This window comes from Dunckerocampus dactyliophorus, chromosome 21, assembly GCF_027744805.1.
Source record: "Dunckerocampus dactyliophorus isolate RoL2022-P2 chromosome 21, RoL_Ddac_1.1, whole genome shotgun sequence".
NCBI classification, from domain to species: Eukaryota; Metazoa; Chordata; class Actinopteri; order Syngnathiformes; family Syngnathidae; genus Dunckerocampus; species Dunckerocampus dactyliophorus.
Window position 1 is genome coordinate 4724584 of NC_072839.1, and position 144179 is coordinate 4868762.

Below are 144179 nucleotides of genomic sequence, written 5' to 3' on the forward strand. Positions count from 1 at the left end.
ATATATATTTATTTAATATTATACCATAACCCTGACACACAAAAAAACCTTAAAGCAAAATTACTTTAAGGTTTTTGTGGCAAATTAGTTATTCTAGTCAGCATATATGGGAATTTAGTAGCATTTTATGCAAAGCTAATAACGTAGATACATTAAATATTCATATCAAAAAAACTTTTGTAGCACTTCTGTTTCTTTTAATATTATTTGTTTTATATTGGACACTCACACTGACCCAGTAACTGAGTTTATTTTAAGGCAGAATACAGTGTTGTTGTGGCAAAATATTGTATTTTTACACATTTAGTAAAATTTTAGCTGAACTTTTAGCAAACATAAATATTTTTTTCAAAGATTATGTGTTAAACCTGACCCGCTAACCACTTTAAGGCAAAATATTGTTTTTGTGGCAAAATAGTTATTTTTGTCAGAATGTATGGAAATTTAGTAGCATTTTATGCAAAATGAATAAAATAGATACATTAAATATTCTATCAAAAACATTTTTGTAGCACTACTTTTTATATATATTATTTGTTATATATTAGGCACTAACACTGACCCAGTAACTACTACTTAGCTAGGATTTTTAGCCAAACTTTTAGCAAATATAATTCTTTTTCCCCAACTATCATGCGGTAAACCTAACCCACAAACCACTTGAAGTCAATCTTTTATAGCACTTCTCATTTTTATTATTATTTTCTTTACATTAGGCACTCACACTGACCCACTAAGCACTTTATTTTTGGAGCAAAATATTGTATTTTTTACACATTTAATAGGATTTTAGTTCAAACTTTCACCAAAAAGTTTATTTTTTTATTATTATTTTTTTATATATATTATGCCAGAACCCTGACTTTGATGCAAAAATTGCAGTGATTTTCCTCAGCATGTATGGAAATTTAGTAGCACATAGATCAGTTAAATATTCCATTAAAAAATATTTCTATAGCACTTCTTATTTTTATTATTATTTGTTTTATATTAGGCACTCATGCTGACCCACTTTGACTTCAAGGCAACATACAGTGTTTTTAGCCTGCATGTGCGCCATATTTGAGGTGCTAGAGTGACCGCTCACGCAGGTGCAGTGACATTTTTTCCAAAATTCTTGGCAGGACTTCCTCCTAAATTCTCCTAACTCCTAATAGCGTCAAATTCAATCCAATAGCGCACAATAAAGAGCTAATACAGTACACACACACACACACACACACACACACACGTTCGCACACTTGATCCCGAGCTTTCGAGGAGGACTGATCCTCCATATCTCCAGTCGTATGTGTTCACTTAGCCAACCACAGCTGCTAGCGCCATTACTACCATTTCCTGTGTGCACGGCTGTCTATCTGCCCCCACAACACACACACACACACACACACACACACATCTTACGGCCATAACCAAATTGGTTTTAGCAAGACACATATTTTACACCCGTCTAGTCGCTCTGATGTTCAGGTGCGTCCCTGTTAAATATGCCCTAGGTTGTCCTCTTAATGCATATCACAGCTTTAAAAAAAAAAAAAAAAAAAGTATAACGCAGCCTTCCAAAAGCTGGGAAGGAAATAATAACTTTTAGTATCTGAACAAAGGAAGGCGTGATGCTGTTTTGTGTTCAGTATTAAAGCAGACCATGAAAACAAAAGACGGTATAATCCTTCTTGTCTTAATGTTTTTGACAAACTGTTCAATCAGCTTTTTTTTTTTTTTTTTTTTTGTCGAGGACATAGTAAACATCAGCCGGCTACGAAATATGTTTGCCTGCTTCACCTGACCCACTTTCCCCCGCACGTGTGTGTTTGTGTGTCCCTCCCTGCTTCATGAGGTTGTACATGTAATCTTAGACACGTGTTACTCGGGCTGATGTTTTTCAGATTGATGTCTGCTGCGATTAGCATATCTCCCGCCAAGACACAGGAGTGCTCTTTAAGAGCGGCGGGGCCCTCGCGTACGCAAACAGTTGGGTAAACACGACTGACTCGGCGGCTGCTTTTTTGCGCGGTGATTATTCGATGCCGTGATTTGTTGCAAACAAGCTCAGGGACGACCAAATTCTGGTCGGCAGCGTTTTCTTGCGACATATGACGACACGTTGTAGCACTCCGGCCCACATCTGTTTGTCAAATTTTACAGCCGCCTTGCACGTAAGACAGGAAGGGCATAAACTGCTTGAAAAAAACAAAACAACCATATTTTGCCAGTAAAACATAATTTTCATTACGGACGAGCATAAAAATCAATAAACTGATTGCGATTATGTGGAATGAATTGTTTATTAAGGCTAAATGGGGCGCAGTACTCATTTGCAACCAGTAGAGGTGCTGTTGATTCAGTCTTAATCCACAGCCATGCAGCACTACTCAGCTAAACACAGCAAAGCCAAAGAAACGGGAGTTCAGAACATTCAGATATGTGAAGAAAATAAGAAATAACAATTCATGGATTTATTCATTGCAGACTTTCAGCCTATTTGATCGAGAAAATGTTTTCAAACAAAAATGAGCTCATTTTTCCAAAGACAACCCCTTCAGTACCAACATATTTTAGACAATTTTGACTGATCTGTAACACCATGAACTATTTACAGTTTTCACACTTGGAAGTGAACTATGTGTGTGCACGCGTGTGCACGCGCGTTCAAATGTCCTTACAATGCGTAACCTTCCGCACGCTACACTCCTCCACGCTCTCTCACTTCCTCCTTCCTGTCATGTGTGATTTTTCCGTTCACGCGATCCGTGCCGAGCTCTTATCAAATGCACTTCTGCCACCTTGTGGCCGTTTTTATGGCTTAAAATTGCTCTGAAGTGAAATGCATTAGTGTGGAGTTGCATCATCACCTCTTTTTGCCTCTCGTGCAAAAAAACAAAGACCTGTAAATACGTTGCTGGGGTTTATAAAAACGTATAACTACGTTTTGGGTACACAATGGGTTAAAAATAAGCGTAATAATCACTAAACTGGTTCATTTGAGAACACTATGTGAAGCTGTTTGTTGGTTCATCGAGTCTAGAATCAAATTGGAGCGTAATGCGTAGTGCAATAGACAGCTACGCGCTGTCTATTCATTTTTAGTTGAGTGCGACTGTCAAATAACACACCATTTGACCAAAGACTGCCGCTAGTGCTAGCACCTTGATGGATTCAATCTGGCCAGGATGTACAGGAAGTCCACACCAAGTTCACCAACAACAAGTTCCATCCATTTGTTATTTGTAGTTATTTTTGCATTGTTTTCTACAAGTAAAACTATAATTATTCTAAGTTAACAAATGAATTGGATTTACATGATTTCCTATTGGAAAAATGTCCCTGGTTTTCATACTGTTAGACATCATCACAGCTTCTCATAGAAGGCCTTCTTGCCACATGCACTCACATAGCACAATCAGAGTTGCTCAACACGTACATATGACTGATGTAAAACTACGGGGAGAAGAGGCAGACACACAAAAGATGCTTCGATCTCACTTGCTCACACAAGCTTAGCTTTCACTCGCACACAAACGTAGCTTTCACTTTCTAGAGGGGCGCCGTATAGACTCTGTGTGCCTTCATTGTGGTTTGGCTAGAGTTTAAATATACTGCTCTTATTTTAATACAATCTGAAAACCTTTTAAATTGCGCGATCATTGACTACTTCTCGGTTCGCGATGCGGGCCCAAGAACCGGGAAGAAACCGCTTTTACAGTACGCTTCGGTTTATGTCGAACCTTTTGGAGGGAATTAATGACAAAAAACCGAGACAACAGCAAAGTTAGTCACAGCGCAGCGAGCGACAGACGAGGAGAGGAAGACGGATGCGGCAGGGGCGAGGTTTGGTGTTGTGGTGGCGTGGCGGGGGGGCGTGATGAGGCCTGGATGAGAATATATATGCGGTGGCCAGCGTCGTGAGACACGGCAGGTTGCTGTCACTTTAAAAATGACTGTAATAAAAGTGACCGTCGGAAGATGGATCTGGTGATTTTGGCTTGCTAATCAGTCATCTGTGAAGAGGAGCACATAGCCCAGATTCAGCATGTGCCTGACACCCCTTGATTGATGCATGCTCCTTATATATTTATATCACAAAAAAAGCCCCATTAACTGTCTTTCTGCTCAACTGGGTGACATGGCCAAAAGAGACCCAGCAGCCGAAGCCTCGCCCTGCATGCTTATTTTGGGAAGTAGCACTGACCAATGCAAAGGCGCAATCAGAGATGACAGGAAGTGTGCGACTTCAAACCTCCTTTTAGCCTCGTGACATGGGAAGGGAAAAAAAATAATGACCCCGCAGCTGAATCTCATATCGCCTTATCTCGCCTTCTCACACACACGCGCGCACGCACACACACACACACACACACATACATACAGATTGCCTGCAATAATAATAACCCCACAGACAACAGCTTCACCCTCCCTCCCTCCCGTCCCCTCACCTCCTCCTCCCACATACAATCAAACAAAGCCTCTTTCTTACCTTGCGCATGACCAATCCTTCCATCTCCCCCCCCAACAACAACCACCTCCACCTTTTTCCTCCCTTTTTTTTTTTTTTTTAAGTCTTATGCATGCTCTTCCACACTTAACACCTCACACTTCCATCCTACAGCCCTACAGCGTGGCACTCTCTCACACACACCCCAAATAAATGCAGCCCTGCACGGTTTGTCGTTTTCCCATCTATCCCATGCTCCTCTCTCTCTCTCTCTCCTGGCTGGTGTTGGTGAAATATCAGGGCAAACGGATTCCATCTTTTTTTTTTTTCCACTTTCCTCTGGCTCAGAGGGGTTGTTCAGTGCTATTTGGCCCTGGGGTGCATTTCAGCACTTCTGATGTGAGAGAGGGGCCGGGAGAGAGCGAGAGAGAGAGGAAAGCTACAGTGCCAGTGTCAGGCGGTAAAACTGGTGGACGGAGTTGGACCAGCAACCTGTGTGCTGGCTTTTGAAGGCCTCCTCCCGTGCACAGGTGCACGGCCATCTTGGAATTTCACTCAGAGTGTCGTGTGTGTGCAGAAAATACATTTACACGGCAATGGTTGTATTTGTTTGGGACAAGTTGCATCACGGAAAATCACGTTTAGGAGTCTTAGTAGTTCTAATATTACCATTTTCTAATAAGTACATAAAATGTGTAACAATAAATCAGAGTTTTAAAACAAATCAAAGAAATAAATAATAAAATTCTAATAAATTAATAAAAAATAAACCACTTTTTCCCCCAATTTATTGCAGCTACTTAAATTTACGAAAATATTATCAAAGCTTTTTTTCCCCTCATATTTTTCTGTGAATGCTTCCTGGGTTTAAATGTTACCATTTTCTAATAAGGAAAGATATAAAATGTGTAACAATACATTAGTGTTTTTTTTTTAAGTCAAAGAAATAAACAAATACAATTATAATAAATCACTTTTTTCCCCTACTTAAATATACTAACATTATAGGATTTTTTTTTTCCTCATATTTTTCGGTGAATGGCGAGAAGCAAAGTTTGTTCACTTCCTGTGTTTCAATGTGATTAGTGTTTGAAAAAAAAACTCTAAAAAATAATTAATCAATCAAATTCTAATTAATAAATTAAGCTTTTTTTCCCCCTCATATTCATATTTTCTCACATATTTCCCAAAAGCGACGGTTGCTGGTTCGATCCTCCCACTGTAATCGTTCAACTGCAATTGCTGTAGCATTCGACATCATTAAACAAGGCACCATGGCTCAGGTGGGTAGTGTGGTCATCTCCCAACATGATGGTTGCTGGTTCTATCCTCACCCGGTGAATCGATTTCAACACATTTTTAGCATATTTCAACATTCATTCTACATTTCAGTTCAGCTTCAGCACTTGTATTTTTTTATCCATGCACAGAAAGGCAGCTTTAAAAAAAAATAACAATAAATAAATAAAAACAAGATGTGTCATTCTCAGCTCAAGCCAGCCTGATTATAAATTAAATATAGTTTTAGTCACCTTTTTTTCTCCCCTTCTTCCTCCTCCCCTTTTTCCATCCCTTTGTGAACTCCGGCGAGAATCGAGGTCAGGACACGCGAAATGCACAGCACATCTCGGAGAAAAGACACATAGCTTTCAGAACAAATCACTGGTGAGCCGGCCCAGTGTGCAATGATTGTGACATTTTGTTTGGGAGAAATAGCATTTAATTGAAGGGAGGAGCGATACGCGTGGCAGTTATGCAACCGGGGGAAAATGTCTGCATTTCAACCCAAATTGAAAACATAACAGGAGGTTTATGTTTGCGTGTGTGCTTTTTGAGGAGTTGCTACCAGCATTCACTGTTTGCTTTTTTCCCCCCCCTTGTAAAGTGTGTGTTTTCATTCACAGGACTGTTCTTCTGTGTATATTTCATGAAACACGTCCATATATTCTTGTGTTAGAGATTCTTATATAGAACAGTGCTATCTGGACGTTTTTGCTCCAATTTTAAATGATGATTAGGAATTGCATTGAACCAGTTTTGGTCACTCCAGCCCAATTGACCACAAGAACCCAGGTCACTGATGATGGCCCCTCTAAAGGCAGGTGAAGAGGCCTCATAAGAACGGAAGCCAACAAGTGCCTTGTTGCAGCCCTGCACACTCCATCTACTAGTCCTTTGTCTCCTTATGCATTCCCACTTTTTCCTTCTGAGCGGGAAAGGCTGACCAAAGTTCACATTTGTATGCTTTTAAATGTGATTTCAGCATCATTTATTTAATAAAATGACACTCGGTAGGGCACAGGCCTCCTCTAGATGCCTGTATTTTATAATTAACTATCTGAATTTGAATTAACGTACAGTTTTTCTTGTTCACTGAGAAATTCAAGAAAGGGGATGTATAATCAATTGTGCTGTCAAGAGATCACAAAATTAATTATGAGCTGTGATTAATTGATCTCTTTTTTTTAAGCTCGCCCCAAAAATGCTGGACAAAGCCCACATCTTGAGGTGTTTTCATTTAAATTCATGACACAATTGTGGCAGATGGAAATATGGACACAAAGCAAAACAAGTGGCTTTTTAAAGTTATTTGTTTGAACAGACTTGAAAAGATGCAGTCTTAGCCATTTCATTTTCATATCACTCCACCTTAATCAATGGAGTGTTTCTGAAATGTGAAACATCCCATTCATTTGAACTCCAGGTTCACGTCTCGCTGCTACTCACCTTGCCCTCCCAACTACAACAGGAGCCTATCAGCTGATGCCAAGCTAGCCCAAACCCAATGACAGCCAGTCAATGTCCACTTCGGGGTGTGACTGACCATTATTTTCTCTCCAGTAAAGTGAGAGATTAAAAATGTAATTCACAAGATTAAAAAATATATTGCAATTCATCGAAATGAATGGTTTAATTTGACACCATTAATAATTAATATATAATGCAATTGTTTGTCAGTGCTATATTATATACAGTAAATAGGAATTTTAAAATATCAAAAAAAACCCAAGACGCAAACTATAATTTGTGTTTATTTGATTAAAAAGACATTTTGTCTTAGCAGGCACACCCACTATTTTTTTAGACTAGGTTGTCACGTGCGTTGCAGGTTCCTAGATGTTTATGTTACCCCCACTTTCAATCCAACATCGAGCATTTCCCACCAAATTCAACGGAGAACATGTTCTACAAAGCACCACCGTGGCTACAAACCACATGTCAGTCTGTTGACATCAAATGGACTTCTCGGTCCTCGCCGGCTTATTTGCAGCGTCGGGACGGCCTGCTGGGTGTTAGGCTGCAGAGTGCGAGGAAGAGTATGGCGGCAGCGGCGGGGTGCATGGATGAATGGATGATGGGGTGGGAAAGTGGAGGGGTGACGGTCCCCTAGAGAGAGGCAGAGATCTAAAAGGACCTCTCAGACCACCAAATTGACATGTTCGGCTCGTGGGTTGTCATGAAGAAAGCACTCTAATAAGCTATGTGACAACATAGTGGTCTTACTTTCACCACGAGGGCCCGGCCCCCTTTTTTATATAGCATATCTATTATTTTATGTGCTCTTGTTTTCTTACTAAGTTATCTATTTTGGCTTTAGCAGACAGGTGCTATTGTTCCCAGACTGCCGTGTTACGGCTCTAGAAGTGCATGTGCCTGAGTGATAATCAATAGGATTCACTGTGGAAGTGGATATGTGTGTGTTGGGGGCATCACGCTGGGGTCCGTTGGGGGTAGGGTTGGTGTCTTTTTTTTTTTTTTTTTTCGCTCCCCTTCCCTCCAGTCCATATAAGGCGGACGCTCACTGGACACGTGTCTATTAAAGAGGAATCAACAATGGAAAAAGATGGCGGGAGCAAAGGGCCAAGTGGGAGGTGAGGCTGTTTGGCGTTGGTGTCCTCGCCTTCTTCCCGCTTCCTCCAACATGGCAGCCGATCTGGTTTGTGCATTGATTTGCTCTTATCAAATAAACAGAGTGGAACTGGGGTGCTGGGGTGGGGGCTCTTTTTTTTTTCCGCGCCCCCCCCTCTCTTATAATCTGAACCCCTCCTTCTCCCGGAGAGCCTTAACAGCTGTGGTCCCATGTAAATTTTACATGACTGGCACCCCCCCAGTCCCCATGTTACATGTCTCCATATCATCATATCATGTTGCATATTAATGGGGGCCGCATTTGCATACCTGATTGTGTTGCTTTTATGGGTTAAATGATGCTGAAATGTGATCTTTGCAATGGAAACAACGAGGGGGGGCTTGCAGAGATGGTTCCCCTTGACCCCTAAAATGCAATGCAATCCAGTGATTGGGGCTTTAATTGTTGTCATCAGTATATGGTGCATCTGGAAGCACTTGCAAGTCCCTTCAAAAAAAAAAGGGGGGGGGGTGTACATGCTGCAGTAATTACCCCCACTTTGCTGTGCTTTTATTAATTAATCAATAGCAGAAAGTGTCTATATAAGAAAGAGGTGTGCATTGTTTTCAGTGCAGACACTACAAGATCCCCCCCTTTTCCTCTTTTCTACACCCCCCCTTCTGTCTCTCTCTCCCTCTCAAAGTGAAGCGGAAGAGTGGGCTGCAGTCTCATGTTGCGTATGGATTTTCGTTTATATAATCGATTGAAATGTCCCAATACATCGATTTTGGGTTCTGTGTTTTACAAACAAGCGTTTATGGGTCTCGATTTTGTGTTAGGAGTGATTCCGGCGTGACGGGCACGTCTGAATTGTTTTTAAATATATTTATATGTATTGAAATAATAACGTCCAATGATATTAAAGCGTTGTAGTGGCGGCACGGGGTTAAAACGCGCGCAAAAGGGGCGCAATATGCGTTGCATCCTTAATGAAATAAGGTCCAAAGCACACCCACACAAAAGCACTTCCTTCCCAGTGAATTTCTCCTTGAATTATATGCCATGACTAGTGTGTGTGATTGCGGAATATTAAATTAAAGTGGGATAAGTCTGCACCGAGGCGGGCTGCGTCCAATCCGCAACTCATTTGGCGCGTTGGAGGAGCGCATCACTGCTCCTCTGCTCTCAATGACAATGTGCCAAATGTGCGCATTTTGAACAACACTTTCCATATGCTATTATCGGATCGCTACTGAGCAAGAGAAAGGCTGCAAAACGGAATGCTTTATACCAAAGGTATCTACTTTTTATCTTGCCCTTTGTGACTTTTTGGTGTGTGTTGGAGGCTGATTTTAAACGAGGTAAGATTTCAAGTTTTCTTTTTCTAAAAAAAAAAAAAAAGAAGAAAGAAAAAGGATTGCATATTTTATGTAGTTGCTGTCAGATGGCTTTAGGGCGACGCGTGGGAGCTTGCAGAGTTGTTGTTGGAGCAAATATGGACAAAAACATCCTTTTTTTCGTTGTTTTTTTTTATTGCACGTCTCCTTTTTTATCCCCTGTCTGCAAAAGAGTCACAATTTGTTGCTGGAAATTAAGATGTTATTATCTGTTTTTTTATTTCTTACTTGTGGTTTAATTTAGACCATTTCTATGGCTTGAATATCCGTATTGTGTGTGTGCTGTGGGCCTTTAAATGCTGATTTGTGTGTTTCTTGCGTGTGACTTGGTCAGTGGGTCACGGCTGTGGGGTTTTGGCGTGTTTTTGTGTGGACCCTTGTGAGGCACAGGGGGACAGCCGTGTGCTACCCCCAAGGTGCACCTTTAAAGCACATTGCAGAGAAGCAGGGTACCCCCCTCCCCCCCATTTATTAATAATGCAATCGTTGCAAAAACAAAATATGCATTTTACTGGCAAAAAAACCCACACATTTTCATCTCCTGATGCGGCGTTTTGTCGGGTAAAATATTGCAAAATTGGATTTATCATTTGTTTTTATTAAAACACATTTTTTGGGGCTTGTATTTTTTCATTTTTCGCCGTTTGCATTGCACATACAAGGGCAGCGTTTGCAGATAATTAATCGAGCATGCACCCAATACACGAACGAAATATTAAGTTAAGCCGGTCTATTCTAAAGCGGTCCTCCGGAGAAAGAGCATCGTCTGCAGGCAGAGAGGGAGGGAGCAAACCGGGCGGATGGTCGTGGTTGTCGGGGCGGGTGGGGTGGGGGGGGAATTTAACCAAAAGATAACCAATATTACGTCCTTAAATCCTCTTTTCTCGCCTTTATGGACCAAAAGCAAAACGAAAAAAGTCATTAGGGATGTAAAAATGCAGTTTACGGTTACTGTAGTCCTCCGTTTAGGTCTTTAAAGTAAGCAATGATGAGCATCGGTCCTCTCCGGTGGTGCACCACACTTGCACATCCAGCGGTTCCACAGGACTCTCTGAGCCCGCCTGCGAGCGCAGCCTCCCCGGGTTTGCAAGGCTGCGGAACCCCCCTACAGGACAGGGAGGCATCTGCAGCAGGGTATCGGAGAAAAGTGACAACCTTGACTTCCCTTGTCTTTTTTGGCATGTCTTTTACAAAAAAAAACGCAAGACTACATGTACATAAGCATCGGGTCCACTTGGTGCACGGTCCGGTCCGTGCACTTTGCAGGCTGCAGAGTGGAGCGAGTACAGTTCACTCCAGCCTTATCATGACATCCCCAAGCCCCGGTTCACTTCACCCCCCAGCTTCGATTTTTTTGTGTCCACCCCACCAAGGCGAAGTCTTGATTTTGTTCTGTTTGGACGGATTCAGGCTTTGTAAGCCACCTTTTGAGAGGGGAGAGTTTGCACTGAAAGGCTCTATAGTGGTGCGTCTCGGAGTGATCTTGTTGTATTTTGGCTCGTGATGGTGCTGAAAGGACACACTTTACACACCACACACTCGCTTTATTGTCAGAACGGGTGTGAGTGCACATTCAGCTGCTTTTTGTGGATCCTAATCAATTGAGTTCTCCTATCTTATAAGGCGTTTTTGTGTTGTAAATTATATTTTGCATGTTCTTCTTTGCAATAGATGATTGGTTTGTTTTTGCGTGTGCACGTGAGGGGCAATACATATATATATTTTTAAATTTTTCCTCAAGTGTGCACCTCTGTGTGGACCTCATTTGCATGGCGGGGACTGTTGATCAACTCCCTAATTACACTTCTTCTCCTCTCTCCTCTCTCCGCCTCCTCTTCCTCTGCTCCCTCCCTCCTCTCTCTCTCCCCTCTCTCTCTCGCCGTCTCTCGACCCATTCCCAGAGTGCATATCGGGGAAATGGACACACAAAGACATGCGCACTCAACTTAATCAGCCATTTTTTTCAACCAAAAAAAAAAAAAAGCAGGGCTAAAACGATAATAATTAGCAGAATAAAGACATATCGGATTTTCATTTCCTTTGCAAGCTCCGCGTTTGGCGAGCCTCCGTCCACAGGAGAGACAAGCAGAATCTCCCCCCCAGTCGACACGTCGTCTCCACCGCCACCGGAACCAAAATAAGGGACTCTAGAACGCTTTTGTGCCACCTTCTCCTTTTTTTGTGGGAGGATTATTTCACTTTCACCTGTTTCTCTGTTTTTGCGTAATTGTCTTCTTGAGCTGGATGTGATCGTTTTTGTGCAAGCGAAGAGAAAGGAGGTGCAGGCGGCTTTGGAAGAAAGTAAGTTCTCTGCTTTAACTTTTATTGAGTAGTTGGTGTGTGCGCTCCATCCACGGCTCGTCTATCGATTATCTATCTGGCTGCTGGTTCACTGACATCGGGTCAGTTTTGGATAACAGGTGCTGGGTCTGCTGGGGTGGCTTTTTTTTTTACGAGTCCACTCGAAGGAGGCGGATGTGGACGCTCGTGTTGTCCGAGGCGCTCTTACGCACGGCCACGACTATACCCCCGTAAAGTTGACCCACAGCCGGATGCATATACGCTCAACTGCACTGGAGGTTCCACCCACGCGCCTCCCGAGTGTCACCACCATTTTTAACATTAAGAGCGAAAAAATAACTTCCACGATCCATAGGCTGCTGTAGCGGTGTGTTCCGGTTGAGTTGCCCGGCAGGGAGAAGCGATCGTGCGGTTGCTGGTGGCGCGGCGAGTCCGTGGAAGAGCACTCAGCTCCCCGGTGCCAGCGTAAAGGAAGACCGGTGGAGAACCAACCACTAGTCTTACATTTATTATTATTATCTTTTATTACTTTTCACTCAATTTCATTTTTTTCCTAATCAGTCAGTTTTGCAATGCAGCGTTTGCATTTGAAGATTTTCTTTTTTTTTTTTGCGTTTGTTTCCTGACGTGTCAAAGTGGGACACGGTGACAGGGGGTGGGATTGGGTGGGGGGCATCGATCGCAAAAAAAGTGCCAAGGGGCCAGTCTGTCTCTAACCCGAGCATATACCGTGTAGTGTGTGTATGTGTGTGTGTGTGTGTGTGTAATAGTGTATCCATCAGTGCAGAACACCTCTTTTAAATGCACTTTTTAACCTATTTTAATGTAAACTCACCTGTTTGCGTCCTCATTTTATGAATTTATGCAATACATATTTAAATTAGCAATAATGCTATCAGGATTTGTAGATTTACTAAAAACAGAAAATGTGACTAACATCTTTAAAAACATTGTAATTACAATCGTTGCTGTTGTTTTTAATAAGTACATTTTTTTTTAATATAAAGTGTTGTGAATTTTAATTTTTTAATTTCACATTTGCATATTTAAATCGTGCTGTGGAAATATTCAAATTCCAAAACGATTTTTTTAAAAAGCCGAGGCCCATTTGTGTGAACACGTTTTTTGAGTCTAATTGCGATGAATTTCATCAGTTAATGATGCTATTGTCTCACTCTATGGCAACACTTTATTTTCTTGCAAATGAGCCCCCCCCTTCCCTTTTTTTTTGTTCCTTATTTGCAAAAAGGCCTCTTGTTTTTGTTTTTGCTTTTGCAGGATGTCTTAGCTCTATCAAAGGGGCTGCGCGTGTTAGTTAAGCTGCATTCATTTTATCCATATAGCAGTGGAGAGGAGTTATGACAGCGAGGGAGGGGTGGGGGGATACACACACACACACTAGAGAAAACATAGTGTGAGAGATGGGCTGAGGACAATAGCTGTTGGCTTGAAAATGCTTCTTGATTATTAAAAGCTAATGCATTTGCAGTATTGCAGCCTTCATTAAGGGTGCACACGCTGGGGTGGAGGGATGGTAGAAGGGAGGGAGGGCGGAGGTGGGGGGGGGATGAGATGATGGGAGAAGAAGGTGGGGGTCTGGGCGTGTGTGTGAGGGGAGGGTGGGTGCTGGGGGGGGGCTGAGTCTGTCCTATAACTCCTGGGCCCGAGACACATGCAGCAAGAAGATTGGCTCGGGCCTCTCCTCGGGGTCGACAATGTGTCATTTCCACCCAGCTAGATTGCCCTCTGCCTATCTGATATTAATGTGCAAATCAATATTTCAGGGATTAAATTTCCCTTCTTCATTTTTTATGGTTTCTACCTCAATAAGTCTCCCGTCTAATAGAGGAGGCTGGATGATTTAGAAGCCTTTGCTGCTGCTGCTCAGAGAGAGAAAGAGAGAGAGAAGGGGAGCTTTGCAACAAGGCTATCGCTGCATTTTAATGTTCATCTCTGCGAATCCCCCATAGGCCCCCAGTAAGGAGGGCTATATCGCTGCTTTGCACTGTAAAGACACCCAATTTGCCTAAAAAGGCAGGAAGAGAAAATACGAGTCCGGTTGAATACATAAGACGGCGTGTAATCCGAGTAGCAGGTATTAGTCAAAGGAAGCCTCTCCATTCTCCAATAACGCTTGAGCGAACACCGTAGCTTACCGCACGGCGGCCTACTCCAACTATATTTCATCCTCCTGTTTTATTTGCATACGCCAAGCTTGGACAACATCTGGCGTATGTGTGATGATTAGCGAAAGGAGGAGTGTATTATTACCATAGTCATAATGCTGCATCTCATTGAGAGTCAACTCAATGAGCCTTTGACTCCCTGCAGACCAATAGGCCACTAGTGTTTATTTAATCCTCCTTCCTGTACCATCTGCTGATGTGTGTCCAGTGTGGAGGGACATGGGGGCGGGGGGGTGGGGATAAAAACCCCAAATATTTTCCTTATTCAAGCTTTGAAGGAGAAAGCGACAGAGGAAGAGGCACAAAGGAGCTCTAATTGTAGCACGACCGCTTGGCTTCCTCGCCGATTCATTATAATGTGAAAGGCACACAAGCACAAAAACGTGCAAAAAAAATCATATATGCACAATTTTAGCTGTATATACTGTAGTCAGGAAAGGAGGGCTAGCGGCGGCGGCGAGTGTGTGTGTGTGTGTGTGTGTGTGTGTGTGTGTGGTGGGGGGCTTCCTGCATGTGTCAGGCCTGGGGCACCATCGAGCGAACACACACACTTTCCCCTTAAAGACTTGGAGTGAGATCAAGCCTCTCCGTCGCTCCTGCAGGGGAAGCTGCTTGTGAATATGCGACGTTTTGGTGTAATTAGCACTTAATTATATTAACATATGCAAATTGTCAGCTTGTCGCTCGCCGGTGGGCACACGGGGGCCGAGGTACAAGTGGTTCTATTGTAGCGCCGCGGCAGGGTGAAAGAATAATGGCGAGCGGCGCATAACCAGCTCGCTTATGTAAATCTCTGGCCGGCCAAATTTCATTAGTCGCCATGACAACCTGCTTAATTGTGCTGACTAATGTCCCATGATCTGCTGCCAGTCAGGATGGATGTCACCCCCCCCCACGCCCCCCCACCCCACACACTCCAGAGAGACACACGAGGCCCAACTGTCCTGTTTACACACTCCTCTTGTGCGTGTATTTGCATATCCCCCCGCAAAAAAAAGCAGTCTGCTGTGTGTGCATGTGGCTGCAATGTGTGCAGGGGTGGGTTTTAAGGAGGCGGGGGTGTATGGTTGCATGACACCAGTTCAGTGGTGTGTCACATGTGTAACGTCTGCTCAGGCTGGCACCGACACATTGCCGGATTTGTTTTTGATTAGACGACAAGACTGTGACTCTGTCAAGTCCGAGAGCTGAGGAAGCGAGGACGCATCTTTGACGTATACTCCCCAAAGGTGGCGGCTACTAGTACTTGCATGCTAATCCTGTTTTTTGACAGCAACGTAAACTGATATAATTGCTTTTCAGAGGCAGGATCGGCAGTTTATACAAGTGTGAAAGCACGGGGAAGGGGGATTAGCATTATTTTGCATAATGCTGGCCGGGCGCTCAATGGGGCATTGAACGCTTGACTGGGTGACAGAGATGAAAGGGAGATGAAATGCTCTCCCCCATGTCACCCCGCCACCCACCCACCTCCTCCATCCATCCTGCTGCTGTTGCCGGTCCAGAACACGGAGCCCGGAAATGCCAGGCGGGTGTTTCTCAAACTTTGTGCAAAGTTTTTTTTACGCAAGGATGGTATTCGTCACCTTTTTGAAACGCTAAAACTAGGAGTGCGACAAAATATCGACGCGGCGAACGAACCCTACGTTGGATTTTTTCTATATGCTCCCACCACGTACAGCGAGCGGTATCCGTTAAACTGAAAGCACTGTTGAAGTCAACAGTGTGGACCGGATAAGGACTTTGCAGTGTGTGAGATTTGTTTTGCTAAAACATCCACCAAAACGTTTACATTTTTTTTTCTATTCAAATGCTAAATGTTTATTTTTGTTCCACTTACGTGATAGTAGGGGCCGCAACTCATGATTATTTTCTCAGTCGATTAATTTGGATTAATCGGTTAGGCCAGGGGTCGGCAAACTTTACAATCAAAAGAGCCATTTTGCCCCCCTCGCCCACTAAACAAAAATAGTCTGAAGCCGCGAAATATAGTAAGCTTATACACTTTTAAGAGTTTGAATTTTTCTTAACTATACAGAGCCGCGGGTTGCCAACCCCTGGGTTAGGCCCTCGACCAGGGGTTGGCGCCCTTTACATGTCAAAAGAGACATTCTGCCCCCTCGCCCACTGAAGAAAAATAATCTGGAGCCGCAAAACGTAACTGCTTATAAACTTTTAAGAGTTTGAATGCTTCTTAATTTGACAGAGCCGCGGGTTGTCGACCCCTGAGTTAGGCCTGAGCTAGCCTATCGTAACAGCAACAACTTGAAAGTAAATTGTTGGTCGCCTTTTAGAGACTGCTTTTGCACGTGTGTGTGTGAAGTCCAGTTATTTTATTCGGGCAAAACGGAAATTTACAACAATTTTTATGCAGTATAATTCATAATTTTGAGAAATATATAATTGTTGGTTTAGTCTGATCTTTTAAACCACTATTGGTAACATACTAGGAACATACTTTTAAGAGCTGGAATGTTTCCCTATTTTACAGAATTTTAAAGAGCCGCGGGTTGCTGACCACTGGGTTGGGCCCTAGACCAGGGGTTGCCAACCTTTACATATCAAAAGAGACATTTTGCCCCCTCGCCCACTCAAGAAAAATAGTCTGGAGCCGTAAAGAGTAAAAGGTTATAAACTTTTAAGAGTTTGAATGCCTTCGGAGTTGCGGGTTGTTGACCCTCGACGGACCAAACACAAACAGTTAGTGGTTCAGGCGCAACATATTTCTGTTTTGAAATAAAAAAAAAAACAATTGTTATACCAAAATAGTTAATTGGATAATCGATTAATCATAGATTAATTGTTGCAGCTCAATCAAAACTCACAAAAACAAAAACAGTGTTTTTTGGGGGGCTTTACGGACACGATCGCTCCTGGACAGTTTGATTTCATAACCACCACCTTTCATCACAGAAAGACCCCAAAAGAAGCCAAAAGATGTGTGATTTAAAGCAGTGCTTCTCAACCGGTTTGGACGCACCATCGACCCAAATCGTGGAGATCATTCCACTCGGATTTCACACTTCCCTTCCTCTCTTGCTCACGCTCGACTGAAGTCGACCAGAAACATGGCATGCTAGCGCGTGGCGAATAGCGGAGAAGAACGCGAGGTCGGGACGTTACATTCTTTTTCTATGTAACGGCCACACGGGAAGCGAGTCGCCGTCCACCAGTTGAGAGTCGCTGCTTTAAAAGGAACCGTATGCAGTATAACAACTTGAAAGTATATTGTTGGTCGCCTTTTAGAGACCGCTTTTGCGTGTGTGCTGACAGCCAAGTCCAGTTATTTTATTGGGGCCAAACGAAAATGGACAAATTTTATGCAGTTTAATTCATAATTGTGGAAAATCTATCATTTTTTGGTATGGGCTGTTCATTTAAACGACTATTAGTAACATAGGCTAGCTGGCGGTGGAGCGGGCCGCATCATTTTCGTTGGAAATATTCCACAGGCCAATAAAGAAATGATCTACGCGCTAAATATGCTCTCAGGCCGTATTTTGGACACCACTGGTGTACAGTAGAAGCCTCTATGTGCATTATTTTTGCTATATGGAGGATTTGCTGGGGTGTGGCCTTGTCACTGTGCAGGAGAGAAGCAGGTGTGTTTTATGTGAATTCCGTGGCTTCAAATTGCCACGGTGACTTCCATGTGACCCGGCTCGGCTTTTGCGACTAATTTATGATCAACCGTCATCATCGGGCCCTTTGCGTCTGCTGTATGGAAATGATCCCCGGAATGGAGGGACTGAGGTGGGGGGTGGTGGAGAACATGCAACGCCACAAAGGCCGATGTGGCCCTGTTTTTGTTGTCTGTTATTGGACAGGATCCTCTTTCTGTGACCTTTTGCACGCCTTCCCCCGCCTTTCATATGCAAATGCTGGCCAGACCAGAGCAGGAAACACACGCTGGAGTGGAAGGACAAAGCCTCCCTCTCGGCTTCTCCTCTTTATCCTTTCCGCATCTCCTCTTTTTCCTGCCTCTCTCCAGCAACTTGACAGACTTTGGCGTGAAAGGAAGTGAGCGCTGACTGCGTACGGGAGAGGTGGCGATAGCGATCTGGCCGTGACCCGCACCACCTGCCAGGATCAAGTAGATCCTGAGTGTTTCGCTGGAGTGGGCCGTCATTGGGTGACACGGGTGACGTTTTAAAGCGCCGCGTCGCCGGTAGAAGTACGGTTGCGTCGAGGCGTTCTCATCCCAAGGGACCTCACTGAATGGCCGTTACTCTAAAGTAGAAGAACCATGTGATCTCTCACAGCAGATTATACTAATTAACATGTTTAGTTCACATTATTTTCCAGTGTTTACGTTTGGCTGACATTGCACAGACATTTAAATCAATATTATTGTTAAATATTTTCTTTGTAATTGGGATTTTGTCCATGTGTGTTTATGGTCTCTGAAATTTTAGGGAGTACATTTTGCTAAATTTTATGTATGTTATTATTATTATTATTATTATTAATTTTTTAGGGCTGACTTTATTATTTTGTTTATTTATAAAGCTAGATATACTTTTGTAGTCATTTTATATTATGATTAATTTTATAATTAATTACAAATTTATATTTCATATATTTTTAAATAGGACAAACTATGTAGCATTTACGTTTTGGTCCATTTTAGGTGGATATTTTAGCATTATAATTAAAGGATTATTTTTTTTAACCGATTAACCTGAAGCTTGTTGATTAATCGATTAAGGCTGATGTGTGTGAATACCTTGTTTTGCCTAAAACACAAAGAGAACATGTCTTCTTTCATGGATAACTAAGGAGATTTAAAAATATTCTCATTTGAGAGGCTTAAATCAGAGGATATTTGCATTTTAAAATGAAAAACAAATTAATCGAATACCAAAATAGTTGATTAATTAATTAATCATGGATGTTGCAGCTCTATTATAATTACAACAGGTTCATACGTAAAATTCCCTTCCGCCTTTCCTGTAAATGACTTTCTTCAGGCTTGTGATTGGCTAAAATGTCCATAAAGTGACGGGCTAGAACACTATTTTTTGTGCCAACGCATTCTCACGTGCTCTGAGACCGTCCATCCATCCATCCATCTTCTATGCTGCTTATCCTCATTCGGTATGCTGGAGCCTATCCCAGCTGACTTTTGGGCGAGAGGCGGGGTACAGCCAATCCAGCCAGCCAATGGCAGGGCACATACAGTCAATCATTCACGCTCACATTCATACCTGTGGACAATTCAGAGCCGCCCATGAACCTAACATGCGTGTTTTTAGGTAGTAGGTGCTCTTTTTATAAAGACACTGTTGCGTTCCCCCCTTCCAAAATACTTAATATGTGTGGACGTAGCCTAAGTCAGTGTCTCTGGTGAGGTAAAAGGACACTAATGCAGTTAGCTAGCTAGCATAACACGCCAGCGCGCCGCCGTTTAGCACAACGTGGTTCCAAGGCTCCTTTTCAAGGCTGTGTTATGGGAAGGGGTGCATGTTATCTGTAGGAAATGTAATTTTTGTCCTCATTGAAATCGTTCATTATTGAGCCCGGTTATCTAAATGTTTTTGTTGCTGTTGGTCTCGCGCCAGTCGGGATTGCGTTACCCTCTTTCTCTCTCTCTCATCTCACTGGGCCTTCATCAATCTCTTCAGGGAAAACAGAAAGAGGGGGATTTTTTTCTCCCCTCACTACGTGCTCCGTCCTTTTTCTCAGGCTTTCCTGCCTGTTTAGCATCTCCAGGATATTAGCGCGGGCTTGGCTACTTAATGCAGAATAATATGCTGATTCTTTCAAAGCGGAGAGATTTCATGGACCGTCTGAGTTGTGCGTCTCAGGTTTAGGTCGGACAAAATGCGATACAAAAACGAGGCCCTTTGCCTTTATGTTAGATTGTCTGTTTTGCATGTCTCTCTGCTGGTGTCTGCTGGTGCGCACGTTCTTTGTTGTCACGTTCTTTCTCTCCTTCATGTTCTTTCTTCCTTCCGCTGACAGCCATGACGTGTCACGTTGGCAGCGGGTGTTCATCTCAAAAAACACTTTTCTCGACTTTAAACGCCGCACTGCTCGTTCTCGTGTGTGTCCTTTAGGCCAGGGGTGTCCAAAGTGCGGCCCGGGAGCCATTTTGCGGCCCACAGTTGCTTTTTCACTGGCCCGCGGCACATTGTAAACAAGAAAGCTAAAAAAAAAACAGCAAAATTGGAAAAATCAGCAGTGATTTTCCAAGAATGAAGTCAAAATATTAAAAGAAAAAGTTGTAAGTCGTAGTTTTATGAGATTTTATGAGGAAAAATAAGGTCTTTTAGTAGCATAAAGTTTAAATATAAAAAAAAAGACGATAATATTAAAACAAAACAATGAATCACGGTTGCGAAATAGCTAAAATGTTGTGAGAATAAAGTCAAAATATTATGGGAATAAAGTCATCGTTACGAGAAGAACATTTCCAAAAAGAAAGTAGTTGTAAAATTTAAAAGAAAAAACAAAAATGGAAAAAAAACTGCAGGATTTTTACGGGAATAAAATCAAAATATAACGATAAAAAAGGTCACAATTTTATGAGAATAAACTAAAAATAGTCATGTTCGTAGTATGGAGTTGAAATATGAAATAAAAATATGCTATTAAGTTGGAATATTATGAGAAACAAACAAAACAGAGTTGGAATTTTTGGAAAATTAGGTTGGGGGAAAACTTAAAATATTGTCAAAATATTATGGGAATAAAGTCAGTTTGGAGGGAAAAAAATTACAAAAACAAAATAAAATAAAATTAAAAAAACAACGGCAGAAATGGAAAAAACAGTAATAATTTTTTGTTGAATAAAATCAAAATATGAGAAAAAAGTCAACATTTTACAAGAATAAAGTAAAAATATTGTCATGTTAGCAGTATAGAGTTGAAATATTAAAGAAAAATATGTTAAGTTGTAATATTATGAGAAAATTTACTAAAAGAAAGTATAGTTGTAAAATTTCACAACAAAAAAACGATGTCAAAAATGGAAAAAAACAGCAGGAATTTTACGAGAATAAACTGAAAATATTGTCATGTTCGTAGTTTAGAGTTGAAATATTAAAGAAAAATATGTTATTAAGTCAAAATACTATGAGAAACAAACAGAACAAAATAAAGGTGGAATTTTTGGAAAATTAGGTTGAGGGAAAACTTATAATATTATCGGAATATTATGAAAAAATGATGGGAGTAAAGTCATAATTTTGAGAAAAAAATGTACAAGAAGAAATTTTAGAAATAGTTGGAAAATGTAAAAAAAACAACCAAACAGCAGAAATGGAAAAAAAACAGCTGTAATTTTACAAGAATAACATAAAAATAACAACAGAAAAAGATGTGTTCTGTCAAGAAAAAGTTGCAAAAGTTATGAGGCACAAAAATATCATTTTCTAGCATGTAGTTGAAATGTTAAAGAAGTCATTTTTCGGACAGTGAATGGGGAAAATGTTATAACTTGATGGGAATAAAGTCAAAATATTATGGGAATAAAGTCAAAATATTATGGGAATAAAGTCATAATATTACGGAAAGAAAATGGACGCGGATTATTTAAGAAGAAAGTTGAAATATTTGGAAAACATAAAAAAAAAAGAAGCGTTCAGAGGGGAGGAGTTCATACTAATAACTGACTGATATCACAAAGCTGAGATGCAGTTTTTCTTGAAATATATCAAACTTCTTATCCCGTCAACACAACATGTGTTGCTTTACAAAATATCACCCTTCCGTTTTTCACTATCTAGCCCTCGGCGGAAAAAGTTTGGACACCCCTGGGCTTGGGCTGCCGGTTGAAGGTCAGAGCTGGAAAAGACGCCGTAAATTAGAACAGGAAATGGCGACGAATGAACAAGCACGCAGACCAAACGCCACAATAGCACAAGAAGTCTCATGACGGACGATACATTCCCCTCCTTGTTTGCCGGGGACAAAGACGCAGATTGAGGAGGGCGAGTCACAGGACATTTTGCACATTAGCGAGGAGAGGACGGCGTCGTGTATCAAATGAATAAAAATCCACACATTTGTATGTCGCCCGCGTGGAAATCAGTTATCCCGTCTGGCGGGCGTCGCTCGTCCGCCGCATGCTCTCCCCGGTGTTAATGTAAATCCCGATGATTGGCGTCGGGTATTCCTGCAGGCAATTGGATGCCAAGGCCACTGGCGGGGGCTCGTCGGGGAATAAGTGGCTAATTAATTATGCATGACTGGCGGGTTTAAACAACAGTGTAATGAAAAATGAGACAAGTTTACCAAAGAATTTAGCCCGACTAATAACAATAAGCCTGCAAGAGAACTTTATCAGTAATTAAGTGCATATTTCTATTAAACGGAAAAATATAGTGGAATGATCTAAAACAGGCGAGCATGTGTCTCCACATCCCTCTCCTGCCTGGCACCGGCCGTGGAATAATTATTTGCTTTTAAAAGAAGGAAGGGAGAGAGGGGGGAAAAAAAGAGGCTTTTTGTGTGACAGGATAGAAGACGAAGAAGAGCAGAGCGGGTAGCAGGAATGTTCCTGTGTATGAAATTGTAGGTATTAACAGGGGTGGTTTTGCTCCGTGGTTTTGGCTGATGAATCAGCGCTCTGCCCCTAGACTAAATAAGAGAGGGGGAGCTTTGTCTTGTTTCATCCCAGTTTAGATGGAGCAGATAGAAGCAGGCTGTGCAGGAATTGTTAAAAAAGCAAACCTTGGAGCAAACAAGTGTCAGGAAGTGCTGAGGAACGGGCCTCTTCTGATAGAGTGATCATAAATGCAGTGGCTTCATGTTATTTATTGGGATTTTATCATTCTCTTTATTATAATAACCCGATTGCACATACGGAATCTCTAAGATTCGTTTTTAAAGCACTTGGGCCCAAATCAATATGAACCAAACACAAGCAGTTAGTGCAGGGGTGTCCAAAGTGCAGCCCAGGGGCCCGTTGTGCCCTGCAGTTGTTTTTGTAATGGCCCTCGGTGCATAAATAGAAAAAAAACCAACTAATATTGAAGAAAAGAGCAGTCATTTTACAAGAATGACGTCAAAATATTCGGAGAATAAAGCTATCAGAACTAGAAAAGCATTCTGATAGCGCATTCTGATACCTGCGTCAGTCTTTGATATCTTGTAGAACCTGTTAGAAACTTTTTCAAGTGCTCTGACCATTTTTCGTGGAGTGATATGCACAGATGCCGAAACTGGCCCTATCTCGCATTGTTAAAGTATCCTTTTAAAAATTCCTGGATGCAGACGGCGATCCGGCTCACCCCCAAAATGTCATCAGTTCTTCCATATCACATTTCCGACAATTCCTGATGATTTCGTCCAAATCCATTCGCAACTTTTCTAGTTGTTTTGAACACAAACAAACAGACAAACGCCGGCAAAAAACATAACCTCTGCTCTCTGCTTGGCGGAGGTAATTGGTGGGCAAAAAGTTGTAATTTTACAACAATAAAGTCGTAATATTGAGAGGAAAAAAATATTTTAGAAGCTTGACTTTGAAATATGAAAGAAAAAAAAAGGAAGTTATGTTTTCAAAAGGCGTAGCAGCATGAGGAAAAAACAGAATAAATGTGCAATAAGGGTGGAAAAAATGCTATAATATTACAAGAATAAAGTCAAAATATTTGTAAAAAAAATAACAATAAAAATGCAACAAAGTGACAACATAATAATACGCTTTGCCACCTATAAGGAAGTTTCAGATGGAGGCTTCTTTTGCTTGAAATACTGTAAATCCAACTTCCTAGCGTAGCTACATGGCTTGGTTTGCAAACGTTCTTTGTTTTTGGAGAAAGTTTGGGCAGCCCCGAGTTAGTGGTTTGGTTTTCCAAAACCAAACTGTTTTCCAAAGTCTAAGATGATGTGTGTGAATATCTTATTTTCAAACACAAAGAGAATAGGTCCGCTTTCATGGATGACTAAGGAACCTTAAAAATAGTCACATTTGAGAGGCAGAAATCATAGGATATAAACACTTTTCAGGCAAAAAATGCTTATTTGCATATGAAAATAGTTGTTGATTAAGTTGACGATGGATTAATTAATCGATGAATTAATTGTTGCAGGAAATTCAAACATATTCACATTTGAGAGGCAGAAATCATAGGATATTAACACTTTTCAGTCAAAAAATGCTTATTTGCATATGAAAATAGTTGTTGATTAATTTTACAATGGATTAATTAATCGATGAATTAATTGTTGCAGGAAATTCAAACATATTCACATTTGAGAAGCAGAAATCATAGGATATTAACACTTTTCAGTCAAAAAATGCTTACTTGCATATGAAAATAGTTGTTGATTAATTTGACAATGGATTAATTAATCGATGAATTAATTGTTGCAGGAAATTCAAACATATTCACATTTGAGAGGCAGAAATAATAGGATATTAGCATTTTTCAATCCAAAAACGATTAATCACATATCAAAATAATTGTCGATTAATTTGATAATGATTAATCATCAATTAATTGATTAATTGTTGCAGCTCTCATGGTTTTATTTGTTTCAGACATGCTTAACAAGTTACGTTAAGAAACCTGCACAGTTTAATATGTCTGAAAAGGAGTAGGTAGAATTAGAGCTCATTTAACCCTAGTTTGTTCACTTCCTGCGTTTAACTGTTACCATTTTCTAATAGGGTATGTGTATCGTTGTGTGTGTGTGTGTGTGTTTTGTCACTTATGCAGTGATGAAAGAAAAAGGAAGAAAAAATATTTTTAAAAAAAATCAGCATACAAAATTATTTCATGTTAAGTGAATATTATAATTATGATTCATTTTAAATGTGTTATATTATTTTACTATTAAAAGAAAGGACAAATGATGTAGTATTTAAATTTTGGTCCTGCTTAAGTCGACATTGAGAAACCTGCCTGTCTGAAAAGGAACAGGAAGAATCCGAGTTTATTTAAGCCTTCCGCTCCTCCGTGTCGCAGCAATTACTGATCATTTCTTCACTTCCTGTGTTTAATTATTACCGTTTTCTCATACGGAGAGAAACCCATGCAAAAAGATGCAGTGAAGGGGAAATAAAACAAGGCAAACACACCAAACAAATGAGAAATAAATACAAATAAACTGTGGAAAAAATAAAAAACTAGAAATAATTTAGAGATGAAATATAAGTGAATAAATAACTGTATTTTTTCAGGCCACTTCTACTTAATAACTTGTTTCCCACAGCGAGCAGCAAGGTAATGGACCCATTTCACATCTTCTCCTCTCAGCAGGCCAAACCTTCATTTTGCTCTTGTTTTTTTTTATTTTTTTATTTTTTTGCGTGACACGTCGTTTATTTGATAAAGGAATATTCCGGCGCTAATCTAAAAACCACACTAATTACATCTGACAGTTGTTTGTTTGTAGTGAAATCAAATTAAAATGTACTCACTCTCCCACCCCCGTACTCAAATTCTCTCAAATTCCCTCCCCATGGTAACCAGAAAAAGAAGCCGTGATGGCATAAATAACAACTGTGTGTGTGTGTGTGTGTGTGTGTGTGTGTGTGTGTGTGTGTGTGTGTGTGTGTGAGAAGAGGGCAAACTCACAACAGCTGTCAGAAAGAAGAAAAAAACAAGAGTGGGGGAGAGAGTGAGCCTGTTTAAAAAGCAAATGGCTTTGGTCTAAAGTTCATTTGGAGACCTCGCTAATTAAATAGAGAGCCGAAAGCTTAAGTTAATTAGTAATTCCTTGGCGCCAGAAATTAGTCACGAGTGTTTCGAGCCGAAAGCTAGGTTGGTGTTGTTTTCGTAGCGTGACAGTTGTTCTTGTTTTTGTTTGAAAGTTTGTTGCTTTGTCAGCTGATGGAAAGGTGAGGGGTGCACAACTTGTGGCGTCAGTCATGGCTACCTGGCCTGTGATTATGTTTATGAAGATAATAACAGGGCCCCGGGTCCTGCCGAGTACCGTCTTTAGTGAGGCAGAGGGGGGGTAGGGCTGGTTGAACTTTAAACTTTATTGATAATCTATGATAAACAGTGATTAGGATTTTTGCCTTGATAACCCGCTACAGAGGATTTGATCGGTTCAACATTTGCAATAAAAGTGCTCCAGAACCCCGCCCTTCTCTCTTCGATTGCCGTTGTTCACTCACGACACAATCCAGGTGCAAGCCCTAAATGCACTCATTAAACACATTTAAAGTATAAAATGTACATTTACTCACCACTAATGAATGATAACAGATGGAATCGGAGCCACGGTGTAGCGTTTAGCCTGGTCGTCAGGCTAGTGCTAGAGGCTAGCTGACTTGAGGAGGCGTTTGGGTTCTCCAAGCCGCTACGTAACCTGTACTACTTGCCTGGTGTAATGCCAACGGCTTACGATAATGTATGAACTCCTACAGTATGTTAACTCATTCAATACTTGTAGCAAACAGAGGTGATGGCGCAACTCTCCCCTGAGCAATTTTAAGCCATTAAAAACGGCCACAAGGTGGCAGAAGTGCATTTGATAAGAGCGGCAAAATCATACATGAAAGGAAGGAGGAAGTGGGAGAGCGTGGAGGAGCGTAGCGTGCAGAAGGTGAACCATCGTTGGGTCATTTTAACGCATGCACACGCGCGCGCACGTGTGCGCACACACGCTTTAGTTCATGGTGTTATATTTGTAAATAAATTGCTATTTTGATGTTAAAAAACATTTTTTGGGGTTTCTCATGTTGTGCTACAATTGTTTACAAAAGCTAAATATTTGTATCAAAGTGAAAGTTATGCTTGAAATGTATCTTTTCATAAAAAGCTGGTGTTCTCCCTTTTTTAGTCGGGAACTGATATTTCCCTGAAACGTGCCTGTGTTCTACTGCTGATTACTAAAGAACCGAAAAAGGTAGAAACAAACTTTTTCTCTGATGAAAGACGGGAGAATATTCCGTGTGCCTTGAAAGATCAGTCAAAATTGTGTAAAATAGCCGGTGCTGAAGGGGCTGTCTTTTGAAAAATGGCTGGGATTGAATGAGTTAACGTTTGCGTCTCACGGCACGCGGCTATGGTGCGTTCAAGGACCGCCGGGAAAAAAATGGTGGACTTTCTAACAATGGTATATGCATATTTTACCTGTGCTCTCACAATGATAAATTATTACAATTTATGGTCAATGATAAAAAATAAATAGAGGAAAAAATTAAAAAAAACATAAAAAATTGGAGCAAAAATCCGCAAATTTATGGAGCCGTGAATGTGCAAGATAAATGAAACATATAAAAGTCTGGCATGAATAGGAGGTCTCAAGATGGCATGCTTTACGAATGCCCAACCAGGAGTCCGAAAACGTCTAAAAACAAGATAAACAACAGTTGGTGTAATTGTAAATCACATTGGCGGCGCCCCCTGTGGGTTGTGCTCATAATGCTTCGGAAGACTTTCAGATATCCTCAAGCGATCGATGTTCAATGGGAAATGAGTTACGTCCCACCCGTGCCTCTGCATAGATGTTATGCTTGATGTCGGCCATGTTTTGTTTTTTTTCCCCAACCAATCCCGCTCAAATTTCACACACGTGATTCGGCGAAAACACCCTAAAGTTACGGATTTCAAGTCTATCCAACTCACGGAGGTCAAACGTTGGCGTTCAATAACAGCGGTGCATTTTTTTGGGAAAAATCGCAGCACAGGCAACCCCGTGTGGGTGCGTGTTTTGACACATTTTCGTCTCGTTCCGTGCAGCGGAATACATTAATGTATGTAATGTTCCCTTTTCTGAACTTTGGGGGTTGTCTCACAAGTGGCGCAGTTGTGATAGCGCAAAACAAGCGAAGCACGCCAGGGCTCCGGCTGGATGATTGTGTAGCTTGTACAGTATAACCAGCCTTTTATATTTGCCAGGTGGATGTGAAATGCCTGCGTCAGAGACTGCGCTCTGTGTCTGTCTAGTGAGTGTGTGTGCTATCCTTGACTGACGTGGACGCTGTTTGCTTAACCTCTTCTGGGCTGCACTGCCACGGCCTTGTCAACTTAAGTGTGTGTGTGTGTGTGTGTGTGTGTGTGTGTGTGTGGGGAGCAAAGGTAGCTTTCCTTTTTTTTTTTTTTATATTCCCTGCAGTATTTTTGCTAAACAAACCTGCTGAGAGGCTGAGTGTGAGAGGGGTCTGAATCAACACAAATGACTGATATGTGTTGTTTTTTTCCCCCCCTCCCGTCTCTCTCGCTCTCACGCTGGCACATAATTGTGTGCATCCACACACCCCGAGAGGAAACATTTTTAGAGATTGTTTTCAGGCTCTGTATTTAGCAGGATTAATAATTCCACAAATAATCCCAGCGTGGTGTATGCACTGTATGTGTGTGGGTGGGCGGGTGTGTGTTTTGCCCCATGCTTTGGCCTCATCCAGCAGATAAGGCCGTGATTTATGTAACGGCTAAGCTCTTTCATATTGTGTATGTTGTACCTTACAAGAGCATGATGAGCATGCTAGATTAATATTTATTTAGTACAGGCAAATCAAGGATTAAGCCGTCATCGTTTTAGTGCTAATCCACGTCTCTGGTGAGACGCAGAGACAAAGCCAGGCAGATTACTAAAGACACCGCGCTGCAAAGTCACAATTAGTTGCCGACTCGCTCGCACAGAACCGGAGGTGAACGGTGCAAACTAGGGTCACTACCGGTGTCTCACTGGCTGCTAAATGAATACATACCGAAAAACCTGCAACGAGTCTTTAAAGGCGATATTGTGCAAGTACCGTCTTTTAAGCAAGGCAGCGCCCCGACACAGAAACACAGACTCTGAAACACAGTCTCATGGTAGACTTGTACCCGTTCATCGATCGACACTCAGTCTGACGCTTTTTCAACTTCATTGGCGACCTTAACACACCAACAGCAGTGCTCCATTCCAACATGGTCAACTTGCACACGTTTCTCCAACACACAACACCAAACTTCCTCATTATCTACCAATGACTTACTATAATTATACGATGTATTGCTGCTGGTTTTGTTTGGAATACTTATGACACAATGTTATTGATTTAATTACAAAAAATATTGTATTTATATTATTAATGTATGCAAATTATTATTCTATTCAACTTGCATGACACAAAATTGTGTAAAAATAAAAAGGCATCATCATTTTTGGGCAGAATTGAAGCACCATTTCGGACACCGGTATCAGATAATACGTAAACAACACCCCACCCTCGTGCTAACACACGCTATTCATGTTTCCCTGCTCGTCCCGCATCACAGGCGGACATTAGCACGTCTTATGTGTCTCATGATCGCTCCGCTCTCATTTGGACACACATGCATGAGCAATGAATACTTCTTTCTTAGCTGCGAGCACGTGGGAGCAGAGGGATAGCTTCGCTTGTATGCTTTGTGAGCGTACGCTTCTGTCTGCAAATCAAATTACATTCTTTGCTAATTGAGTTAAGATGCTGCGCCGAAGAAGTGGGGCAAAACCCCCCCCCCCAAAAAAACAGAGAGATGAAAGTTTTTCAGTATATGTTTTTTCCCCAGGAGCTAATCCTGTTAGCGTCTAGCACTCTCAGGTAGGGAAGGACTGTGGTATTTTTAGGTAGCGTTTGCACGGTAACTAGTCAAAACAGTGTTGCTTTGGAGGGTTAAACAAAAAATAAAAAAAAAAACTGCCCCTGAAGAAAGTTTTGTGATACATTTGATGTGTGCAGTACTGGGCTGCGGCCAGCAGAGGCACCGTTGACTCAGTCTCTATGTCCAGTAAAACTTGAGAGTTCAGAACATCACTTGTATAGCGCTTTTCCACCTCCAAGGCACTCTTGACACTGTTAGCACGTTTACCGACTGATGACGCAGCATCAGGAGCAACCTGCGGGTTCAGCATCTTGCCCAAGGATACTTCGGCATGGTCACAGGAGGACGGAGGATCGAACCCACAACCTTCAGGTTGGGAGACGACCGCTCTACCACCTGAGCTCCCCAAAAAAAAGGCAAAAAGTAGGCTTTGCTACGCATCTTAAAGTGTCAATCTGTCACTTGACAGAGATACAGCTATGGGAGCTGTTAGATTGATCATTTAGCTTTTTGTAAAAAAAAAAGGCTGTTAAAACGTGACTCTAATGTCAGCACTGCGATGTTTGTGTGCTCCCCCCCCCCTTAATGTTATACTGTTGCATGCCGTCTATTATGTTAACACTAGTGCATGTGTACAAAGTGCAAAAGAGTGCTTCTTGGAGACACATTTTTGTGGGTTATTTATGGTTTAAACCTGCCCTGGTGGGGGCGCTGTTAATCCCAAGACAGTTGATACATTTATAGCAAACTACAGCGTAGTGTCTGCCTCACCTAGGAGGGCAACTCCAAGGAACAGCGAAAGGGCAAAAAACAAAAAATGAACCGCAGGGCTGTTGCATTCGACTAAAGAGGGGAGGGGGCTGCAGGATTTGGGTTGGAATTGGGGAGGGAGGGCGCTCCAAAGCAGATGTGAGAGCAGTTAAAAAAAAAAAAAAAAAAGGACGCTCAGACGAGTCATGCTGCGATAAGAGAAAAGACAAGAAGAGCAAAGAGTGAGCGAGAGAATGCCATCCTTACTTCCCCTTTGCCCTCTTTCCTCTCGCTCACCCGGCCTGCTGAATGTTAATGGATTTTCTGCCCCCTCATCCACACACACACACACACACACACACACACACACACACACACACTCTCCAATCCCTCCCCATGGACACTGCTGCATTGTTTGTGGCAGTGCCTCTATTCTTTCAAACTTAATTACCTTCTTGCCTTTTGTGGCATCAGAGGCTGGAAGTTTTTTTTTCCCCTCCATGGCGGAGGTCGTCACACATTCTTTTGCCTGTGCATTCCCTTAATCTGGGTGTGGGTGGGCGTTACAAGGGGAGGTTATCAGGGTCCAGAGTGGGGAGCCTCTCCTCTTTAGCAACCCCGCCCCACCCGACTTCATCCTCGTGCACGCGTGCATACATGTGCACAAGTCATAATATTCAGGGCATAGGCTGCCCTTTGTTTGTGCGGTTCATTTCCAATCAACCTTAATTAACTGGAGAGTGTTTCCAGATTGCCGGCAAAAGAAAAATCCCCGCTCGCTCACCCCCACCCCTTCATCCCACCTCCCTTTTTACCCTGCTGTTTTGAGTTCGAGGACGGAAAGGGGGGAAAAAATTGGAGGCATTAGCTATGTAGATTGGCTTCTCCTTTGATGCTGAGAAAATCTTTAGCAAGGACCGTAATTGCAGACTGTGACCCAGCAGTGTCGGACTGTTTATTTGAATGCTTCGGCTTGCCGTTGCTTTGCAGTATTGCGCCGTTTTTTTGGGTAGAGCTGCAACAATTCATAGATGATTAATCGATTAGCCAATTAATCGACAGCTATTTCGGTGTTCCGTGAATCTTTTTTCATTTCAAAATGTAAGCATCCTCTGATTTTAGCTCATCAAAAGTGAATATTTTTAAAGTTCCTTCAGGGGTACAGCGAACGTTTATTTTCTTAGTCGATTAATCTGATGCTTGCTTCGATTAAGACGGACCATACGAATATGAACCAAACAGTTTGCTGTAAGGAAATGAGAAAATATTCACACATGAGAGGCTGAAATCAGAGGACATTTACTTTTTTCAATAAAAAAACTATTAATCAAATACACAAAATAGATCTTGATTAATTGGATAGTCGATTAATCATTGGTTAATTTTCACAGCCCGAATTGCCTTTGTCGTCCATGAAAGCAGATTATCTTTGTGTTTTAGGCAAAACAAACCATTAACTGTTTGTGTTTGGTTTGTATTGATTTGGTCCATCGAGGGCCTCACCCATTACTCGATTAATCGAAACTGATTGTACAGTTATAGGGTCAGATTAATTGACTACAAAAATGATCTATAGTCGCAACCTTTGTTTTTCAAACATTTCTCACTGATGGGATTGCTTTGCTTTTTCCTACTCCTTTTCGGACATTGCTGAGCATGTTTGAAACGGACAAATCCATTACCTGAGGAAGTGTTTTCCCGCCATCTTGGGCCCTATCAACATAGCCCTGCATCAACATAGCCCCTTGGTCAGCAACTTTAATTTTGCATATCTTGACTTTTTTAGGGGGGGAAGCGGGTGTATTTCCATCATCAGCTCGGTATTGTCTTTCACTAACAATGACTTATCAGGTGCGGACCTGAGGGCAGTTGGGTGTAAGGTTACCTGAGCAGCCAGCAAGGCCAATTTACCTGTCATCAACCTGAAGGATAGGGGCTGCATACCTGCTCCGGGGGGAAAACGAGGAGGTTCTTTTTATCCTTTTCACTTCTTGACCTCTTGCTATTGACACATTTCCATTGGCAGAAGAAGCTAGCCCCTGTATCAGTGTCATTTTTTAGGATAGTTTGATGCGACAGTATCATACTCTACAGTCCACAGGGGTCGCTTTTCTTGTTACTTGGGAGAATATCAGAGACTTTCGAGTATGTCTCATTCCTGTGATGCGTTCAATGTAGCTTGTTTATGGCTGACAGTGTAGCTTCTCACTGCGGTGGTGTGCTATTCTTACTATTCATGACATACACCGTACGTTTATACGGTATTTTAGTTAGGTAAGATTTGCATATGCCTTGCATGCGTTTAATGTCTTGTCTTGTTTTTGCAACAAAGAAACACTTAAATAGCAAAAGACAAGTGGCGGCTCAGTCTAGGCTCTTCTTCCCTCGGGCAGCAAAGAAGAAGGATTGCATGCTAACTAAAAATGGTCACATAAATGTCATTTCCATTTCCAATTTGCTCCCGTTTTCTCTTGAAGACATAAAACCCGGACTTAGCTCCGTGATAGGATGCATGTGTGCAGAAGAACAGCCAAAGCAGGACGATTCTTCTGTTGCTTTTGTTTTTCTTGTGCCTCGAGCGAATGCACGGCAACAAATAAACAGACCTAATTAGACCAGAGTTGTCCTATTCATGGCGGTGACAGTGGGAGATGGATGCACGGGCTTTCACGGCAACCTCTGCCTTTGTCTTTGGCTAACGCCGGCTGACATTTTGATAGAAGATTTGGTGTTTGACTGTGCGGCCGCATGGTGAGAGAGGATGACCTTCTGGGAGACCTCAAAGATTGGATAGCGCCTCATGCTGTCCTTTGGCTTCTCGACGTCCTGCGTGGATTCAGACGAACCGCTTGGTTGTGGGAAAGCGCACCGAAACTGGCGGAATTGCAGAAATCAGTTGTGCACGCGCGTCATAAGTCTTTGGACGTAAAATAAGATTCCCACGTAAACACAGACGGCAGTGTGGCGACGCTGCAATTACAGGTTGTTGCGTGTGTTAGGCTCAGACTGCGACTTATGCGTGATTGAGTGACAGGAGGACAAAAGCGGGAGGAGACTGTGACAGGCGACAGGAGCTCGGTATAAGTCTGAAATACCCTTGTCTTGTTTTTGCTTTGTGCTCAGGTTACACAACGTGATTTATGACCCGATTCTTCTGCTAACTTTTATGTAACGCGTGCTTCGGACAGTCTGATCATCAAGCGCATGTCAACAATGTGACTTTCGTGATTAAAAGTTCGGGGAAAAAAACGCTGGGCAAAATGGGCGGAGAAACCGCTTTAGACTTGCTGAAAAGCAGATGGATGGAAAGGGCTCGGGCAAGAAAAAAGGAGGGGGCGAGGAAAAACAATAGACCAAGCAGCCCCTCTCTCCTATTAGAACAAGCAGTGTCCACAGAAGAAATTCCTGGGCTATTATTTGCCTCTCGCTGGATCTGATCTGCCACTTTAATTACCTGAGTGGACTGTACGTGTGTGCATGTGAAAGCAAGGGGACATGCTTAATTAAAAAACAGAGGTTGGTGTGGCTGAGGCCATCTCTTTTCATCTCGCAAAGGAGACTATTTCACCGCCTTGTTTTCCTCCCTATATGCACGCCGTTTGCGTGTCGCTAATACGATATAAGGCATGCAGATGTTTTTCACATGCGTTGCATGTAAACAACCGCTAACCTACAACTGCCAAATGCTCCAAAACACATTGGTTTGTCCATTAGCGCGAGATGCATTAACCTCAGGCTACAATTCACCTCCCCAATCAAATAAGCGGTGAAATGACAAAGTCATAAATCCTGATGTGTGTGTTAGGTTTGCTCTCTTTGACTACGAACACACATCTCACCCAGAGAGAAAATATTTCCCTTCATGTATTCTATTATTTATAACATTCATTCAGTAAAATTTCCATAATCCTGTTCATTTTTTTTATTTACTTACTTTATTTAGTGTATTTTTCACTTCAAGAAAGTCTTAGTCCAGACCTCTTCCAGTTCCACCGGGAGGACACCAAGGCATTCCCAGGCCAGCTGTGAGACATAATACCCCCAGCGTGTCCCAGGTCTGCACTGGGGCCTTCTCCCGGCTGGGCATGCCCGGAAAACCTCACCAGGGAGGTGTCCAGGAGGCATCCGGACGAGATGCCCGAGCCACCTTAACTGGCTCCTCTTGATGTGAAGGAGTAGCCGCTCTACTCTGAGCCGCTCCCGGATGACCGAGCTCCTCACCCTATTTTATGATATTAATACTTGATTATTTTGGATTTTTTTTTTTTTAACCAAAGATTAAATGTCCCTTCATGAACGTACACCCATGTAGAACATGTGCCATGCCGGTGTAAACTTTCTAATCGGGTATGTACTGTCGTAACTGATAGAACGCATATTGTTTCTAATAAGTGGGGACAAGCTGTGGTAACATGTGGGGAACTGTGATCTTTATGCTCTTTTGCCGTGTTAGGCTGTGGTCCGCAACAACACGGCTCATAAGGAAAAATCAGTAAAACAATGTAACTAACGTTACACGGACATAATCATCATAGGTAATGTTTTCCATTTTTATTCAACATTTGGCATACCCTACTTTGGGAACCTAGGGTCTAAAGCACTTGGTCAACCAGTGTCTTCTACAACAGGGGTGCCCAAACTGAGGTTGAGGACCGAATTTGGTGTGTGGGTCTGTTTTTAATGGGATGTTTATTGTCAAATCCAGCTCAAAATTCATATATAATGAATGTCTTTTATCTTTTTTTTGTAATACGCAATGCATGCATGCTGTGTCTACAAATTGGCGGTGGAATCCCTGATCGAGAGGAACGTCAGTGTGACCGAGGCGCAAACCGTTGAAAACACAGTGTGTTACATGTTGTGATAACGTCATGCATTCCTGCAGCAATAACACATATTTATGGCCTGTTTGAACTTGCGGCTTGTTTAGAATGTAAAGCTCATTGCTACTAATTTCTCCCCAATTACAAGGGTGCCTTCATCGGGAGACAGGCGTGAGCTTGTATTTTTTATATTTTTGGGTTTGTCTGCGTGCAGGGGACAGCGTGATAAATTGTCATTTCTCAAAGCAAGTTACCACAATTTGCAGCGCTGGACGTGAAAAATCGGATGAAATAGGCTAGAAGTTTCCTTCCGCAGCAGAAAGTTGTGATTTGTTTCCTCTTTATATAAAAAAGACTCAACCTAAGTGAGACACAGAGAAAAAGCATCATTTCTCTTTTAATCTATCACTAGTCGTCATGGACTCATCTCTTGGATATGTCAGATTAGACATGCTTATAGCGCGTGCACACACACACACACGCACGCACGCACGCAAACATACCCGCACATGTTTGATTTCATTCCTCACGCTTTTACTGTCCCTCCCACTGGCTTTGTTTGGCCCTGGATTGGTGCGGATTAATCCTCTAATTGCTGTGTAGCTTTGTCGTGAGGCAAAGAGAGAGAGCGAGCGAGAGTAGCAAAGACAGAATTAAGCAGCAGGTGGGTGAGGTCAAAGGTCAATGTGGCCCTTTTTTATTTTTAAAGCTTTCTTTTAATGTCACCTCATTTTACACGCAGGCTACCTGAGAGGAGACGGCGGGGCGTCAGGTCGGTTTCTCCAGCAGTTTCTGTTAATTAGCATTTGGCGTCTCGATATGTCTCATTTGTTTTTTTTGATTACAAAATGAAATGGCCATTATCTGCGGTAATGTGTGTGGAAATAAAGGGTTGAGAGGATTGATTGCAAATATTGGTGTGTTGAAAGACCTTACACATAGACCGGCATACTGTAAATGAGCTAAATATATGATGTCCAATTAACAACTCCTGACTGGTAAGAACACACTGACACTGAAGTGACTCCTTCAAATCAAATCCACTTTTGGAGTGCAGGTCTTGAAGTGTTCTTAAAACTTTGCACACGATCATATTCCATGGAAGCTGATTGTTAACCACCGACGTTCTCCTCCTTTCTCCTCAACCCAGGTCCCTGCCAGGCCGGATGAGATGAGATCCCTATGTAGAGGTCGTCATGGCAACTTGTGACTCTCCCCATATGGTCTCGTCACGGCAGCAGGAACATGGTGGCCACAGGCTGGATGCTGCTGAGGACAACTCCGTTGTGGCCATGGAGACCGGTGTCACCCACAGCAACAATGCTAATAACAACCAAACGTCACCTGTAGCCAGAGAGATGGAGAATGGCCTTGGAGAGCCCACCGTCAGCCCACTGAGGTCCACAGCTACCCCCACCTTTGTCAGTGCAACCATCGACTCTGTTACAGAGCAGAGTCGGAGAGAAAGCTTTACAACCGGTAACAAAGGGAGTGTTACTGGGACTTTACCAGGAGTAGGAGGAGGAGCAGCTTTGGGTTCAGACTGTTCTGCCCCTGCCACATCTCCCGTGGCGCCGGCAAAGGAGATCCCCTGCAACGAATGTTCTGGCTCCTTCTCCAGTTTACAAAAATACATGGAGCACCACTGCCCCAACGCCCGACTGCCTACCACGGGAGGTCATGAAGATGTCGACGAGCTCGAAGGGATGGTAGGGGAGGAGAGTGAAGACGAAGAAGGGGAGCGTGCGGCCGATGGAGGGGAACTAAACAGCGAGATGGACGAAGAGAGCGATGTGGAGAACTTGTGTGGTGAGATCATCTACCAGCCGGATGGCTCTGCCTTCATCCTGGAGGACTCCAAAGAGCAGCGTGGCAACCAGGGAGGGCTCCCTGAGGCTCTCCATTTCAGGGGCCTGCTATCCTCCCAGACCTTCCCCAACACCCAGGCCGCCACTGGCCAAAGCGGCCTGAGCCAAGGGGGGGAGCGGTCGGAGCAGCCTGCTGCACCCATGTCCTTCTATCCCCAGATCATAAACTCCTTCCACATCGCCTCATCCTTGGGGACTAAATCGTCGGCGGCCGACCCCCCCTCCATATCAAATACCTCAACTGGAGGGCGGGCGGGCGCCGGTCCCGTGTTGCACAGTTTTCGTGTTTATGACCTCCGCCACAAGAATGACAAAGACTATCTGACGGGGGATGGTGCAGCCAAAAACTCCTGTGTGTCCAAAGATGTCCCCAACAATGTGGACTTGTCCAAGTTTGAGGGCTGTGTGGCCGACGGGCGGCGAAAGCCAGTGCTCATGTGTTTCCTGTGCAAGCTCTCATTTGGCTATAGCCGCTCCTTCGTGACACATGCTGTCCATGACCACCGTATGACCCTGAATGAGCAGGAACAGAAGCTGCTGAGCAACAAGCACGTGTCTGCCATCATACAGGGCATCGGCAAGGACAAAGAACCTCTTATAAGCTTTCTGGAACCAAAAAAAACACCTGTATCTGTGCTATCCCACTTTCCCTCACCTGCCAATTTCCTAGGGCCAGACACCGGGCTCCGCGGCTTGTGGAACGCTTTCCACAGTAGTGGGGAGAATGCCGATTCCCTTCAGGCGGGCTTTGCTTTCCTGAAGGGCAGTGCCAGCAGCTCCTCCAATGACCAAAATCCCCGAACCCAAACCATGCCAAAGGCTGAGACCAACCCAAACCTCGGGGGAGGGGCTAGTGCCCATAGAACCTCCAGTGGGAGTTCTGCTGCTGCTGCCACTGGTGGCAAACTGGATGGCCGGAACTCTAATAGTGACAGTAGGGGCCACATTAGGGACACATGCACTTTGCAACCCAATGGGCCGGACCTGAGCCACTACCCGCCCATCAAGCGGGAGCCCGGTACAGTGGGAGAACAAAGTCCAGAGCAGGATGAGGATAGTTACTCCAATGGTGGTGGAGTAGACAATGAGGTAGAGGAGGACGAGGAGCAGGCGATGAGTGTAGTTATGAAAGGCCAGCGGGCCAATAGCACCAGTAGCAAAGATTTCCCTCTCTTAAACCAAAGTATTTCCCCCCTTTCCAACAGTGTGCTAATGTTTAACAGTGACAGCAAAGGTTCTGCATCCACCTCCTCTTCCTCCCTGCCTGTGTGTGAGAAGCTGGAGATGGATAAGTCTTGTTTGTCTGCTGCCCTGGCAGATGCCAGAGAGCGGGAGAGCAGTAATGACCTGACCACTGAAGCCCTGGCAGGGCGGGATGGGTCGTCACCATCCTCCCATCCCCTTGACTTGATGATGATTCGTAGGGATGATGAGAGTCCTGGACCTCCTCATCAACACACAGGAAATCCGAGTACGCCCGGTACCCCTGGTACACCTGGTACCCCCGGTCCGGGTGAAGGTTCCCCAGGAAGCGGTGTGGAGTGCCCGAAGTGTGACACAGTCTTGGGATCCTCGCGTTCTCTCGGAGGGCACATGACGATGATGCATTCGCGGAACTCCTGCAAGACGCTCAAGTGTCCCAAGTGTAACTGGCACTACAAGTACCAGCAGACACTGGACGCTCACATGAAGGAGAAACATCCAGAGTCCGGCGGATCATGTGTTTATTGCCGAACAGGACAGCCTCACCCTCGTTTAGCCAGAGGGGAAAGCTATACGTGTGGATACAAGCCTTTCCGCTGTGAGGTCTGTCCAATTTTGCATCATATATCTGACATAGTATCTGAAAAGGACATAATTACAGTGGATAATCCTTACATGCTACTGAGTCTCATTTCAATTGGTCTAATAGTAATTCTTCCTTTTTAGGTATGCAACTACTCAACCACCACCAAAGGCAACCTTAGCATCCATATGCAGTCGGACAAGCACCTGAACAACGTCCAAACACTCCAGAACGGCGGAACTGAGGCACAGTACAACCACAACCATGCCAACCCAGTAGCCAGTGCGGGCCTCGGTGGCGGCTGCGGTGCACCCTCGCCATCCAAGCCCAAGCAGAAGCCGACTTGGCGCTGTGAGGTAATGAACTCAACAGAGCACCATTGTAACACAGCGGTCAAAGCATACAATTTGCTACACAATGAGACAGTTATTTCACCCTGCGTCACTGGCTAATTTTTTTTTCACCGCAAAAACCATGTGACCCGGAGTCATTTAAAAATGTGTCACGCAGCCTAACATAACCTCACTTGACAAAATTGAATGCTTCTACAAATGTACTAAGTCATGCTTCTTTTTTACTACAGGTTTGCGACTATGAGACCAATGTGGCTCGAAACCTGCGAATCCATATGACCAGTGAGAAACACATGCACAACATGATGCTGCTGCAGCAGAACATGAAGCAGATCCAGCACAGCCTCCATTTGGGGTTAGCACCGGCCGAGGCGGAGCTCTACCAGTACTACCTGGCTCAAAACATTGGCCTGGCAGGCGTCAAACTGGAGAACCCAGCTGGCGGCGGCGGCGGCCCTGATGCCCAGATGATGATCAACCCTTTCCAGCTGGATGCTGCAACGGCAAGCGCTCTTGGATCTGGACTTGGTAAGTGACACTTGGCCTTACCTTTTTGCTTCATTTTAATGCATTAAATATTTAAAACAGTGGTGGCGCATCTAGTTTGAGTGTGGGACCCACCATCACCCCTCAATGACAAGCAGTGACCCCAAATTATGGACATTTTTCAACTTAAGCTTCTCAAATATCTTACATTTGCAACACAATGTGAGCTGCAGCGGTTAGAGACGCTGTCCTCTCTTTATGGCGTACACTCCTCCAGCGGATATCTGCAGCTGTGTGTCGGCACGTTAAGCCCTCACTCCGTTTCCTTCACCATAAGCTTGACAAAGGCGCTCATAAACCACCTTGTGGCGGCACAGCAAGCGAACAGCAAACAGACAAGAACGCAAGGTGCATTCACGGACATCGGGTCATGACGTTATTATTTTTGCCCAGGCAAAGACGTGCGACCCACTGAAAACGACTTTGCGACCCAAACCTGTTGAGAATCACTGATCTAAAACATTACTGTATAGTAGTGATAGATTAAGCTACCGCCACCGGCTTTGGAGCCATGTTTGGTACAGTCTCCTATTCAATGTAAGGCAGATGAACCATGTGACCTCTCCAAACCCAGGGGTGTCCAAACTTTTTTCCACCGAGGGCCGCATACGGAAAAATGTAAAGATGTGGGATCACTTTGATAGTTTTCACCTTTTGTTTACTGAAGACAGTACAACCCATTCAATGCACTTCCTGTCATAAACATGAGAAAACATAAATATTATATACTGTAAATATTTCATCATAAAAAATATTATTTTTATGGATATTATAGTTGATATTATTATTATTGTTAATTATTTATCTATTGGGCAAAAAGCAGTACGTTTTCACACATAACAAAAACAAAAAAACACATTTTTCTCTTCAGGAATGCCTGTAAATAACTATAATTTGGGAAAAAAATCAGTTTTTTGTGGGGGGGGTTACATTTTTTTTGGAACGTAGTAAATTTGAAAATTCATGGGTAACAATGATTTTAAAAAAGGTGTACTGTAGCATTAAAAACGTCCTCTTTGGTAAAAATCTACTGGTGGGCCTAAAAAAACAACATCTGCTGTCACAAATAACCACAATTTGGATACCCATGGCCTAGCCAGTCAGTGAGTCAATGATGTTAATGGTGGATCAGGATAAACCTTAATTAAATACTTACATTAAATTATTACAAATTGAATTTTGTAATAATTTATGTATGTATGCATGTATGAATGTAATATATAATGGGCAAGTGAGTGGTATCTACCTGTATGTCTTGACAAGGACGTCTTTGTCCATTTAGTGTATAATCTGTAAAATGTATCTCTATAAAAGAATCTAGGGAGATAGAAAACTATTTTTGTAGCTTAGAACCAAGTTTGTTCATTTCTTTCATTCATTTATTCAGTCAATTGATCCCATCTGTTATTATCAGTGCGTTTTGTTTAGTATCTCCTCTGTTCGTTTGCATTTTTATCTCTATCCTTTCTCCCCTTTCCTCTTATCACCGCTCTCATATTGTCTCTCCGCCACTGTCTCCTTCTCTTTGACCCCTCGCTGATTAAAAAATGATTATGAGACGCCACATGAGAGTTATTCTTAATCTTTCATTTGTAATTTTCTTAAATCAGTTTAATCCCCACCACCCCACCTTTCCACACACCCTGGAGAGAACACACGTACACACACATGCTGGCACACAGCAGGAAGTGGATTCCTGTAGGAGTGAGGGAGATTTAACAATGACCCTGCAGTGTTACACACAGTGTGGAGGTCACAGCCCAGCCAGCAGATGTACTCTTAGTGATTTACACTGATAACAAGCAGCTCCCTATGGAGACTACAGCTGTACATAGGGTTTGCATGGTGGCAGCAGGGTTGTTTTATATTTAAATACTGGTTCACGGGCAAAAATTGTGGTGACTATACAACACACAGCCACTGATTGGTACGATATATAGCAGAAATATTTCAATTTGTCCTCTTTGTGCTCCAAACAAAGTGTTAATTTATGAGCTTTGAAAGCATAGACAGAGGGTCAATGAAGGGATCAAAGAAATTACATTTTTATGAGTGGCACATTTCTTTTTTTTTCATTTTCAGGGCTGGGTGGGCAGAAGAAAGAGAAAATCTTTTCAAATCTGCGTGTGCCTGTGTGAGAGAGAGAGAAAAGCCCGGAGCTTTAAAAGCGTTGTCCCACCACCGCTGAGAAGAGTAATTAAAGCTACCTGATGAGCGAGTTAGCAACTTGAAAAGGATGATTGTAATTGATCCTGATTCAATCCTATTAGGGCTTTTTTTTATAGACGAGACTTTGTAAGGAGCCCTAGTCGTCTGTGAGGGTTTATTTTATCAAATCCTTTTGTGTAAAAGAAGCCCGCATGGAGGACTCCCGACTCCCGCCTCCCATTCTTTTCACCACATTCGGCCTTCATTTTCCCCTTATAGTGTTGTTTCAAACACCGCTCTTCCTGTTGTGCTGCGCTAATATGACATCTCCATGCACTTTCTTCACAGTGAACAGCGACCTGTCAGCGGAGTTGCGTCTCGCCAGTGGTCAGCTGATGGCCGACGACCTCTCGATGGTGTCCTCAGGTGGAATGGGGGGCATGTCCTCGTCGGACCCGTCCCTCTCCTCCCTGTCGCCGCCTATTAGCGACCCGTCGCTGCGCCTCTACCAGTGCGCCGTGTGCAACTGCTACTCCACGGACAGCCTGGAGGCTCTTAATGCCCACGTCAACACGGAGCGCTCGCTGCCCGAGGAGGAGTGGCGCTGCGTGGTCGGCGACGTCTACCAGTGCAAGCTGTGCAGCTACAACACGCAGCTCAAGGCCAACTTCCAGCTGCACTGCAAGACGGACAAGCACATGCAGAAGCACCAGCTGGTGGCCCACATCAAGGAGGGAGGCAAGGCCAACCAGTGGAGATTAAAGTGCGTGGCCATTGGCAACCCCGTGCATCTCAAGTGCAACGCTTGTGACTACTACAGCAACAGCGTGGATAAACTGAGGCTACACACCACCAACCAGAGGCATGAGGCTGCCATACGACTTTACAAGGTAAAAACCATTGTTTACACCAAATGATCAGAAACAATGCAGTTTATTCATCATCGAGCAGGCACGCACATGTATTTATAGTACATCCATGTCTTCGGTACACACGATTCCAGGGGTGAACAATTAAAAAGTTGGGAAAACCCTGCGATGCACTACAAGGAGGGCTCGCTACAATCAAGCTAAGTTTAGTTTCTGCATGTTTTTGTTTATGAAGTCTTATCTGAAGCATTGGAAGTTCCCATGAGAATGGGGCGACTAAGATGGGAAAGGTCACTGCGTGTGCAAAGGATAATTCCAATCAGATGTGGACGCATTTGCTGCTTCGGGTCGGCCGGCATTGCTGTTAAATGTTAATTGAGTGTTTCAAATGCTCAGAAATGGTTTTTCAAAAATTCAGCACTGTAAACAAAAGGGCCAAGAACAGTCAAATGGGCAGTGCAAAAAAGCAAATTAACGACGTACACCAAAAAAATATTTGATTAAAAATGTAAAAAATATAATTATATATATAATTGAGTGGGGTCATGTTTTTTGTGCATATAAAGCCAAAGTTGAATTCATCATCGTAGTATTTAACGTATAATCAAATGACTTATGAAGCACACTGAGATGATAATAATCCACCTCAGAGTAATCTTCGGATGTTCAGGCTTCAGTGGAATAAGTTTGTTGGCATGTTTGCGAATATTTAAAACAGTTGACCTGGAAAGCATGTCCACTAGATTATTTTCTTAGTGGATTAATCTGACACTTGTTTCGATTAATCGGTTCGGCCTAGATGGACCAACTCAATGTGAACCAAACACATAGCGGTTTGGTCCAAAACATATCAGAAAATATCAGAAAAACGATTAAGCGAACACTAAAGTAGTTGTCGATTAATTGGATAACCAATTAATCAGCGATTAATTGTTGCAGATTTAGTTGAATGCTGTTTTGAATGTGGTTCATTCCAAGCAACTCCCAGATATTTTATTAATACGATCTCAAGAACCCTCGGTCGTCATATTAACAGCCCCCATTAGGACAAACAGTCCCTAAGAACTTTTTGGTAGGAACATTTCTATTTTAGTCAGTATCTGTAAACCAAGGCCAGCCCAGTGCCCGCTCGGTGCACCCTCTGCACCGCAAAACCTCATCTACCCACCCACCGACCCCACAGGCCTCAACAAATGTGTTCCACAGATGAGGATTTTTAATGCCTCTGGCACAAGTCCCACTATTTTACCCTTGGACATGTGCTACATGCGCTAGTAAAGCCAAGCGAGTGGGAGCGAAGGCAAGGAGTGGTAGAAAAAAAAAATCATTTCTTTTATTTGACCAGAAAAAACACCACCTCTTTCATGTATTGGCAGAGGTGAAAAGCACATGGGAATGGAGGTAGCTTGGCCCGGCGCATAAAAGATCCGAGTGTTGATGACTTCACCATCTGTTTTTTTGGAAACACAGAAAATCTTTATGGCATGGGAAACCATTTGAAGATACAAAACAAAAAGCATATTCAGGAGATTTTTTTTTTTTATGGCTGCTTTGTAGCACAGACGGAGCACTTCTAAGGGGAATTTGAAAGTGTCCTTTTTTTCCAGACTTTGTAACAGCAAAAGAGACAAATGACATTTGCAGCGCATGGACATGAAGTAAATGGGTGTTCGGGGACGTGCTAGCGTCGGAAGCCATTGGCCTTATTTGGAAAAAATGGCACTTTTTGGTCCTTCGGAGAGAAAAGTACAGTCAAAGCACGGTCATGTGAAAAAATGAGGGCACTCCATGGGGATCCTACAAGACATTAATGGCACCCCCTTTTGGTTGCGACCATGCATATAATGCATATTTTCCGACCCATATTGCTCAAATTTTACAGATGTGTGCTTGACAGTCGCCTAAAGGTGTGTACCAAATTTGGTGATGATTCGATGAATCACTTTAAATTAACAGTGGGTAAACACCCACTGTAACTGCTTTTTTTTCAATCCGACTTTGGGTTTTTAATAACAACGCTGCCAATGCGGTGTATTTGTCTGATAAATAACATCACACAACATGATCGAGTTAGCTTACGGTAAAAGAAAAAAAGTCATAATTGTTCATATGACTCAATTCATTGGTAAACAATGTGGTTGATTGTGTGGCTTGGATTATAAATGGAAATTAAATTACAGTGGAACCTTGGTTAGCATCATTAATTCGTTCCAGAAGGTCCAACACTAACCGAAACGTACTCTAACCAAAATCAATTTCCCTCAATTAATCCATTCTAGAAAGCCCAAAAACATGTTTTTATCGTATACAATTGTAGTTTTACATGCAAAAAACAACTCAAAATAATGCCTGAAAGGGTTAAATGAACATTTAAGGTCACTTTTGCCTTCAGCGACAAAGACACGATGTGGCAGCGAGGTCAACATGGACACCACCTGCGTGTTTGTCAGTTACTTCTTGAAAGTCTCTGCTTTGCTTTTGATCACGGCTCTAAAATAACCCAACATGGAGCCAAAGAAATCTGCGAGTGCCAGCATTTTGGTAAAGAAGATGAGAAAACTATAATAACTCATTGCCAAACAGAAAGGTGGCGTCGGTGTTGGTCTTGCTGCCATATCGTGTCTTTGTCAACACGTCATCACATTTTCGATGAAGGTGAAAGTAACCTTAAATGTTCATTTACCCCTTTCATTCGGAATGTATATGCCTTTTGAATCGTTTAGTTGAACTATAATAGTAAAACAATAAAAACATTTTGCGTTAACATTTTTGAGGCTGTTTGTTAGCGACTTTGTCAGCCGCTGACGACATCACAGACGAGCTGACTTCAGGTGCCTGTTTCCGTGTATTAGAAAGCTGCCATCAAGGATGTTTTTTTGGTAAAAATACATTAAGAACATAGTTGGACTCACGCTTTGTATGAATAACATGGTAAGACGTGCACCGTATTGTACGCTAACTGGAAAATATATGCAAACCGAGGAGTAAATTCACTATGTTAACAAAAAAAGGACGCTAACCGGGGACGTGCGCTAACCGAGTTTCACTGTATTTAAAAATAAAACATTTATACTTTGTTTTATGTTGCAGCAAGTCCAAATGATTTGCCGTGATTACCTGAATTCGGTGTTAACACAGCTGTTGAGTGTCCTGGAAACACTGCAGGCGACAACATGGAAGACATTTTAATACCAGCATGTTGCGCCAACAGCATGTGCGCTTAGTTGAACATTAAACGGCGTCCTAGCATAGCGTAGCGTAGCATGTCTGTCCCTGGCCGTGGCTTGTGTTTAGCTTAGCATTGAGTTTGATGATGTATGGTTTGGTTTATGATTTGTAATAACAAACAGTGGCCTTTAATACGCACAGGAGACGGGAGTAAATCTGTCAGTGCCATTCACAAGTGTTGCACGGCTAAGTAGGGGGTTCAGTTTGTAGCCAGCGAACGTGTGTGTTTATGTGTGTGTGTGTGTGTGTGTGTCCACTGGGCTTTGAGGTTGTGACCAGGGCTGCGCCCCTGGGTCATTAGGAGTGGAGAATGTTCATGGTCAATGTTGCATGGTCAGGGACCACACACACACACACACACACATGCACATATACACACACAGACACACTGTCTCATAGGCCATGGCACCTGTTTCTCAGATGGTGTCTGAATAAATCTTCAACTGTCCTCAGTCGCCACTACCCCCACCCTCGTCTGTCCCCTGTCTGTCTGTCCGTCCAGCTTTCCGTCATTATTCAAGCAGAAATGGACGTCCATATTTCTGGTTTTCTTTTCATGATTTTCCCACCCGTCTCTCCGTCCCTTGTGCCCTTCTTTGAACTCATAAAAAGTTTTTTATGGTAAAAAGGGGAGGGCAGAGGACGCGGAGACCATGTTTCCATACATATTTGTTATTTCTTGTAGTCTCACTTTGAGGAACAGCCTTCTCATTACCCATAATTCCCCTGGCAAGCAGCGGCTGCCAATTAAACAAGAGAATGCATTTGGTGAAGCATCTTAAGGAGTCTCCCCTTATTCTCATTATCGCCAACTCTTCCTATTTATTTGGCCTTTTCTTGCATACATATTATATTCACTGCCATCTCTCTTGAATGCAGATGACTCGCTTTATGCATTTGTGTTTGTATTAAGTCAACCACTGTGCCTTGGCTATTAGCGGGGGTCAACACTGCCCATGCTCATTTGAAAATCAAATAGCCCCTATATATACGCAGCTCAAATTATCGGACTGTCATTTAGAGCAGCGTGATGGCGAAATGGACAGGAGATTGACTCCCATAGATTTGCATAAAAAGCCATTGTGCTGCTCTCCGGGAATAGAAAGGAGACAGATCTATTTCAAATGCATGGCACCGTTCACGACGCCCTCGGTCGCATATGCTCATACATTGTATATATTCATAGAAGCACACTTATATGTACAGTAAACGCACCCCTCCCCCACTTGAGCCCATCCACTTGAGCCCGTCCTTGTCTTCCCTTTAATAGTTGTTATTCTTCTAAAGGGAGGTTCACAGATCACATTCTAACTGTCTCTCCTGTCACCATGATAATCTAGGAGAGGTTTCATGGGTGAGGCTGGTGGCTAATTCAAGCATAAATGCAGGTGTGTGTGTGTGTGTGTGTGTGTGTCTAAGCTTGGTGTGTTTGTAAGTGGACAGCCTTTATCCCAAACCCTCCCCCACCCCTCCATAATCCTCCTAGATATTAATAAGAGTTTTGCTCATTCTCCTCTAAGGGCTTCAACCAGATGGTCAGCACAGCATTAGTGTGCGTGAGTTTACAGTACATGTGCGCAGTCCATGCAATCGAGTGTTTGACAGTCACTATGTGGTGGTATGGAATGGTAATCGGTCTTGCGTTCATGCCGGTGTGACATTATGCCAGTTTGATACAAGATTTGTTGAGGAAAAGTCTCGTTTTGAAAGCTTCCCATTCCATTTTGTGTGCCTTAGGCACAGTAAATGACCACAAATGGAAATGCCAGATTACCCTTTTTTTCTACTTTCTACTTTTTCTACAAATCTTGCTTAAATTTTACATACATGAGCACGTCGGTCCCCGAAAGGTGCGCACCAAATGTCCTGGTGATTCAGGTAAACACCTTAGAGTTGCAGTGGGAGTCTGTAGAACGCGTTGAGCAGTCAGTACATCTTATGGGGTCAAACTTTGGGGTTTCATAACAGCACCACCTTGTCGGGGTTTTGCCAAATGTTCACCCTTTTGTGTGCTCACCACATGGCAGATGCTTGTACTTAAGCAACATAGTGTAATATAATAGGAGTGTTGGTTAAAAATGAGTATTTCTGACCTTGATTACACATATTTGATCAGTTTGTGTCGTGCATTCAGTAGTAAAGGCCTTTTACAGTATCTTTCCTGAGACAAGGTGTGTTTATGACCTATGGTTCTGAGCTTTGGGTAGTGACCGAAAGGACAAGATCGTGGGTACAAGGCTTCTTCCATAGGGTGGTTGGGCTCTGCCTTAGAGATAGACTGAGAAGCATTGTCATCTGGGAGGAACTTGGAGTAGACCTCCTCCGTATTGAGTAGCCAGAGGAGGAGGCTTGAGCATCTGGTCAGGATGCCTCCCGGGCACCTCCCTGGGGAGGTGTTCAGGGCACATCTGACCTGTAGGAGACCTCGGGGAAGACTCAGGACATGTTGGAGAGACTATGTCTCTCAACTGACCTGGGAACGCCTCAGGATCTGCCAGGAGGAGCTGGACAAAGCAGCCGGGGAGAGCCGGAAGCTGGGCTTCTCGTCTTAGGTTGCTGAACCTGACCTCAGATAGATGGAAGAAGATGGATGGATTGGTTTTCTGGGTCTTAGACAGAAGCAAGTCCACACTACCATTGACCGTCCTAATAAGGTCACTGAGTTTCGACTATCAAATATTCAGAGTGAGTCAAATAAGCATTAATAAGAGACATTGTTAAAGTCCTACTTCTCAAAAGAAGGTATTTGGATCCTTGCCATCCCACACATTTCTCCTCCTGTGACGCTGTAGGATATTGATGTGGACAAAGTTGAGCTGAAATACTCCTCAACGCCCCTACCAAATCAATAATCAATCGATTTGGAGGTAATTGTCCCTCCCTTGGACCGACCCCAAGTCGCTCTCACATGCGCTCTCTGTCATTATCAGCATGTGGCCTAGTATTCGGCATTTCAGCATTCCAGCTCTAATTGATTTTAACCATTAGGTGCTCAGTGAATAGATAAGTAGTGGGAGATATTCGATTATACGGTGGAAAGAGAGGGAGAGAGAGGTGGGAATGAAAAGAGAAGTCTTGAGGGATGGTGTTGAGGAGGAACCGACTTGTCCTCCTGCGGTCCATCCAGCTTTACCCACTGGCCCCCTATCCTCCTCGCAGCAGCAGCAACAGCAGCAGCAACAGCAGCACAATGCTACTGACCTCCTGTGAGTTCAAGCAGCTTAGGTTCTGGGAGGTAATCCCTAATGCTTTGAAATAGACCTGATAGAAAGCCCACTTACTTGTTCAGGATTAATGTGGGTCAGATGGCAAAGGGGGGTGGTTGGTTTGCGGGTTTTTAGCACATTTAGTTAAATTAAAGGACACGAATGATCATACTCACAATTGATTGTGATTGAGCGATGGATTGTTTTGAATGAGTTTGAGTTAAGCCCTCAAATTTAGTTGGATTTAATCGCAAAAGGAATGTGCTCTAATTACTAAAGCTACGGCGAAATGAAGCATTTTCACCACAGAACGTCTTCCACATTGCATATTTGTGGCGTGTGATGCTGTAGTCTTCTCTGAAAGCACGGTTTCCCACACTGAGGGTCAGGACCCAAGTGTTTATTCAGTCGCGATTGGAGTAAAATTCTGTTACCAATGTTATGGATTCATTGTGTGGAGGATTTTTGCCTCATGTACTGTATGCCAAAATTTATCACCATCCGTCCATCCATTTATCCATCCATTTCCTTCTGCTCATACGAGCCCAGGTCATGGGAGCAGCAGTCTCGGTAGGGAAGTCCAGACTTCCCGCTCTCTCTTCCAGTTCCACTGGGAGGACACCAAGGCATTCCCAGGCCAGCTGTGAGACATGATCCCTCCAGTGTGTACTAGGTCTGCCCCGGGACATCCTCCCGGCTGGGCATGTCCGGAACACCTCATCAGAGAGGCGTCCAAGAGGCATCCGTACTAGATGCCTGAGCAACACAAGTTTTTGCCAATACATGATGTATTTTAGGAAGTGGAACATAGCTGAACATCATGCAGCTGGGACCTCGCCCATGCCCCGATGTGCCACCGATTTTTTGGAGTTTTGTATTCACCCCAGATTCTATTTGCTTTAAAAACACTTCAACATATTCATTTTCCCTTTAAACATAACCAGAAGTTAGATCAGCAGCTTTTTAAAAATATAAATTTCTTATTTTTTTCAAGCTGCTGCACCTCACACTCAGGATGAATAATATATGAGTCGTGGGGAGGGAGGGAATTTGGGTTTTGAGTCGAAAAAGTTTAGTAAACCTTGTTTTCTATTCATTTATTATGTATTTAGCAAGCTGGGGTCATGGGGACGAAGCAACTCGGGTTTTTAGGTGAAAGAGTTTGGGGTACTTTGTTTTAGGGCAGGGGCTTTCCAAAGCCTCCCCCTTGGAGGACAATGTTTTTAAAAAGGTTTGTTTCCCTTATTTTTCCGAAGTTGCTACAGGCTAGCACATGTAACTTACACAACTAAGAGCTGTGTTTTGCTGTGTTGTTACGTTTTCTGGTACTCCAGTTCCTCTCCCTGCAGTTTTGATGCCAGGGTGATAACCAGTCCAATTTTTGTCTTGTTTTATATCCTTTCTCCCCTTCTGTCAGGCAAAGAGTCTAGATTAGGACTAGCGGACTGGGCGGTTGGGGGTTGGTGGGGGAACAAAGGCAAACATTTGAGTAATCTTCAAAGAGTTCATTGGTATGTTGAGTGGACGCTGGTATGTGGACTGCGGCGAAGGCTTTTTCAAGAGAAAACAATATCCTTCCTTTACACTGCCGGGGCCTGGGCAAACACCACCAGCCGGGCGACTCCACCCTGCCGTGCCAACGCTATCATCTTACAGTAGCCTCCTGGAGCAGCGTGGGGTTTATGGGGCTAGACGGAACAAATCAGGTTGTTGAAAATGCGGTCGGTTGGGTTTATGTGACGGGCCGGTAATTGTTACAGGAGTTATCTCGACACACAGTCGCTATTTCAGTCTTTGGTTTCTGATAACGTATGCAGACTATAAAGAAAGGAGGCAAGGGCCAAGTGTTGAGCAGCAACACAGCTTATATTAGATAAAGGTGTGATTCAAGCATGTCATGCGCACTGTGTTACTGCATGATGGGAGCCTCATTTAATTACTCTTAAAAAGAACACAGACAGACAGTCTGCCATTTTGTGACAGTTTCAAAATGAACTCCCTTTGTCCAGTAATCACCATCGGATTTCTCACGAGGATCCACCCCAGGGATAATTTCTCCCATTTCTCTTTCATTAGCAGGGCTCTCGGTATGAGTTTTGTTCCCTGTACCTTTTGTTTTGCGCTAAGTGAAACCATGTGAAGAGTAGGGGCTAACTGGGAAACAATACTCCCTTCACAGGCTCAGGAATGTGTAATTAGTGATTTGAACCCGACTACGCTTGTCTAGATTCTTCCCTATCATTCTCTCCCCTTGTGTCTCTTGTTCTTTTGTTCTCCTCTCCTATAGTTTCTCGCTGTCTTTGTCTTTCAAACCAATCAGTGCCTCGCCGTGTGTTTCTGCCATTCCTTTTGTCTAACTATCGCTAATGGATATTTTTTATGCAAGCCAGCATCCTGAGGAGAGCAAAGAAAACCAAACTTAGCAAAAAAAGAAATAAATAAAAAAAATGCACCGCCCCTCCCGGCGCCAAAATTATTTTCCCTTCTCTTTCAGTTTTAGTTAAATATAACAACATCAGTGTAGTACAAACCTCTTTGATGGTGCCAAGCAATTAGCTGAAGCCCCAGATTTCCATCCCTTTTATTTTTGTTTTTTTTTTTTCTGACGTCTCTCACAGATCCTGTCAATTAGGCCTTTGCCTTGATTTTCACCCGGAGCATCTTTGCATGTTAGGCAAAATGGAAAGTGATTAACCCTGCCCAAGAGCGTGTTAGCATTTCCGCAGCATCCCTCCTCCCACATTGGGTGGGGGGGGAGAAAAATAGAATCCCGTCAGCGTGTTAGCATTTCAACTGTCTTGATGTGATGATGGAGTGGGGCAACGGTTCTCAGTTGGTGGGCCGTGGAATCATACAAAATATATGAACGTGAATGCACCTCGAGCATGTTTGCATTTCTGCAGCATTCCTCTTCCCATGTTGGGGGAAAATAGAATCCTGTAAGCGTGTTAGCATTTTGATTTCCATCGTGATTTCACGGTGGACTGGGACAACGATTCTCAACTTATGCGTCGTGGAATCACACGAAATATATACGAAAATAATGTAACGTGAATGCACCTGTTAGCATTTCTGCAGCATTCCTCTACCCCTGTTGGGGCGTAATAGAATCCTGTTAGCATTTCAACTGTCTTGATTTGACGATGGAGTGGAAATAATGTACGAAAATAATGTAAGGTGAATGCCCTTGGAGTGTGTTAGCATTTCTGCAACATCCCTCTTCCCAATAGAACCCCGTGAGCGCATTAGCATTTCAACCATTTCGATTTGACGATGGATTTTCACAACGGTTCTCAACTGGTGGGTCACGGAATCACGCAAAAGATATGAAAATAACGTAACCTGAACGTACCTCACTTTCTTGTCAGCCCTGTCCGCTCGCTATGCCGGCTTTGTCAAGCTTGTATCATGTTCTGAAAACCTCTCCGGAGTCTTTTGCATTTTTGGATTAGTAAGGGGTGAACCGGTTGATAAGCGCTGGTTTTGGGGATATGACGAGGTCTGGTCAGTCTCACCTGGCGGCAATGGAGACAAGCGGCAGCTTTTAGGCCCTAATGGGTGAAGGTCAGGACGGCTAATAGAGAATAAGTGGCTGAGCCTTGCTGTCTAAATCTAATGCTAATGTAAATACTCATCCATTTTGCTGGGGGTGGAGGTGAACTGGCTTTTAAGACACCATACACACACACACACACACACACACACACACACACACACACACACACACACACGCTGATGAGTAAGTAAGCCCTCTCCTGGCGTCTGTTATTCCCAACTGCTGGCTCGCTACAAATTCAAATATGTGTGACTAGGCTTCATTGACTAAAACCAGAAGAAATGGATCATGTAAAAATCCCTAGCAAGGCTGTTTGTCTCCTCCTTTTGTGAGGGGGCGGCTGTGTGTGAGGGGGGCTCGGGAGACCGAAGTGATTTTTCCAAGAAAGGGGGCCAGGGAGGTCAGGAAGCTGTGAACTTCAGATTGACCTTTGGCCCATATGTCAGATGTACTTACATCACGCCTGCAAGTGTGTGAAATGTATGCATGTGTGTGGAAGTCACAGAAAGGGAAATCCGGTTGGTCGGGACTGGAGAGTTATAGTATTTTTTCCCCAGGCTTTATCGCCTTTACTTCCTCATTGTTTCTGCTGACAAGTAGCAAAGAGTAAAGGCATAATGGAGAGGGGAAGAAAGGAGGGAGTGCATTCTAGCAGACAGATGGCAGGAGGCTTTTATGAAAGACTCGGTGTGATAATTCATTTATTTGCCTTGGCAAGCCATTATGCAATGGTTGCTTATTATTATTGGGCGACCTAAGCTAAGCTCGCCCACAGGGCCCTCATGCACCTCATGGACGGGGGCCTCCGAGCTGTGATTACACGGGACGGCCATCAGCCAGGACGGAGACACAAGAGAAGCAATTTAGCTTGAGGAAATATTTTGCTTAGCTTTTATGATAGTGGAAGCTTTGCTAGCAAAACAAGGAGCCAAGATCAGCAAGACGAGGGGAAAAAAAAAGAGGTTTTTTTATTATTATTTAGGGGTGCTTTTAAGTCCCGAGCAGAGCGAAGACAGTAGCTGTAGAAGACGTGAAGGTAAAGACTGTGTTAGTGTGAGGTATTTACGTAAGGGAAAACACCACAAGTCACTGTTACTAGGCAGATTTGGCGCCAGAAATCCACTGTGTGGTTTCATGTTTTCATACCATTAAGCGTACTTGTCCTGAAGGTCCTACTCTGATATTTTGCTTGAGGGTGGCCAGTCTTGCTAAAATTTTGCCAACATGTGCTTGTCAGTCCTCGAAAGGAACGTACCAAATTCCGTGGTGATTCGACAAAACACCCTACAGTTTTGGGTGTGGATGTAGGAGTCAATTTGACTTCAAACTTTGGGGTTTATTTGTCAGAATTATTATTTTTTTGACAAATGTTTCACAAGTGGTGTGCCGCCAGGGCTAGCAAAGCCTTCTCTGCTGGCTGTAACACTACCAGAAGCACTAACCGACATTTACAACTTCTAGTATTTGTTCTATGAAATGTATTCCTTGCCATCTATTATCTTTCATAGCGTGTCTCCTGGCTGCACTGCTTTCAGTACGTGTTTGATTGTTTTGGCCAATCAGATTTCAGCTCCTATGTGTTGCCATGGCACCCTAATCTGCCCAGGGCCTTCACAATCATCAGTGCTGGCCCATGGCACTTAAACTCTGTTAGCAATGGGGCTGTTTTTCTTTTTAACCAATCAGATTTCAGATTGGCCTCACAGGGCCACCTCCCACAATAATGTCAGCATCCTTTGATTGGTTGATCAGAGCAAAGTGCTCGACAGGTGGATGGGTTTTGACGGGAGCCAATCAGCATCTCTGATGAGTGTGATGTCTTTTTAGTTACGTTTCTTAAGTTTTCGTCACGTTATTAGATAAATATTGATTCCGAACTGCTCCAGATGATGTCGCAGTGTAGAGGTTTGGAGTTGCCTGCCACTTGACAGTTATCTAATGCTCAAGGTTACTAGTAGAAATGTGACTCTGGCTTATCGGTGATGATGCCTACTTAGATAACGGCTTAACTGGGTTTTGTGATTTTAATGAGAATGGTATTGATCACGAATACGTAAAATGCCTCTCACTGTGACATGATGTTGGTGGTCTGCAATTGGCTGGCGACCAGTCCAGAGTGTACCAGGAGTTATCTTCGGAAGGCAAATACATAAATTCGTGAAAAAAATGAGAAAACCCAGTAGTTAAGTATAAAATGATTCATACCCTGTCATCCGCTTCATCTTTGCCCAGCTGTAATAGGAAGTAAGTGAATGGAGGAGGTGTGGTCTAAAGCGGAAATATGTGCGCACATTTTGCGCATGTGTAATTTGGGTTAGCGTCGAAGGATTAGCCCCTTTTATGGTTAGCAATGCACTCAGCTGTGACTGACAACGCACTCAAGTAATGCAACATGTCTGCGCTTGTTCATAACGGAGAGATAACCCGAACACGCATACGCAGACAGGAGTTTGGCTAGGAGTCAGCCTTTCGGTCTCCTGGCTGAGGTGCTCAGCCACCCTAGCCAAGGATTGGTTGAAACCAGATCAGACCAATGCACCAACAAACAGTTAACGGGAAGTTTCCTGGTCACTGGGACCGCCTCCATAGCAGGCGGAAGGGGAAGAGCAGATTCGGAGATTGCTCGGACCTCGCTAAGATTTGGTTGGTGGTTACTTGAGACCCTAGTTTTAGTATTCGTAGTATTACTGTCAAATTTAAAATGTGAGTCAATGAGTCAATCAATCAACGATTAATCGATTATCATACTAATCGACAACTATTTTGGTAGTCCATTGATTGTTTTTTGATTGTCAGCCTCTCAAAATGTGAATGTTTCTTAATTCCCTTCGTCCTCCATGAAAGCAAGACATGCGCACACGTTAGCTTTGACTTTGGAAACCAGCGGTTGACATTTTTGCTTCTTTTCTGATACGTTTGCAAACCAAACCACCAAATGTGTTCGGCTCGTATTGATTTGGTCCGTCCAGGCTAAGCGATTCCTCTACGGACTCTAGATGTAGCATTATGGCGTTTTCCAGTCCGTGTCCCTAGCACATAGACATATTTTCTCTTTGGGTGATAAAAATTCAGCTCGTTAGCTTTCAAAAGAGCCTAAAACCGTGCTACAACTCCAAACACTCAAGGACAGTCCTGGCGGTGACTGATACTTGTTAAAAACATTGCATAGCTCCCAGAACAACAACGATAAAGTGGGGGGGAACAGTTGGGTATGTGCCTTCAAGGTGCTTATTTGTTTTCTTTCCATGCATTACATTGACTACTCTCAGTGCAAGCGAGGTGGCACATACCTGAGCCCTCGGCTTCTCTTTTTTTAGCGCCCGTAGATTCATCAGCAGCCATCTCGCTATTTATTCCCGGGGGCAGAGCGGCAGTAGGCAGTAACATGTGTTCAGGAGATGGTAGCACAGGTTGGAATTCTACACTTGGCAGCCTTCCAGGCAGTGCTGGTATGTGTTTAAAATACTTTCAAGGAACAAAACATGCTTTTGTTGTTTGCTGTGGGGCTGTTTTTGTCTCCCATGGCCCCCGGTGGGGCGGGGGGACCCGAGGGATAGCACCGGAAGCTGGTGACACTCCGAAAAAAGGAAGGCATAGCCCCTTTAAAAACAATGATGAAAGAAGATAAGGAGTTTTTTGTTCTTCCTGCTGTGTGAAGGGTGCACATTTGGACACAGGCACGCATGTGACAGTTCTTTACATATAAAGCATGCACGCACACGCTCCGACACTCACATAGCGGTTATTAAGACATAGCTACAGTGGCAGTATGTGTTCATTAGCGGCCTGCTTCTGCGCTTAATGACAGGAAAGAGTCATGTTGGTGCTGAATACCCTAATTTGTCATTTGGTTTATGGAGGAAATAGCGAGCCTTCTGCTTTTGAAATATTTTTGTCGTTACAAGTTTGCGCACACAATGGGAGGCAAAAGGGAGGGTGGGAGAACGCAATTGAAATTATATAGGCAGACACAAAAACACACTTGTGAAGTAAAATACGCCGCGGAAATGACACACAATGTGCACACGCGCGCGCACGCATGCACGCACGCACGCAAGCCCAGGAAAGATAAAAGAAGTTTTCGCTGGGACGTATTTTGCCGTGCCTTATTAAGAATTCAGTTAATGAGACAGCTTTGCCGCCGCAGACAGAACAAATGAATGTGATGCCGCACGGCCGCTTCCCCCCCCCCAGCTCAAACCGAGGTGTGTGTACTTGTGTTTGTGTGTGCCAGGAAGGTGTTTTGTAAACATCTCATTCGGCATAATGAATGTAGTCCTCTGTCTGCCTCTCACACACACACACACACACCCACACACACACACACACACACACACACACACGGGAGGGAAAAAAAAAACACACACAAACACACCATGCAGGAGCTTCCACACCTGTCAAATTAACTCACCACCTCCCTCCTCCGTCGCTCTTCCAATGTGTGCGTTGTTTTACGGACAGGACTGACAATGTTGTGTTTTTGACAAGTAAACAGGAAGTCCCCCGTGTGGTAATTTGCATCCCGCGTGAGCGCACACATCCGAAGAGGTGTGCGTGTGTCTGCGAGGGACTGTTTATGATCTTGATTGGCCCACTGGGAATGTTGGCTTATTTGGTTGTTTGCCAAACACTAATTTCCAACAATTAACCGCCACCAGGAGCTGTGATGAGGCGCCACAAGGAGGTGCGAGTGCGTTTTTTTTTTGTTTTGTTTTTTTTTTCTAATTCTGCGGACGCGCGCGGACAATTAACGTGGGATCATGTTTAGAATTTAACTGGTCTCGAGAGAAATTAGCACAGTGAAACCTCTGTTAGCGTGGCATTGCTTTTCGGTTTGCGTCGGAAATTTACGGCAAAATTTAGCGTACATTTTCCAGTTAGCATACAATATGGCGCGCATCTTTTTGTCAATTCACTGTGTCAGTCCAGTCATGTTCTGAATGTATTTTTTAATCACGAAAAAGACTTCTTAGCAGCCTATTAGCTTGCTAATACAGTGGAACCTTGCTTTGCGTATGCCTCGGTTAGCATGTTTTTTTTTTATTGTTAATGTTGAAAATTCCTGGCAAATGTTTTTTCCTTGGTTTACGTGTGTTTTTCGGTTAGCCTACAATATGGCGCGTGACTTGTAGTGTCATTAATACGCGACACGAGTCTAACTGTGTTCCTAATGTATTTTTAAACACAAAACGTCTTTGCTAGCAGCCTATTAGCTTGCGATAACAGTGGAACCTCTGTTAGCGTATGCCCCGGTTAGCATGTTTGTTTTTTTTTTGGTGAACATCGAAAACCTCTGGTAATTATTTGCTTTGGTTTGCGTGCGCTTTTATGATATGACACGTGTCTTGTCGTGTTATTAATACACCGCATGAGTCTAACTGTGTCCTTAATGTATCTCCGTCCTTGTTAGCAGCCTATTAGCTTGCTAATACACGGAAACAGGAACCGGAAGTCCGTTGTCCTTCTGTGACATCATCAGCAGTTTGCCAAAGACACGATGGGGCGGCGAGATCAACACGGACACCGCCTTCCTGTTTTGCCATGAGTTATTTCTTGAATTCAGTATTGTTCCGGGGTTCTTTTTGCAGCCGTGATCAAAAGAAACGCAGAGACTCGAGGTGAGAGACACTCAGTTAAGAGTAACAGTTCAATGCCGCTGCCACGTCAGTGAAGGTAAAAGTAGCCTTAATTGTTGATTTATCCCTTTCATTCAATGGTTTTATGCATGTAAAACTGTAAAAACATGTTTTGTGGCATTCCGGACCGCGGACATGCTTAGCTAGTCATCACTCGTGCTCTGATGTCATTATCCGCAGAAAAACAGATACCGATATGGAAAAATGTATTAAAAATGGAATTAGAGGTCGCCCTGTTAAAAGGTGTGTACGTCATTAATTGGGTAAGTCTGAAGTGACGCACACGCACACACGTAGAAGTCAACCCAACAAGGGGACAGAAAGGGAATGCTGTTTTCCTCGTCAACGTTCACATTGTCCAACTCCTCATTGTCGCCAGCTGCGGGGGTTTCTCATTCAACGTGTGCTGTCAGTGCCACTTGCCTCTTTCATGGCACTGCGGCCATGCAAAGCCACCCCCTACCTCTCGGCCCTGCCCCCCCTGCATGTGCGCAAACTCACAAACGCAGCACAAACCCACCCCTCCCGCCTCGACAGCGACCCACCTTGTCCTGCTTTCATACACCCGGCCAAGCCAAGCATATCGAGTGTGCCTCTGTTGTCGCTGCCGGGCTAATGAACAATGCACAAAAACAAAAGAGCAGGCCAAGCTTTTATTATCTGATCCTCCGTGGGGGGAGGAGCCGAGGGGAGGGGCTGGGGGCGGCTTGCGAATGTTGCATTTCTTTCATAAAAGAGCTTTTAATGCATTGATTAATCATTGCATAATCATGACTTTAAAAGGGTGTGTGTGTGTGTTTGTGGTGCAGGTGTGTGAGTTCTACCCCCCCTCCCCCTTCATCCATCTTTGGCAAACAGGGATTAGCAACATAGCTACAGCTGCTAACACATCTTTTCTCCCCCGTTCTTTCTCTCCTTTGTCGGAAATCCGAGCGGGTTTTTTCTTCTCGTGAGGGCGGTGGGACGTCCCCCTCGCAGTCAGAGGCCCTTTCAGAAGTCTTAAGTTTTAATTAAGTCCGAGTTGTCAGAAGAAAGCTCCCCTGGACCACAGCTCAGGGCCATTAATTACAGCTATCTTTGTTTCTCCGTGAAAGGAGGGCCTCCCTCGCGCTCTTTTCCACCCCTCTCTTTTCTTCTCGGCGCACATACGTGCGCTCCTGGACATGCACGTCATATATCTCACAGAAAAATGTCATCCCGCTGTAACATTTCTGCGTTCCGGGCCTGTCATAATCGCAGAAAAGCCATAAGCGAGGCCCTGTAGATCCTCCATCTTTCATTGTGGCATCAATCATTAGTGCTTCAGTGTAAAAACAATGGCGCTTTTCACAGCGGCTTTCTTTTTGTTCAGGATTCCGCCGCGGTTACTTATTTTGTGAGTAAAAAGGGGAACTCGCCACGCTGAATGCAAGCCCTTAGCATTGAGTACAGCACTCCGAGGCCTTGATTTTGCCCGCTTGATGCAAACGTGACAAATCCGGCGGAATCATCCTCTGTTTCTTTTGGCGAAGCCATTCAGGTAATTGAGCTGCTTGGAAATGAAAACATTCATGCAAATCAACAAATGCTTGACTTATTTGCTTTTAGGGATATGAAGCTTGGAGTCGAACGACGCACCCGGGCTCCGACCTAATATTAATTCTCTCGCCATCAGCACATTCCAGAGGGTTTGTTTAAGACCTAAACTAGAGGGCTGTCTGTCTGTCGCTCTGGCACTCGGCAGGCGCTCGGGAGATCGCGGGCCAGCATATCCATGATTTATGAACGTTTAAAGGAGCACTTTGACTCCTGCCAGGCGCGGGCTGTGTAATGCATATTCAAACACACAAACACACTGTTCCTGCTTCTGTGTCTGGTGTGTGTATCCGATTTAAAATGTGGTTGTAATGGATGAACCTGCTCTCTGGGGAATTGAGCAGGATTTTGTTGGAAAATGAATGCGCTGTAATTAAGTGTGGGGGCGGGGGGGATCGTGTGTGCTTGTAGATCCTTTATATAGTTTGTAGCACAGTCAGCAACAATTTCCACTGATCTGCTTTCATCATATACGCACACAAGCAGCCACAGCAGTGCGGCCGCTCGTGAGATCCGCGATGCAAACATTTTCAAAAGTCAGCCTTTGCTTAAAACTCGAATACAGTCATCCCTTCCCGCTTTGCGCTCCGAATTTCGCGGCTTCACTCCATCACAGTTTTTCAAAAACACGTTCATTCATGAATCATCGCTGCTTCGAGGTTGACGACGGCCGATTATGAGTCAAATAATATGCATATTCAAGCACATTTGACGTATTTTTCACATTAAAAACGAAGCATTTTCTGACGCGCTTGATGGCGTTGTGTAGGCGACGACCTCAAGATGCAGAGACGGAACTCATTCGACAGCAAAGACGTATTTAGACGTTTTTATACACCCGAACGCCCAATCCCAAAGACGTATTTATACGTCTGTTATGTTTTTTTTTGCGTGAGAGGCAAAAAGAGGTGACGACGAAACTGCAGACTAAAAGAAGTCACTTTTCAAGCAGTTTTAAGCCATAAAAAGTCCGGAGCTTCTGTCTCACCGAAAATTACAGCAACATTACTGACACCTAGTGACCAGTGTAGAATACTACATACCGTCATTGTGTCTTTGAATGCGTCTTCCGAATGCCTCATATTTGTATTTTAGTTCATTTGGACATCTTTATGCTTGTAAATGCAAATGTAAATTACCTAGAATAACGGTGATATAAATGAAAATCACATAAAACAAAACCTTTGAAAACTTCCATTTCTTATTCTGTGGTTATCATCACACTTTTTCTCATTGCCATCACTCCCTTCTGTGGTGGCGTCGCAAAAAAAAATAGAAAAATGCCAAAGAAAAAGCAAAACACACTAGTTTTGCATGATGATGAAAAGAACTTTGATTTTTGAGGCATATTTTCCACAGTTACTGCTTTGTCGGGGCTGCTTCAGCTCACATACGGCAGCGTCTGATTGTTGGATTAATAGGCAAAGTGGCTGGGACATTATCCATTGACGTCGCTGGCTTGTTTGAAGCCAGGGAAGTGGTATTTCTGGGCTTTGGATCTTTGGAAATGAACTGGAACCCAGGGCAGAGTGAAAAGCATTCATGGTAATAAAGCGGTAAAGGATACGGGCATGATTTGTTTTCAGATGTTCCCCTCAAACGTCCCGTTATATGATTGAGGACACGTCTAAATGCGCTTCCTGTCCTCGTCTCTTTTGAACAGCACTTGCACAAGCTGGACAGCGCCTACAGCCCGGAGTCGTGCGTCTATTACTGCACATTGTGCGACTACTCCACCAAGGCCCGCCTCAACCTGGTGCAGCACGCCCGCTCGGCCCGGCACCAGCAGAACGAAGGCCTGAGGAAACTGCAGCTGCACCAGCAAGGCCTGAGAGGGGACGAGGACGGACTCGGCCTCCACGAGCTGTTCCACGTCAAGGAATGTCCCTCCAGCCAAGGTCTGTGCTGCTTTTGCTCCATTTATTTTTGACTTGTGTTCACTCAGTCAAGGACATTCTCACCGCAGCACGTCCACACACGCTTAAACAACTTTAAATAGCTTTTTTTTTGGTTTAATTAAGGCCTTAATTATCCTGGCAAACAACACAGATTTTACTCATTCTAAATAACATAAAAATCATGGAAATTAGATCGGTGGAACCATCAATAATCATATAGTTGTATGGGGGGGATCATTTCAGGTATGCACCTCATGGGCTGAACTGTCTATTTGTAATGGTTGTTTGATCATTAAACAGTCTTGAATTACATTTGAGTAACATTAAAGCCTTAATTATCCTTCAAAATGGCATTTAATTCTTAAAGGGGAATTTTACAAATGCAAAAAAAACAACATAAAGGAGCTCAGAATGGGTGGAACCATCAATAATCAATACGTTACGTAGGAGTCTAATTTCAGGTACGCACCTTGCAGGCTTTTGTAGTGCAGATTGGATAATTAAATGAGATCTTTCTTAAATGAATGCTTAAATTGGATCTGAGAAATGAGCGGAACCATCAATAATCAATATGTTGTGTAGGGCACGGTATGCACTTTATTGGCTATTTGTAGTGGTCATGTGATGATCAAACAGTCTTAAATTAAATAGTTTTTAAATTAAGGTCTTCGATGGGATCTTGCAAATCCAAATAAGAGGGCCAAACCATCAATAATCAACATGTAGTATAGGGGTCTAATCTTGGGTGTGCACCTTATGGACTAAGTGTAGTTTTATTTGACGATTAAATTACATATTTTCCCAAATTAAGGTCCTAAATGGGATCTGACAAATCAATGTGACAATAGTCAATATGTAGTGTAGAGGTCTAATTTCAGGTATGCACCTTATAGGCTTAACAGTCTTAAATTAGATATTTGTCAAATTAAGGCCTTAAATGGGATCTTTCGAGTGCAAGAATGGGACAAGCCATCAATAATCAAGATGTAGTGTAGAGGTCTAATTTCAAGTGTGCACCTTATGGGCTAAGTGTAGTCTTATTTGATGATTAAATGACAGATTTTCCCAAATTAAGGTCCTAAATTTAATCTGACAAATCAATGTGACAATAATCAAGATGTAGTGTAGAGGTCTAATTTCAAGTGTGCACCTTATGGGCTAAGTGTAGTGGTTATTTGATGATTAAATGAGGTATTTCTTAAATTAAGGCCTTAAATCGGATCTTACAAATGCAAAAAAGGGTGGAAAAGTTAATCAATGTGTTGTGTAGAGGCCTAATTTCAGGTATGCACCTTATGGCCTATTTGTCGTGCTTATTTGATGATTAAAAAGTCTTAAATGAGATATTTCTTGAATGAATGCCGTAAATCTGATCTTACAAATGCAAAAATTGGCGGAACCATCAATCATCAACATGTTGTGTAGGGGTTCTAATTTCAGGTGTGTATCTTATGGGCTATTTGATGATAAAACGGCATTAAATTAGTTGACTAAGCGTGCATTCTAATGCCAACAACCAGAAAAAGGTTCCAAATTAGGATTATTTATGACAGAGGTCATTGTTAAACGCATTATTTTTGCACTCGTGTTGTTGCTTTCCACTGTGATTGCCCTTGGCTATAATTACATCCACCTTACTTTCCTCCCTATCGTCTTCCTCTTGCACCACTCCCTCTACATGCTGTCAAGTCGTCCTCCCCTCCCTCCTTCCCTCCCTCTCGCCTTTGGCCTTCCTATCCACATCACGTCTCCCGATACAGAGCCGTCCTTCCCTCCTAATCTCTCCAAAATGAGCATACTGTTCCTATTAGGCTGCTGCGTTTATATCTCGCCACAAATACACACACACACACACACACACACACACGCACACAAAACGCTGCATGCACAGGGACATCCCATGCAGGCGGGCAGCTTATGAAATTTCACCTTGGGAGGATCTCGGGGCCCTGCATGCACACGTACGTTACACACACACACACACACACATGCAGCCTCTCCCTGGAGTGAGCTTTCATTTCCTTTCTCATGACCAAAGCAATTTGGCTTTCATTTAAGAGTCTCCGTCCTGCCAGCAGCTAATAAGTGTAACAGAACTGTAAAACATTCAGAGAGAGCAAAAAAAAAAAAAAGAAAGATTAATCGTTTTTCTTTGAGTGGGGGGTTTGAAGGTTGGTGAGGGTATGTAAGGGATGGAGTTGGGGTGGGGGGGGTGTAATTTAAACCAGAGGAGCGAGAGTCAGGGTCCATTATTTAGTCATCCTTATGTTAATGCTGCTGGGAGAAAATGAGCGCTTAACTTGTTTTTGCTTTGCTTGACCTGAAAGAGCGAGAGGGGAGGGGGTACAACACACTTGGAATAGCATTCCAGTATAGCCCCAACATCCACGTGTGTGTGTGTGTGTGTGTGTGTGTGTGTGTGTGTTTCTACCACACCCTGACATGGACACTCATTACTTTGGTTTTAATTACACACGCATCACATTCCTGCACGATTTGGAGCCGCGGCGCTTTTAATGCCACTTTCTCTCCGTCTCGCTCACTCGCTTCTTTTTTGTCCTGCTTATTAGATCCCACACTTCCTCCTATTTTCCCCAAGCCTTTTGTGAGCAGATCTGGATTATTTTTAAAGCAAAATCCTAATTCAAACGCTCTGCTCCTCAAACGCACCATATTTGTCACCACCGCCGTCCTTTCCTATGTTGGCTTTGACTCCCAATAGGGAATTTCCAAGGGGGAACGCTTAAGCGGAAGCTGGCAGCATCCAAACCACTTTTTTGGCTTCTTTTTTCATCCATGATATGCAGTAGATTTGTGGGGGCCTTCTGTTTGTGTCGATGGCGCCGATGGGGCGGCATGGCTAAGGTGGTAGAGGGGTCGTCCCTAGTACTAAAGGTTGCTGGTTTGATCCTTAGTCCTCTCGTGATCGTGTCGAAGTACCCTTGGGCAAGATACTGAACTCCAGTCGGTAAACGTGGTAACAGTATCAAATCGTTTTGAGTATACCTTGAAGGTAGAAAGCATTATACAAGCGAAAGTCCATGAACCATACCGTGAGTGAGATAGTGGTTAGAGTCGATGACCCTATGGTCGCATATTTGTAAATTCTTACTGATTTAGGCTAAAAGAGACGGTGTTTAATGTCAGAAGCAGCCTGTTTTTGGAGATAAAAAGCACAAATGCATTTGAGAAAATAATGTTTTCGTTACAAAAGTCATCATATTTGCGGGGTCACGAATGCTGAACATGCGTGGATCCACTGTACAATACTCCCTCGCCACTTCACGCTTCAAATTTCGCTGCTTCACTCCCTGACCGTTCAACATTATTTCATAAATCATGCTGTTTAATGGCTAAATACAGATGATTACCTGTCAAAAATATTCACAATTAAGCTAATTTTATGCATTTTTGACCTAAATTAAGCATTTTCAAGCATAAAAATGGCTAAATGAACTAAAATACAAATATAAGGCATTCAGAAGGCACATCCAAAGACGTTGTGAAGATATGTAGTATTCTACACTGGTCACTAGGTGTCAGTAATGTTACTGACACACAAGCACCAGTCTTGATCGCCGCAACAAGCACGTTAATCCCTAACGCGGGCTGCTGATGAAGCTGAACCAACCCCAGGCTAAAACTCAACTCTGAACCCCCCACGCCACTTCCTGTCCACTCATCTCCCCGAGCACCGCAACACATTTACAGCAACACACACGAGCACAAGTCTTACTTATGTCTTAGATGGATTATTATCTTTTATTATCTCTACTATAATATGGGTAATAGGAGTGTAATAGGTGACTATAGGGGTGTTATTTCATGTCTAGAGGGCTCTAATAATGTTAAAAGCCATATTTAGAAGGTTATAAACACGTTTTCTATGGTCAAACTGCAAAAATGGTGGACATGGTGGCATTAAATAAGCTCTACTTCCTCCTCCTCCTTTTTGGACATTGAACAATGCAAGTGTAAACATTTGATGTAGCGTGTTGGAAACAAACGCAACCATGACGACTCTCCTCAAACGTTGCCTAACGGGATTGAGGTCAGGGCTCTCAAGCTTGTCCAACCATGCACTTTGACCAGAAAAAGGTTCTTCCCACAAGTGTCCCCCCTTTATTGTCGGAAACATTTCCAGCCAGCAGTCTGTTTCAAGTGGCCTGTATTTGTGCGTATGTGCACGCATGCTATTAGTTTTCTGGGGCTCCAACTCCTGACTCGAGCACTTTCGGTTCATTAGAGAGCGGTATGAAAAAGATTAATTTAAGTGCTGACCGGTATCTTTCTCTTAAAGCCGGGGACCTGGCGCTGAGCCAGATAATTACAGGCCCATTTGGGAATAAGGGGTTCTAATGCTCCAGACTTTATGTACATGTGAATGGCTTTCATTAAACAATTTGGGTGCTGATTTTATGGCCTCATTAAGGGTACAGCACTGCCGAGCGGCAACGCAGGGGTGGAGGTGTTTTGACAGGCGTGCACAAGCAACACCTCTCCTGGGCTTGCTTTGTTACTGTGTCTATTTGCACATGTTTATTTGAGGGGGAAACCTGCACTGTTTGTGGCCTTTGCCCAAACTAACAAAAAGCCAGCACACGCCTCACATTTTGGCAGCCGTTTTTAATGACAGTATCTTCACAAGGGATGATGCTCTTGGTCTGGGGCTGCATGAGTGCTGCCAACATGTACAGTGACATTGTGAAGCACAAACTGGGCTGCATGGCAGCTTTCCAACATGATAACAAAGTGCCTCGCTGAGGAAGGTGAAGGTGATGGAGTGGCCAAGTTTGTCTCCGGACTTCAACCCCCAGTTGAGCACCTGACTACGTATACAAGGTCGACATGAAGCGGACGCATGGGTCCTCCATATTTTCTCCTCCAGGCACTACTAATTCCGATTTGGAAGAATCGATTGTCGATTAATCGCGTCTCGAAGCAATTACACAATTTAAACTGGAGTGCAACGTAATCCTTGGCCACTGTTAAATATTGAGGCTTCACTCTCCACTTATAAAACAAATATGCTAATTTTATGTATTGTTTTTGCCTAAATTAAGCATTTTCAGACATAAAAACAGCCAAATGAAATAAAATACAAATATAAGGCATTCAGAAAATGCATACAAAGATGGTAATGTTACATTGATGAGACAATAGCCACTGCAGAAAGCATGCTGTCCAGAAACTCCCAATGCTAACAGTCAACATTATGTCTTATTTATGTCTTATATGCTACATTTTCCTCTTATTATATCTACTATATTGGGTAATAGGAGTGTAAATGTGACTATAGGTGTGTTATTTTATGCTGAGAGGGCTCTAATAATGTTAAAAACTGTATTTAGAAGGTCGAAAACAGGTTTTACATAAATATTCCATTTAGAAATAAGGAAACGTACTTTGCGGAAATTCACTTATGGTCGGGTCTGGAGCTGAATACCCACGATAAACGAGGGATTGCTGTGTACAGTCAAACCTTGTTTTTTGTTCACCCCAGTTTTTGTATGATCAGTTCTTTGTCCAAAATGTTGCCTCAGGTTTTCGTACAGTATTGCACTTAACAAACTAGTCTGTTTACTCTGTACCGTGTCATTCCGCGGAATCCCTGTGAGTTCCTGACTCACCGTCCGTGCATTTTTAATTGAGTGCGACTGCGATCACCCACCATGGGGCCAAAGAAAGTTGTGCGTGCCGGCAACTTGATAAAGAAGGCGGGAAACGCCACTGAATTCCATCTTTACGGAGGATGCACGGGACGTCTGCATCAACAATAAATTCCATTCATTCGTCATTACAATTTTTGCATGTAAAACTATAATTATTCTCGATAAAATGTATTGTTTTAAGATTTTTGGGTGTCCGCAGTGGATTCATTGGATTTCCATGATTTCCCATGGAAAATATTCCAGCGGGAAGCGCTGTTCGCAATCTGAGCAAGTCAACACGATGCAGCTGCTGGGAGGCTGACCCCCGGGTAGCATTATCCTGGCATGGAAACAGGAGTTCAGGACATTCAGAGGCAGTCAGACGCCCATTAGAGTCAAACAAAAAGCCCACTGTGCCGGTATTGCTGAGACAAATCGCGCCTCTGTGTGCACAATTAGAAGTGTTTCAAAACGAGAGAAGAAAAAAACAAAAAAAGCCAGTTTGCATCATAAGAATTAGCGTAAATGAATTGCCTCTCGGGTGGAAAGGACTGTGGAGGCTATTTTGCTTTGAGGCCCGTCCAACAGTTGTTAAAAGAAATTAGATCTTTTTTCTTTTTTTCTTTTTTTTTTCCCCCGGTAATGAAATTATGCACTGAATGGAGCTGTTTAGTCAAGTCCTTGCAGAAAGTCATCAGAATAACATCTTGCACGTCATAGTTAATTCATCGTATACTTCATAATTTCACTCGTTTGTGGAGCCAGAAGTTGAATTAGAGGGATTTTTTTGTAAGAAGGTGTGTGTGTGTGTGTGCATGTGTGCGTGTGTGTGTGTGAGCCATCATGTGTAAAGCTCCTCATAAGTCAGACCAGGCAGAAACACCAGGGCATACTTGACTTTGTTTCTTCTTTTTTTCCACGAAAAAGAAAAAGAGATGGGATCTTATGGAGGTAATTACTTGTGAGAGTCAGGCCCGTCATGCATAGCCCCCCACCTCTTACTTCTACATGCATTAAACAGGGAGGGAGAGGACCCTCTTTGTCTGAGTCCTCCTTTTAAACAAAAGACCTCTTCTGACTTAACAGACCAACCATACTTTTATCCTGTGTGTGTTTTCTCTTGGCTCTGGGACATGTTTGGTGCTAGTCAAATTACTGTTGCCGTGCTAACCACTTTCCTAGCAGCTGTAGGCTAAAATGAGCCTAATGGACACTTATTATCCCTGCATGTGCTTGGAAATGGATGGAGATGCGTACTCGCGTGCGCCTCTCTTGTTCCGTGATGATTCCTCGCCTCGCCAAGCTCCGTGTGTGAAACGAGCGAAAGCCATAAATGTAATCACTTGATTTTCAACACGGAAAATGATTTTGTGTGCGTGTGATGACATCAAGATGTCTTCAAGGCATTTTCTCCCGCACATATTTGCGTTTTTTCGGTGGCAGTGCTTTCGCCATTCCAGTGGTTGTCTTGTATTTTCAGGAAGGTCTCTCCTCAGACACAAGGCTATTTCGAGGGTTTGTCTCCGTAATTTGCGGCCATTGCATAAACACACACGCGCACACACAAAGTTTACACAGTAGTTCTCGTTCTTGTCCGATTGACCCACAACATTAGGTACACCTGCACGCGCGAGTGGTATTATAAGAGAGGTGTTTCTAATATGTCCATGCAGTACAAATTAACAATCATATTTATTAATTAACACATGCCTAATAAAGTGGCAGCTAAATGCATGATCCCTTTAATGAATGAATGAATGAATGTATACATAAATGCACAAACATCCACATTTTTCCGAAGTTATCCAGGGAAAAAAAACTTTTTTTCGTTATTTTTTCAAATGTTTTGATAGTTTTTAAAGAATTTTTACATTTTACATTTGGAATTACATGCGTTTATCGCAACAGTATAACTATGATAGATTTTATTTGTTACGATCTACATTTTTCTGCATTTTTTCCTTGTTGTTTTTTTAATTTCTCTGCATTTTTAGAATTCTTAACATTTGGAACTACATGCATTTACTGCGACTGTGTAGCTACGATATACATTGCATTTATTTCACATTTTTCCCACGGTTTTTCTTTTTTCTGAAATCATTTCTGAATAATTTAGCATTTTTTACCACATTTTTCTACAAAAAAAAAAACAGATTTTCATTGCAACAAGCTTGCTAAGCCAGTGAAGTATGATGCATGTAGACTCTCGAAATGTTCGCAATCTTTTTTTTTTAATTCTGAAAAAGTATTTAAATTTTTTGGAAAATTATTTTATTATTAATACAATTTTTCCTTTTTTTTAAAAAAAAATGGGATTAAATAAACGTATTGAAGGCACATGCTTTTCATTTCAACGATAAAACTAGAGCTTGCTAAGATAAACAATTTTGAGACTTTTTAATTCTGATTTAGTGTAAAAAGTTGCAAAAAATTATTAAAATTTTTGAAAATGTATTTTATTATTATAATAATATTTTGCCTTAAAAAATGTTATTATTTTTTTAAAATGGGGTTAAGTAAAAACATATTGGAGATACAGGCTTTTCATTTCAATGATATATCTGGAGCTTGTGTTATGTGCAGTCAGGCAGAGATCCCAATATGCAGAGCCAGACACAATCCAGGTAAAAATAATATCTTTAATCTTGTAGAACAGGAACCAAGTAACAAACAAATAGCAAAAACTTCTGAGTCCAAACTGAGGTAGAACGGTGCAACTAAGGTAGTAAAACAAAAAGGCACCGTGGAAAAAGGAAACAACTCACTGATGAGCAGACGGCGTCACAGGAGGCAAGGAGCACGTGGAACAGACTTTGAAAGGACACAGCAATCTTAAGGCAACGAGCACAGGCGCAAACAAACTGGTGTATCACAGGCAGCATGCAAACCAGTAGTACAATCCCACGTCCTCCTCCTGCAGCCATGTGGCTTAAGAGCCCTTGATGACCAAGTGGCTGCAGGTGTGCCTCGTGGCGCCGCCCACTCAAGGAGTGAAGGGATCTACAGAGAAGCACACAGGTCAAAAGGTGACAACACCAAAATGAAACAAACCTAACAGTACCCCCCCCTCAACGGACGCCTCCTGGCGGCCTACCAGGCTTGTCAGGGAACCGTTTGTGAAAGTCAGAAATTAGAGAGGGGTCAAGAATAAGTTTACCGCCAATCCATGAACGTTCCTCCGGACCGTATCCCTCCCACTCTACAAGGTATTGGAAACCCCTACCCCTTCTCCGAGAGTTAAGGATCTTGTTAACGGAATAAGCGGGATGGCCGTCGACCAACCTAGGAGGAGGAGGTGACCTGACTGGAGGGCTGAGAGGACTAGTAGAGACTGGCTTGAGACGGGAGACATTGAAAACAGGATGGATATTAAGAGATGTAGGGAGCTGGAGCTTGACTGCGTTAGGGTTGATGACTCGTTCCACCGTGAATGGGCCGATGTATCTCGGGGCCAGTTTCTTGGAAGTATCTGCCAGAGGGATGTCCTTAGATGACAACCAGACCTTCTCACCGGGTCTATAACTTGGAGCTGGGTTGCGGTGGCGATTCGCGACACGTTGGTTCCGCTCTGAAGTGCGTCTTAGGGCTGCTCTGGTGTTGCGCCAGGCACGGCGGACACGGCGTAGGTGCTGGAGCACAGAGGGAACGGCCACATTAGATTCCAGGGATGGAAAAGCTGGGGGCTGGTAGCCGTACACAGAATAGAATGGGGAAACACCTGTAGCAGAACTGACCAAGGAATTGTGAGCATATTCCACCCAGGGAAGATGTTTAGCCCATGAAGCAGGTTGTTGGTGGCAGATGCAGCGCAGTACTGTCTCCAGGTCTTGATTGGTTCTCTCTGTCTGTCCATTTGATTGCGGATGATAGCCCGAAGACATGCTAGTGGTTGCCCCTAGGGCTTCACAAAAACACTTCCACACGGCAGAGGTAAACTGAGGCCCCCTGTCGGAAACAATGTCCAAAGGTATGCCATGGGGGCGGAAAACATGGAGGATTAGAAGTTTGGCCGTGTCCAATGCAGATGGGAGTTTGGGGAGGGGAACGAAATGGGCCATCTTGGAGAAACGGTCAACTATAGTAAAAATCACAGAGTTGTTGTCAGAGGGAGGCAGTCCACAAACAAAATCTACTGAAATGTGTGACCAAGGGCGGAGGGGTAATGGGAGTGGGCGGAGAAGTCCAGCCGGAGCCTGGTGGGAAGCCTTGCTGCGTGCACACACTGGGCAGGCCGCCACAAACTGCTTGGTGTCCGCTCGACAGGATGGCCACCAAAAACGTTGACCCAGCAGGAACAGGGTGCGGTGGAAGCCTGGATGGCAAGCAATCCTGGAACTGTGTGCCCAGGTCAGGACCTCGGAGCGCAGTGTAGGGGTGACGTATAGCAGGCCAGGTGGACACTTCGCTGGGGGGGTAATGTCCTTGAGGGCATCTGTCACTCGGCTCTCAACCTCCCATTGGAGAGCGCCCAGGATCCGGGTCTGTGGAAGGATGGGTTCAGCCTCGGGGACCTCTGAAGAAGGGGAAAAGAGTCTGGAGAGGGCATCCGGTTTACTGTTACGAGAGCCAGGGCGGTATGTAATGGTGAAATTGAACCTAGCTAGAAATAGGGACCACCGTGCCTGGCGAGGGTTAAGTCGTCGTGCGGAGCGGAGGTAAGCTAGGTTTTTGTGGTCAGTAAATACAATGAAAGGGTGGGTGGAGCCCTCCAACCAATGTCTCCACTCCTGTAAGGCTAAGACGACGGCCAACAGTTCCCTATTGCCTATGTCATAATTACTTTCGGCAGGTGAGAGACGGCGTGAAAAGAAGGCACAGGGGCGGAGTTTACGGTCAGTGGAAGAACGTTGTGAGAGCACGGCCCCGACCCCGGAATCTGAGGCATCAACTTCCACAATAAACTGGCGAGAGGGGTCAGGATGGGTGAGGACGTTGGAACTTATAAACAAGGATTTAAGCTTTTTAAATGCCGCGTCTGCCTCTGGGGTCCAGACAAATGAGACTTTAACGGATGTAAGCTTAGTGAGAGGTTCTGCGACTCGACTAAAGTTGCGAATAAATCTACGGTAAAAATTGGCGAAGCCCAGGAACCTCTGCAGCTGCTTCCTTGTTATAGGAGTGGGCCAATCGACCACGGCTTGTATCTTAGCCGGATCAGCCTTGAGTCGCCCTTTCTCCACAATGAACCCCAGGAAAGACGTCGACTCGGAGTGAAAATCACACTTCTCCGCCTTCACAAATAACCGGTTTTCCAGGAGTCGCTGAAGTACTAGCCTAACGTGATGTATGTGTTCATGAAGGGAAGGGGAAAAAATCAGGATGTCGTCCAAGTACACGAATACAAAGCGACCTAGCATGTCACGTAGCACATCATTGATCAGATTCTGAAACACTCCGGGGGCGTTAGTGAGGCCAAACGGCATAACTAGGTACTCAAAATGCCCCATAGGGGTGTTGAATGCCGTTTTCCACTCGTCCCCCTCTCTAATTCTGACTAAGTGGTACGCGTTCCGAAGGTCCAATTTAGAAAAAATGACAGAGGAGTGAAGAGAGGAGAACGCGGAGTCGATAAGAGGAAGTGGGTATTTATTCTTGATGGTTATGTCATTTAGCGCCCGATAATCAATGCATGGTCTTAATGAACCATCCTTTTTGTCCACAAAGAAAAACCCGGCACCTAGAGGTGAGGAGGAAGGGCGAATGTGTCCGGCTGCAAGGGAGGTGGAGATGTAATTTTCAAGGGCTGCGCGTTCAGGATTGGAGATGTTAAACAGTCGGGAGGTGGGTAACTTAGCTCCTGGTAGGAGGTCAACGGCACAGTCATAAGGTCGATGGGGTGGGAGCTCCATAGCCCTGTCCTTACTGAATACCTCCTTGAGGTCATGATATTCTTTTGGTACTTGAGAAAGGTCAATCTGTTCAGTGGGTGAAAAGTGAGCAAAGGGTGCATGAACGGACGCGGAACGGAGGCAGTGGGAATGGCAGTACTGGCTCCAATTGGTAATAGCAAGTCTAGACCAATCAATACAAGGGTTGTGAATCTTGAGCCAAGTGAGGCCTAGGACTAGAGGTGCCGAACGAGAAGGTACTACAAAGAATCTCAGCTTCTCAAAATGATTACCGGATACTCTTAGGGTAAGTGTCTCGGTTTGGTGAGTAACGTGAGCCAAAACGCGCCCGTCGAGCGAACGAACCACTTTGGCCTCCTTAAGACAGAACACAGGGATGTTATGCAGGTTAACAAAGTTGTAATCCAAAAAACAGTCATCTGCCCCAGAGTCAACAAGTGCACAGATATTAAGGCAGTTCTCCTCCCAGGCGAGTGTACCTTTCAGTTGAAGGCGCCCTGGCGACGCCTCGACGGTAGACTGGCCCACGGTGAATGCTCCTCCAGTGGAGGTCGGACGTCCTGCAGGTCGAGCAGGACACTTGGAGATGACATGATCAGCACGGCCGCAGTATAGACAGAGATGCAGGCGCAGCCGGCGTGTCCGCTCGGCCGGAGTAAGACGACCACCTCCAAGTTGCATGGGTTCCTCACTGGGTGCTGGACCAAGGACTGCTGTGCTGGGAACCACATCTGGAGGGGATGGTTGCAGGATGGAGGTGGAAGAAGAAGACTGGGTGCACGTAGGGTTTCGTTGCTCTGCCTTGCGCTCATTGATGCGGTCGTCCAGCTTAATGGCGAGGGAAATGAGCTGCTCCAGTGACTCAGTCTCATCTCTCGTTACGAGCTCATCCTTTATATTAGAGTTCAAGCTGGCTAGAAAAATATCACAGAGGGCTGTAGTGTTCCAGCCACTCTCCGCTGCGAGAATGCGAAAGTTTATTGAGTGGTCTGCCACGGAAGCCTTGTGTTGGCGTAGAGCCATCAGACGGCTGGCTGCCTGGCGCCTTCTTAAGGGGTGGTCAAATACCTTGCGGAACTCAGAAATGAAGCCAGATAAAGAGTCCCGTAGCTCCGGACGATTCTCTAATATAGCCAGTGCCCACTCAGCAGCTCTCTCCGACAGGAGACTGGCCATAAAGGCTACTCTTGCTCGGCAGGTGGGGTAGGTGATGGGTTGCTGGTCAAATACCAGTTGGCATTGGTGTATGAATTGTTTGCATCTTCCACGGTCGCCAGCGTACCTTGAAGGGTGAGGAATTACTGGTTCCTTTAATCCACTGGCAGAGGAATGAGGAACAGATGGCAGCAGCTGGGGAGGAGTGACTATGCCATCAGCTGGAGCCGACAAGGTGGAGCTCGTTCCCTTGCTGACGAGCCGGTCCAAGTTGCTGGAGATGGACTGGAGAAGCGTGGACATATCCCTGATAGCCAAATGATGTTCGCTAATCATACCTCCATGTGCCCTGAGTGCAGCATGCACCGGGTCAGACTCTGCGGGATCTGTTTGCATGGTGGGATTGTTCTGTTATGTGCAGTCAGGCAGAGATCCCAATATGCAGAGCCAGACACAATCCAGGTAAAAATAATATCTTTAATCTTGTAGAACAGGAACCAAGTAACAAACAAATAGCAAAAACTTCTGAGTCCAAACTGAGGTAGAACGGTGCAACTAAGGTAGTAAAACAAAAAGGCACCGTGGAAAAAGGAAACAACTCACTGATGAGCAGACGGCGTCACAGGAGGCAAGGAGCACGTGGAACAGACTTTGAAAGGACACAGCAATCTTAAGGCAACGAGCACAGGCGCAAACAAACTGGTGTATCACAGGCAGCATGCAAACCAGTAGTACAATCCCACGTCCTCCTCCTGCAGCCATGTGGCTTAAGAGCCCTTGATGACCAAGTGGCTGCAGGTGTGCCTCGTGGCGCCGCCCACTCAAGGAGTGAAGGGATCTACAGAGAAGCACACAGGTCAAAAGGTGACAACACCAAAATGAAACAAACCTAACAGCTTGCTAAGCTAGTCAAACAATCAGTCAACAATTAGTCAACAATTTTGAGACCCTTTACTTTGGATTTGGTGTAAAAAGTTAAGAAAACATATTTAAAATTTTGGAAAAATTATTTTATTATTAATAGTATTTTCAGTATTTTTTAAACATTTTTTAAAATTATTTTTCTGATTTAGTGTAAAAAGTTGGACCAGAGAAAACATTGCCATCTAATTTTGCACTTCCCATGAAGGCTGCAGGGATGCGGCTTACTTGATGAATGCACTGTGCTCCAACTAATTAGTCAAAAGAGCAGAATAAATGTATTATTAATACATTTTGGACAAGTAGTAATTTACCCCGAAATTCCCCAAACCGAAGCTCTCCAAGGCGGTGTGGTCATTTTTTGAATAATTCCATGCAAGCAAATGATAATTACCGTGTGGTTTGTGTGTGCACATAAAGAGCCTGACTGAAGAAATGAGCCTCGTTCACCATAAACTATTTTTGAAACGGTGTAAGGGGAAAGGGGAGGGGGAGTTACAGGCTCGGGACGATTGTTTTTCTTTGAAAGGAGGCAGCTCTTTGGTGGAGGTAGGGGGTGCGGCGGGGTGGGGGGGGGGGGGGGGGGGGGGGGGTATTACCCGCTCTGAAATTGTTCCCTCATGTTTTCCGCCAAGGATTGTGTGCCCCGCCATGCACACTGACAGTTATAATTTGCAAAAATTGCGCTGATTATCTGAATTAGCATACCTGACCAATGCCACATTAGCCTTATTTAAAATACAAAGCCGCGGGGCTCTGAGGACGCATAAATAAGCCTTTTGAAGGCGACGTCTTTTATGAAGGCCCATATGGAGCAGGAAGTGTCACATGTAAAGTCAGTTGATGAAAAATGCGTCTTCTGGGTTATTTCTCCAGCGCCCCTCTACTCTTCTTCTTTCTTCCATCCTCCATTCTTCTGTGGGCCTGATCCCCTCATACACCCCCTGTCCATTGACTCTTAACCACAGATGGACAAGACAATGGGCCGTGTCACACAGCATTAAGACAAACAATCAGGTGATGGGTGGGAGGGCCGTGCGGGGCCGGAGCCGCGGTAACCAGGCAATGCTCTCGCCGGGTCCAAGCAGCCGCTAATCTCAGACGGCGACGATACAATTCGCAGATGGACACCGGAGGACGCACACACATGCAGATGCGCGTGATAAGTCGGTATTGTCCCGCCCCTCCCCTCCTTGAATCATCCATCAGCTGGAGGTATGGAATCGAGAGAGGGTATTGATCACCTATAGCTCAGGTTAATCGCCGCTAACTGGAGGAAGCTTTGCGGCAACAGCGCCTGTCATTGCTTTGTGCACGTGTGCAAAAAACCCCACACGGCCCTGCGTCTAAAATAAGGAAAATGTCCGCCGAGTTTCACCCCCGCAACCCCTCCCTGTCTTCATCTCCCTAATAGGAAATTTGAGCGGCCGGTGTTGAGATTAAAGCCCAGAATCAATGCCTTGTGAGCAATCATTCCCAGACAAAATGTCTTTCATCTTTTCCCTTTGCACTTCATTCTCTCCCACCTTCCTTAATGCTTACAGAGGGTCCTGTGTCATGACATCTTTTTTGCTTTTATCATGGCCTAATAACGCTGCGAAAATAGGAAAGAGAAAGAAAAAATATATATGTGTGACACAGAATCAGAAAGGATAAGAATCCGGGAGTCTCGATCTTTGATGTCGGATGTCTTTGTGCAAATTAAACAAATATGCCTCCTTGCGGGAGTCATCTGCGAGCTCCTCGTGAGATGACATCTCCTCGTTTGCGCTTTGATAACGAGGAATGGAAGGCATAAATAGGAAAAATGTAATGTAGATTGGGGGGGGGGGGATGAATAGGAGTGACATACGCTGGAAATGCACTATTCTCCTTTATGTACCGTCAACACACCTACAGTACACCGCCCGTGCAAAAAGGCCTTACTACGTCCTATTTGCATTTTCTTTAGCTCTTAAGCTGCTCCTTTCATTTTGTGTTGCAAAACAGACAAGACCAGGTTGTTTGTTTTTTAACGCTTAAGACAGGGGTGTCCAAAGTGCAGCGATTTGCGGCACGCGGCTGTTTTTTTTGGTTGGCCCGGGGCACATTTGAACCAAACTAAATTAGAAAACGAAAAAAAACAACAGCAAAAATGGAAAAATCAGTAGTAATTTAGAATAAAGTCAAAATATTAAGAGAAAAAAAGTTAACACTACAAGAATAACGACGTGATATGACGACGAAAACTTGACGTGGTGAAGAAAAATACGTTATTTCTTCAAAGTCCGAATATTATGAGAAACAAACGAAACAAAAAGTTGTCATTTTTGGAAAAGGCATACGGTCAAAATATTCTGGAAATAAAGTCAGAATGTTAGAATAAAATCATAACATTACCAGAAGAAAACTTACAAGAAGAAAGTTGAAATGGTTGGGGGAAAAAAAAAATAAAAACTACACCAGAAATAGAAAAAAAACAGCTGTAATTTTACAATAATAAAGTCAAAATATCAAGAGAAATATTGACAAGAGAAATGCAATATTATGAAGAAAAATAAAGTCAACTTGACATTTGCATATATAAATATTCCTAAAACAATACATAAATATACTATATACATAAAAAAATAATATATAAATAAAAATAACAGGAGAAATGGAAAAAACAGCGATAATTTTATGAGAATAAAGTCAAAATATTCAGAGAAAAAGTTGTATTCTAATGAGAATTTTTTTTTTTGCAATTTTACAAGAATAACGTAATTTTATGAGGAAAAATAATGTAATTTTAGTAACATAAACTTGAAATATTAAAGAAAAAAAACATAATTTTTTTAAAGTCACAATATTATTAGAAACAAACGAAATGTCATTTTTAATATTTGGGAAAAAAGTCATAATATTAGAATAAAGTCATAACATTATGAGAGGAACATTTACGAGAAGAATGTTTAAATGGTTGGAAAATAAAAATAAAAAACATAAAAATGGGGAAAAAAACAGCTGTAATTTTACGAGAAAAAAAGTCAAAATATCAACAGAAAAAAGTAATAATTTTGCAACATTATGAAGAAAAATAAAGGCATTTTAGGAGCATAAACTTGGCCTTTATACATGTGAAATAAATAATATATAAATATAATATATAAATAATATATGAATGAAACATAAAAACAGGAGAAATGAAAAAAAAACAGCGGCCATTTTATGTGAATAAAGTCTAAATATTAAGAGAAAAAAGTAGTCTTCCAGGGGTGAAAAAAATTGCAATTTTATGAGAATAATGTGGTAATAATATGAGGAAAAATAATGTCATTTTAGTAGCATAAATTTAAAATATTAAAGAAAAAGTCATTTTTTAAGCCATAATATGAGAAACAAACGAAACAAAAAGTTGTAATTTTTGAAAAATTAAGTTGGGGGGAAAAAGTTATAATATTATGGGAATATGGTCAAAATATTTGGGGAAAAAGTCATAAGAATATGAGAAGAACATTTACAGGAACAAAGTTGAAATGGTTGGAAAATTAAAAAAAACAAAAACAGCAGAAATGGAAGAAAACAGCTTTAACTTTTACAAGAATAAAGTCAAAATATTAAGAGAAAAAAGTTACTCATGAGAAAAAATGAAATTTATGAGAATAAACTATATTAGGAGGTAAAATAACATCATTTTAGTAGTACAGAGTTGAAATATTAAAGAAGAAATATATGAGAAACAAACATAAACCTGTAATGTTTGGATAATTAGGTCGGGGAAAAAGTTATAATATTATGGGAATAAAGTTATATTGCAAGAAGAACATTTACAAAGGTTATTTAAGAAGAAAGGTGAAATATTTGGGGGGGGGGGGGGGGGGGGGGGGAATGGGGAAAGAAATCTAACTACCAGCTGGCTAACAAAAAGAACTAACTTTGAGACCAAAAAGAGAACAGACTGACAAGTCTTAGAGCCACCTTTGCCTTTTACACAGAACCCAGAATAGGCGGGACATTGCCGCGTTTGGGTGCACTTCCACGCAGCGACACAGCAATACATTGAACATCAAACATTGCGGACATGCCTTTCACACAGACGTTGTCCTGCCTCTTTTCAGGCTCGGAGACGACCTCCACAGTTAGAAAATTCTGTTTGATTTTGCTGCATCGTATGTGTAGTTTGTGTTCATCGTGTTTGCCAATCCCCGAAAGTGGAGGATGTTGCAGTTAGGAGTCCCAGTGCTCTGATTTTGGACAGAGTGGTGCAAGAAAACACGCACACACGCACGCACGCACGCACGCAGACAACTCAGCCAGGTCTTTGTTTCCAAACACAGGTTAATAGGGAGTGAGGAAGACGAGCATTGCAATTTTCTGCTCTTTAGGCACCAGAGAATTCTCTCCAGTGTAAGAGGGAGCACACTCTCAGCGTAATAGGCATTTTGCACCCTCATCACCCCTTTGCGCACACACACACACACACACACACACACACACGCACACACGCCGCAGAACCACGCGGGAGTCAAACAGGCCACTCCCGAGAGCGCCGGCGAGTGTTGGACGTGCAACGAGACAATCAGCATGCTGAAATTGAAACCCTGTTTGAGAGGACGAGGGGCCAGGAAGCAGTAGTGCAAAGGAGGCGACGTGGCGATGAGAGGAAGCGATGTTTTGCTTAATTGCCTCATAAGTGACGACAGGGGCGATGTTATTCGTAGACAGGGAGCGTGCGTCTCTCCGTGTCCATTAAAGCATTTGTGTCATTCCGCGTCATTTGGCTTCATTAGCGGGAAGACGCTCATCATTTCAAATTGCATTAATTACTCCGCAGCGTCCTGTTTATTAATATCTACGCTTCATATACCTGAGGTCATGAAGCCGAGTGTGCTCGTCTCTAATTGTCTTTTTTTTATTTTGTATTTTAATGATAAAATCCGTCCATTGTGTGCCAGCTGCATAGAAAATGAGTCAGGTTGTGTCAAAGTGCAAGCCCTGGAGCTGTCCGCTTGAGTTAAGCTCTTCCAGTCTACTGTAGGAGCCTCCAGCGTCCACACACACACACACACACACACACACACATACATATGCTATATAAGCCACACACACACACACACACACACACAAAGAGACAATATCAATGTGGGAGTTCCTGTATCTGACATGAGATTAAGAGGGCCAAGTGGAGGAATGTCGAGGAACTGCCCTGTTGCATTTGCAAGGAGGAGAAAGGGACCATCTTGTCACACACACACACACGCACACACACACACACACACACACACACACACACACACACACAGACATGGCCGCAAGAGTCCTGTGCGGTAAGTGAGCAAGTAGCCTCCCTTGCATTATTCACAGCGGCCAAGTGATCGAAGCTTGGTTCAATAGCACTAAAGCGGCGCTCGCTGGAGAGATTTGTCTTACAAAACCTTGACACACACACACACACACACGCTGCCTCACATCGTATGCTCTCACAAACATTGATTTTCGGTGGTGGGAATCTCCCAGGCTTTGGACAAAACGAGGGGCTTCCCCCATCAGAATAACCCAAACAGCCGCATATACATATACAGTACATGCATATACAGCACTAGCATCCTAAAATGGACTTTTTAGTGATGCAGTCACAGTAACGTGTGGCCATAGAGTCTGTTTGTGAGCACCAAACGTGACAAAAATCATTTGAAGTTCCGGGTTTTCGTGACTACATTAAAAAGAAAACAAAAGAGGCTTTGCTACACATCTTAAAATCAAGCTCTGCCAACAGTCACTCAGTTGGGTGCAGACACGGGAGCTGTAAGTTTGATCATTTTGGTTGTCTTCAGCGAAAAGGATAAGCTAGCATGATGTCACAGCATGTTACTGTAATGTTAGCACAGTAGCTCGCATAGCTACGCTAACATTTGTGTGCTCCTGGCCCACCCCTCGATGTTCCGCTGTTGTACATGTAATATGGCATTTATTGTGTTGTGTGCGGAGAAGTGATACCGTATTTATGTAAAAAGTGGACATGATAGCATGTTTTTGAAGCCCCGGGTTTTCATGATGTCTTAAAAAAAACAGGCTTTGCTACACATCTAAAAACACGGCATCAGTCAGGTGCAGACTCAGGATCTGTACGTTTGGTCTTTTTGTTTGTCTTCAGCGCAAAGGCTAACCTAGCATGATGTCACAGGTAGAATGTGACACTAATGCTAGCACGGTAGCTCACATGGCTGTGCTAACATTTGTGTCCTCCTGGCCCACCCCCTTTATGTTACGTTGTTGTCTGCGACATACGGCATCTATTACGTTGTGTGTGTAGAAGTGTTACAGTATTCATGTAAAAAGTGGACACAATAGCACACTTTTGAAGTCCCTGGACGTCATAAAAAAATCAGGCTTTGCTGCACGTCTTAAAAATGAGCCCTGCCAACCCTTCGTTGGTCTGCTACAGACGGGTGAGCTGTAAATGTGATCTTTTTTTTTTTTGTCTTCAGCGAATTGGCTGAGCTAGCATGATGCCACTGCTAGCATGTTACTGCTACTTATACATAGCTATGCTAATGTTTGTGTCCTCCTGGCCCGCCCCTTTATATTACGCTGTTGTACGCGGCATATGCCATCTATTACGTTGTGTGTGCAAAAGTGCGGAGTTACAGTATTTTTATTTGTCCAAAATCATGGCTAGATTTTTGGCAACACTCTTCAAACACTCCACAGGTGGTCCTCGGATTACGAACAAGTTGAGTTATAGTGTAAGTCGGAAATGAATGCGTAAGTCAGCCACACCGTACACATAAAATACAGTAAGAAAAACACTAAATGCAAGAACTACGTTAGAAAGTTTAAAAAAAAGATGCTGCTTAGTTATCACTGTCACTTTCATAGGAGCCGAATCCTTAAACAGGCCCTCCACCCTTTAGCAATTTGGACGTATTAGCATGTATTGACAAGCCAGCACTGACATGCCTGTAAACGCACAGACAGACACGCCGCTGTCCCCCGAAGACATGTGATCAACTGAAGCCAATCCCTCGTAATCATCTGACAGACCCCCGCCTCGCACACATTTACCTCCCAATCCCTGGTAATGGTTTGGGGCAGAAGGCTTGAAGCTTCCCCGTGCCCCAGTGTCTTAAGCTGCCATTGATTAAATGTTAACTGATATACTCGGCCCTGGCAATCTTGTTAGAGCCGGAGCAGGCAGGCCGCTAGACAGACAGTTTAGGACCCCCCCGTCCCCATACACACACACCCTCCCCCTCCCTTTTCCTCCTGATCAATAGCACAGATAACGATTTCATCCATCCATGAGCTCCCAAAACAAAAGGTATCAGATACGTCATTAGCCTTGTGGGGACAGGAGCACCTGCACCATACACAAGCTATTTATTCCAGCCCCCCCCCTCGCCCACGTCCCCATCTTCCAGCTGCACCTGAAGTCAATCAGCTCCTCAACTAATAATGTAATTACACCTGATGGGCACACACACACACACACACACACACACACACACACACAAACAGTTTGCAGATAAGCCAGCTCTGACTTTTCCCCGATGAAGGTTAATTATCCTGTGTAGTTCACTTAGTTTGTGCATGCAGGTGCACAACTGTGTGTGTGTGTGTGTTCCCTCAATTGCCTGTTTATTTAAATCCGCCACGCATGCCAAAGGCACCGCAAAATGTCTGAATCAATGTCTGGGCGACCACTGCTGTTAAAGCGTATCAATAACGCTCCCATCTCCGTTCCCCGGCTCTTGTGGCGGCGCAGTTTTCAATGTCCGAGCCCGGCTGTGTAATTAAGACGTAATTAGAAATCAATACCAGGAGTCATTTGAATATTGATTTTTTTTTTTTTTGACATACACCCCCACCTTACAGTTTCCCCCCTTTTTTGTGTTGAAACTTCGAGGGGATCGATGCTTCCATGTTCAGCAATCCAAAGTGCTAATTGGAGGTAAAAGGGACAAGAATTGATCGAATTCAGGGGGCTTTTGGGGGACGGTTGCTGCGGTAATGCTAACATTTTTTGCATGGAATTGCTCCAAAGGTTAGCGCGCCATATTGCATTAATGAGCCAGAATCACTGTCATATCGAAATGCTAGATTTTTCTATAAAAACGCCATTTTTTAAAATTAGTTAGGTTATTTATTTTAAATTATTTTCCTTGTTACCAAATCATATTATTTCCACTTTTTTTTTTTGTTTTAATGATTTTATGAATACAATTAATCATTTTAAGGCATGCCAGGGTATACTATTTTATACTTTTTTTCTTCATACATTTTATTATATTTGATTTATTATTTTCTGTATTTTTCATTTATTTAAAAAATATTTTTTATTTATTTAAAATACATGTAATAATAAATTCCCAAAAACCAGTAAATAGGTAATAACAAAAATGACCATAAATTAAATAAAATTATACATACTGAATATATTTTTAAAAAGTCACTCAAAACATATTACTTTATTATTAATCATTATTATTATTTTAATAGTTAAGGTATACTATTTTATAGATTTTTCCTTAATACATTTTATTATATTTGATTTATTATTTTCTGTATTTTGAATTTATTTAAAAATAATTTTAAATTGATTTAAAATACATGTAAAAATAAAAATGACCATAAATTAAATATAGTATACATACTGTATATATATTTTTAAAAAGTCACTTAAAACATATGATTTTATTATTCATCATTATTAATTGCAATAGTTAAGGTATACTATTTTATAGATTTTTATTCATACATTTTATTATATCTGATTTATTATTTTCTGTATTTTAAATGCATTTAAAACACATGTAAGAATAAATTCCCAAAAAAACAGATAATAGGTAATAATAAAAATGACCATAATTAAATATAATATACATACTGTATGTATTTTTAGAAAGTCACTCAAAACATATTATTTTATTATTAATCATTATTATTATTTGAATAGTTAAGGTATACTACTGTATTTTATATTTTTTTTCTTAATACATTTTATTATATTTGATTTATTATTAACTGTATTTTAAATTGATTTAAAATACATGTGATAATAAATTCCCAAAACCAGATAATAGGTAATAATAAAAATGACCATAAATTAAATAAAATTATACATACTGTATGTATTTTTTAAAAGTCACTCAAAACATATTTAATTTTTAATCATTATTATTATTATTATTTCAATAGTTAAGGTACACTGTTTTATAGATTTTTATTAATACATTTTATTATTTTTGAATTATAATTTTCTGTATTTTACCATTATTTAAAATAAATGTAATAAGAAATTCCCCAAAGAAGATAATAATAAAAAATAATAAAAATGACCATAAATTAAAAATAAATTAAATTAAATTAAATTAAATTAAAATTAAATTAAATTAAATTAAAATTAAAAATTATACAGACTGTATATATTTTAAAAAGTCACTCAAAACATATTTAATTTTTAATCATTATATATTTTTTGTCAGTACATTTTATTATTTGATGTATTATTTATTCGTACATGTACACGTATTACTATATAACTAATAATTTCATGTTATTGTTTTTATTATTAAATATACGTTATCTTTATACAGTATGTTCATAAATAATGGATAAAAATAGAACATAGTAGTTTGTTGCTCATCACTGCTAATTGTTTTTGTACAAATCAGCTACTTTGAAGCAAGCAGCATCCAAGCTGAGCTAACCTGCCTTGCATTCGATGAAGTCATATCCTTGCACTTTTGCTTGGCCCTTTTGGGGGCGGGGGGGGGGGGGGGGGGGGGGGGGGGGGCGCGGCGTGGAAAGGGCGGAGGGATGGGGTGGGGTGGGGGGGTTGGGGGTGTATTTTCAAGTTTCAAGTGGCGTGTCAGGAGCCGGGAGTCTAATGCATGGAAACACGGAGCTTTCTGTTTTCTGACGGCCAGCAGAGATAAGGGAAGAGATATGGCTGGAGCTCTGGCTCAAATCTAAAACAGATCCCGCTGGAAGACGACGGGGAGGGAAAAGGCGAGTCGGTGGGGGGAGAGGTAGCAAGAAATGGGAATATTGTCAATCCTTTAAGTGTCTGGCGGTGTCTCCCTTTCTTTCCCTCCTTCTCTCCTTCGTTCTCTTCCCCACCTCCTTTGGTAATCTGATTTATTGGAAGCATATGTGTGCTGCTCCGTCTTTGTCTGCCTCTATTAGGAGCCGCTGGGGGCCCCATGTGACATTGTTTAGCTCCTAATGAAATGGACATTTTTTGCATGTTTTTGAGAACGTCTGAGGAAAGGCAACACTCCTTTATTTCTGTGGGAATGCCGTCCCCGGGGCAGCTGCCCCAGGTCTGTGCGTGCGTTGCACGGCGCCACATGTTACACGTTCCATGTGGTCATTTCGGAGATGATTTTCAGCAAACTCATGAATATTGCTGCCTGGAGATGCATCTCATTTGATTCCGTTGTGCTGAAAAGGCAAAATGAGACACTTTTTGCCATCAAAGTAAGGAACGTTGCCACTGAAAAGCGCTAATCTGTTATTAATACTGTATTATTAAAGGTCCCCTATTGCGCAATATTGACTGAACTATGTTCTAAAAGTAACATATGTCCCTCGAAAGTGTTTATAAACAACAAACGGGAGAAAAAATCTATTATCACCCCCACTTTTGAGAAAAGAGGCGTTCAAAAAAAAAATACAAGCTTCGCTACACATCTTAAAATAAAGCTTTGGGCTCTGTCAGATGTAGGAGCTGTAAGTTCGATCATTTTGTTTCTCTTCAGCAAATGGGCTAACCTTGTCCATCCATCCATCCATTTTCTATACCCCTTCATCCTCATTAGGGTCGCGGGGGCATGCTGGAGCCTATCCCAGCTGACTTCGGGCGACAGGCGGGGTACACCCTGGACTGGTCGCCAGCCTTGTGTGATGTTAAAATGTGAGTGCAATGTTAGCGCTTTAGCATGGCACAGCAACAGTATGCTAATGTTGCTAGCGTCCCGCTCCTTAATGTTATGTTGTTGTATGTGTTGGAATTTGTGGAATTTTGGTTTAAAAAAAAAAAATCATTTTTGGTGGGGTTAGGGTTAGAGAGAGGCGGTCTTTGAACGCACCATGGTTGCTGGGAGACACAAAAGCGAGACTTACAGCTAACTTGTGATTCAGATTCCATCCGTTTGCTCGCTTTGATTTTCTTCAACCGCTCGGCTAACTTAGCATGATGTTGCTGTTAAAATGTGAGTGCAATGTTAGCGCTTTCGCATCACATAGCTAAGCTGATGTTGCTAGCCTTTGTGTCCTCCTGTCCCACTCGTTAATGTTACGTTGTTGTACGTCAATGTGTTGTAATTCAAGGATTTTTGGTGAAAAAAAATATATTTTTGGTGGGGTCAGGGTTTGAACGCACCATAGTTGGTGCGAGATGCAAAAGTGATACTTATATATAACTTCTACACCGTGATTCGAATTCCATCTGTTGGATTATTTTGATTTTCTTCAGCAAACAGGCTAGCCTAATATGATTTTGTTGTTAATGCTAGCACTTTAGCTTACATAGTTACGCTAGTGTTGCGAACATTTGTGTCCTACTCCTTAATGCTAAGTTGTGTGTCTGTTTTAATTCATAGATTTTTGGTCCAAAAAATTATTCTTGTATGAGTCAGTGGTAGGGTAGGGTCAGGGTGAGGGTTAGGGTTAGGGTCAGGGTTAGGGTTAGGGTTAGGCGGCCTTTGAACACACCACAGTTGCTGGGAAATGCAAAAGTGAAAGTTATAAATGATGGATTCCATCTGTTGGTTTTGTTTTTCTTCAGAAATGAGGCTAAACTAGCATGATGTTGCTGGTAAAATGTAAATGTAATGTTAGCACTCGAGCTCACATAGCTATGCTAATGTTGCTAGCGTTTGTGTCCTCCTGTCCCACTCCTCAATGTTACGCTGTTGCAGGAGTTCATTCATTAATTCATTTTTGTTGAAAAAAATCATTTTTGTCTGGGTTAGGGTTAGGCAGTCTTTGAACGCACCATAGTTGCTGAGAGACTCAAAAGTGAAACTTGTAGATAACCTGTACACTGATTTGGATTCCACCTGTTTTCATTGTTTTACCATGATTTTGCTGTTAAAATGTAAGTGTAATGTTAGCGCTTTAGCTCGCGTAGCTCTGCTAATTTTGCGGCCTCCTGTCCCACTCCTTAATGTTACATTGTTGTAAGCCGTCTTTGAACACACCATATTTTCTGGGAGACTGAAAGGCGAAATTTACGGACAACTTGTACACCGTTTCCTCAGCGAATAGGCTAACCGAGCATAAAAGGTGGCTGTAATGTTAGCACTTTAGCTTACATAACTATGCTAATGTTGCTAACATTTGTGCCCTCCTGTCCCGGAAGGAGAACGTGAAGTTAGCAGGAGTATTTGGAGAGGAAGGAGCGAGCCGTGTGTTAAAAACCCGGACATAAAACAGACATTTTTACAGGCGTATCAATACCTTGTGCATTTTCAGCATTGGCTGCTGTATATAAAGTGCACGGTGACGCTTGTTGGACAAACGCAGCTCATTAGCATTAAATCGACAGACACACGGAACATGCTTACTAAAAGCACGTTCACACGGGCTCGAGGCTCGATTTCGGACGGTACCCCGCTGTGGGGACCTCTGATTGTTGAAAAAAGGGACCTTGCATGGAACACATGAAATAAATTGGTCAAAATGGCATTTCACAATCCTACAATGACATGTTTTGAAAGCTTTCTTGTCAGCCCCTGAGGATAAACATCTTTTTCATCGTTCCCATTTAAAAGCATGAATAAACACAACCAATTAGATTTCCTCTTTTCTGGTATTCGGTGTTAGCTCGGAGGACCTCCACCACACGACGAGGGCCACTCTGCTCAATTAGAAACAGCATCTGCCGTCGCTGGCGCGGCGCGGCGCGGCGTGGCGATGGACGGGCGGATAGGAGGAACAAATAGGATGTATGTGTGAAAAACGTAGATGGACGGAAGGATGGATGGCGGCCGGATCTTGTCAGGCTGATAGAGTTGAGCAGGTATGCCGAGAAGCAGCTGCTTTCTTCATTAGGTTCATCTATTGATCTCGGACCCTCGCTGTGCATGATCGTGCGGCACACACACACACACACACACGCACACACACACACACACACACAGTGTGTGTAGATAAGTGCTGGTAATAGAAGAGAATGAATTCTTATCACAGAGATGGGAAGGCCATTAACCCTCAGCTCCTTGTTGTCGCGCTGTCTGTTTCGGTCGCTCTTTTCCTCCCTCCGTCCACCAGGTACTTCCACTAAGCGTGCGCGGTGGCCACATGTTTATAATAAAGAAGCTAGATAAATATTGTGGGGGTATCATGAAAGGAAAATAGATGAATTCTCCTCTCGGATGATTCCTAAAGCTCCTCGTAAGCTTTGCCGCGCCGCCTCCCGCCTCCTTCAGCCTCAGGTGATTCAAAGCAGCCGAAATGCAATATGGCCGTTGTGTAAGACGCAGGTGTTTACGCGTGCGGAGGTGTATTGTATAAGCGTATTGTATAAGGCCAGGTGTTGCCGCCCGCACGCAACCTTTTGAAGCCATATTGTTATCCGTGTCTTTTGTATTGGTCGTTACGGAATGGTATAGCTGCCCCCCCCCACACAGCGTGTTCCTGTGCAGGCACGCCTTTAATCTACGTCGTGTTTATTCAAACGCTTTTCACTAAACAGGGTTTTGGTTGACAGCAGAGCGGGCAATTTGGGAGAAAATGGAATACAATGTGACGTCCCGGGACGTGGTAATAGACGACAACAAAGCCAGTTTGAAGGTGCTGATAGGAGCCGATGTTAAAAAGGAGTAAGTTGGGTGTTGCTATACCAGGTTACCAGTCTCTAATGGGGGGATAAAAAGGATAAAAATGTGAAAAAGTAAAGTCCATGGAGTTTGCGGATCGCATATTCAGTCAAATACATTTTTTAAAAGGAGTAACAATTGACACAATCATTATATTTGTAATTATAATCATCATATTATGCATGATTATTTTATATTTACGATGAACCCCTTCAAGGTTGGCACGTTGCTGCCAGCAACTCATACGGTGGTTTGTACAGATACAGCAAAGACATAAACATGATCGGGTTCTCAATGGCATTTTTATTTATTTTTTTATTTTATTTTTATTAGGGGAAAAAAAAAAATCAGATCGAGAGCCACTGTTGTATAATTTAATAATGAATTAACAATTATAATTAAATCAGCAAAATAAAGCATACGTGGTAAGTACAGGAGTAAAAACTGACCGAAATTTTTCAGGTTACTCCCTCACTTGGACACTTCTGGTGGGTTTTCTAGCAATAAAAAGTGGTCCGTGGGTGGATGGATTTTAAGCGTGCGGATGGAAACATGTGTGTTTACATGTTATATAGCGTGTGGGCATGAACGTGGGCGTAAACGTGCACATGTGTGTGTTATTCCCCAGCTATGTTATGCAGGAGCTGCAGCCCCTCTCCTCCTGGGTTGATGTTTAGTATTTTAGACATGCTACATTAACAACATCTGGTTAAGATCTAAATGCTTGTTAAACGCGCTGAAATTTGGGAGAGGGTGGGAGTGGGGGGTGGGAGGGGGGTTACAGGGAGAAAGAAGGGGAGGGCTGGATAAAGATTTGGGGGTGAGAGAACAGGAGGGAAGGAGATCAGTAAGTCTGTCAGGTTATTACTCTGGCGGTATTACCAGTGGCCCTTGACTCCATGTGTGTACGTGTGTGCCATGGTGTCGCCTTTCAAAGTGTTCCCCTTTAGAACCCAGAGGACAAACCCGAGCCAGAAATGTGACATCACGGGGCCGCCGTTGCTGTCGTGCACACTCACACGCGTGCTCGTGTGTCTCGCGAGGGACTTCCAGCAAAGTTGTAGGAAGAAATCAACGTCAACGTTAGCGCTAAGTGCGGGAGACGCGGCGGTCATGGGTGTTAAAGCCGCATTACCACCATCTATACTCGTGCTATTTATTATTACTGTCCAATAGGTAGTACGGTAGGAAAGGGTACACTTTAGAGTAGTCAGTGTAAAGTTTACATTGCAGTAGAGACTTAGTATCCACTCATTCTCATCCGTTGGTTAAATGGTTTAGGTGAGTACCAGTCGACAGCGGTGGTGGTAGCATCGTGGTAGCATTGTGGTAGCATCGTGGTCTGGGGCTGCATGAGTGCTGCCGGCACAAGCGGGAGATGAATTCCAAACATGTGCAGTAACAACGCAATACTGCCATGCAAGCTGCACACTGACTACTCTAACTTGTTCCACAGTTTAACAAGAATCAGTTTTTCCCGTGTAAATCCAATTGATCCGTTCCATACACCCAAAAATATGAACAAAAATGGAGAGTATTAAAAATATATATTTTGATTATTTTATTTTTTTTATTTATTAAAATAATAATAATAATTTCTACACTTTTATTACTTAAAAATATATGTACTATATTTAAATAGAATATTATAAATAATATTTAAATATATTTATTTTCTTATTACTCTTTTTAATTAATTGTCATATAGCCTCTCTTTTTATTTCTTTTTATTTTAATGTATTTGTATTTTCCTATAGCGTGTTTATTATTTTTTATTGATTTAATTCTTTTTTTATTAATCCTATAAGCTGTAATTATTTATTTATTTGCATTGATTTATTATTATTTTCCCTTTCGTCTGTCTTTTAGTTCATTAAAAATATATATATATATTAATTATTTTTTTATTTTCCTTTAACTTGTTTTATTTTTTACTTTTTTTCCCTACAGTTTGTCTTGTTATTATTATTATTATCATTATTATTTTAGAACTATAATTGTACATGCAGAAAACGATGTGAAATAATTCAAAAATGATGAATGAAATTAACAAATGAACATTTAACAACATTTTTACATTCACTTAAGACTCTTGTTGGCGGAAATGGTGAGTAGCGGCGAGGGAAAAGGGAAGGGGGCACCATTTTCATACTTTGCAATGCATTTTTCTTGGATTCAATCATGTTTCTCACTTTTTTTTGTGTCATATAAAAACTGGAGGTGTTCGAAAACCGAGATTTGACCGTATATCCCTAAGTAAGTATCCCTTTGAGGCGATACTTATGTTTCAAGCAAATCTCCATCATAATAGAGCATCATAATGTCGCTTCCAGTTCATCTCCCTTACATTTTCACTGGCAGCGGCTTTGAGTACAGTTACTGTTCATCGCAGCCGCGATTTAAGACAAATAAAAGCGCTATATGTATGGGGGTTTTTGTGCTCGTTTTCCCCTTTAATGAGCTCCATCCGAGCCCCCTAAAGAAGCAAATTAGTGGCAGCTCGGGCCCCCGCTAATGAATTCAGCCATTTTGGAGTCTCAGAGTCTCTAGTTTGTTGGCGTGTTATTGTTCTGCGGTTGTTGTGCTGCGCGACACAGTCCTCCATCGGGCACATAATGACCCGGCATGGTGGTTATGGGCCCTTAGGGGGAGACAGGAGGGGGAAGCGAGTGGTCTCAGAGCAGGTCATTATACAGCCAGAGGACACACACACACACACACACACACACACACACACACACACACACACACACACACACACACACATACACACAATACAGCCTCCATTGCTTCCATCTCCCATATGTCTATTCTTCTATTTTCATACCGAACATCTATTTCTTGCTGCCCGTACTCGCAACCTTAAAATAACATTTAAGGATTGGTGCGTGGCATCCTTGACACGCACAGTCAGAAAACCTACCTATTCTATACATACATATTCTATTTATTATAAGTCTAAGCTGACATGTTCCCACCGTTCTCCCCTTTGTGTCGCTGTCTGTGTAAACGGCGCCGACACCGAATGCGACTAGAATGGCACTAGACAATTTTGAGATCGTATCAAAGCTCAACAGACGTGGGACGGCGCCTGTGGGAAATTAGATATTTTTATTTACATTTATAGATTCCATCTAATAGCTTCTCATAGAAGGTCTTCTTGACACACACACACACTCACATAGCACAATCACAGTTGCGCAACACGTACATATAACTGATGGAAAAACACTGGAAGAGGCAGACACACACAAAAAGGCATTGTTCTCACTCTCTCACACGAGCTTAACTTTCACTTTCACACATTTTTTGCACACAGCTGACAACAACGTCCTGTTGTTGTTAAATAATGCAACACACTGCTTCCAAACCCAATTACATGCAAAAATTACAGATCCCCGAGCACATAAAACACTGTTTTCACGGCCAAAATGTGTAGACTTGCTTCTTCTCCGCTTTTGTGCTGAAAGCAATTGTCGCACAAGTATTTTAGACTTGCTCATGTGGGTTCTGTGGAAAAGGCAAAGCTGGATAAATGGCATGTACAAAATTATTTTCTTTTCTGGAAAGTGAAAGCTGGGTTTGTGTGAAAGTGAATGTTAAGCCTGTGTGAGAGGGAACGATTCATCTTTTGTGCGTCTGCCTCTTGTCCCAGTATTTTTCCATGAGTCATATCTAAGTGTTGCGGAGCTCTGATTGTGCTATGTGAGTGTGCGTCAAGCGGGCCTTCTATGACAAGATATTAGACGATAAGCGTACTATTAATATCTAACATTAGTGGCGACAATGTTATGTTGGGTTTTTTTCAATGAAATAATGTCACACAGACCAACAAAAGCGCTTTTTCACATTTACATACAAAGATTCAAGATTTTCAAGCACATAAAACAACTTTTCATGCACGGGAGATACCAAACATTGCCTGTGTGTGTTATTTATTTATGGCCCCGGCCTGCGCTTCCAATTAATAGCTGAATGTAAAACCGCGGCTTGACTTGGGTGTGTAGCTGATCAAGACGACACTTAATTCTTCTTCCTCTCCTAACAGTTAAATATAGGCCCGCGTTGGTCGCCCAGGGTAATCGGACCCGGGCTGCGCGGTTAGCATCGAGCTCACCGGCCGGGCTTTAATGTTCCGAGCGAGCCACATCAAAGAGGATCTCGCCAGGCTGCCAGAATCACACACCCCTCCCTCTGTACGGCCTGACCCACTGCGTGTGTGTGTGTGTGGAAGGTGGCTGTGAAAGTTTTGCTCTGGTTGCGATTAAGATGATAGTGGCCGCTCGTTCACACACACACTTGCACATGACAGCTCACATGCAAACACATGCAGTCGCTGTCTCACTGACTTGATCAATGGCGCGCACACACACGCACGCACACGCACACACACGCAGACATCATATGCATCTACACCATCGTGTGTTGTGTAACTGTCAGGGTCAGTCAGAGGGCAGACACTGTGCTGATGTATTGAGAGAGCTCGTCTGGGAATGTCCTCAGTGTGGAAACACATTCCCGTATGCACACACACACACACACACACGCACACGCACACACTTTGCCACTGATCTAACCGACGAGAGGGGGGGGGACAGTGAAAACAACCCCACTGATGAGGCCCAGATGATCCCCCTTCCTCTTCTTTCCTTTCTGTCCTTCTTCTCTTTTCATTGCCTCCTGTGTCCCACACTGCTTACAGGTAGAGTGCCCTCTAGAGGTTACTTAGTAAGAAGTGTATTTTGTGTATTTTTGTGATGTTGAAAGGTTATTTAATACTTTGTGCTGTTTCCCCCCCACAAAACACACGATTCACATGCCTTGAAAACATACATCTTCTAACAAAGAAATATTTCATCAGCATTGTCAGCCCCGTATTAATAAAACATCAGCAGTCCTATTATTTATCTATTCATTTTTTTTATTATTTATTTTGCTATCGTCTTTCTTCTTATTTATTCATTTTCCTATAGCCTATCTTGTTATTTTTTTGTTTAAATTGATTTTATTTGTGTTTTGTATTTTCCTATAGCCTGTCTTTTTTATTTATTTTTATTTTCCTATAGCTTGTTTTATGTATTTTTTTTCTTTTTTAAACATGTATTTAATTAATTTTTATTTTCCTATATTTTTATTTTTATTTATTTATTTTCCAATAGGCTGTCTTTTTCTTTCGTTTTTTTTATATGATTTTTAATTTTCCTATTGCCTCTTATTATTGATTTAGTCATTATTTTTTAAGATAAGATATGCCTTTATTAGTCACACAAGGGAAAATTCCAGGTTTTCAGTACAAAAAGCATAGAAAGTGCAAAATCAAGGTAATACAAATCAAGAAGTTCTAAACTATTTGCAGCCGTGTACATGTGGATCAAGCCACAGGTTTATTGCACAGTTATTGCCCTTGTTTATTGCATGGTTATTTCATGGTTACTGTGCAGGATTTTTGGATGCATTTGCATTTGATTATTTTTTGTATTTTCTTATCGCCTCTCTTTATTTTTTATTTATTTCATTTTCTTATAGCTTGTCTTTTTATTATTTTTTTCTTTTTTAAAAAAATATTTAATTCATTTTTTATTTTATTTTTATTTTATTCGTATTTTTGTTTTTAATTAATTAATTAATCTTTCATCTTTTTGGTTTACTTTTTTATTTTCCTATAGCTTGTTATTTATTTTAATGTCTTTATTTTTGAATGTTCCTACAGCCTGTCTTCGCACCCATCCTCCATGACGCATGCACATATGCAGGGACATGACTTTTCATACGCATGTGCCAAACGCACACACAGCACTCACATGCATGTGCAAAGAAAAGGATGTACTTTAGAGTATTCAGTGTGCAGCTTGTAGGCCACAAAGCAGCGTGGTTATTGTGTAAACATCTGCCACCACAAGCAAACATAACTGTGCCTTGGTGGCGGTTACGAAATGGCTTGGGGCTGCGTGAATCCTGGGGAGCTGCGGTCCACCGAGGGCAAATTCCAACACGTACGACGCCGTGCATCAACCGCTTTCGCACAAGAATGCTCCTATAGGCTGCTTTTCACCTATCCTTTTCATCCGTGCGCAAAACAAACAAAAAGGCCGACTACCTGATGTGTTTGTTGTATTTGGAAGGATATGATGCTTTATAGCTGCCCCTCCCTTCCCTGTGCTCATCATTCAATGGCCAAAGTGATTGTATGCAAATGCAGGCTGACCCCGGTGCACCCTTTGCCTTATTTCTATGAATATGACCCCCCCCCGTGTGTGCATGTGTGTGTGTTGTAAAATATGGTTATTAAGGCGGTGCAAAACTGATGAGCACAGCTTTTTTACGCACACACACACACACACACACACACACACACACACATATATACATATATACACACCAGTCTCATTTTCTGGCAGAGTAAGGGGGTTTGTGGTGAAAGAAACCCCCTTCCCCCTCCATTTAGAAGACATGACATTTTTAACGCTTTTGCTTTTTTGTGTGAATATGATATGCGTGTGCGTGTGCGACTTGACGCTTGAGTGCAAGTGTTTCATTTTTTTTTTTTTTTCATTTGCTCACCCTGAAATGGAGGAGGGCTGTGTGCGTGTAGATGTGTTTGCGTGTGTGTGTGTGTGTGTGTGTGTGTGTGTGTGTGTGTGTGTGTGCGCGCCTGGTTATCTGGCCTCTCTCAGACTGCTCAAAATTCATTACAAAGTGACATCAGCCCAGCCGGAGACAAATGATGGCTGGATGAAAGGGAGCGCTGGAGCTCGGCTAGGATTAGTGTTAGCTTGTGCTGGCGACACATATACACACTGACACACACACACACACACACACACTTGCTTTAATCCACTGGCAGAACACTGCAGATACACAGAATTATCAAACAAGGGGCTGAACTCTCAGAGATGGGTAGGCTAATCTGCTAATAGTAGTGAGCTGCACGTGCACACGCTTCTCATTGTGTGTGTGTGTGTGTGCGTGCACGTATGTTCAGGAAGGGGTACACAGCAGGGGTGTTCAACTGGCGGCCCACGGGCCTGTAAAGGACTTCACACGAGCTCAGTTCAACACATTATTGCGGCAGATGCCGAAAAACAGCAGTGCACTCTGGCAATATAGAGGATCTTTGACTAGTGTTTTTGCAGCAGATTCTGATAAACAGCAGAGCACTCCTGTCGTGTTGACAATCTGAGAGTTTTTCCTGTCATACAGAGAATCTTGTAGCGTTTTTGCAGCCGATTGCTAAAAACAGCACAGGAGCACACTCTTGTCATATACAGGATCTTTGACATTTTTGTTTTTTTTGCAGTAGGTCTTTACAAACATCAGAGCACGTAACATCTTTGACTGTATTTCCTTGAAGCAGAGTCCGAAAACCAGCAGACCACTTTTGCTATATAGAGGATCTTTGACTTACGTTTTTGAAGCATCTTTTTCTTGGCACGTGGAGGATCTTTTTTGCCGCATCTTTTTTCCTTCCATGGAGAGGATCCTTGATTGTCGTTTTTTTTTTTGCAGCAGCAAATTCCTAAAAAGAATAAAACACTTCTGTAGAGGATAGAGGATCTTTGTCGTGTTTTTTTTTTGCAGCTGGTTCCGAAAAACAGCGGCACACTCTTGTCGCATGAAGGATCTTTGATGAGTATTTTCTGTCGTAGGTCCTGACAAACATCAGAGCGCGTCTGTCATATAGGAGATCTTTGACTAGTGTTTTTGCAGCAGATTCCTAAAAACAGCAGAGCACTCTTGTCATGTAAATGATCTTTGACTAGTGTTTTTGCAGCATCTTTTTCCCGTCATGTAGAGGATCTTTGACTAGTGTTTGTGCAGCATCTTTTTCCTGTCACGTAGAGGATCTTTGACTAGTGTTTGTGCAGCATCTTTATTCTGTCACGTAGAGGATCTTTGACTATTTTTTTTGCAGCATCTTTTTCCTGTCATGTAGAGGACCTTTGACTAGTGTTTGTGCAGCATCTTTTTCCTGTCACGTAGAGGATCTTTGACTAGTGTTTGTGCAGCATCTTTTTCCCGTCACGTAGAGGATCTTTGACTAGTGTTTGTGCAGCATCTTTTTCCCGTCACGTAGAGGATCTTTGACTAGTGTTTTTGTATGTAGAGGATCTTTGACTAGTGTTTTTGCAGCATCCTTTTCCTGTCATGTAGAGGATCTTTGACTAGTGTTTTTGCAGCATCTTTTTCCCGTCATGTAGAGGATCTTTGACCAGTGTTTGTGCAGCAGATTCCTAAAAGCATCAAAGCCCTCTTCTCACATAGAGAATCTGTGACTTGTGTTTTGTCAGGAGGTTCTAAGTAGTCGTGTGTTGGCTTTGAGAGGATGATTCATGTTTGTGTAACACATGCACACATGCATCTTGAACACATCAGCTTCCTGTTTGGAGAGCATCGTGGGTAATGTAGTCTTCCCTTTACAGAAGAGACTGCGGAGGACAGCGAGAGACCTCCTGGCTCTTCCTCCAGGCCCTCGCCCCACCTTACTGACCGAGACTTGACTGACAACCGAAGAGCCGACCGTGAGTACACACACACACACACACGTAGCTTAAAGCATCCCATTCTTCCCAAAAGTGAGCATTCCCTCCCTCTCCGTCTCTCTCAGGAGAAAGTTTTCAAACATGTGTGTGCAACATGCGAACGCTGCTGACTAGCCTCCATGTGACCCGCTTTAATCGTTTCCATCTGACAGAAAGCGAGAGCGAGAGCGAGAGAGGCGGGAAAGAGGAAAACAGAGAGAAAAGGAGAGGGGACAAGTTGTGGTTATTACAAGGCGATGTCCAGGCCCCAGATTATTTTTTAATCAAATCAGTTTGCGTGCTTGTAATTTATAAGCGCCTTGCATTAATCTTTCCCCGTTCTTGTGCCCTCTCCGTTGACATATTAATTTTTCATAAGCTCGGGATTAGATAGGGGGGCTGGGTGGTGTGTGTGTGTGTGTGTGTGTGTGGGGGTGGGTGGCTATGCTGTGTATATGTTTTTCTAATATTGCATCCCTACAACCTTAAATTAGGTTTTTTTGTCCTTCCCTTCATTTCTCCTTTAATTGTGAGCTAATATGTAACACCGTCGGCGTTTATTAGCTGAGACATTAAAAAAAAAAGATGTTTGTTTGTTTGTTTGTTTGTAAGAGTGGGCAGCAAAATGCACATTCCGCAGGCTGAGCTGGTGGGGGTCATATTCACGGGCTACGGCGGGGGGTGGCCCCTGCCTTGTTTAGACGTCATTCAGCCAAATAAGAATGCATGAGATGGAAATCCACATATCACATGACCTCCTCCATTTCATCACATGGGCTTCTTCCACCGAGCAGACACCTTCCACTCCTCCCCCTCCTCCTCCAGACCCCCTTTTCCCTGCCCACCTCTTCCATCCGAGCGCGCCATACCTTGCTCCGTAATGTGAGGCTCAATGAGGCAGAAGGCGAGCCGAGCGAGGCTGGGGCCTATTAGTTTGGCTCGTCATCTATCTTTCAGCTCTATCTCTCTGACAGGCCTGTCTGACCAGACTGGAGGTGTGGGGAGGGGGCCGGGGGGGGGAAACCGCTGTCCATGCATTTAGCACCGTATATTACCACCAGTGTCATTTAACACTGCTGCACACATGCCCCAAAAATAAATAAATCAAATCAAATCGCATGAGGGTCAAGCAATAATATACATCGATTTTGCTTTTGGATTAAAACTTTATAAAAAATTATTATTTTGTTTTTTTACATATTTGTGATTAGATTTTATATTTATATTATAGACTTCTACAACGTTAATTGCATTATATTATTTTAAATACATAAAAAAATATATATTTTTAATGATATTTTTGATTCGACTCCTCTATGTAGTCATTTTATTTTGTATATTTTTATTATATATATATATATATATATATATATATATATATATATATATATGAGAGTCTTTCTTTATTCCTGCAACTTTAATTGTTTTCGGTTTATTTTAGCTTAAATTATTATATACATTTTTTAATATTTATATATATGTTGTTGTGATTATTTTTTAAATTATATTAGTGTTATATGATTTTAAAATATATTGTAAAATATGTATTTTTATTTATGATAAAAATATGTTTTTGCTTTGTACACTACAACATTTTATTTAGGATTTTTTTTTACTATATACATTATATGATATTATAGTCTGTGCTTTGCAACTTTAATTGTTTCCAGTCTATTTGAGCTTAGTATATTATTCAGTTGATTGTAGTTTATATTGTTTTTATTCATTTTATTTTTTATTTATTTTCTGTATTTTTATTTGTGATTATTTTTTAAATTACATTGTCAACTTTATCCTGCAATATTAATTGTATTTGAAATATATTAGAAAATATTTATTTAGGATAAAATGTGTATATTATTTTTTACACTATAATTTTTATTATTTTTTTTATTATACGTTATATTTTTCTTTCTTTTTTATTACACACTTATCCTATATGTACTGTAATTTTGCTGTATTATACTGTATTTATTGATGTATCTATGCAGTTATCTGCTGTGTTGCAGTGTTAGCATCCGTTGTGGGATGTAGCAAGTCCTTCCGCAGCCTCCAGCCTGCGTTTGTGCTTCAGATGTGCCCATGTGTGATCCCCCACGGAGGGGAGGGATTACAGTGTGGCCAAGTGAGCAGTCTGCTGCTTGCACACGTCATCCCTGCGATGCTTTAAACAAAGAGGGCATGCAGATGCAGAGAAGATGGACGATATGAGGAAGCGAGGAGGGAGGAGGGGCAAGAAAGGGCAGCGTGGGCCTTTCCCTTGCTTCATTTACATTGTCTTTTTAAATCCCATGTCACTTTAGATTAATTATAATCCATGTTACGTTCTCCATGCAAATGTCCCCGATGTGGATTACTTCCAGATAGCTTTGTGCTGCGCGGTGTAGATGGCGCATGTCGCCATGGCTCAGGGGCCCACTTCTTATAAATAACCAACTAAACAAAAGGCCTGCGCATGGAAATGAGGCTGTCACGTGGAGCCCGGGCAAATTTGCAAATATCTACCTGCTTCAAATTAGCAGAGAAATTACTCATGGTTTCCACAGTGTTTGGATTGTGCAGCAAAACGCACGCGAACATGATTCGATTTTCCATATTCCTTGTTTGCTTTTTTTTTTTTCTTTTAAATTAGCATCCATCTTGCAAATTTGTGATGAGAGCTGCGCTTGTTTTCAGTCTCTCCGAGATGAGATTAAAATATATTAAAGATATTAGCATGTTTAATTGCAGGCCTGCAGCTATTCTTCTGCGCCCGTGTGTTTTTTTCATAATGACAGCCTGTCGCGCGTCACAGACGATTTGTCAAACGTGACAAGGCCATGTTCATATTCATGTCTTTTATCAACAGAGGGAAAAAAACGCATCAGACAGTTGCTTTTGAACGCTCCCTGCCTGCTTTGGTGAGACTTTGGGGGTTCAGAGTGTGTTGTTGTAATGTTATCAGGCGACCAGAGGTCAGCCTAATGCGTAACCTCCGAGCGGGAGACAAGTAAATCATGTTGGCCGGCCCTCCCCGGTCCATTTTGGCCTCAACCCCCTCGTAGATTTACTGCTGCGTAACCTTAGCCAGTCTGCCGGGCCTCAGCAGCGCTAAATTGAATACTAAATCCAAGCTGCCGCCACCCAGCCTGCTCTCGCTTAAGCTGTGGAGCCTTTCGTATTTTCATGAAATCATCCGAAATGGACTCTTAATTTGCTCAGGAGCTAGCGCAAGGTCAGAGGCGGGATGTTTGCACAAAACGTATGAGACTCCCAGACCCTAAAAATGGATTCTAAGGTTTGAACATCATCATAAACAATCCCAGAGTGTTTTTGAAGCAAGCCCTGCGCTCCTGTCATATAGTGGATCTTTGAATCCCTCGTTTATCGTGGTTAACTCGTTCCAGAATTTCCACGAAGTAGGATTCCTCATTCATAAATTAAATAGTCATAAAAAACCTGTTTACGACCTAAATACGTTTTTTAACATTATTAGAGCCCTCCAGACATGAAATAACACCCCTATAGTCACCTCTGCACTCGTCATACCCAATATAGTTGACAAAATAAAAGTAAATAAGCCACAATATAAATGTGTTCCCTACGGCAGCGATTTCCAACCAGAGGTACGCGTACCCCTAGTGGTACATGAGCAAATAGCAGGGGGTCGGTGGGAAACATTGAATAAATTATTTACAAGATGATAAGTAAATATTCCCAGCCATTTCATAATAAGCCAGACAGTAAAATGGAACCGCTCGTTTCCCCAGGGAGACAATAACCTGTGGCACAGTGGCGCCAACATCGGAACATTTATATTACATTCGTCTTTTGGAGGATTATCAACAGGTATGAGTGAGGGGTACTCCTGGTATGACAACAAGGCTCTGGCGGAACACAGCTGATATTTTCCTGAAACTTGCCAATGTTCTACTGCTGATTACTAAAGAACGGGCAAAGGTAGAAACAAACTTTTTTTTTCTGATGCAAGGAGGGAGTCTAATCTCTCTTTTGGTAGGTTTCATGTTTACACGATATTCTGTGTGCCTTGAAAGATCAGGCAAAATCGTATAAAATAGACGCTACTGAAGGGGTTGTCTTTTGAAAAATGGCTGGGATTGAATGAGTTACTAGGGCAGGGGTAGGGAACCTACGGCTTGAGGCTCTTTTGAATACTGCATCTGGCTCTCAGACATTCCTTAACACCATAACATTTGTTAATTGTACTGTAATTTGTTTTCCTGACATTTTAATCTAATTTTAATCCATCCATTTTATTTTCGAGCGCAATGCCAGGTGTCCTTCCCATGTTTTCCGTGTCAGACACCAAAACTTGATTACTATTGTGGTCGTCCCTCCTTTAATCTTCCCTAAATATCCACACACGTGGTTGTATTCGGTGTTAAAAAGTATGATAGGGCTCTCACGGAAATACATTTTAAAATATGTGGCTTTCATGGCTCTCTTGGCCAAAAAGGTTCCCAACCCCTGTACTAGGGACTACTACATATCATTAACGTCTTTGAATGCATCTTATATTTGTATTTTGGTTCATTTAGCCATTTTTATGCTTGAAAATGCTTTAAAAAAATGCTATTAGCTCACAAATAACATTTGCTTGAATATGCTTATTTTTTGGCTAATAGGCGGCGATTCAACCACAAAACAGTGAATCCACGAAATTCGACCCGCGTCCGTCTCTCTGTACGCAAACGCAACACCCTTAAACGCCACTGACAGTTGCAAATAAAGATGGGTGGCGAGTGTTCCGTGCTCCCCCCCCCGCCGCACCCCGCCCGGCAATGAAATGCAAAAAGCGGGGCGAGTGTCATAAATCACCTTTTGATTTATCTAATCAAGCCAGGTCTTGCTGCATGCAGGCATTTGTCATTGGTGGAGGTGGGAGGGGCGAGTTAGGGTGTTGTATGTATGTATGGAAGGGGTGGGGGTGGGGTGGTGGGGTTTGTCAGGTTTACTCGGCCCCGACGCTTCACTGGGCTGCAGCTGGTGGAGTCTACATGAGGATGGAGGGATGCAGACAAAGGAAAATGAAGGAGGGGGGGTTGCTTTCGCCTCCCCATTATGATTTTTTAATGATTCTATCCGTGTTGTTTAAAAATGATAAATACACACAGCAACGGGTGCAATTGGGTTTTAGGTCATTCCACATTTGGAGGACATTGTGCGGCGGCAGGGCCCGCCATTTAAATCTCCTAAGTGGCCGCAGAGAGAACGCCTCTCTCGGCATTCAAGGTTAGCCCAACTGTGTTGTCTCGATGAAAGCTCCATCGGGCCGTTACGCAAACATACGTCCACCATGACAGTAATCAATGGTGATGTGTGGGCCCTGCATCCGCCATGTAAATGCGTTTGCAGCCTCTTGTCCGACACTCGCCTCATCTCCCGTGCAATTTCGTTGCAAATGGAGTGCAAAAATTGAAAGTTGAAAATGAGAATTGGCCATAATGAATGGGGGGGGCGGGGGGGCAAGGATGGAGCGGGAAAGGTCAGGTTGTGTGACGGCTGAGATGAAGTGTCAGAGAGCTGTCACGGAGGACGCGTGCGCACATACGTGGACGTCATGCAAGCCCTGCAGGCGGAGGAGAAGATTACCTCGCTGTTCTCCGCCGCCGAACAATTCTCGGATGTTCTTGGAAATTCACATTGTGCCCTTGTGCTTTATTTCATTTTTTCTTCTTCCTCCCTCCTTCTCTCTTGTCACTTCCCTTGACAGGCCAATATTTCAGGCTCCAGATATAGGGGATTACAAATAAAATAAGTGGAACGCCTACTTAATGCAACAGAATTAAAATGCATGAACGGGCCGGAGGAATTGATATGCGCCCAATAAAAACATGAGCCACGGAATAATATGAACTACAAAATGTTTTTTTTCTCTCCCTCTCTGTGTCTCTTCTGCCCCCTCTCCATGTATCAGTGCTTTGATTTCCCCCCTTTTTTTCCCATTTGTGCATCCAGCGTGAAGCGTTGATTCGCAAGAGTGAGGCTCGCATATTGCCTTGAGTGACCAGGCGAGGGAGGAAGGGGTTTTGTGGATGATGACTTGGTGGAGGGAAGGTGGGTGGGTGGGGGGGGTCGGCTGCTGTTGCTGCCTCTTTGTTTTGCAGCGGCTATGTAGAGGAAGAAGAAGCTAATGAAAGATTTATCACTAAATACAACCAGAGGCTGATCTCCCCGCATCGAGCGCTGTTTGTTAACATCACACACGCTTACACATGCACGTACAAATCACACACACACACACACACACACACACACACTACTGTACCACCAGCCGTGACCGACCCCCCCCCACCACTACCAAACCCCAACCCTGAAAATTTAGCATCTCGTGCAGACAGAGGCGTCGTTGAGGCAGCTGGGGAAATGTATATGATCTAATGAAGTGTATAATATTACCATAACATTTAATGTATGTCGTGCTGTGATAATGAGCGGGCCTGAGTTTCCTCCATTTCACATGGCCTCGGGGCAGGAAGTGTGTGTGCGCATGTGTGAGTGATACGGCCCGTGTGTGCTTGCACACTTAGGTTGTGTTGGTGTCAAATCCTTTAAATGATAACCTGGATGTACCCTTGGAAGGCGGTTCAACAGCACAGTGGATGTAGGAAGTGGCGACATTTAAAATCTTCTTTCATTATTTAATAAAAAATATATTATTTGTGTTATTTTTGTGAATATTTACATTATTTAGCATATTTTGTTATTTCATAATAAGGGTGTACCTCGCCTCTCACCCAAAAGTCAGCTGGGATAGGCTCCACCATACCCCCGCGACCCTAGTGAGGACAAGCGGCATAGAAGATAAATGAATGGATGTATGTTTTCTTTCATGTAAAATGTTTACATTATTTGTTGTATTATACAATAACAAAATAGTAATAATACAGTTGTATTAATTGTTTATATTTTATTATTCAAGATAAGCTATTATTTTATTTTGATGTTTTTATTTGATTTATTTTAAAAAGCTATTTCATTATTTTAACTTTATGACTTGTTTTAATATTTAAGGACAGAAGTGGTTTTATTATTTCAAATATTTGAATTATTTGTTTTTATTATTTTATCATATTTTTTCTTATTTTGTTGTTTTTTTTAATTATTATTTTATTATTGACATATTTTTGAAAAATTGCCACAATTGCTTGAGGAAAATAAAAAAAAAAGAAAGTATAACAGGCTGGTTGCGTGGATGTAGGTCTGGCTTGTGTCATTATGCTCAAAACTGAATTCCCTCTTCTGGTGATGTTGTTTTCTGCCAAATACCTTTTGGAATTGCTGTTTTTTTGTGTTATTTTTCAATAGCTGGTGTTCTCTCCTTCTGGTTTTAGGACTGAATGCCACATCCAAAGAAGCGACTGGACAGACCGTGGCGGTGAAACATTCCCTCCAGCCCGATCGACAAATTGATAGCCCTCCCAAAAGGCCCAAATCTTCCGAAGGGAAGAACGCTGCCGTAGAGCAGGTAACAGTCTGTGGAACTTTGTTTTGGAATTAGCCCATGTGAAGGTATGCTCTAAATCCATTGTAACAGTATATGGGATGGGAATATAGATGGGTATAGATATAGATGTAGATGGGAAGGTGCGGTTTTCATATAAAAGGGTTAAACCCAGCCTACCATTCCTTCTCTGGAAGAGCTTTTTGCTATGAAGAACAGCAGGCCCGTCGTCATGCTCTTAAGTGGAATACCTGCGTGAGCCTTATGGCTCCCCCGCCCCATTTTGCATCTCTTTAAAGTATATGTGTTTTTAAATTAGATTATGAAGTATTAGCCCGTCTGGGCCCTTTAAGAAGGGAAGACTTTGTCATTTCAGAAATGGATTCCATTAAGATGGTAGGTGGTAGGGAGGCGGCTGTGTTCGTGGGGTACTTCCTGTAATGAGGGCAAAGGCGTAGCTTGGAAGAGTACACACCTTTGTCATTTGTAATCTCCTGATTAAACGTTCTGGCCAGTTGTGTTTTCGGCGAACAAAATTGAATGAGTTGACTTAAGTGAACCCCATTGGGTGTCCTCATTTTTACGGTGAATAACATCTCTGCCGCCCCCTGTGGGTGGTACTCACAATGCTGTCTGACAAACCCCAGTAGAGGTTTCGTAATTTTTCACCATGATGTGTGCAGCGGTCCGGGATCGACAATGAATATCTCTCAACCCGTACACATTTTCTTTTTAGGTCCAGCAGTGTCCCTACTGCAACTACAGCAGTAAAGATGCCAACCGCATGCAACTCCACGTCATGTCCCAGCATTCCATGCAGCCGGTCATCCGCTGCCCGCTGTGTCAGGACGTCCTCAGCAACAAGATTCACCTGCAGCTGCATCTCACCCACCTTCACAGTGTGGCACCTGACTGCGTGGAAAAGCTCATTATGACGGTATGTGTGCGTGTGTGCGTGTAATTGCCTGTAATTGCGTGGTATAATTTGGTCCGGACTACCCTGTGACCTGGCTGTCCTCTTCGGCAATTATAAAGCACCCAAGCAACGTTTGCCTTTGAGACTATTGTCCTTGCTGTCAGAAATTGGAGGTGACTCCATACCTTTCTTAGCTGTCATAATGAAGAAAACTGTTTGGTCTTGATAGGTTGTTGGACCTGATACGACAGGACCAAATAGCATTATCCATCCCCAAACTGGACAAGACAAAGCACTGCCTTCAGCGGATTCCTCAGCCTCTGCTGATGGCTCTGGAAAATCGCAAGGTAAGCATCAGTTGAGAGAGATCAGTGCATGTGTTATCTGTTCTATTTTTAACTCCTATAAACTGTGTTCTTGAAGGAAACTCCTCAAAAGATGAGCTGAACAGCCAAGACAAGAATGAGTCAGACCTCCAAGATGAGGAAATGAAGCCCCCAAAGGAGGCCGCGGAGGCCCCGGATTGGAAGAGAGCAAGCGGGTTAGGGCATGACAGCAAGTCCCCTGACACCCTTCAGGATCATCTCAGTGAACTCCAGAGGCTCCAACAGCAACAGCAGCAGCTCTCAGTGTCTGACCGCCATGTATACAAGTACCGCTGCAACCACTGCAGCCTGGCCTTCAAGACGATGCAGAAGCTCCAGATACATTCCCAGTACCACGCCATCAGAGCGGCCACCATGTGCAGCCTTTGCCAGCGCAGCTTCAGGACTTTCCTGGCCCTCAGGAAGCATTTGGAGAATGGACATCCTGAACTGACGGAGGCGGAAGTGCAGCAACTGATTGGGAATCTCCCTCTGAATGGAGACATCACTGAAAGTGAAGCCAGAGCTTTGGAGGAAGCTCAGGTGTTTGAGCATGACTTGGACAAGGATGATGATATGGACCAGGAAGAGAAGCCCAGTCCTACGGGAAGTGACAGCAGCTCTCTGATCGATGACATGGGAGCAGAACCAAAACGGACTCTGCCATTTAGGAAAGGGCCCAACTTCACTATGGAGAAATTTTTGGATCCTTCAAGGCCTTACAAGTGCACAGTATGTAAGGAGTCTTTTACTCAGAAGAACATTTTACTAGTGCACTACAATTCTGTGTCCCATCTGCATAAGTTGAAGAAGGTCCTTCAAGAGGCATCAAGCCCAGTTCCCCAAGAAACAGGAAACAACGTTGACAACAAACCATTCAAATGCAATATTTGCAATGTTGCATATAGCCAAAGCTCAACACTTGAGATTCACATGAGGTCAGTACTCCACCAGACCAAAGCCCGAACAGCCAAATCTGAAATGAGCAGCAATAGCAGTGGCACTAGTGGTCCGGTACCAGCAAAAAGTCCTGCTCCAAGCACACAAGGAAACAACAGCAACAGTGACTCTACCCGAAGTGGAACACCATCCGCTAACAAAGAAAATGCTGCAGAACCCAAAGAGGCTAATAGCAACAACAACACAAAACAAACTAGTGAGCATGCTTCCGCACAGTCCAGCAGCCACCAGTCGGCCCAGTCCTCAGCGCAACTGCAAATGCAGCTTCAACATGAACTCCAGCAGCAGGCTGCCTTCTTTCAGCCTCAGTTCCTTAACCCGGCTTTCTTCCCTCATTTCCCAATGACCCCAGAAGCATTGCTGCAATTTCAACAGCCACAATTCCTATTCCCTTTCTACATCCCAGGAGCAGAGTTCAACCTAAGCCCGGAGCTTGCCCTGCATTCAGCAGCAGCTTTTGGAATGCCGGGTCTGACGGGATCCTTCTTAGAAGATTTGAAGCAGCAGATGCAACAGCAGCACCAACTGCAACAGGCTCAGCAGCAACAGCAGCAGCAGCAAGTCTCGCAGACACAGTCACAGAAGAACCAGCAACTGCTGAGCCAAAAACCCAAAATGGAGCCCAGCAGCGTGTCCGTCTCAGAGATTCAAATGTCAAAAGAGGCAGAGGAGCATCTTGAAAAGCAAGAAAGCAGAGCAAAGCTGGAAAACGGATGTGAGACTTTAAGTGATGCCGCAAAAGACAACAAAGACGCTAAAAAGTCAAAGTTCCCAGAACCACTGGTTCCGCCTCCTCGCATTGTGTCAGGAGCGAGGGGCAATGCAGCCAAAGCCCTGCTGGAGAATTTTGGATTTGAACTAGTCATCCAGTACAATGAAAACAGACAGAAGAACCAAAAGAAAAACAAAGATGGAGTTGAACAAATGGAAATGAACACTGATAAGCTTGAGTGTGGAATGTGTGGGAAGCTCTTCTCCAATATGCTTATTCTCAAAAGCCACCAAGAGCATGTGCACAGTCAGTTTTTCCCATATGTAGAGCTTGAGAAGTTTGCCCAACAGTACAGAGAGGCCTATGACAAACTCTACCCCATCAACCCTGCTTCACCCGAGACCCCGCCGCCGCCGCCGCCGCCACCTCCGCCACCTCCCCCTCCTCCTGCTCCAGCCCCGGTGACAACGCCTCAGCCAACTCCGGCGTCAATGGCCAAGCCCCAAACGCCAACACCTTCACCATCCCCTGCCCCCCATCAGCCCTCACACCAGCCTTCTCACCAGGCGCCACCACTGCAGCCACCACATCCTTCCCCGACACCCACCGCTCCTCCCGCACCTCCCCAAGTGCAGCTTCCTGTTCCTTTGGATCTGCCTCTTTTCCCACCTCTCATGATGCAGTCAGTCCAGCACCCAGGCTTGCCCCCTCAGTTGGCCCTCCAGCTGCCTACCATGGACTCTCTCTCCACAGACCTCACCCAACTCTGCCAGCAACAACTGGGGCTCGATCCAAATTTCCTCCGCCAGTCCCAGTTTAAGCGGCCACGTACCCGTATAACTGATGACCAGCTTAAAATCCTTCGGGCCAACTTTGACATCAACAATTCCCCCAACGAAGAGCAAATTCAAGAGATGTCAGAGAAGTCTGGTTTGCCTCAAAAGGTCATAAAGCACTGGTTCCGTAACACCCTTTTTAAAGAGAGGCAGCGTAGTAAAGACTCACCCTACAATTTTAACATTCCTCCCATCACTACTTTGGAAGACATCCGAATGGAGCCTCAGCTCGGTCCACATGAATACTACAGAAGCGACTCAACCATCAATAAGAGGTCCTCCAGAACCAGATTTACTGATTACCAATTGAGAGTTCTTCAGGATTTCTTTGACACCAATGCTTATCCAAAAGATGATGAAATCGAGCAGCTCTCCACTGTCCTCAACCTACCAACACGAGTCATTGTGGTGTGGTTCCAAAACGCACGGCAGAAAGCCCGTAAGAGCTACGAAAACCAGGCGGATGCCAAAGACAGTGAGAAAAAAGAGCTGACCAATGAGCGATACATCAGAACCAACAACATGCAGTACCAGTGTAAAAAGTGCAGTATAGTTTTCCCGCGCATCTTTGACCTTATCACTCACCAGAAGAAGCAGTGCTACAAGGATGAAGATGAGGAAGGTAATGAGGACCACCCGTCTGAAGAATACTTAGATTCTGTTGATCTAGGTCCAGTTAAAGTGACCCATCAGTCATTAGACCCACACAGACATTCCCAAGGAACTGCGAGCAGCTCTGGCTCAAGTTCTCCAGTGATGGCCTCTCCTCGAGCCAGTGTAGGAAAAACCTCCCCAAAGCCAGACTTTGAAACTCGGCTTGAAAGTGAACCTAAACAAACTGAGACTGCACCCTCACCTGTGGTCAAATCTCTACCAGAACCCAGACCATCGAAGGCATGCACACCTCAGCCACCCCTTCAAAAAGTTCCCCAACCCCCAATAGCAAGACCCCATTCCCAACCCCAGGCAGCTGCTGTGCCCTCTAGTCCCCTGTCCCTGGCACTTTCCTCTCTCACAAACAGCCTTCCCCACCAAATGCTTCAGTACCAATGTGACCAGTGCAAGATTGCATTCCCCACAGTGGAGCTATGGCAAGAGCATCAACACATGCATTTCTTGGCAGCCCAGAACCAATTTCTGCACTCACAGTTCCTTGAAAGACCCATTGATATGCCATATATGATATTTGACCCCAACAACCCGCTAATGGCTAGCCAGATATTATCTGGAGGCCTCTCACAAATCTCTTCACAAGGTAGTTCGGGTTTGACCTCAGCTGCAGGGTCGGGGGCAATGAAGAGAAAATTGGATGATAAGGATGAAAGTGTCAATGATAAAGACGTTGGAAACAACAGCGAAGAACATCACAGAGATAAGCGCCTGAGAACCACGATCACACCCGAACAACTTGAGATCCTTTATGACAAATACCTGATCGATTCTAACCCGACGAGGAAAATGCTGGATCACATCGCAAGAGAGGTGGGCTTAAAAAAGAGAGTTGTGCAAGTTTGGTTCCAAAACACTCGCGCCAGAGAGAGAAAAGGGCAGTTTAGAGCTATAGGGCCCTCCCAGTCCCACAAAAAATGCCCTTTTTGCAGGGCACTGTTCAAGGCTAAGTCGGCTCTTGACAGTCACATTCGATCTAGACACTGGCATGAAGCAAAGCAGGCAGGCTTTAGTTTGCCACCAAGCCCGATGATGAATCAAGACAACGAAAGAGGGGAAAGCCCCAAGTACAATTTCTTTGACTTCTCCCAGCTGCCTACCAAGACTGAGCCAAGCGACTATGAATTGCCCACTGCATCTTCTACCCCAGTAAAGCCATCCGAGGCACAATTAAAAAACTTCTTAAGCCCTTCATCATTAAAAGCTGAAAACTGTGATGAAACTGACGGGCCAAATGTTAATTCAGCAGAGGCGTCCTCTTATGATCTTAGCAAGATGGACTTTGATGAGACGTCGTCAATTAACACAGCCATTAGCGATGCTACAACTGGAGATGAAGGCAATAACAACGAAGTGGAAAGCTTCACAGCTAATGGAGGGGACAAGCTGACTGATAAGGGTGGAATGTTGCCAAATTCCGATAGTGGTAATGACAGATTCCAATTCAGCATGGTGAGCCCGGCTCTCAGCTTCTCCGGAAAAGACTGTGACTCTTACTTTAGCTCCCGAGATGACGACATGGATGAAATCAACGACAGGAGTGAATCGTCAAGCCTTGCCGATCCCAGTTCTCCGAGTCCATTCGGGGCAGGGAATCCCTTCAACAAGTCTGGTAAAGGTGCCAGTGGCGGGGATAGGCCGGGCCATAAACGATTCAGAACCCAGATGAGTAACCTTCAACTTAAAGTCCTCAAAGCCTGTTTCAGTGACTACCGCACTCCTACAATGCAAGAGTGTGAGATGCTGGGCAACGAGATCGGACTTCCCAAGCGTGTTGTCCAGGTGTGGTTCCAGAATGCCCGAGCTAAGGAGAAGAAATTCAAGATAAACATTGGAAAGCCATTCATGATAAGTCAAGGCTCACCAGATGGGCCGAGGCCTGAGTGTACTTTGTGTGGTATAAAGTACACTCCCAGGATGTCCATCCGGGACCACATCTTCTCCAAACAGCACATCACCAAAGTGCAAGAAACCCTGGGCAACCAGGTGGATAGAGAAAAGGACTACCTAGCACCAACCACTGTCCGACAGCTGATGGCCCAGCAAGAGCTTGATCGCATGAAGAAAGCCAGTGAGGGACTGAGTCTGCCTGGCCAGCAGCAACAGACTGCAGTGGACAACAATAATGCACTTCATGGCCTTAGCCTGCCCTCAGGCTACCCGGGTATCTCTGGCCTTCCGCCAGTGCTACTTCCCGGAGTCAATGGGCCATCGTCACTTCCCGTTTTCCCACCCAACACACCCGGTGAGTTAGTATGACAAACCATGACAAATAGACTGCAAGCTTTATGAAACAATCTCGATCATGCACTGTTTTATTCTCCTATACTGCTGTTTATTCCGTATCACAGTGGTGTTTAGTCACAAAGTCCTATTTTTAAATACAATTTTGAGATTACAAATGGTTGGAATAGTGCATGCACAATTTCATCATCAGGTTTTGACTGGTAATGAGATTTTTGTACAACAAGTGTATCTTTATCATTGCTTTCATTTGTGTCGTTGGTTTGTTTGCTTTTCCAAGTTATTGGCTCGGCATATTTACAGTAATTATATAACGACAGATTGAAGTTATCGTAAAGGCACATGTGACAGTTTTGATCCATAACAAAAGCGGAATCACAAGATTTGAAAATGAACAAAAAATGAACAACAAATTTCCAAATTAAATATTGAATATTTCCATATCTATATACTACTGTATTTCAGCTTTAGCATCTCCTGGTGCTGGCATGCTTGGGTTCCCTACACCAGCCACCCCATCTCCTGCCATGTCTCTCAGCACTACCCCAACCAAGACTATTCTGCAGACTCCTCCTCCTCCACCTCCTCCTCCTCCTCCTCCTGTTCCCTCCACACCTTTGGCAGCAGTAAATAACACAGAGCAGCAAGGGAAAGACTCAGAGAGTAAAAAAACAGGAGACAAGCCAACTCAGACGAAGATGAAGGGCAGCGACAATGAGAGCGTCTCACGACCCGAGACCCCCAGCATGGCCAAGAAGAGGGACAAACCGGCTGCAGGGAAACCGGGAAGCGAGCCTTCGCTGGACACGGCCAAGCTGCAGGCGCTTCAGAACGCTCTGGCTGCAGGGGATCCCAACTCTCTCTTCGGGGGACAGTTCCTGCCGTACTTCCTTCCCGGATTCCCCAACTGCTTCTCACCGCAGCTTCCCAGAGGGGTCCAACCGGGCGGCTATTTCCCGCCGCTTTGCGGCATGGAGAACCTGTTCCCGTACGGCCCGGCAGCCGTGCCGCAGGCCGCGATGGCCGCCGGTCTGTCGCCGACGGCGCTCCTGCAGCAGTATCAGCAGTACCAGCAGTCCCTCCAAGATTCCCTGCAGAAGCAGCAGCAACAGCAGCAGCAGAAACAACTGGAGCAACAACAGAAGCAACTGAAGCAGCAGCAGCAGCAGCAAACAACCTCTGCAAAGCCCCCCCAGAGCGCAAAGAGCACCACCACCAACTCCTTCAAACCAAAAGAAGCTAACGATACTAAGGATGACAGCAACACAGGCTCTTCAACAGAAAGCACAAAAGAAGAACCGAAAACAGATACCAAAAGTAGCAAGGATTTCCCCGATGCTTTTATCGTACCGTCCATCAAGCACGAGTTTATATGCAGGAAGTGCCAGATGATTTTTGCTGACGAAGACTCGGTGGTGCGTCACCAGAAGTCCCTGTGTTACTTTGGACAGGCTTTCGGCGAGCCGCAAGAGACGGTGCTTCGGAAGGCGGTGAGCAACTACACGTGCGTCGCCTGCAACGTGGTCGTCAATGGGAACGAAGCACTCGGCCAACACCTTCAGTCGAGCTTGCACAAAGAGAAAACAATCAAACAAGCAATGAGAAATGCCAAAGAGCATACTAGATTATTACCTCACTCTGTCTGCTCCCCTACTCCTAACACCACATCTACCTCGCAGTCTGCAGCTTCTTCTAATAACACCTTTCCTCATCTGTCTCGCTTGTCCATGAAGTCCTGGCCCAACGTCCTGTTCCAGGCCACCGCCGCCACAGCCCAGAAAGCTGCTTCCTCCTCCTCCCCGTCTGCGTCCCCTCCTCCCCCGCTGTCCTCGCCGTCAACGGTTACCTCAACTTCCTGCAGCACCTCAGGGGTTCCAACTTCGCTACCCGCCGAGAGTTGTTCGGATGAGTCTGACAATGAGCTAAGCCAGAAGCTGGACGACTTAGATAACGCGTTGGACGTCAAGGCGAAGGCGGCCTCTGGCCTCGACGCCGGCTTCAGTAGTATCAGAATGGATATGTTCAGTGTGTAGGAGTGACTAAAGGATCCCTTGCTTAAAGACAAAATAAGACTTTTTAAAACTGCAGTTCCAAAGTTTCTCTTAACCCAAAAAAAAAAAAAAAAATCCAGTACCAAATGATTGACTCAGGATTGTTTTTCCCATATTGATATGCTGGCAAGATTGATTTTTTTTTTGTTATGGACAGAACTGTTGCAGATGCTTGACTGAGCTTATATTGTATACAAAAAAAAAAAACATGGAGTAGGAAAACAATTCCCACAGGCTCCCTCGTCGGAGGGGGGGCTTGTTTCAAGCCAAAAACTCTCATGATAGCAAATTGCACCTCAGCTGGATTGTTTTCCAAAATGCTAGCATGTACTGTATGGGATGACGATCCAGAAACCCTCAAAGAGAATCTCTCTTAGTTTTTAGATAATTCAGTAGCTTTAAATTCTCAGGTCAGAACATAACATTTCTCATTTGTTTGAAAAGCAGCAAGCCCCGGGTTCCACGTGGCTTATAACCAAAACATGTCGAGCTTTATCGGACGCATTTCCTTGGTGTGTATAGAGTACCAAGAGACAATATAACTGTTACAATGGACGATGTGCATATCCTTTTAGTTGACAGTATGAGGGGAATTTAGAATGGTGTATGATGATGATGATGACGACCCCGACCCCCTCCCGTCCCCCCAAAACCCCACCCTCCCACGTGTTTGCCGGTTTGTATTACAACATGCTACCCCCACCCTGCCCCAACCCCCTTTTTTTTTGTTTTTTTTGGTTCTTGTCGTGTATACTAATAATCTGTGCCAACCTTCTCACTCGTACCTCTGCTCACACCCCCTTTTCTCAAGAGGTAATAACTCTAGTTTTATAGACTCTACCATCATGTGAATAGAACTTTTTTCCTTTGGTGAATTTGCTGTACTGTTACGGTACCTGCTCGTGTCTGGACTCTAGTGCACTTATTTTTATCATTTAAGTAGGCCATCTTGTTAATTTAATAGAGATTTTCTGTTTGTGCGTGCGTGTGCGTGCGTGCGTGCGTTTTTTTAATTATTATTTGTGTCAGCAGCATATCGGTCCATACGTGTTACAGGATTGATGCCTAACAATCTATTTAACAATTGGTGCATCCATGAAAGCAGTACTGTATACTTGAAACTGTTAAGGTACAAGTTAAGGAAAAGAGAGAAAATGGTCATTTTGTTTGCTGCTTTTATTTTTCGGAAAGGAAAAAAAAACGAAAAAAAACAAAAACACACACACACACACACACACAGCGTTTGTGTTGTATTTTCAACAATTTCATGTACTTGTAGGACTGAAAACAGTGTTACACCCGTGCCAGTCGGCACCTGGGGTGGACGCCCTCCCGTCAATCCTCTGGGGCACTTGTGATGATGTGCAGTTAAGGAATTTCAACATTGCAAAGTATTACCTTACAAAAGTTTTGCTGCTACTGTGTCATTTGTATTTTGCCTGCCATCATTTCTCCGAAACAGAATACTGATCCATCATTTTTATTAGGTTTTGCAATTTTTTTTTTTTTTAATGCTGTGGAACTAAGAATGTGAAAGGGTTTTGTTGATCGTTTCTTTTTTTTTTTTTTTTTTTTTTTAAAGAATCACTTTCTAGTTTGAAACCGATGTGATTCATTCCAAAGTAACAGAAGGCTATTTGTATGAAAGCAAAAAGGCTCGTGAACAAAGAAAGCAAAGCTGTTGTACATATTCGTAGTTGGCTGTGCATGGTACAAATTTATTAATATGAAGAAATGCAAAAATGTATTGCTTTTTTGGTATTTCCTATTCTGAGATGAGCAAGTAGCATGTAATGCAACTGTTTGACAGGTTAAATCAAATCATGCTTCGTTATTGTTTCAAACAATGACACCGAGTAACATTTCCTCTTATGTTTTATTATTGTAATGGTGGTTTTTTTGTTTGTTTCTTTTCCCAAAGCCAATTTTCCTGCGTGAGCTTTTTTTTTTTTTTTTTTTTTTAAAACTGTTACTTTAAATCCTGAAGACACTTTTCGATTGTTTTTCCTAAGAGACATTCTGGCCTCCCAAGGTGCAATTCTGCCATTGTACAAACACAAAGCGACTGTCCTGATTCCAAAGGCTTTCCCCCCACCCATCCCCCCCAGATCCCCCCCCACTCGGCTTTTTGCCTCCCCTTTCCCACCCCCCACCCCCCCACCCACCCCCCCGACTCTGTGGCTCAGCATTTTAAGACTGAACTTGGCGTGCTAAGATGCTAAGTGTCACAGACAGGACGCTCTCCGTCACCCACACCAAGGACTGGTAAAAAGCTAACAAACCAACAAAAAACGGATGGTCCAACAGCAACTGTACATAGTTCTTGCAACTGCACAGCAGCCAAAAACGGAGGAGAAAAACAAACAAAAAAAAGAACTTTAACAAAAAAAAAAAAAACAACAACAAAAAAAAACACACACAAAAAAAAAGTGGATGGATTGTGTCATGTTGATGAGGACTGCCTTCAAAAGGTTGAAACTTGGAAATTGTTCTTCTGGATGTCAAAGGGATTTTCATGGCGCAATCATATCCTACTCAATATGTACTCTTCAACATCTGGGTTACATAGGAAATGCACCCTGAGGTTTTATTAAGAAGAAGCCCCTACGGCTAAAACTTTAAATAAACTAAACCAAAAATGTTATTGATGTTTTATATATAGAGAGTAGTCGCATTAGTTTTTGTTACTGTACTGTTTGAGGTCTCAACTGTACCGTATCACGGTAATAACATGGTTTTGGAACCTTTTTGCTTTTGTTTTTGTTTGTTTCTTTTGGTTGTTTTGTTTTGTTTTGTTTTTTAATTTGTCACAGACCTGTTGTCATAGTTGAAATGACGTTTATTGTAGATGGTATTTGAACAACTTCTGGAAATAGTTCATCAAGTATGTTTGTTGCTCATTGTTGTGATACATTAAAAACTGTATCTGCAAACCAGCTCCGTCTCCCGGGCCACTTCATTTTTACTTCCGAAATTGCACATTTAAACGTCACACGGATGAATGAATGAATAAATAAAAGAGCTGGCGGGAGTTTGTGATATTTTTTGAGGGGGGGCCAAAGTGATGATGGTGCCAATGAAAAAGAAGATACAATATATTGAAATGGAAAATGGTTGACCTATTGAACATTTTTCTTGAATTATTGAAATTCATGTATTTATTTATTGGTTTTATATTATTAGTAGAAAGCAGGAGGAGGTGGAACAGTGCAACTGACCTTTTTAGAATTTTCAGAAAAAAAGTTACAATTCAGAAAATCTTAATATGTAGAAAAAGTTCTACATATTTCATATATTTTTAAGATTGTACTTGTTTTTGTTCTAATTTGAATGACTCGAGTAATGCAATAAATCATTAAGGTGCCGTTGAAATAACCCTTTTTTTAAAAAAAAAAGAAGACACTAAATATTGACATTATGTAATATTTACATGACAGGATTATGTAATATTTTTGCTGAATTATTTTGGTTTTGCTTTGAACAGTAAAGATTCAATTCATTCATGAATTTATATCCATATTATTATTTATTGTGGAATATCAATATAGTATTTTAGATGTGGTTTTATTTGACTTGTTTGATTTTTTCCAAAATCCAAATTCATGAGGTCATGTAATGAGTAATTATGGTGCCATTAATATCACGTTAAAAAAAACAGATTATATTCAATTACATTATTACAATGTTGGTGCGTTTACATTTGTTGTACTCTTTTTTTTTTTTTTACTTTCTTTATACTGAAGAATACTGAAAATGTATAAAGTAATGTGGGTATAATATGTAATAATGCTGCAACTCACATCACCTTTTATAATTATTTTTTTTAATCTAGTAAAAAGAAAATATATACTGAATATAAATACAACATCTAGAATAAAAGTAAAAAAAAAATCATTTTTAATATATATATATATATATATATATATACACACACATACACACACACACACACACTAGTTATTTTATTTATATAATATACAGTACATATTTAGGTTTTAATATTTCATTTATAATATAAACAAAAATATCTACAATAAAAATGAACATTTTGCATTTCACTATATTGAAATATATCTTTAAAATGAAACATGTTCACTCTTTTTCTAGATTTTTTTTACATAATAATAATAGTATATTATATATTTAAGTAGATTAAAAAAATTTAACATGTTATTCAAGATATACATTATATAATATTACATTTTTAATATTTAACATTGTATTTGTAATATAAACAAAAATATCTACTATAAGTGAACATTTCACATTTTAATATATTTAAATATTATATTTTAAAAATTAAACTTTGTTTATTCTAGATATTTTTATTTCGTTAATATAATTTTTGGAAATATTTTATTTATAATATACCAATTTAATTTATAATATTTCATATCATATTTATAATATAAATAAAAATATATAGGATAAGTGACAATTTTTCATTTTACTGAATATTTAAATATATTTAAAATGAAAAATGTTCACTTTTATTCTAGAAATACTAACATACGAAAGTATCTACAAATTACTGTTATTTTATTTTATGTTTAGAACATTTATTCCATAATATTGAAATATATTTTAAAAATTTCAATTTTATTTTAAATATGTTTTCCAAATTCTTATTTTATTTTTACCAGGTTGTGTTATTTTACTTTTTAAATTAATTAATCAAAGTTGATGAGGTGTTTCAATAAATGTGCAACATAAATTGTGCACTCCATAAACACGTGTATTACATGTTTAATTTGCTATGATACACTGTATATACGGTATATACTGTATATACTGTATACACTGTATATACTGTATACACTGTATATACGGTATATTTCTATTTGTGTAGTACACTAATGACATTTATAAGAGAAGAAAGGAGGCTGAGACATGACCTGAGATGATACACATTTCACTACATGTTATATAACATCGATTGGAATAAAAACGTGACTTCAAAGGACTGCTTTTGCAATGATTGGTGCTGTCGCGCAAAAGAAGAAGAAGAAGAAGAAGAGAGTGACTTTTTGTGACGGAAGGTCACCCAACGCACGCACATTAAAAATAGCTCCTGTGAACCACCTCTCCACACAATGCATCGCACCCCGCCTGCAAAATGTGTCCGCCACCCGTGTCAGGGTCACGGAGAGAGCCGACATTCACAAGTCGTTACATCCAGCCTAATGAAATTTCACAAGGGCGGCAAAAAAAAAAAAAAAAAAAAAAAAGGTGGACGAGGATCTTTTCACTCCGGCGAGAATGGCTGGTGGCCTTTATTGTTCGGCTGTACGGCGAGCGGCCATGACGCGTAGAAGCCTCAAAAACAGCCCCCCTTCTGACTTCGCTCGTCGCCCTTGACAAATGTGCTCGGCTCACAGCGGGCAAGCGTTCTGCTGAATGGTCCTTTCCCGTTGCCCACCCTTCAAGTGGAGGCGGTTGCCAAGGCAGGGCTCCCCCTCCGCTATATTATGGGATTGAATTGCATTTGACCTTTGTGGAGAACAATGGCTTAAAGGCCTTTCAGTGTTTCTGGCCTTCTCCGTCGCCTCAAGGAAGGACCCCTTTGCACTTTCATTCACACAGTATGATCCCGCATTAGATGCCGGGTGCGCCATGCGTACTGTACTCACGTATAGTGCAAAATCCCAGCCGCATTGAATGCATCGGCGTCTCGATGCGCCTTCAGTGCCTTGCCCAAGGGCGGGGGACCCAACCGGCAACCCTCGGGTAGGGAGACAGCCGCTCTACCGCCTGAGCCTCGCCACCTTGGATAGAGAACGTACGACCGTCCACGACATAAGACGTGTTTTAGCGATGCCACAGTGATCACGTACGGTAGATCCGCACCAGTCGTGAAGGTTACATCGGAGAATAGTAATTGTAACGCCCATAAAATTGTCTATTTTCGACACATGGCTCACACCTCCCCCTCCAAACCAATTTTGGATCCACGAGACTTTTCTCTTGAATTGCCATCGTTTGTGTGGACAAAGCAGGGAGAGCAACATGGAACAAATACCGTAACGCTTCATCACGCTAACACAGGGGTGTTCGAAGTGCGGATCGAGGGCCATCTGCGGCCTGTGGCACATTCTAAAAATAGAATTTAACAAGAAAACACACCAAAAAAACCCAGCAAAAATGGGAAAAAAAATCTTACAAGAATAAAGTCAAACTATTAACTCATTCAATACTTTTTTATTAGTGTTGTCCGATAATATCGGCCACAAAATTTTATCAGCCTGATATGGGCATAAAAATGTGATATCGGCCAACGTCGATATCATTCATTTTCCTACATTGAAAGCCGAAAGAGCTTTTACCAGTCTACATCGCAGATTTGCATCAACAACAACAACATTGAATTGTTTATACATTCTCACACACACACACACACACACACACCAAAACAACAAAACAACTTTACTTTACCACAGTTTCACTCAAGAAAAAGATACGCGACATTACACATACTGTATCGGTATCGGTTGATATCGGGATCACAAACTGAGAGTTGGACAATATCAGCATATCGGTTATCAGCAAAAAAGGCCAATATCGGACATCCCTAATACTTATACATTTTTAAGAACCCGAGCGGACGATCCCAAAGACGTATTTTTGCGGTAAAAAGAGGCGATGACGCAAGTGCGCACTAATGGATGTCACTTTGATGGCACTTTTAAGCCATCAAAAGGGCCACAAGGTGGCAGAAGTGCATTTGAGAAGCGCTCGGCATATGGATTTGAATAGGGGTGTGCTGGAGCCTATCCCAGGCGACACCCTGGACTGGTCGCCGGCCCAGACAAACACACACAGACCAACAACTCACACTCACATTTATACCCCGCCAATTAACCCAACATGCATGTTTTTGCAAACTCCACAACGAAGATTCGAACCCGATCTCCAGACTGCGACTGTGTGGCCAACATGCTAACCACTAGACCACCGTGCGGCTGGATAATGGATAATGTACTGTACATAAATATTTCCCTAAATATGGCTGGCACACTTTTGAAATGATAAAACAGGTACTCACCACTAATGAAGGACAAGAAGCAGATCCGTTGGAGTTGGAGTCACGACGTAGCCTTTCGCTCGGTCATCAGTCTGGCGTTATTGTCTGGAATCAACACATAAGAATATATTTTTCATGATTTAAAACAACTAAACAATGAATTTGTGGGGTTGCGCTTTAATTGAATGTCAGTGCTCTTCACTGTTGAGGGAAAAAATGGCATATTTCTGCTCCCAATGCATGATGAAGGGTTTACTGTAAACTCTAAATGACGTTTTTGGTGTGTTTTTTTCCTTCCTTCAGCGAGCCATACATCACTCATGACCATTAGGTTCCACTCTCAGCGCACAGTGCTCTCTCCATGATACAGTACAGAGGCTGATCTGGCTCTGAATAGCCTGCAGCCAATGGATTTTCTCTGGATAATACAATGTTTGGGACAGAGAGACGGGGATTAGTCCAGACGGATACATCCAGCACCCCCCACACGGCCAATCTAATTAGACTGGAATCAGTTTAAGATGAAAGCAAGCCCTAGCATCACCGCACTAAATACTGGAATTAGTATTCCCCGCATGGGAATTTAATGACAGAGACCGAAAATCCAATCACATTTACTCTCGGTTTAGCCCATCACGCGTTGGGCATGGACAGAAGCAAAGAACAACAAGGCTGATTTGCCTGTCAATAGATATTGACCGGCATCGCCATCTGAGGCCACTTGTGTATTGGCGTTGCGATGTTGTCGCGACTTAACGAGGATAAACAGCTCATCATCACATATTTACACAGTCTGTTTCTCATGCACACCTTTGCTACGGTCGAGAGAATCAGCCACAGTCCTTTAAGTACTCTGGTTTTGGACATCGGGGCTGGTCTGAATGTCTGATCTTACTTGGAAGGATGCATCGTGTTGCATTGCGCTTCTGGGTTTGTGCAGGATGTGTCGCATTTGTTCGAAAGTCGCGACGAGGAAGCAGGGGAACACGACCAGCTTACATGCACACCTGAAACACAACCATCCTTTAAAGTTTTTCCCCCCCAAAAAATAAAAAAATACCGCTGGAGGTGCAGCAGAGCCTTCGTCCCGACAGCCAACGCTTACTGGCAACCATTCAATACGCGTGAAAAGCCAAAATGCCTTTGATACGATGTACTCGCATTATTATGCCATATAAATAATGACAAAATGGGCTCAGAACTTCTGTGTTAAGCTAATGTGACTGAGGCTCATACAGGTACACTATACCTGAGTACAATCTAGTGGTTCAAATGTGCAGTACACCTCTCACGATTATTATTAATGAAAAAAAATTGTATTAGAACAATGTTGCCGATATTATCGAATATCATCGATAATTTGTAGCACAATTATCGAGCAACATTTTTCGTGACAGGCCTAATTACAGCTCGAAAATGTGTTATTTCGGTTAATAAACATTTCGACCACTGCCCCTCCCTTCTCATGCAATTGAGTATTATTCCGTGTTACAGCGCATGCGCAGATTGATTCCGGAAGACGGGAGCGATACAAACTTGTTGGCGCGGAGTTTCCCCAGCGGAGCAGAGAAAAGGAGACGGCGAGTGGACAACAGCTTTTCATCAAAACTACTGAAGGTGTCAACCTTTTTCTACTGTCAGCGTCAGCCGAGGAGAATGCAGTAGAGTGACGCTTTTTAATCACAAAGATGTGAGCATTAAAGCGGGAAACTACGTGAAATGTCGCCCAATGTTCTTGTCAATTTACAGTGAAAGCATTGAGATGACACACTTGTTAGGTAATAACCCCCCAGGAGGACTTTAAGGACTTTATCTAGTTCAGGAAATAGAACTGTTAGTTGATAAATGTTTTTACATACATGGCTACGTAACTAGCAAGTTAAGCTGACATAACGAATTTCAAAAACAGGACAAAAGTGGCCTAAATTACATATATTTTGTAAAAAAAAAATAAAATACAATTATATATATATACATATATATGGAGGGCCTCAATAACTATAAACTATAATAATTTGTCTTGGGCCCCCAAATGACCAAATACGCCTCTGCTTGCTAGCTAGTTATCTGCCTAGCTTCTGGTCTTCGGACTCCAAATGTGACTTCTCAACCACAATGACATTCTGTTTTTAAAACAAAAGCAACGTGGTTAGTTTGGAGCTCGATTTTGCTCTCTTGTTGTCATTACGCTGATGATGTCTTGCGCTGAGGACACCATTTGTGTGTGGTTGTTTTCATGAGCGTGAACACAAAGTGCGTCTTATGCCTTATGATGGTGATGATGCTAGCACAAGGGTCTGCTATCTCGCTAGCTGATTTGAGAATATTTGCTTAGCACTCATCATTAATTAATTGGAAAACAAAGCAAAATGCAATCAAGTGCCTCAAGGAGGCCACAAATGTCCCGTTTCGGCCTGGTCGTGACTCCAGGATGCAGAGACAGGAGTGAAGTGCAGGCAAAAAGTCTTTCATTTAGCCACAAGCAGTTTGAAGGTACTCACAACAGCAGGAGCTTCATTCCAAAGTGGCAAAAGGGGGTTGGGGGGGAATAGATAAGCAAAACCTCTAAGGAAGGAGTCATGCAGACCAGACATTCCCAATGAAGCCGCAAATGACAAAGAACACACGCTCTCCTGAAGAAGCCGACTAATTAGAAATGAGCACCAGCTGTGACTGGCAGCTTCCTCACAACGAGCTAAAGGTGACTGAAAACAGCACAAAACAGGAAGCGCTCGCAAAATAAAACAGGAAATAAGGAGAACCAACACAAAGGAATTCAACAACATAAATATTTTTGGAAAAACTCCTACTTTTACGTTATTATTTCATAGTGGCGAATGTGCGGGTCACTTCCAGGTCATGTGATTGTCGTTAGCGACTGAGACGTTGTTGAGTGGTACTTGCTTGTTGTTTGGTCAGACCGAGATTTTTTTTTTTTCTTGCTGCTTTTTCGCTAGCTTGTCATGTTTTTAAAAACAAATACACATAATTACCCGTGTAGCGTGCCAATAAGAAAATAAGGAGGAACATCAGTGAAAAATAAGACCACAACACGCAATATCTCACTTGAATTTGGGAAATGATTACACAGTAATCCCTCGTTTATCACGGTTATGACCTCTGGTTCCAGACGCAACCCTGATAAGTGAATTACCGCAAATTAGGATTATTATTTATTAATTTTATAGAGCATAGAAAACCCAATTGGTTTTTAACATTATTAGAGCCCTCTAGACATGACATAACACCCCTATAGTCACCTTTACACTCATATTACCCAATATAGTAGCCATAATAAAACAAAATAAGACATTTAAGACATAAATAAGACTTGTGCTCGTGTGTGTTTCTATAAATGTGTTCCGGTGCCGAGTTGGGGGCGGACCAGAAGTGACGTTGGGGGTCCAGAGTTGAGTTTTAGCTCGGCGTGTGGTACGGCCGCAACAGTAGCCCGTGTTTGGGATTATTGCGCCTGTTGTGAGATCATTCAAACCTGCAATAAAACCTTGTCTCACCGACACACAAGCACCAAACTTGAATGCCTTATATTTGTATTTTACTTCATTGAGTCATTTTTATGCTTGAAAATGTTTAATTTAGGCAAAAGGTATGTGCAATTTGCTTAAATACGTATATTTTTGGACTAAAAATAGGCTGTTTTCAACCACAAAACAGCGCAGATTTATGAATGAATATATTTCTGAGTGTGGCGGGGGATACCGAGAAGGAACATGCCCCTCAAAATGTTTTTATTTCAAAACGAAGCTCCACGCCAGCGCATTCACCTCAAAATAGCCCGTTGGTTCGCTTCTCTTTGTCTGACGAAAGCAGACAAAGCCTGGTCTGGTCCACTAGCCCCGCCTCCTCTTGTGTGTCATCCAATCAGCCTTCTGCTACACTTGCCACCTGTGTTTTGTCTCTGAGGGCGTACGAACACTTGGCGAAATGTGCTATTTTTGTGCCCACTTCTCACTTTAAGTCCAGCACAAGACTGGAAACAATTGCCAAAGTCAGAGAAACTGCAGTAATACATCAGTATAGAAGTGATCAGATGCAGTACAAATGCAGTACAGAAGTGATCAGATGCAGTACAAATGCAGTACAGAAGTGATCAGTAGTACAAATCTCAGTGTGAGCTCAGGAGAGGAAGTGTCCGACTACAAATGACCTCATGAGAATATATTTAGCACCCATGCTTTGATTTAGTTGCTTCTTTTTCATTCCGAAACACACCCGATGCAAACCCCAGCGCATTATTTGGTTTAAAGGGACTTTATTCTTGCTTCATGTGCACAAAAGCTGTTCACAGTGAAGTTTGTTGCTAATTATCATGGTCTGCGGTAGAAAGCTTCTGATAGTCTTGCACGCTTTGAGGCCACATCCAAAGAACAGAACCTTATTTGCAGCTCACATCCATACGACGCATTCCCAGTGTCTTATTATCAGTATCCCCCCCCCCACCTGGGTCTATTTTAAACCCAGCAAAATGTAAAACCTCTTCCCGCACCGGGATGGTGATTAACAGCAGAGATCATAAATAACTCCAAGCACCACCTGGGTTGCATCTAACACACAAACATCTTCTCCGCCACCTGCAATCCATCCACCGCTTTACACATGAGGAATCAGGAAGCCCCCTGTGCACACGTGCACGACACCAAACCGCGTTATTATTTATGGCCTGACTATTTGGGCGTGTGCACCCAACATGCAGTCTGTGGGGTTGCTGCTAAATAGGTTCATTGTCACCTTGGTTTTTTTTGTTTTTTTGTGTTTTTTCTTAGCAAGACAACACACAAAAATACTTAATACAGGGTCATTCGATTGTGAAATCATAGAAAATTACATTTAAAAACATATATTATTCATAATAATAATAGATAACAGTATTGTGTAAACTAAAATCTGAACCAAAAACAAACAAAAAAGTAAATTAAAATATTAAAAAAAAATGAAAATGTAACACTTATTATTTTAAAATAAGTTGAACTATTAATTAAATAAAAAACAGTATATATAATATATTTATATTAATAATATATTCATTATTAATTAATTAATGAATTATTTAATTATTAATTAAATACAAAGAAAACTATATATATATATATATATATATATATATATATATATATATATATACATACAGTATATATATATATATATATATATATATATACAGTATATATATATATATATATATATATATACATACGTATATAGTTTTATTTTTATTTATCTATATACATATACTGTTTTATTTTTAGTTAATTAATAATTCAATAAAATTGATTAATTTTGACAGTTACATTACAAGTGTTTGTGAAATCATAATCATCATTTTCACATTTATTTCTTATATTTTTTATTTGCTTTTGTTTGCTTGTGGTTCAGAGGTCAAGCTGCATAATAGTTGTTGTTATTAATAATATATACCCATAATCAAACATTAATAATACGATATAAGTTTTCCCCTTCCCGTACTTGTTATGTATATTTTTGTATATTTAAAAAATATTTAAAAAATATTTTTAAAATAATCAATTAGCATTTGTTTTGAATATTTTTTTATTTACTTTTTTTTTAATATGTTTTTGGTTCGTCTTGTTTTCAGAATGTTTGTTAAAGGCATGGAAAAACCTAAAATAACCTAAAAAGGACAAAATAAAATATGACGATAAATATAAATTATGAAGGTGATTTTAGAGACGACATTTGGGCACATGCAGAGAAGTCGTGTGCCCCCTTTCTGAACCAGTGCAGGTGACTTGCAAGTACATTTTGTCCCTTCACATCTCCATTTTAGCCTGTGTTTACTTTTGCAACACCTCATTTGTGAAGCACTAAAGGCAAGGTGAGAAAAACATGGGGTCTGAGATGTGCACAGCCGCATTCTTGCGCGCCGCGCATGAAAAGATGCAATCACTGCTGGTATTTCTCTGCAAGGCACAAAGCCAACTAGCACGTATTTTCAAGTGAAAGGCAGCGAGGAGGTGTGAGAGGAGGCCCGTGAGGAGTAAACGGAGACAGACGGGCCAACAGGCTGAGTGACAGAGAGGAAGAAAGAAAGTGAGGCGCTACGCACGGCAAAATGAGCAGGCGATAGAAGAAGAAGAAGAGGGGCGACCTGAGAGGAATCAAACGCGGGCTTCGTGCGGCAGAGCTATGTCGACAAATGAGCGGCTGCCCGCTGGGACTTCCCCGCCAGATCGTTTGTGCCGTTTCCCAACGTGTTTGTGAGGAGCGCCACGGCGGCCCCGCGTGGAGGGGCGGGAGGCGGGGGGGGGACGCGTGAAGGCGTCAAGATGGGATTGCTTAAGACACATGAAACAAGGTGTTTTTCTTGATGCCATCTCCAGCGGACTAAAGCCTGATTTCCTGTTTTGCCTGCGACACAAAGGCTGCTGTGTAGTTTGCAGTTTGTTGTTGTTGTTTTTGATTGTCAGCGCTGTAAATAACTAAACACACAAGACGGCGAGAAGCGGCGGCGGGGCTGCGGTTTACGAGTGGAACTCTGGAAAATATGTGCCGCGCTTCCCGACACCTGCTTGCAAAAGAGTCAGAGTCGGTCGCATTTTGATATGGGACGTATGAGACCGGATAGGACTTCAGTCTCTGTCACGGCTGCAACTAAGCAGGCAGCTGGGGGGGGGTGTGAGTGACCGGAAGAAAAGCTCTGACTCGGTTGGCGGGAAGTTGTTTTGTGGGGCAGTTTTTATGGGTTTGCCTCCTAAATTGGTGGACAAACAGAACGTCAGTCGATACTCTCCCCTTATAAGCTCTATGGCATTGTTGCCTTTTTGTAGCTTCAAGTACCAAAGTGAGCGTCGAACTTTGTAGGTGAATTGCTGAGCCACCAATCAGTTTTGACCGTTGGGGGGTCGCCTAAGCTCAAAATTCCCGAGCAACAAATTAAAAATAAACAATGTCGCCCTAGCAAATATCTTGGCAGAACTCCCAGTCACCCCGTGTGCCTCCATCCTGGTTTGTGCCTCCATTTGTTAGCTAGCAGACTACTTCCTGGTTCAGATACGCAACAATCCTGAGAAGGATCCTGAGAAGGACTTTTCTATTCACACCATCGTGATTCACATAGCAAACACTGAAACCCGGATGTAAGACAGTATTTTTACCTGAGAGAAAATCCTGAGTTAGGCTAGCTCGCAGTCTTATACTCGATTTATCCGCACAAACCAACAGGTTGCGCTAAATAACTTCTCCCCGAGCAAGTCTGCGCTGTAATCTCGACTGGTCTCGAGGTGTCAGTAACGTCATACTGATTAGACAATAGCCACCAGGAAGTAAGCTGTCAATGCTAACGTGAGAGTCTCTTGTCTTATTTATGTCTAAGATGGCTTATATTCTATTATTATTGAGTATTACAGGTGTAAAGGTGACTATAGGGGTGTTATTTCACGTCTAGAGGGCTCTAATAATGGTAAAAACCTTATTTAGAAGGTCGTAAACAGATTATCTGTGCTCTAACTACAAAAATAGTCATTTATAAATAAGGAATCGGGTCTGGAACCGTATTGACCGTGATAAACGAGGGATGACTGTATCTAAAAATATAAAGGGGGTGGAACTTGATTAGTTCACGGTCGAGATCAGGGATGGTCAGCCGTTTGTTAAACATTTTAAAATGGAATTTTATGGCCTGAGTGATACTAGGCAAGCAATTACGGACGTCTGATAATTCAAGATTCAAGATTCAAGAGAGTTTTATTGTCATCTGTCCAATGTTATCAGCCGATATCGGCATATTATGAGACATTGTATGACATGAGTCTCGGTTTTTCTGCAAGTAATGATATCGGCATGTGAGTGATGACCGTATGAATGTCTGCTCTGGAATCATTTCCAAGTTACACCAGAGGATTGTAAATATGCAAATTGCAATGTTGTTAAAGCAGGGATGTCCAAAGTGTGACCCGGGGGCCATTTGTGGCCCACGGTTGTTTTTTTAGTGGCCCGCGGCACATTGGAAAAATATTATTTAAAAAAAACTGAAAAAACCCCAGCAAAAATGACAAATTCAGCTGTAATTTTACAAGAATGAACTCAAAATATTAAGAGAAAAAAGTTGTAATCTAACAAGAAAATGACGGAATTTTATGAGAATAACGTAATGTGAGGAAAAATAGCAATTTTACTGTCATAAAGTTGAAATATGCGAAACAAACAAAACAACGAGTAAAGTTGTCACAGTTTAGGTTGTGGAAAAAGTTGCAATGCCACGAAAATAAAGCCAAAATATTATGGGAATAAAATCCTAATTTATAAGAAAGTTGAAGAAAGAAATTTTACAATAATCGAGTCAAAATATTCAGAAAAAAATGTTGTATTCTAATGAGAAAAAACATGTATGATTTTACAATTATAAGGGGAAAAAAATCGAATTTTAGTAGCATAGAGTTGAAATATTAAAGACAAAATACAGTTTTTGTAAAAAAAAAAAAAAAAGAAAAAAAAAGATCAGAGGCAAAACAAAATGGAGATGTAATTTTTGGAAAATTTTGGAGAAAATTTTGAATATTATGGGAAGAAAGTCATTTACAAATATTTACGAAGATTATTTAAGAAGAAAGTAAGAAATATTTGGGAAAAAAGAGGCAAAATGGTCGGAATAAAAGAGCAAAGTTCATACCGATAATACACTTTTTCACTCTCGCATCCTTTCATTTGATAGTTTTTGGCCCTCGCTGGAAAAAGATTGAACACCCCAGCTTTAAAGTGTTACTTTTTGCTTTTTACGCCATCGATAATGACGACCTTGACAACAATGCGCATCGGCAAGAAAGCCAATATCGAGGATCTCTAAAAATACTGGCAAATACAGGAATTTTCGAAGCTGACGGTGCTGTCTCAGTCATGTACACACACACAACACACACACTTAAAGACACATACGCGCACCCTCACAAAGTGAAATAACGCCATGTGCCACAAAAGAGCAGCTGGTGAAGAAATAGAAGCTAAATATAAAGAGACACTCTGCATTCCCCAGGTCATTCACAGAGCCCGCACCCGATCACAATGCTCCACAGCTCATCATTTATTACACACACACACACACACACACACACACACACACAGTCCAAAGCAGTAGCAACAAAGCAGCCAAATGCATGTCTTGCAATTTACAGAATCTCCGATGAAGGGCCGACGAGATGCATTAACATTAAAGCAGACGCCGTCCATCCTTACAGTTTCTTGTGCGTATCAACTCAGCATCTTGGCAGGAACATTTGTACCAAAAAGCTTTTTTAATGCTTAAATGAAAATTTTAATGAGCCCGCGTGTTGCCGTTCCCGTCGAGCCTTTAAGAGCCCTCTAAATCATTAAAACATGCTCTTTCTTTGATTTCAAGGTCATTTGAAGAAATAAGGCAGCCTTAAGTGGCCCTCAGACCAAAAGTGGCCTATATGCCTCAGACCGCAAATGAATGTAGCCTAATGCTTTTTAATTTGCATTAAGAAAAAGAAGAAACGCTGAAGAGTCATCTCCAAGTTCTAATAGGCTGAGATGACACACGGAGAGGCCTGGCGGTCATTAGCAGCAATGCAAAACAAAAAAGGAAAATGAATGCCATTCTCGTCATGTTTGATGTTAAGTCCATTAACCTGCTATGCAGCCTCTCTTTGGATGCTTGCAGGGTATTTTGGACTTTTGAGTGGGCTTGCTTACACGTGCATGTACGAATGCACCACTTCGCCATTCAACGCCAAAACGACAGCGAAAAACGTGGAATTGAGGTGACTGGATGGTTTGTTTCATCATGTGTGCAAACGTATTCACCCTCCCGCCCGAAATTGTTTCATCAAGTATGGAATTTGTCTTTTTCAGCAAGAATTAGCGCCCCCCCCCAAAAAAGTGTCAAAGTAAAAACTGATTTTTACTAACCGGTGCCAATTCATTAAAAAGTGTTTTTGGTTTTTTTTGGTAATTCTTATCAAAAATGCCAAATTACTAAACAATTTCAGTGGAAATTGCGTGTGCGAATGGTGAAGCTGAAGCTGAACTGAAACTGAAACAATGCATGTGGAAATGTGCTGAAATCTATTCACCGACCGAGGATCGAATCAGCAACCACCAGGGTGGGAGACGACCACTTTACGACCCGAGCCATGCCACCCGGCACAGAATAAGCAGAATGCCACATGTCATATTACATGGAAATGAATTCCCACCAACAGGGGGCGACATTGAAATATTTTCATCATTTTCAATGGGAAAAATGTCACAGAAAATATTGAATTATGGAAAATGTGGGAAGTTTTAAGGAAGAAAAAGTCCTGAGAGCCTGTATGTCCTGAAGTGTTCACTAAAAAAGTGGATTTTGAAATGTTGGCATGTGAAAATGCAGACCGAATGTGGAAATAAGTTGAATAGCCACAGCAGGGTCGAGAACTGAATCAGCAACCATGAGGTTGGCAAACAACCACTCTACTGAGCCATTCCACATGCGTGTACAGAATAAGCAGGATATCACATGTAACGTTACACGGGAAATTCATTTCCACAAATGGGGGGGGCGACATTGAAAGTGTCCATTCATTTTCAATGGGAAAAATTACACAGAAAATAGTGAATTATGAAAAGTGTGGGAATTGATAGCCTATATGTCTTGAGTGAGCTGGTGAAATTTGAGACGTCGGAAAGTAAAAATGCAATAGAGTATAAATATGTTGGATGATGACAGCGGGATCAAGGATCGAACCAGCAACCGACCGTTGGGGAAACAACCACTCTGCTGTACCTCGAACGATGTCACTCTGGTGAAGGAGGAGAACGTTACAACAGTCTAAAATAATTTTCCACCAGTAGGGAGCGTGAGACAAAATGCCCATTCGTTTTCATTGGGAAAAATATCACAGAAAATACTGACTTATGGAAAATGTGGGAAGTTTTTCAAAAGTCCCGATAGCCTACATGTCCCGAATAAGCTGACTAAAACAGCGGATTCTGAAATGTTGGAATGTAAAAATACAGAACAAATGTGGAAATTCGGAAGCTGAATAATTACAGCAGGGTTGAGAAAAGAACCAGAAACAGTGATAAGGAGGACATTACAGGCAATGTTAAATGGAAAATGAATTTCCACCAACAGGAGGCGACACGGAAAGTGTCCATTCATTTTGTCACTGAAAATATTGAACTATGGAAAATGTTGGAATTTTTTGCAAACTCCTGATTGCTTGTAGGTCTTGAGTAAGGTGACTAAAACGGTCGAATTTGAAACATTGGAAAGTAAAAATGAAGTATAGTATGTTGGATGATTACAGCGCGATCAAGGATCGAACCAGCAACCGACAGGTAGGGAAACAACCATGCTGCTGCACCTCCAGTCATGTCACCAGAACGTTACAGTAATGTAAAATGATTATCCCCCAGCAGGGGGTGCCAGATAAATTGCCAATTCATTTTCATTGGAAGAAACTGTCACAGAAAGTATGAAATTAATAAATTATGTAAATGAGGGAATGGGGTAAATGAGGTAAATGAGGGACTCTACATGTCCTGAATTAGCTGACTAAAACGGCGGAATTGAAAATGTCGGAAAGTAAAAATGCTGACGGAATGTTGAAACGTCTAAATAAGTTGAATGATGAGGATCGAGGATCGAACTAGCAACTGAACAACCACTCTACTGTACCTCCTGAGCCATGTCATTCTGTAGAAGAAGCAGAATGTTCCAGTAGTGTAAAATGATTGTCCACCAGTTGGGGATTTTACATTGGTTTCTCGGTGTCAGGAACGTTATATTGGCGAGACAACAGCCACCAGGAAGCATGCTGTCAATGCTAACATGTGAGTTTCTTATCTTATTTATGTCTAAGATGGCTTATATTCTATTAGTATGTCCATAGAATATCAAGCGTAAAGGTGACTATAGGGGTGTTATTTTATGTCTACAGGGCTCTAATAACCGTATTTAGACCATAAACAGGTTTTCTATGCGCTCACTACAAAAACATTACATTTATAAATAAGGAATCCTACTTTGCGGAAATTCATTGGACCAAATAAATTGCTCGTTTATTTTCAACAGGGAAAATGTCTGAGAATATTGAATTTTGGAAAATGGTGGAATTTTTAGAATAGTCCTGAATGAGCTGACCAAAATCGGGGGAATTTGAAATGTTGGAAAGTAAAAATGCAGACCGAGTGTTGCAAAGTATAAATCAATCTCAGCGGGGGTCGGGGATCGAACCAGCAACCGTCCAGCATTCGCACCATTTAAATGCCGAAACATCCCAGGTGGGTGAATACTTTTGCGAGGCGCTGTACGTATGCGGAATTCCCTGAGAAATATTCGTATTTTCCCTACTCGTTCAGCGTTATTCTGCTCCCGGGACAGTCGCAATGCGTCAACTCTCAACCGATGAACGTTTGAGGGCGACCGCATTGAACAGATGAGACAGCGAACAACGGCGCCTCCTATTAAACACGATGCGAGTCATCCTTATTTTTCTCCTATTCCCGACTATCTTTCCATTTCAATTTACCTTCATGTGTCCCTCTTCTTTCACTTTCATTTCCTTTTCGATGTGTGTGTGTGTATGGGGGGGAAAAAACGCAACATCTCCAGTGAAATTGGTTTTCCGTGGAGAAACTGATGGATCACTCCGTGTGCTCCTGACGGGAGAAGAGGATTGTTTATGCCATCCGGACCAAATGCATGTATGCACGCACACACGCGCGCAAACAAATGCAAGGGTGAGAGGACAAGGGGAGTGTTTATGCTGAAGCAGAGTGAATTTTTATGAGCTCTAGATTGCTGTTTATGGGAAACTACACTTTTAAGATGCAGAGATGTAATCTAGATTGTAGCGCTCCCAACAATGAATTACGGTTTTGAGGCATAAAGCTCCGTCGGCGCTCTACGCCTTCGTCCTCCATTTTGCTCGGTACACGCACGCGGGCATGTAGATTACTGGCAAAACAGTTATTGCTTTTAGGAACAAATGACTTATATGGCCAGCAAATCAGGCGCTGCCATATAAAGAGAATGTTGCACGCGTACACGAGTGAGGGGTGACGGAGACAACTACAGGCACCGAACACAACGTTTTTAGACGTTTAACAATGCTATGTCCTTCCAGGGCTGGCAACAGTCAATCACGGCCTTGTCAAGTCGGGAGTTCTCTGGTACCAAGTCGTGTTAGGTGGCCTTACAAGTCATACGGTAAGCACTGTCAAGTGTTTCCCAAGTAAACTGCCATTTTTAACAGCGTAAAAATCTGTCACATCTGACAAATACAATGACAGACCAGTCCAGGGTGTAACCCGCCTCTCGCCCGAAGTCAGCTGGGATAGGCTCCAGCATACCCGCGACCCTCGTGAGGATAAGCGGCATAGAAGATGGATGGATGGATGGAAGCCACTCACTCAGTCCAACAAATTTAAATATTAGCCACTGACAACGCAACTGAACACAAATGCAGTTTTTCAAAGAAAACGTTTATTATTAAGGGAGAAAAAAATCCCAACCTATATGCCCTTGTGTGAAAAAGTGATTGCCGCCCCTGTTAAAACATAATTTAACTGAGATTAATTGAGTCTGGAAAAGGTTATCAAGCCATTTCTAAAGCTTTGGGACTCCAGCAAACCACAGTGAGAGCCATTATCCACAAATGGCGAAGACATGGAACAGGGGTGAACCTTCCCAGGAGTGGCCGGCCAACCAAAATGACCCCAAGAGCGCAGCGACGACTCATCTAAAAGGTCACAAAAGACCCCACAACAACATCCAACAAACTGCAGGCCTCACTTGCCTCAGGTCAGTGTTCATGACTCCACTGTAAGAAAGACACCGGGCAAAAACGGCCTGCATGGCAGAGTTCCAAGACAAAAACCACTGCTGAACAAAAACAACATTAAGGCTCGTCTCAATTTTGCCAGAAAACATTATGATCCCTAAGACCTTTGGGAAAATACTCTGTGGTCTGACGAGAAAACACTTACCTACTTTTTGGAAGGTGTGTGTCTTATTACATCTGGTGTAAAAGTAACGCTGCATTTCAGAAAAAGAGCATCATCCCAACAGTAAAATATGGCGGTGGTAGTGTGATGGTCTGGGGTTGTTTTGCTGCTTTTTCTCCCTTAATAAAAAGTGTCATTTAAAAACTACATTTTGTGTTGAGTTGTGTTGTCACTGACTAATATTTACATTTGTTTGATGATCTGGAACATTTAAGTGTGACAAAATAAGAAATCAGGAAGGTTGGCAAACACTTTTTGACACCACTGAATATGTGTTGCAGTGGCACTGCTGTCGATGTGTTCAAGTCAGAATAAAGTTATAAACTGGGTGTAAACGGTGTGGGCGCGCTACACTGTGCCTCCGTCTGTCGTCATAACAGACGGGTGTGGCTTGACATGATGCAAATGCGTAACTTAGGCTAAAAAGAGTTGAACGTAATTCATGAAATAAATGAGTTACGGCGTGTTATCTTTGGCAAGCCCTGGTTTGTGTATGTCGGTTCCCTTGCCTTCAATCAGGGGTGTCCAAACTTTTTCCTGCAAGGGCCACTTGGACATATTCAGATATGCTCGGAATTGATTTATATTACAAGGAAAATCTGCGTCTCAGCTTTGTGATATATGTGAAAAAGTATTATTAGTATGAATTTTGGTCTTTTTTTCCCATAAAAAAAAAGTATTTTCCCACTTTCTTCTTAAATAATCTTCAAAAACATTCTGACTTTATTGACCTAACATTTTTTTTAAACGTATTTGTTCTTTCATATTTCAACTCTGCACTACTAAAATGCTGATTTCCCCTCACAATATTACGAGTTTATGCTGGAAAAATGACTTTTTCTCATTAGAATGCTACTTTTTTCTCCTAATATTGTGACTTTATTCTCGTAAAATTACAGCTGGTTTTTCCCAATTTCTGCTGTGGTGTTTTTTTTTTTAATTTTCCATCTATTTCGACCTGTGTTCTTTTTCGTGATTATGACTTTATTCCCATAATGCTTGTATTTTTTTAAATTTTCATTCTCGTGATGTTACAACTTTTTTCTGCAAACCTAATTTTCCAAAAATTACGACTTTATTTGTTGTTTTGTTTCTCATAAAATGACAACAAAAATAATGTCTTCTTTCTTTAATATTTCAACTTTGTGCTACTAAAATGACATTATTTTCCCTCATAATATTACAACATTATTCTCGTAAAATTAAGGCTTTTTCTTGTTAGATTGAGATTTTCTGTTCATATTTTGACTTTATCCTTTTTTTTTTTTGCTGTTATTGTTTTTTCTTGTTAAATTATATTTGTAGAATGTGGTGCGGGCCAATAAAAAACATCCGTGGGCCGCACTTTGGACACCCCTGCCTTAAATGACTTATGAATATTGTCCCATGTTCTCCAAAGCCAAGTGCCTGCCTTGCGCAGCACGACCACACACAAACAATATGACACGTCGTCATCTACAGGCATTCGTCGCATTAGACTTTCCACAAAATCAGGTGAAAACAAGATTCATTTTACAATAATGTTCCAAGTGTCCTGGTGGAGCACTTGAGGGCTTTGCAGCGCGCCCATAAATGTTTATGTGGTGCTGCGGGGTGTCGGCCTCCTCGCTCGCCCTGCCTCCAGCGTGGATGCATGAGGCAAATGCGCCAAATTATCGATCTCCTACAAATGTCACGTAAATGTCTTTATCAATGACACGCCATGAATAAACCGTTTTGGGGTGTTTTTAATAAATGTCGTCCCCTCGTCTTGAACTCTTCATGACCAAATCCCAATTAAAAGCGCCTCTCAATGGCTGCTGAATGCTATTCATGCGAAACACTCACATGCCAGCCGCTGATACGAAACAACACTGAGATTAAACTCCTTCTGCGCATCTGTCTTTTTCAATCCCGTTTTTTTTTTTTTCCTTCTTTTATCAAGAGTGAGGCAATAACTGGGGCAGAGACGGAGCAAATGTATTCCAGCCATATGTATGAATGAATATGATTAACAAGTCTTGGACCTTCTCAAGGGCAAAGTGCTGCGTGTGCTGTTGTCATTGAGGAGGCATGTGTGCACATTTGGAATATTCTATATAACATAAATAGTACTTTGTTTTTAAAAAATATATATATATATATTATATACTTTGGCTGTCCAAGGACTGCTGACTTTTTCTGTGGTAATTTGGCGGTCAACCAAAGTCGTATGCATTCCAAACATGCTCATATCGCTCTTTTTTTTGCTAACATTAGCAGGTTAGCATGCTAACATAATTACACCAGTTTTAGCATTTTCAGAGATAGGCACTTCTATAAACATTTAGCGCTATTATGCTAAGTGCTAACATGCTAACATGAGCATGTTAACATTCTTTAAGTCATTCCAACTCTTCCATGGTATGTTTTCGCGGTCAAGGAATCTAAATATGTAGATAAAATAAATGTAGGACTAATGCTGATGATGTAAATCACAATATGGGGGGGAACTATGGTGCTTGGCGGAGGTCTGCGTTCTCCGAGTGCTTTTCTAGTTTGATCGTACAGTCGGTAAACTAATTACCTTATATTACTTCCAATGAAATACTGTATATTCATATGTCACAATTTTCTAGTGCATTTTGCATGAGGAACCCACCATACTTGTCAGTGCGTCTTCCCGTATTGAGGTAGTTGGGGACGTTACCGCCACCCACCTGCCCACCCGACTCACTAAATGAAGTGGAGTGGGGTGGGCTGCCACTATTCAAATGTAAAAATCACCGCTGCGCTACAGCGCGGCGCCTCAGTGATCCCCTACGCTTTCCTCCGAGGCGGCCATCTTAAGATGTGCGTTTGATGGTGTGTGTGAATGTGCGTGTAGAGCAGAGCCGCGGCGACGAATGCTGAGATGGCGTGAGGCTGCTGTGTGCGCGTGCGTGCGTGTGTGTGTGCGTGTGAGGCAGCGGGTGATAAATCAGAGCTAGGTAAAGGCTTTTTAATGCAGCGGACCCCCTCTCCCTGCCTCCATCTTCTGTCAGGGCTCAGTAAAAGATGAGAGCCCCCTGGGGAAGTGCACTCGCCCGCAGCATCGTACGGTTACACCGCAGGTCACGCACACACACACACACAGAGCCGTAAACACACACATGGGAGCTTGCACACAGGCCTTGTGAATGGGTGAATACATGAATAACTGAATCTACTGAATGCATGAATAAATAAATAAAACTTTCTGCGGGAGCCACCTTTTATTGATGAGCACCCCCCCCTCCAATAAATGTGTTTCCTCAAATGAATTCCTAAATGATTTATAGCCCGTGATATTGCATTTATATTGGTGGAACTATTTGGGAAGAAAACAGAATGCTTCATTTCTGCTCCCGAGGTCAGACGGCATCTTTGTTGTCGACGCTTGGAGTCTCGAAGCCCCCACGTTTTCAAGGCGCCGGATATGAAAAATACGTGGAATTTGCCAACATCTGACAATACTTAGTCAGCAATATATCTCCTGTCTGATGGGAAAATGTGTTCTGAATTGCGTGTGCGTTCCACCTTTCGTGGCACACCTTTTTTTTATTTTGAAATCCCGCATACCGCACGGGTCGCCCACACCCAGCCCACGGTGTCGGGTGATGGCAAGGACGTCAAAAAGATGAGAAGACGCGAGTAAAAATTTAAATGGTCGACTCCTTTTTGGGGCTTACAGTGGAGCTGCGACAATTAATCCATGATTAATCAACTGTCTAATTAATCACCAACTATTTTAGTATTCTATTGGCTTTTGGATTAAAAAAAACGTAAACATCCTCTGATTTCAGCCTTTCAGAATTTCCTTTTATGTGTAATTTAATGATAGCATTTTCCCTTGCTGGAAAAAGTCTGGTCTAAAGCCAACTCATTACTCGATTAATCGAAACAACAGGCTTCAGATTAACCGACTAAGAAAATAACTGTTCTGCTAATACAGCGGAAATTCGTTTTTTGAGCGCCCCAGTTTTTTTTTCACCTTGGTTCTCGTGCACGTCTCGGTTATCGTATGATACCGCACGTAACAAACTCTTGTCACCCTTGTATGATGTCGTCACCGGTTGGCTCTGTAGTTCTTTGCTAACTAACACAGTTATGCCACAGGTCTCTGGGAAAAACTGTTTCCGTTAAAAACTGTTACAGTTTTGTTTTTACATGTTTTGTAACTTATTTTATAACCCCACTCTTGAGACTTGGCAGAACTCCTTCGGATCATTTTTCTTCACCTCTTAAAGCTTGAAGAGGGCTTTTTAACTTGGGCATACCCAATAAATTACCATTTCTCTGCGCATGTCTATGGCCTACATGGATGATCTCGGTATCCAAGTAAAGAGGAATCTTTGATGGTGATTGTGGATGTGAAAACACACATCTCAGCTACTGGGTCAGTGAGTTTTAGCAGCAGAGGAAAAATACTTGCTTTCAAACACTGCCAAGTGTCTTCCATTCGTGTTTTGCTGTGTGAAATTATTCATGACATGTGCTGGTCTCGGACTGTCCTCTGGTTTTCAACAATTGCCCATTTAAGTGCTTGTGGTATCAGTTGCTTAGCTGTTCTTGGAAAGGTGGTTTTGTGCTGTTATTTGACATTCTTCTGATTATGTGGACATATAATATTCACATTTGAAAGGCTTAAATCGTGGATATTTACATTTTTAATTGGGGAAAAAAACGATGAATTGAATACCAAAATGGTTGTCGATTAATCGGATAATCGGTTAATCATCGATTAATTGTTGCGGCTCTAGCCTTAAACTCTTCTCTGCCAGAAATCCTTTGTGTTCAGACAAAGAACACAATTTTTCCACCTTGGCACACGAGAACAAAACCAAAAAGTAACGTGATGACTAGTGATGTGCGATATCACTGATTTGGTTTCTGAGCCGATACTGTAAAAGTATCAGGCTGGTATCGGCGATACCGATCTGAAACCCATTTTTAAAAAATTTAATTATGTATTAATTAAATCAATTCCTGATTTAAATAAAGTAATAAGTTAAGTTATTGATTTATTTATTTTAAACCCTCAAGTATGACGGAAATTTCGAGAGTAAAAGTCGTAAATTTACAAGAATAAAAGTAATATAAAGTCGCAATGTTACGTTTCATCGTGTCTGAAAAAATTAAAAATGGCTATGAAAACAGGGTCAAAGGTAATTTTATGACTTTTTTCTCATAAATTTATGACTTATTTCTCGCAAATTTACGACTTTTTTCTCGAAAATTTACGAAGTCGTTTTATCCTCAAAATCCCAGATTATTTGAATACTCCGTTGTAACAGGCATTGCCTAGGACAGCTGTGAAAACGGGGTCAAAGGTAATATTACGACTTTTTTCTCGTAAATTTACGACTTCTATTCTCTTTATATTACAAGGTTTGTCTTGTAAATTCATGAGCTATGAATCCGACTTTTTTCTAGTAAATTTAGTCCTTATTTCGCATAAATTTACGACTTTTTTCTCGTAAATGGACGACTTTTTTTTCTCATAAGTTTAAGTTGTTTTTTTTCTCTCGTAAATTTACGATTTTATTCCCAAAATCTGAGATTATTTTAATACTCCGTTGTAACAGGCATTGCCTAGGACAGCTATGAAAACGGGGTCAGAGGTAATATTACGACTTTTTTCTCGTAAATTTACTACTTTTTTCTCGTATATTTACGACTTTTTTCTCGTAAATTTACTACTTTTTTCTCGTATATTTACGACTTTTTTCTCGTAAATTTACTACTTTTTTCTCGTATATTTACGACTTTTTTCTCATATATTTACGACTTTTTTCTCGTATATTTACGACTTTTTTTCTTGTAAATTTGTCTACTTTTCCCCCCTCGAAATCTCTCTTTTTTTTTTTCTTATGTGGCCCTAATACTCGTACTTGATGATTTTACAATATAGCCGAGCCAATAAAAAAAGAAAACCAGTAAAATAATAAAAGCATTAAAATAAATAATGAACTATTAAGAACTACTATAAGAATGAAACCTTTATTCACAAATCACGCGTGGTTCATTTTACGCTCGGTCATTCTTTCAACAGACATTTCAGACAAACATGACCTCAAATGCATCGAAAGTATGGATATTTTGTTTTGAGAATCGATTTTAAAGCATGTAGAGCTGCTATCGGAAGTCTGGATGTTTCAGTATGGATCCGCACATCACTACTGATGACAAACGCAATCATTCGGTCTGTGTGTCATTTCTTGCTCTGTGACTGTGATAAAAGAGTGCATGTGGTTACGTTCAGGTTATATCAGGTAGACTGGCACTAGAGCCGAACACATGCCTTCACTTATATCTCTTTGAGGGCAAAAAAGGAATTTGGAGCCATGCGCCGCATTCCTGAACAAATAAGAGGTTCAATCACATTTGCAGAAGTTATCAGAAGTTTCAAAGAGCTCAGCTGGTGCCTTAAGTCACAGGAAATTCACTGGGACATCTGGAAGTACGCACGCAGATTATTGCTCATTTAGTCTTAGCTGTAGACACCGGTAGGCAAAGCGCTGAGATGGCCTAAAACACAAACAGACACCACCTCGGGGCGGACTGCAGCACACCTGCGTATAATCCCCGTGATGCCCTCTGGTTGTTCATGCGATCCGCTCGCTACTTGTGTCCTAACTCGTGCAATAACCCAGACAGGTCAGGAGAAGTTTGCTTCCGTCTGTTTTGGAGCGAGGGGATCAAAAAGGTAGGCAGTGTTTTTATTTGAGATGCACTGTGCTGAAACCCCCTAAAATACGACCATAAAGTAATAATAGCTGTGGTTAGGGGTAAGATAAAAACATACATAACTGTATCCCTCGCAATGCTAAAATATGTCAGTTTTCTTTTTTTCTAATTAAATGAAATTTAGCATAAACTTCCACTAAAATCTATTAAATTGGGGAAAAAGATGATTCTATTCATTCCGTGAGGGAACTTTAATACAGTACAAATAGTTGTTTTTTAAATGAATACAAGAAAAACATATTAAAATATACATAATATACTGTATATACAATCTATTTCCATTATTGTCTATATTCTAATTTATAGTAAATTATAGATTATACATTTATATGTGTGCATATATTATATACGTAATCTATAATATCATATATATTTTAGATAAAATGTGAATGAAGGAAATTAAGGAAAATTAAGGAAAATACAATAATAAAAATAAAATTATAAGAAATAAATAACACATAATATGTAATAATTGAAATTAAATGAAAAGATATTGTACAATAAACAAATTAATGTAATAATAAATCCAATTAATGGGATTTATTTTTCAGAAGAAAATATGCTTCAAAAACTACATTTAGAATGTGTTTCCAAATGAGAAAAATTTAAATAATAATCATCAAAAAAATGAAAGTTATGGGAGAAAAATTGTCTAGTGCAAAAAGTTGAACCAAAACTTTACAAGTGTTTTAATGCCTCGAGCATCCAGACTCCAGACTCTTACTGTGGTGTGAACACATGAGCAAACCTTTTACGTAGCCTTCGTAACACATTTCCATATGTGACGTGTTATATTTGACATGTCCGAGGTATCTGGGTTCCACTTTACATGTTTTAGAGCTCCTTTGTACCTTCCTTTTAATTAACAACCACCGAAAATGACCAAATTCTATACATACACACCAAATACGATGCTTCTTTCCCAAGGTCAGAGATGCAAGCACAGCATGGATGCTGAGGAAATGACTTCCTTATTTTAGGTGTGATTGATTGTCCCCCTGACCTGTTAGACTGAAGAGGTGCTTAAGAGGAGGAGGAAGACGAGGATAATTGGGCCCGGTGGTATCCAAAGCCCGGCAGGTGTGGAGAGAACTCTCCAAGCCCTGAACCTCTCCAGCACACCTAGGATTTAACTACCTTGGAGGAATTGTTTGGCTGTTTTATTTTTGTCTTGAGCAGATGAAACGTGAGCCGTGCGGCGCTCCTATTGACATTTCAGACAAGTAAAAATATACAGGTGTCAAACACCCGTCTGAAGTTTGGACGAATAATGCAATGTTGCGTGATGAAAAGGTTAAAGCTATGCATTATAGCTGCAGTTTTGCACTTCAGTCTAATAAATCAGGGGTCCTCAACAGGCGGCCCTTTTGGCCCACAATGAAGCAGCAGTAGAAGACGACTACTCATATTTAAACAACTATGGCCTTATCGACTCTGGAAAAAATAGAAAAGCTGACACTCAAAGTTGGACTAAGATCGTTTGGACTACAAAGTATAAATTGACTGAAATGCAAAGATGCATTTTACTTCCCAACAAAGTTACACTTTTGTTTTTGCTCTCATTTTTCATGAGCTCAACTCAGAGATCCAAAACTTTTTCTACGTACACAAAAGACCGATAAGACACCATGATTATTGCAAAGGTGTGCCTTAGACTGGCCACAATAAAAGGCCATGCCAAAATGTGCAGTTTAACTGTACTGGTGGGGGTCCGGGGGGGGCTGAAAACCAGTCAGTGTGACCACCATTTGCCTCAAATACCGTATTTAGGAATCCCTCGCCACTTTGGCCTTCGACTTTTACGCCTTCACTCTGTCATGTTTTCAAAAATGTATTCATTCATAAATTATTCAGTTTCATGCTTGAATTAACCTATTAGTAGTTAAAAATATGCATATTCTAGCAAATTTGACCTTTTTTTTTTGGTCTAAAACAACTCATTCAATCCCAGCCATTTTTCAAAAGACAACCCCTTCAGTAGCGGTCATTTTAGACGATTTGGACTGACGTTTCAAGGCACACAGAATATTGTGTTCTATGGCTATTCAAACATGGAACCTACCAAAAGAAAGACTAGACTCCTGTCTTTCATCAGGAAAAAAAAGTTTGTTTCCACCTTTTTCCGTTCTTTAGTAATCAGCAGTAGAACATAGGTAAGTTTCAGGAAAACATCAGTTCCCAACTAAAAAAGGGAGAAGTGAAAAGATACAATTCAAGTGTAACTTTTGACACAATTTTTTTGCCTTTGTGACAGCTCAAATATCTAAACAACTAAACCACAGCATAAATAATACAAAAAGGGGTTGTTTTACATCTAAATAATTTATTTGCAAACACAACACCATGAACTATTTACAATTTTCAAATTTGGAACGAAACTGTGCGTGTGCGTGCATTAAAATTTCCCTACAACGCGTAACCTTCTGCACGCTACACTCTTCCACGTCCTCTCTGCTGTCGAGTGTGCTTTGACATGCAAAAGA

General features: G+C 42.3%; 1 protein-coding gene across 4 annotated transcripts; it reads left to right on the forward strand.

The window, feature by feature from the left end:
* Positions 1 to 9115: 9115 nt before the first annotated feature.
* zfhx4 (zinc finger homeobox 4) lies at positions 9116 to 116900 on the forward strand. Of its 4 annotated transcripts, none has more exons than XM_054765798.1 (12): positions 9116 to 9643; positions 36366 to 38889; positions 39013 to 39225; positions 39453 to 39750; positions 42265 to 42806; positions 61650 to 61884; positions 97668 to 97766; positions 105101 to 105234; positions 105947 to 106147; positions 106356 to 106473; positions 106550 to 111913; positions 112378 to 116900. In XM_054765798.1, exons 2-12 carry the CDS (start codon positions 36412 to 36414, stop codon positions 113943 to 113945), a joined length of 11250 nt encoding a protein of 3749 aa, XP_054621773.1. In that variant the 5' UTR covers positions 9116 to 9643; positions 36366 to 36411; the 3' UTR covers positions 113946 to 116900. The 4 variants fall into 4 exon arrangements, with proteins under 4 accessions (XP_054621773.1, XP_054621775.1, XP_054621776.1 ...); XM_054765800.1 differs by having other exon boundaries at positions 9116 to 9578; XM_054765797.1 differs by lacking the exon at positions 9116 to 9643 and adding an exon at positions 10542 to 11980.
* The last annotated feature ends 27279 nt before the right edge of the window (positions 116901 to 144179 follow it).

What these genes read in the sequence shown, in the direction of transcription:
- zfhx4 (XM_054765798.1), top strand. Translation starts at nt 36,412, where the DNA reads ATGGCAACTTGTGACTCTCCCCATATGGTCTCGTCACGGCAGCAGGAA. An exon ending in ACAAGCCTTTCCGCTGTGAG is followed by an intron (nt 38,890 to 39,012) that starts GTCTGTCCAATT and finishes CTTCCTTTTTAG; the next exon opens with GTATGCAACTACTCAACCAC. An exon ending in TGGAAAAGCTCATTATGACG is followed by an intron (nt 106,148 to 106,355) that starts GTATGTGTGCGT and finishes TGGTCTTGATAG; the next exon opens with GTTGTTGGACCTGATACGAC.